Source organism: Phascolarctos cinereus, unplaced genomic scaffold (assembly GCF_003287225.1).
Source record: "Phascolarctos cinereus isolate Bilbo 61053 unplaced genomic scaffold, phaCin_HiC Scaffold_2;HRSCAF=192, whole genome shotgun sequence".
In the NCBI taxonomy this organism is placed as follows: domain Eukaryota; kingdom Metazoa; phylum Chordata; class Mammalia; order Diprotodontia; family Phascolarctidae; genus Phascolarctos; species Phascolarctos cinereus.
Genome location: NW_027555625.1, coordinates 258,729,154 through 258,873,332, shown reverse-complemented (window position 1 = coordinate 258,873,332; position 144,179 = coordinate 258,729,154). Strand labels below are relative to the sequence as shown.

Sequence of the window (144,179 nt, the reverse complement as noted above, 5' to 3'; positions counted from 1 at the left end):
CATGGTGTCACCTAGTTGCTCTTACTGCTACTATAAGAAGAGCCACTATGAATATGTTTGTACATCTGGGTTCTCTTCCTTTGATTTCTTTGGGGTATAGGCTTGGTAGTGGTAGTGCTGATCAAAGTTTAGTGACTTTAGGGGAATAGTTCTAAAAAACTTTCCAGAATTACTGGACCAAATCACAGCTCTACCAACAGAGCATTAACATGCCAATTTTCCTATAGTTATTTCAACATTTGTCATTTCCCTGTTTTTATCCACTTTGCCAATCTGATCAGTATGAGGTAAAATCTCAGAATTACTTTAATAATACCTTACATTCTTATAACAAATTAAAGTCTGCAAAGCACTTTTTTTGTTTTTTTTAATTTATTTTATTAATTTATTTTGATTTATCAACAATTACTTCCATATGCTTTTGAGTTTAAAATTTTTCTCCCCCTTCCTCCCCACCACCCTCCCCAAGACGCGCATAATCTCATATATACTATACATTTACATTCCTATTAAACATATTTTCACATTAGTGAAGTTGTAAGTAAAAATTCTCACTAGTGTTTTGCTTTTGACCACCGCTTCCCTCAGTCCCTCCCTCCCTTTTCCTTTTCTTCCCCTTTAGCCTTACTGCTTCTTCCCTCCCTTCTTCCCCCCCCCTTTTCTTTCCCCTTTTCCCTCCTACTGCCTATACGGCAAGTTAGAGTTCTATACCTAACTGATTATGTTATTCCCTTCTTGAGCCAAATCTGATGAGAGTAAGGTTCAAACAATGCTCACCCCCCTCCCTTCTTTCCTCTGCTATAATAGGATTTTCTGTCTTTTCCTGTAATGTAATTTACCCTTGTCTGTCTCCTCCTTTCTCAGTAGTTTTCTAAAATCAGACTAATCCACTTACTGGGATCCATTTAACCCACTTGATTAGATTCTTTTTATTATTACATCAAAGTCAACTAATATCCATCCTCTTTATGTATACTCCTTTGACATGGTGTAATAACAATACAGTTCTCAAGAGTTGCAAGTGTCATCTTCCCTTGTAGGGAAGTAAACAGTCCACCCTTATTAACAACATATTGTATCTTTCTGTCCCATTTACCTTTTCATGTCTTTCTTGAATCTTGTACTTGAAGATCAAATTTTTTGTTGAGCTCTGGTCTTTTCATTAGGAAGCCTTGGAAGTCCTCTATTTCATTGAATATACATCTCCTCCCTTGAAAAATCATGCTCATTTTTGCAGGATAGTTGATCCTTGGCTGTAATCCAAGCTCCTTTGCCCTGTGGAATACCATGTTCCATGCCCTTTGGTCTTTTAATGTAGAAGCTGCAAGGTCCTGTGTAATCCTGACTGTGGTTCCATGATATTTAAATTGTTTCTTTCTGGCTGCTTGCAGCACCTTCTCTTTCATCTGGTAATTTTGTAATTTTGCTATTATATTTGTTGGCATTGTCAATTTGGGATCTCTTTGAGGTGGTGACCGGTGTATTCTTTCTATGGTTATTTTACCTTTTGGTTCTAGGACTTCAGGGCAGTTTTCCTTTATGATTTCCTTAAAGATACTGTCCAGGCTCTTTTTTTCAATCATGATTTTCAGGTAGTCCAATAATTTTTTTTTGGGGGGGGGGCTAGGCAATGGGGTTAAGTGACTTTCCCAGGGTCACACAGCTAGTAAGTGTTATGTGTCTGCAGCCGGATTTGAACTCAGGTCCTCCTGAATCCAGGGCCAGTGCTCTATCCACTGCGACACCTAGCTGCCCCTAGTCCAATAATTTTTAAATTGTCTCTCCTGGATCGATTTTCCAGGTCGTTGTTTTACCGATAAAGTATTTTACATTCTCATCTATTTTTTCATTTTTTTGTTTCTGTTTGACTGATTCTTGCTCTCTCATAGAGTCATTAGTTTCCATTTGTCCAATTTTAGTTTTTAACAGATTGTTTTCTTCTGTTAGTTTTTGTACTTCCTTATCCAGTTGGCCAATTGTGTTTTTTAGGGACTTGTTTTCTTTAGTGTACTTTTTTTCCAATTGGCCAATTATATTTTTTAAGTACTCTTCTACCTCTCTCATTAGACTTTTAAAATCCTTCTTGAGCTCTTCTAAGAAGGCTTTTTGGGCTTCAGACCAGTTCATATTCCCTTTTGTTGTTGTAGGTGTGGGTTTGTTGACAATGTTGTCCTCTCCAGAATTTCTGTCTTGATCTTCACTCTTCTCATAATATGAATGTATGGTATGTTTCTTTTTACTCATGGTTTCTTCATTCCCTGGGCTTTAAATAGATTGAGCTCTCCTGCTGGGGAACAGAGGGCACTGACCCAAGCTTCTTGTGTTGGAGCCTAGGTCTTGGTCACTGGCTTTGTGTGCTGGGGCCTCTTATGTTGGCAATTGGAGGCTGTAGGGTTCTGGCAGCTTATCTCGTGTTGGGCTGGAATCAGCAAGGCTGGAACTTTCAGGCAATTCTAGGTTGCCCACTTTTCCTTTCCTTTAGCTTTCTTCAGCTCCTTTTAGATGGGTGCTGCAGGGTGTTTATCTGCCTGGGGCCCCTTGCAATGCTGCCTCCCTCCTTTTTGCTAATGTACTGAGAGATTCCATTGTGGTAGAGTGCTAAGGCACCTGGTGGTTTTCTGAGCTGGTTTCCACCTGTTTCCCACCCTCACAGAGGCACTGGGAGGTTCAGGTGTTGGTGTTTGCCTGCTGTACCACCTGGCCTTCAGGATCTCCTCCTGGTTGACAGTTGGAGGCTGTAGGATTCTGACAGCTTACCTGGTGTTGGGTTGGAATCAGCAAGGCTGGGACTTTAGGAAGACTCTAGGCTGCTTTCTTCAGCTCCTTTCAGATGAATGCTGCAGGGTGCTTATCTGCCTTTGTAGTGCTGCTTCCCTTATTTTTGCTGAGGCACTGGGAGACTCGTTTGCTGGACTGCTGCACTGCTGTTCACCATCTTTCTTCTAGTTCAGCTCTTCCAGGTTTTTTTTTTCTGGGGTGATATTTTCTGGGTTTTCAAAGGTTGATAGGGAGGGTGAGAGTGACTACCTTTTTACTCCGCCATCTTGGCTCCCGCAAAGCACTTTGTACATAGGTTACCCATTCTGACCTTGAAGATAATCATTTTAAGTACTGCTACCCTTATTTTACAGATGAGAACACTGAGGTTCAGAAACATTAAACCATTAATTGGGACAAATTGGACCTGAGACTGGACACCAGGTTCTCTGACTTACAGTTCTGTAGTGTCTCCACCATACTATGTATAAGGGATTCCCCAATGAGACTTTGACAAAAGCTCAAGGTTAGCACAGGAGAAAAGACAAAAAGATGTTGAAGGGTAAAGGGGAAAGCTTTCATTAGCTTTAAAAAAAAGTTGCTCCTCTTTCTAAAAAGGGTGGCAGGTGTGAACACCATAAGTGCATATGAAGAGGCCCCCAGTACAATGAAGGTGTCTCCAGGGCATGGGCTACATTCTTTGTCCCTAGCCACTTATCTATGTAATATTTATCCATAAAACTCTGAGAGTTGTGACAGCCACCTCTCTGGGGACCCAACCTGCCAGTGTTAGTATGAATTGAAGCATTATATATGTACCTGGGGAAACTTAATCATTCTGAAAATCGGTCCCCACCTTGTTTAAAATCAAAACTGGAATAGATTAGGATCCAGGAATTCCAAGCTTCCAGTTATTGCTCATTCCATCAAGCTACCTTCCTAATTTTCAGAACTAACAGGGTGAAGAAAGCATTGGGACTCTGCGATAGTCTGACCTGAATATGGAAAAATAATGTCCCTTAAGCATAACTGTGAATTGCCTGAGGACCACATGAACATTCCATCCCCACTCCATTTCCTAACCATCTGTCCATAAACACTTTTCATCTGCAATCCTATTTTACTACCATATTCTCCCATCTCACCTTCCCCACCCACACAAACATACTCAATCATCCTCCCTCCTTTTTTTTTTGTTACCTCAGTCATTGCCACTTCTCCCCTCTACCCTCAAAGAGGGAGTGAAGAAATCCAGGATATTTCAGAATGTCTTCACAGTGCCCTGAATCTAATGCCCTAGAAGTCCTTGTTCTAGAACTATGACTCAGTACTCAGGCATTTATTATCCTTGGTAAGTGAGTTAGGTCCTTGGAGGATTGGAGTGCCAACTTTCTTATTATGAACACTCTGGACTTTGGTTATGACCCCTCACACAGTAGCAGCATAGCTAACAGAATGATATCATCACCTCCTACCCCTGAAGAGTGAATAAGGAAAAAACACTCACCACCATTGGGTGTAGAGGGGTGGTGTGACTTGGAAGCTCCTATCTGCTGTTTGACTCAGGCTCCCTAGATTTGGTTCTTAGGGCAAGATTTAGTCCTTTAGAAGAAGACCTTTCACCTACTATTACCTCTTTAAAAATGATAATAATAAATGTTCTGTCACAAAGAGAGGCAATGTGGCATAATGCATAGTATGCAGGCCTTAGAACCAGGGAGATCTGGGTTTAGCTCCCATTTCCCAGCACGTACTGGCTATGCAAACTCGGGGCAAGTCACTTAACCTCTCAGTGGTTTGGCCAATTCTCTAAGACTGTAAATTACAGAGAAAAGAGAGGGAGTTTTCTTACTTGGGTGTTCCCTATGCCTTATATAATGACATCATAGATCCAGTCCCTATCCCCTATTGCAAACAACATTGAAAAACAAGAGACCCAATTAAACTTTCTCAGTAACTATTTACATTTTTTTAAATAATATTTTTCCAATCACATGTAAAAACAATTTTTAACATTTGTTTTTAAATTTTTTGAGTCCCAAATCTCTCCCTCCCTTCCTCTCCTCTTCCTCCTTAAAATGGTAATCAATTTGATATAGGGTATACCTGTTCAATCATGCAAAGCATGCTTTCATAGTAGTCACGTGAAAGAACAGAGATTCCCCCCTTCCCCCCCAAAAAAAAAGGAAAAAAGAAAGTGAAAATAGTGTGCTTTAATCTGTATTCAGATTCCATCCATTCTTTCTCTGGAGATGAATGACATTTTTCATCATGGAAACTGGAATTATCTCAGATCATTGTATTGCAAAGAATAGCTAAGTCATTCATAGTTGATTATATGATATTGCTGTTACTATGTACAATGTTCTCCTTATCCTACTCATTTCACTTTGCATTAATTTATGTAAATATTTCCGGGTTTTTCTGAAAGCATTCTGCTGATCATTTTCTTTTAGCACAATGGTATTTCATTACAATCATGTACTAGAACTTGTTCAGCCATTCCCCAATTGATGGACATCTCCTCAATCTCCCAATTCTTTGCCACAACAAAAAGAGCTGCTATAAATATTTTTGAACTAATAGGTACTTTTCACTTTTTAAAAATAAAAATCTTTTTTGGATACAGACCTAGTAGTTGGTATTGCTGGATCAAAGGGTATATACAGTTTTATAGCCCTTTGGGCACAGTTCCAAATGGCTGTCCAGAATAGTTGTATCTGTTCACAACTCCACCAACAATGTATTAGTTTCCCAATTTTCCCACATCTTCTCCAACATTTATCATTTTCTTTTTCTGTCATATTAGCCAATCTGATAGGTATGAGGTGGTCTCTCAGAAGTTATTTTAATTTGCATTTATCTAATCAATAGTTATTTGGAGCATTTTTTCATATGACTTATGGGTAGTTTTGATTTCTTCTTCTGAAGACTGCCTGTTCGTATCTTTTGACCATTTCAGCATTGAGGAATGACTTGTATTCTTATAAATGTGACTCAGTTCTCTATATATTTGAGAAGTGAGGTCTTTCTCTGAGATAATTGCTATAAAAATTCTTCTCCCAGTTTTCTGCTTTCCTTCTAATCTTAGTCGGATTGCTTTTGTTTGTGTAAAAATTTCTTAATTTAATATAATCAAAATTATCCATTTTACGTCTTGCCATGCTCTCTATCCTTGGTTTGTTCATAAATTCTTCCTTCATCTATATATCTGACCAGAATAGTTTACTAGTTCCCTAATCGAATAGTTTACTGGTCCCCATACTCCCCTGATTTGCTTATGGTATCACCCTTTATGTCTAATTACGTACCCATTTTGACCTTGTCTTGGCGTATGGCATAAGATGTTGGTCTATAACTATTTACATTTAAATTAATTTATTTCAAACTATAAAGCCTCCTAATAACTTTTCAGTCATTCTTTTTTCTAAGTGCCTTTCGGGATTCTTTATTCATTCCATTCTTTGTTCATTTCATTTCCAATGAAATTCAACCAATAATAAATAAATACCTACTAAATGCTAAGTATTATGCCAGGCCCTCAGGATACAGAGACAAAATAAAGTCTCTGCTCTCAAAAACTTTACATTTTTGGGGGGGGGATAATATGTACACAAATAAACACAAGATACATAAAAAGTAAAGGGGTCTGGGGAGAAGTGCTAAAAACCAGGGGAATCGGGACATGCCTAACATAGGCGGTACCCGATCAGCACCTTGAATGAAGCTCAGGATTCCATTCATTCTTCTCCACTTTTCCTCTTTTGAAGTTGCTGATCACAAGGGAATAGAGGAATTCTATTAACAATGTGACATGAGCCAACAGATTAAATCAATATACATTTTGATATGATTCAAAGACATTTCTCAACAAAAGTTGATCAAATGTTGAAGCTCTCCAGGCCATTTCAATATGAACCAGGGATGGAGCATCTATAATCAAAGTGGTTACTGCCAATGCTCCAGAGCACACTTTGTAGCTGTCCTTTGCCAATGGCAGCCATGAACATTTTCTTCCAAAAAAAAAAATTAGATTCTGAATGTAGTGAATAAGAAATAACATCACAAAGAATGAAACTGAATGCATTTTAACAGTCAGAAAGATTAACTCCTGATGTGTGAGTTATCTCTAAGTACCCACAGTCAGCTCACTGGAACTAAGATCAGAATTTATAATTTTAAAAAAGAACAATGAAAAAAAGAGAAAATTTAATCCAGAATTATTTCAACAAGTTATTGAAAATAAAATAAGGGAAACGGACAACAGAAATAATTACTACCCCTCAAGAGTAATGGAGATAATATTAATAACTTAATTTGTATACTCTTCTATCTAATAAATGAGGGCCAATTATTGTGCAAATTGAGGACATCATGGAAGAAGGTATTAGTAAAGAACACAAAGGCTCACTAAAGCTATATTCAACAAGAGATCACATCTTTACCATCTGACAAATGACTGAAAGATGAAGAAAGTATAAGATCCCATCATGCTTATTATTTATTGATTATGTGAAGGTCATTCAGGATTTCTTGGGAGATATGACAGTGGAAATAACCCTGTTCAGTGACTCTCTGATAGAAAACATCAGTTGAAGCAGTCAGTCAGTTGGTCAGTAAATAATAGAGGAAGATGTATGCTGGTCGAAAGTGTTCTCCACTATGAAAATGTTAGCAGTATTATTAAAACTGTCATCATTACTAAGGTAGTTTGAAAGAAAGGTTGGGGACAAATTGTATATAATGGAATGATTCTTTTAAAAAAACATTGAATAGGAAAAGGTAAAATGGAGCAATTATATTATAAAAAGTAAGACATGAAATGAAAAACTAATACAGAGGAAGCAGGTGGGGATGGAGGGCTGGTAATGTTGGAACCTTACCCTCATCTGGGTTGAAGAGGAAACAATGTGTGCATCTGGAAGGGTGTAGAAGTCTTCTGAACTTGTAGAGAAGTGAAAAAACTGGGGTACACAGTTGGGAAGGGACTTTTAGAGGGGCGTGTGGATTGAGATTGGGGAGAGTGGGAAGGGAGGGAGAAAATGGAGGAGTGGGTGAAATGGGGGTGGGAAAGTGGGGGGAGAAGATAACGTAACAGGGATAGGGTAGAAAGAGAAGCTGAGAAAGAAAATAGTAAAAATAAGATAGAGGGAAATTCACAAATAGTCATTGTAACTTTGAATGTGAATTGGATGTTTATAGCAGCTCTTTTTGTGGTGGCAAAGAACTCGAAATTGCAGAGATCCCCATCAATTGGGGAAAGGCTGAACAAGTTGTATGTGTGTGGTTATGATGAAATACTACTGTGCTATAAGAATTGATGAGCCCAATGATCTTAGAAAGGCATGGAAAGACTCGCATGAAATGAAGTGAGCAGAAGAATCAAGAGAACATTGTATACAGTAACCGCAATATTGTTTTATGAATAACTTTGAGCAACTAAATCATTTTGACTATTATGAATACACAAATTAAAAATAAAGGACATATGAAGAAACACATTATCTACATTCAGAGGTAAATAGAAATATGTATAGAATAATTTTACATATATACACATACATACATATATATATATATATATAATATATATATATATATATATATATATATATATATATATATCACACACCTATTTATGTCTAATGGTACCCATCTCCAGAGCATGGGGGGGAAGAAAAAAAAGGAAAAAAAGAAATTTACATGACAACTGTTGTATATTTGGAGGGAACAGCAAGTTATACATGGTAGATTTGCAGTTTCATGTGCAATCTTTTTTTTTTTATTGTACTGTGTTATGGAAATGCTTGTTTTGTTCCATGAATTGAAAATAAAATAAATTTTTTAAAAAAGTATTCCCCACTGTGATGGAGTAGATGCAGCACAGAGTGCAGATTGTCAAAACATTCCTTGTGGATGGTGAGATCCTACAGACACTTCTGTTTGTGGATGATGTGTTAATTCAACAACCCTCAGACATTGCAGAGCCTTCTGGAACAGAGCTATAACCACTCAACAAAATGTCGGGGTAACTGGGGAAAACGGACAAAATGTGTAACTGGTATATGAAGTTGCCATTCACTTTCTAGCACCTACCACCTCTCACAGAGGGCTCAGAGTTGGTGCAGTTCTAAAAGCTGTCCTTTAACCTTCCTTGTTTTATCTTATCTCATAATCCTTTTATCTTTCCAGGTTTATATTCTTGTTCCTTTCTCTGAACCAGCCCACCCTATCTTGTGATTAGTACAAAACTCTAATCTTCTATCTATAATCAGATGAGTTGTATTTGTCTCCATAAGTATACAACAGTTCTGTATACTATTTGCTGTTGTTGTTCAGTCATTTTAGTTGTGTCCTACTCTCATGACCCCTTTTGGGGTTTTCTTGGCAGAGATACTGGAGTGGTTTGCTGTTTCCCTCAGCTCATTTTACAGATTAGGAACCTAGGAAAACTAGGCTAAATGATTTGCCTGAGGTCACACAGTCAGCAAGCCTCTGAGGCTGGATTTGAACTCAGGTCTTTCTGACTCCATGCCTGGTATTCTATCCATTGTGCCACCTAGCTGCCCACTGTATACTTTACCTTGATACATTCAAATTTTAACAACGGTCTTAGTACACCCTACAGAGGTTGTCTATGTGTGTATGTATGTACATGCCTATGTAGATAGATAGACAAATAGATAGATAGATAGATAGATAGATAGATAGATAGATAGACAGACAGACGACAGACAGACAGACAGACAGACAGATAGATAGATAGATAGATAGATAGATAGATAGATAGATAGATAGATAGACAGACAGACAGACAGACAGACAGACAGATAGATAGATAGATAGATAGATAGATAGATGGATGGATGGATGGATGGATGGATGGATGGATGGATGGATGGATGAATGTAAAGTTAGATATATTTGCCTTTGACAGGAGGAAGAGAATAGTCACAGTGCTTTCAGAAATTGTAGAGCTCTTAAACCGCCAAATTTCCTTTGAAAACAAAAGTTAACCTTTTCAATGCAAATATTATACTAATGTTGTTATGTGGTAGAAACCTGGAACACCATTGCCTCCAAGGAGCTAAAGATGGATATTATTGTTGTTGTTGTTGTTGTTGTTATTGTTGTTGTTTTTCTTCATTTTCAAAGAGGACCAAAATGACGTCAGTATGTTAGCCAATACAAGCTTGGAATGTTCTACCACAGGTGGAGCACAAATAGTCTATGTGAACCTTTGGGATATGTTCTCTAAGTTTGCATATCTTGCATTTCTCTTAAACTATTTCAATTCTGCTTTGCTCACAAAGCACATCATGTTTTCTAATGTGGGCATGCCATGCTAAATGGTCCTGTGCCAGTGTCTCCCATGTCACATAATCAATTCCAAAGTTCTTAAGAGAGACCTTGAGAGTGTCTTTGTATTGCTTCTCCTGACCACCATGTGAACACTTACCCTGTGTGAGCTCTCGATAACATAGTCCTTTTGGCAAGCGTACATTTTGCATTCGACCAACGTGGCCAGCCCATTGGAATTGCACTTTCTGAAGCAGAGTTTGAATGCTTGGCAGTTTGGTTTGAGAAAGGACCTCAGTATCTGGCATCTTATCCTGCCAGGTGAACTTCAGAATCTTCCTGAGACAATTCAAATGGAAGCGTTCCCGTTTCCTAGCATGGCACTGGTATACTGTCTAAGTTTCACAGGCATATAACAATGAGGTCAGCACAGCTCTGTAGAACCTCAGTCTGGTAGTCGGTCTAATACCTCTTCTCTGCCATACTTTCCTTCAGAGCTTCCCAAACACTGAGCTAGCTCTGGCCATTAGTGCATCAACCTCATTATCAATGTGTACATCCCTAGAAAGTACACTACCGATGTAAGTAAACTTATCCACAGCATTCAAAACTTCTCCATTTGCTGTAACCCGTGGTTCCATGTATGGATGAGGTGGTGGTACTTGGTGTTAATTGTTAGGCCAAAATTAGCACAAGCAGTAGAGAATTGATCCATACTTTGTTGCATCTCAGTTTCAGAGGCTGCATTGAGAGCACAATTATTTGCAAATAGAAAATCATACACAACACTCCCTCTATTTTTGGTCTTTTCAAGTTGAAGAATTTACCATCAGTAGCTGACCTTGATGCCATGTTCATCTTCATTGAAAGCATTTGACAACATGGCTGAAAACATCATGCCAAAAAGCATGGGAGTAAGCACACAGCCTTGTTTCTCTGCATTGGTGACTGGGAAAGCACGAGAGCATTGTCCATTATCCAGGACCTGGGCAAGCATTCTGTCATGAAATTGATGTATAATGCTAATGAACTTCTCCAGGCAACCAAATTTTGACATAATTTTCCATAACCCTTCATGACTGAAGAATCAAAGGCCTTGGTCATATCTACAAACGTTGTATACAGACCTCTGTTCTCCTCCTGGCATTTCTCCTGGAGTTGTCAGGCAGCAAACACCATATCAACCATTCCTTGGCCCTTTCTGAAGCCACACTGGTTCTCAGGTAGATGACCATCTTCCAGGTGAAGGATCAGCCTATTAGGGAGGACTCTGGCAAAAATCTTGCCAGCAATGACTAAAAGAGAGACATTTCCTGTGATTGTCACAGAACAATCCATTTCCTTTACCTTAATAAAGATGGACAGTGGAGGCACCCTTGAACTCCAGAGGGATAAACTCCTCTTGCCATATAACCTGAAAAATTTCAGTCAGTTTTTGTATGAGCAGTGGCCCCCTGCCTTGTAAATCTCAGCTGGAATAGAATCCGCACCAGGTGCTTTGCCACACAAAAGGAACTTGATGGCATTCAAAACCTCTTCTTTTTTTTTTTTTTTTTTTTTTTTTTTTTTTAGTGAGGCAATTGGGGTTGAGTGACTTGCCCAGAGTCACACAGCTAGGAAGTATTATGTGTCTGAGGCTGGATTTGAACTCAGGTCCTCCTGACTCCAGGGCCAGTGCTCTGTCCACTGCACCACCTAGCTGCCCCCAAAACCTCTTCTTCAGTTGGAACTTCAGCTAGGGAGGAATTGACTTCAACTTGATGTAAATGGTCAGTGCCTTCAGCATTGATTGATGGTGATCTGTTGAGAACATTATGGAAGTACTCATCCCATCTCTCTAGGATCATGTCCTTATCACTAATCAATGTGGCTCCATCAGCACTGAGTAGTTGAGATGCACCACAGATCTTTGGCCCATAAATAGCCTTCAGGACATCATAAAAGTGCTTTGGATTGTTACTATCAGTATAAAACTGAATTTCATCTGCCTTCTTACTGAGCCAAGAATCCTGCATCTCTCTATGCTTTGCTTGTACTTTACTTTTGATGGAATTAAATGCTGCCTTCTTAGAGATGGATGAACTATCCTGCTGGTAAACCCTGTGGAGTTCTTGTTTTTCACTTAGCAGCTTCTGAATTTCCCTATCATTTTCATCAAACCAGTCTTGATGTTTGCGAGTGTTCTGACCCAGATGAGCAAATGCAGTGCTATACAGCAAATCTCTGCAAGCTGCCCACTCCTTTGCTGCTCCACTGTTGCCAGCTGTGTGTTGGCTCAATTTTCCCTCCAAGTTAGCAACAAACCGCACACTCAGAAAAGAGCTCTCATCTGTTGACATTAATTCTTCTGGTAGTCATTTTGCTTTGGGGATGCTACTTTTGTTGAATGTAAATATTTAGCTTGGAAAGGATAAGTCTATGATCAGTCCATCACTCTGCATCACATATTCCCTTCATCACTCTCACATCTTGTCTGTCTCTTCTCCTGACAATCATGTAGTCTATTAAATGTCAATGTTTGCTGCGAGGGTACATCCATGAAGTTTTATTGCATTTAGATAAATGGAAGACAGTGTTGGTGATGAGAAGATCATGACATGCACAAGTCTTCAGTAGTAAGTGACCACTGCTGTTGCTGTTTCCAACTCCATTCCACCCCAGAACTCTCTGCCAAGTCTGGTAGTCTGAGCCTGCTCTAGCATTAAAGTCACTCAGAATTATAAGCTTGTCCTTTTTTGGCACATTGATGATAAGGGTCTCCAGGTCTTCATAAGTTTTTTCTTTAATCTCATCAGGGTTTTTCATGGTGGGAACATAGGCACTGATGATGGTGGCGTGACATTTTCCTGCAAGTGGCAATCGCATTGTCATGAGCCTATCATTCACTCCTTTTGGTAGGCATACAAGCTTGTTGACTAGATTAGATTTGATTGCTTCACAGTGCTTTGAGCATTTCATAGCTCTCTCCTTCACTGTGGCCACTCCAGAAGAACATGTATCCAGCTCCAACTTCAGTAAGCTGACTTCGTTTGCCAGCCTTATTTCACTCAGGGTTGTTATTTGGATGTGATACCTGCTGAGTTCTCTTGCGACAAGAGCTGCTCATCTTTCAGGTCTACTGGATTTTGTGTTGTCTATAAGTGTCCACACATTCCATGTGCCAACTGTCTTTGCAGATGGTTTTGTACAATTTTTTGTGTTTCGACGACAGAGTGGGATTCCTTGCTGCCGTGGTAATCAGGTCAGGGTTGGGTAAGCAGACAATTTTTAGGGCACCTTTTCTAGCCCCTTCCTCACACAAGGAGGTGAGCAATTCAATCCTTAAAAAACTGCTCAGACACCCAGGGAGGCTGCCAAATCCCACTGCTGCTTCCAGTGAGAATGACCCTATGGCATGGGCCGTCTGTGTGCAGGATTGTGACTACAGCTCCCAGTATATCTGTACCTGTTGCTTTGTCACTTGTCTTTCATCACTTGCCTGTTGCCACAGGACTTTGAGGAGGTAAAATGGTAAAATGATGATGTCCTTTGATTCGTGCGTAAATTGGATTTAAGCGAGGCAGAGTTACATGAAGTCATATGCCTCACTCTCTCCTCCAGAATCATCACAGTCCAGTAGCAGGACAGACTCAAGACAACTGGTGATGGCTCAAGATGCAGTGGATGACCTTGGCATCTTCAATGTCTAACCAAACTTTAAGCACTCCACAGTGCCTGCTCCAGCTGCTTTCATGGCCATTGGAACAACTTGTTCTCATCCTCCCATTCTACCAGGGGAAGTCTTCACATGCTTGAGGTAGATACCCCCTAACTCACCAAAGGGTTTGAGATCCCTTGGTTACCCTTGACCTGGTTTAACCTGTCTGCTGAAATGGTTTACCAGGACGTGGCCACTGTGCATGCTACAGCTTCTTAGAGCCACATGTGAGAGTTAGGTAGAACAAGTGGACACCAAGGGCTCAGCAGCCTTCACACCAGAGGTACTATTCTTCCCTGAACACACCCTAAAATTCTACAGAGATGAATATCACACAGAAGGCAACAGGAATAAAGAATGCTATGGAGGAACTGTAAGGTCTGCCTTGCCAGTGCAATTCCATCACACTCCAGGGGCCCCTTTCAGTCTTCAGTTCCACAGGCCTTGCCTTAACCCCACCTAAGCACCCTCCACATCTCTCTCCCTCCCACCCCATTTCTAGCCAGTCATGGGTGCAATGCCTGGGATGATTCCTGTTGAGGCAGAATCCCTGTGGACAATGATAACCTACCTGAACTCATTCCTCAGTGACCAACATATTTCTTTTTTTTTTTCTTAAATAAAAGGTTTATTCATCGAGGATCAGGGTGGGTGCTCAGTCAAAGAGACCAAAGCCCATGTCATCATCAGACTCCTCAGAATCCTCTTTCTTCTCTTCCTTCTTCTCCTCTGCAGCAGCAGGGGCAGCGCCACCAGCAGCTGGGGCAGCAGAGCCAGCACTGGTAGCAACAGCGACAGCACCACCGGCAGCCATGGAGGCCAGCTTACTGCTCCCCTGGCCAATCACATCTTCTATGTTCTTGCTACTCAGCTCACTGCCGACCTTCTTCAGCCACTCCTTGTCCATCTCAATGCCCATGCTGTCCAAGATCTTTAACAGGTCCTTGGAGTTAGGGGAATCATTGCCGCTGAAGACAGCCAGGAGGTAGGCTGCCACACAGTGCATCTCAGCCATCTAGGCTCTACTCAGGTCCGGTCCAGTGGTTGTGGCCTAGCACCGCAGAAACGGCGGGAGTGTCATTGGGCGCAGCAAGTCCAACCTCAGCAGAGTCGAGGCCAGGAAAAAAAAGCAATGATGAACATATTCGCACATCATCATACACACTCCATCCCTCCAGTTTCTTCTTCTGAACCTCCAATTACCATTGTTGGTACCAATTTAAACAGTTACCATTGTTCAAACTCTGTTCTCCATCCTTCATCGATTGTTCCCTTTTTTCCTTCTCCCTCAATCTAACCCTCCCCACCCCAACCTCCCACTCTGCAGTTACTCAACTTTATTTCCACTGTGCCCTCTGAAATATCTATTCCATAGGCAACCATCTAGATTTTACCTTAACTCTTTTCTTTTTGTGCCCCTTCTATCTTCTTGCACCCCATGTGTCTGCCTCCTGATGATACAACTTTCCTGGCTGCTCTTTCCGGCATTGGTTGCGCTTTCATTCACACGCCCCCACTCACTTGTCCTGGAATGGGGAGAGGCTTATGACTTGTTCCCCTTGCCACTTCCAGGCACTATCACTCAGCAACCTCTCTTCCTTTGAGGTTCATTCAATCTATATTTATCATCCAGTCAAAATTCTGGTAGCTAATGTCTACTATCCCTCCTTCCTTAGTGAGTTCATTCCTCTAGTAAGCTTGGCTCACATTCCTTCTGTCTGCCCTCATATTAGGGGACTTCGACATACACATTGATACTCCCTCAAACACCATAACCTCCGATTTCCCTAACTTGGTCATTTCCCATGACCTACTTGATCTTGTCATCACCTACAAATGTTCCACATCCATTTCATGAACTTTGAAATTCCTTTATTTGATCAAAATCTGTTCTCACTCCACCTCTCCTTCTGCCTTGCAATTTCAAACCCTGTTCTTCCATACTGTGACCTCCAGTTCCTCTAGCCCCTCAATTCTTTCCTAGGCCATCATCTCTGCACTGGCTACACTCTCTTCCTTTTCCTATCCTGACCCAGTGGTAAACCAATTGAACCCTATACTGTCCTCCTCTTGAGTCCTTCGCTCCTTTATCTTATCAAAGCTCTTTTGCCCTGCCAAACCTCAGCTTACTCCTACTATCTGCTGCCTTTATTCCCACATGTGTGCTGCTGAATGAAGCTGGAGAAAATCATGAAACTGTGCTAAATCTACTACATGTTTATGTTATATAATCCCAACTGGACCCTCACTGTGCTGAGGCAAGCTTCAGTGGGATTAGGGTTGTGTAATTTCTAACGAATTTACTATCTCATTCACCACAGGACCTTTTGCAAACCTTTTCATCACTCCTCAAAACTTCTATAGCTTTCCATCCCCCCACCCCCACCCCATCATCTCAGCTGAGAACCTTGTCATATATTTCACTGGAAAACTTGAATTCATTCTCAAAGAGCATCCTCTTTTCCTCTGTTTGTCATCTCATAGCACTTAGCTGTTTAACTCTTTATTTACCTGTTTCACATGAAGAGGTGGTCGGTCCTTCCCTTTGCCAAGACAAATGCTTCTCCATGCACAAATGTTCCATTATATTCCCTTCTCCAGCAGATTTCCCCCTCTATCATCCTTAATCTCTTATTAATCTTCTATTGTGCCATCTCTACTGGCTGTCTCCCCTACTGTCTACAAATTTGCCTAGTTCTCCCCCATCCTCAAAAAAAAAGAAAGTAACTTGATTGGTTTAGCTTCCAATCCTATATCTCTTCTCTTATTTGTAGCTAAATTCCTCGAGAAGGCCATCTACGATAGATGCCTCCATTTCCTCTTCTCTCATTCTCTTCTTAACTCTGCAGTCTGGCTTCCAATCTCTTCATTCAACTGAAACCGCTCTCTCCAAAGGTACTAATGATGTCTTAATTGCTCAACCTAATGGCCTTTTCTCAGTCCTCATCCTTCTTGACCTCTCTTCTACCTTTGACACTACCAATCTTCATGACATTGTTTTCTCCTGGTTCTCCCACCCATCTGACCTCCCCTTCTTTGTCTCTTTTGTTGGATCTTGATCCATCCGTCATGCCTACTAACTATGGTGGTTCTGTAAGGCTTTGTCCTAGGCCTTCTTCTCTTGTCTTTCTATGCCATTTTGCTAGGTGGTCTCATCAGCTCTCATGGTTTCAATGGTAATTTCTATGAAATTGACTCATATCTTCTCATCCAGCCTCAACTTTCTGCTAGCCACTTCTCACACCTCCAACTGCTTATCAGAAATCTTGAACTAGATATAGATATCTTCCACTCAACATGTCTAAAACTGAACTCATTATCTTTCTCCCAAAACCCTGCCCCCTTCCTAATTTCCCTACCTAGCTATTCCTTACTCATGACCCACCATCTCCAGTCTCCAAACCATTCCACTGGCTTTTCCCAATACCTGAAGTACTTTCTTTGCCAATCTCTGATTCTTCCTTTAAGATTCAGTTCAAATACCACCTCTTCCAGGAGTGCTATCCTCATTCCCCCAATGGCTGGTGCTACCTCATCTAACACTACCCTCCCTCTACTATATATCTTCTGATTTATAAATGTTATCTCGGGTGCAGGTAGGTGGTGCAGTGGATAGAGCACCAGCCCTGAAGTTAGGAGGACCTGAGTTCAAATCCAGGCTCAGACCAAACACTTGACACTTACTAGCTGTGTGCCCTGGGCAAGTCACTTAACCCCACTGCCTAAACAAACAAACAAACAAGAAAATGTTACCTCCCTTATTAGAATATAAGTTTTTTGAGGGCAGAGTCTGTTTTTGTTTTTTATTTGTATCCCTTCCTCTCCCTACCCCCTTAAGCCATTGCCTGTCACAAAGCAGGCACTTAATAAATGTTTGTTGATTGGGTGGGAAAGAATCCCCAAAAAGAGATCACAAATTGAGTGTTTGAGAATATGGTTGCAATATATACAACCATATGTAATACGCACTGTGTTCTTCTGGTTCTGCTCCCCACTCCCACATTGCATATTTTATAAAGAGTTTTCTACATTTCTTTATTTGCCTCTTCTTTTTTTTGAGGATCAGACCTCTGATTTTACTGGTATAGGGAATCCCCAGATAAGGAAATTTCTTCCACTGACAAAGATCTGTGCCTGCTTTATAATTTATAGTCTTAGGGAGTTTTCTGGGGCATTCAGAGATCAAGTGACTTACCCAGGATCACACAGCTGATGTGTGCCAAAAGTAGAACTTCAGTGTAACTCTTACTGACTCAGACCTGCTTTCTGTCCACTATACCCCACTGTCTCTCTTCCTCATATAACTTCTAAGAATCACACTTTGAGAACAGCTAAGCTAGATGTTCTTTGGGGTCCTTCTAGCTCTGGCATTCTAGGATTCTGCCAGAGATGAGGGGCCAAAGTCCTGACCAGACCCTAGTTTGTATGCTCCAAGGCAGTAGGATGTGGTACAACAAGTCTTGCATTTAGCTGTGCCTAGCTTTCCCTCTGCTCTTCCCCTAAGCATACTTGGAACTGTTTGCTCACTTTCAACCTGCTTCTGCCTTTCTCCATTTCCCAGAGTTCTGGTAGTGGCTAAGCCAAAGGCCTGTGGTTGTTTGTGCCAGTGATGTGGCTGGGGAGGTTGCACCTCCCCCAGCAGGCTTGCCAACTACACTTACCTCCTCCTCCATTTCCAGAGGACCTTGCCAGGGAGTGAAAGGTGGGTTTAAACTGTTTTTATAATTCTTCTTCTGGTATTTTCTCACCACCTTCCTGGCTGCCCATCTTTCTAAGAAAACTGTTTATTTCCAGGGAGTCAGGAGCAGATTCCAGGGCCCTAAATCTTCTACCTACCACGGTGGCTGTGCTGGTGCCCTCTGGAAAAGAAGTCCTGGGCCAAAATTGATTACTAAATCACACCATTTTAAAGTTTTAAAGGATTTTAGTAAGCATCTACCTTAAATATTTTGCTGGGCACCTGAGGAAACTGAAGCCTGGAGAGGTTAGGGACTTGGCTCAAATTTACACAACTATTACACTACTAGTTATTAGTGTAAGGGTCTATAGCAGACCCTCTTTCACGTTTTAATTTGATACTTCTAATATATGCTATGCTGCTGGCAACAAGATGGCACAGAGGATAGACTGCTAGACTTGAAGTCAGGAAAACCTAAATGGAAATCTTGCCTCAAATGCTTCCTAGCTCTGCGACCCTGGGCAAATCATTTAACCTCTCTCACCCTCAGATTCCTCATCTGTAAAATGGGGATGATAATAATAAAAGTACCTACCTCCCAAGGTTATTGTGAGAAACAAAAGAGATAATGTATATAGAGAGAGCACTTTGCAAACCTTAAAGCCTATATAAATATTAGCTATCATATAGCAGACTGGGAAGCCAGTCTCGGCTTAAATTTGTATGTCAAAAAAGAGTCAAAAGGCTCTGAATAAGTGCTGATAGACTTCCATGGTAGGGGTTTTTACCCAATTTGGTGAAACCTATGGACCCCTTCTCAAAATAATGTTTTATTTATAATCTATCCATCTATTTATTTATTCATTCATCTCTACATTTGTTTACTTTTTGTTTGTGTTTGCTTATGTAACCTGAGCCCCAAAGCCCGTTGGTATGGGACTCTCTCCTCATTGGTAGAGATCAATGCCCTGTGTCTGAAAGAGGTGGGGTGGAATTGGCAAAAGGAGGAGAGAGGAGAGTGCCAGGCTCTCCGGTCTTTTGAGGCTCTTCAGTCTCTGACGTTGCTTTAGGGGTTTCTGGTTTTTGGCTTCAAGAGAGAAGATAGACGAGACCAGCCCCATTAAAGGTTGCTGAAGGGAAAATAAGACTGTGGGAAGAAGCTAACAGGAGGTAAGCTGGCAGGTTGCATCATGTCCCTATCCCCAGCTTGCTATACTAGAGACTTTATGGAGTTTCCCTTGGGTGAGATCTGGGGCTCTCTCTTGGTTGAGTTGAGTTATCTCACTCCCAATGGGAGAGCTCCTTCACTCTGTATTGTCCAGTTTCTGTTCTCCTGTGTATACTTTCTCTGATTTCTTTTTCGCTACTGACTTGGATAAACATATTTCTTTGCTATTTGTTCTTGTTCAATCATGTCTGATTCTTTGTGATCCTATTTGAGGTTTTCTTGGCAAAGATATTAGAGTGGTTTGCCATTTTCTTCTCTAGCTAATTTTACAGATGGGAAACTGAGGCAAACAGGGTTTAGTGAATTGCCCAGGGTCACACAGCCAGTAAGTATCTGAGGCTGGATTTGAATTTCGGTCTTCCTAACTCCAGGCCCAGCACTCTATCCACTGTGCCACCTAGCTGTCTTTGCTATATGTGTGCTCATTGTAGAACTGGTATATGGTGGGCAAGGGGTCAAATCTTGGATATAAAGCTTGAAGTCCTCCTTTCCCTCCTGGTTAATGAACAGCCATCAGAAATTTAGCTTGAACCTGAAAACCATATCCCCTAAACTAATAATATTTAAGAGAGCAGACACATTTAATTCTAGCCCAATACACCCTCTCTCTAAGGAGAACAGTGTGGCCAGCCGCTAGCTCCAACCTCCTGCTTGCCCTCCTGGCAAAAATTAAAGTCTCTCTTGAAGAAGGGTTGGGGAAGAAGAAGCTAAAAATATCAGTTCTTCCTCCCTTGGAACCATACAATGATATTCTCATGCTACAGGTGGGAAACAGCTTCACCACATTTATTTATAGTTTTTAAGCTAGCTCTCCCCATCTCACTTAGGCTAGATATACAGGGGTTACTCATGGGCCCCATCCAATTACTGATCTACAGGGGAGCACTGATCTGCTTTGTTTTCCAACTTAGGCTGGTTGGCTCCTCCTTCAACAATGTGATGGCCTTCTGCTGGGGAGTGGGGGGTGGGTTGGAAGGATCTTATCATATTGATGCTGGATTTAATGCATCTGATCATTGGTGACTATCCAATCTAGCCCACTCATAACTCCCAAGGTAAAAGATCAGACACCCTCAGCCTTGGTGGGTCACATCTGGTAGAATAAGGTATTAAATGCATGAAATAATATACATAACATTATAAAGCACTTAGCACAGTATCAGGCACATACTACATCAATACTAGTATCTGACTGACAAAGGAAACTAAGTATGTTGAAACATAGTTATCAAAATGTTTTTTAAACACAGGTTAAGAACCTCTATTCTATAGAGTAGTATATATGTTATCTCCCCCATTAGAATGTAATATCCCATGCACATTAATTGGGGAATGGCTGAACAAGTTGTGGTATATGAATATAATGGAATATGATTGTGCTATAAGAAATGATGAGCAGGCAGATCACAGAAAAACCTGGAAACACTTAGATGAACTGAAGTAAAGTGAAGTTAGCAGAACCAGGAGAACATTGTATGCAGTAGCAGCAACATTGTATGATGATCAACTGTGAATGACTTAGCTACTTTCAGGAATACAATTACCTAAGACAATTCCAAAAAGACTGGTGATGAAAAATGTTATCCACATTCAGAGAAAGAACAGCTAGAGTCTGAATGCAGATCAAAGCATACTATTTTCACTTTCTTTAATTTTTTTGTGCTTTTTTTTCCCTTTTGGTCTGTTTCTTCTTTCACAAGGTGACTAATGTGGAAATATGTTTTACATGATTGTAGATATATAACCTACATCAAATTGCTTATTGTCTAAGGGAGGAAGAGGGTGTTAGGGAGAAAATTTGGAAATCAAAATTTTATAAATAATAAATGCTAAAATTGTCTTTATATATAATTGGAAAAAATAAAATGCTATTTTTTAAAAAAATGTAAGATCCAATATTTTTGTTTTTTTCTTCATATCATCAGATTAGCCTAATAAATACTTGTTGATTGATTGATTGGTTAAGTAAATTGGATGACTCTTAGTGTCTAAGAATCAATCCTTGGTTGCTCAGAAATCTTTTTGTGCCTTGGTCCTGGTTCTCAGCTATGTTCTGAATTTGTTGTTATTCAGTCATATCTGATTCTTGATGACACCACGTACCATAGCACACCAGGCCCTTCTAGCTTCCACTATATTTTGAAGTCTGTCCAAGCTCATGTTCATTGTTTCCATGACACTATCTATCCATCTCATCCTCTGCTGTCCCCTTTTCCTTTTGCCTTCAATCTTTCCCAACATCAGGGTCTTTTCCAATGAGTCTTGTCTTCTCATTCCATGGCCAAAGTATTAAGCTTCAGCTTCAGTATTTGACCTTCCAGTCAAGAGTGTGAATTAATTTCTTTAAGTATTGTCTGATTTGATTTCTGTGCTATCCAAGAGACTCTTAAAAGTCTTCTCCAGCACCACAATTTGAAAGTGTCAATTTTGTGGCACTCAGCTTTCCTTATAGTTTGACTCTCACAGCCATACATTGCTATTGGAAAAAGCATAGCTTTAAAAAGATTAAACATTGGGGCAGCTAAGTGGCGCGGTGGATACAGCACCAGCCCTGAAGTCAGGAGGACCTGAGTTCAAATCCAGCCTCAGACCAAACACTTGACACTTAATAGCTGTGTGACCCTGGGCAAGTCACTTAACCCCAATTGCCTAAAAGAAAAAAAAAAAAAGATTAAACATAGACATCTTGGGTGTCAGTTAACTTCAATGGATGGGAATGGGTGAATTTAATTTAGGTGATCACTACATATACAACTACGGACAAGAATGCCTCAGAAGAAATAGAGTAGCCCTTGTAGTTATTAAGAGGGTAAGAAAAGCAGTACTTACATATAATCTCAAAAATGACAGAATATCTGTTTGAATCCAAGGCAAACCATTCATTATCATAGTAATACAAGTCTATGCTCGACCACTGATGCCAAAGTGGCCAAAGTCAATCAGTTCTATGAAGATCTACAATATGGAATAGGTAAGGGCACTAGATAGCTGAGCTCTAGACAGAAGAGATATTTTTACTCTATGGATTCTCAGCACTGATGTAGCACCAAAGTCTCCTTTTTTATTTTCATAGCCCGACCTCTTGACTCCTTACCTTCCCCCGCTCCCTCCCGTCCTGCCTTGGGTTTCCTGTCTCTGCCCCACTTTCTTTGCCCTGGCTCAGCATTCTAAAGCAGAAATCTATTCCTTGGGGGAAGAAATGTATAGCATCAGCTACTTAACAGTTCCAGTCTCACCTGGGACTGAAACCAGGAGACACTAAATCAAGCTGCCCAAAAGATGAATAACCCTGATAGCTTCCCTGTAAAGCATGGGACTAAGTGACAGATATATTCCCATGACCCTCTTTGGCAGAAGCACCAACAGTTTCTTGCTTTAAGCCCTAGAGTTACCTTTCAGGCTCTCATTTTATCCACAGGAGTGAGTTTATACAAATGGATTATGATTTTGCACAAGATATGCAAGAACATGGCTGGACAGCTCAAAACCTATTGGCTTTTAAATAAATGCCCATAAAATATTTATCTGATACTTCATTTGTAGGCTGGAACCCCAGTGAAGTATTTTTTTTAAAAATTCTAATCTGTTCCATTAAGAGGTATGAAGATAACCAGGATTATTAAAGAGAGATGTGTCTATTCCACTGACCTGACCAAAGTCCAGCTCATTGCCCACACCCTCTTTTTTCTCTCCTGCCCAGAGCCTTGCCAACTCATTTCCTGCCTCCTAGTTGTTCAAAGGAGACTCTTAGTATACAGTTGTTTCATGCTTGATCAGAGCTAACTTTGGCTCAGAGACAAAATCTGGAACCAAATTCTCCTAGCCCCCTCCCAGGTAAAAAGTTGGTAGGAAGCCAGGGACTTCAAAGAAATTTCTTTCTTTCCTGGAATGTAGAATTTGTCCAGAGTGGGTTTACTTCCTGATTTTCAGGCCTATCTTGATTTTATCAGTTTGCCTGAGAAATCTCCCTATCTTGATTCTGTCCTTGTATTTAATTTGTACTGAAAGAATAGGAGGGGGGAAAAAAAGAATGGGAGGAGAGGCTTAGGGACACAAAAGTCAAAGGATACTATTTTTCTAACATTTCTCTTATGAGACACAATGTTTGAAGAAAAAAAACACACATTTTGTATTTTACATGTATTTTGTGTTTTACATGTGTTCCTTCAAATGGAGGACCAGGGCTTGGCCTTTTCCTTCTGAGGCAGATGTGAGGGAACCACAGAGGAGGTTGAATGCTACATCTGGAGCCAGAAAGATCCTAGTTCAAATCTGAACTCAGACACTTACTTTCTGCATGACCTTGGGCCAGGGGTGGGTAACCTGTGGACTCAAGGCCACATGTGGCTTTCTAGGTCCTCCAGTGCAGCCCTTGGACTGAATCCAAACTTCACAGAATAAATCCCCTTAATAAAAGGATTTATTCTGTAGAACTGCTGGTTCTGTGGGATGCAGGTTCCCCACCCCTGCTCTGGGCAAACCTATATCTGCTTCAGTTTCTTCATCTGTGAATTGGGTTAATAATAGCACCAACTTCCCAGATCTTCTTAAACCTTAAATAGCAATATAATGCTAGAGATTATTATTATCCAGGTTGGCTAGGCTGTTCCTTAAAAACCCCCAGCCAATGGACAAAGTGATTTCTACTTAACCTCAACTCAACCCTAACCCTCCATTCATAACAAAAGTGAGAGTGGTATTGTTTAAAAGACAAAAATAAACCTGTTTCCCATCTCTGTTCCCCGCTCTGGTGACTAAGGGCAGACACTCCATCTCCTTTGTGTCTCCCTGGCATTGTATATACTTAACAGGTACCTAGTAATTATTAACTAAGAATGGGGGGGGGGGCGGTTCTCTTCAGGAGAATGGCAGGGCTATAGCCATGCTCTAGGGATCAGACAAATTTTAAGTTCATCTCTGTTTTTTGGTTCAGAGCTCCAGAATGGGGGAACATGACATTAGAAAGAAGAGCTGGCCCGTCTGACTTTGGAGTGCATGGAATTCTCCTGGTGTCAGCATAATCACTGGAGTCAGAGGGCATTTGGGTGCTCCTTGGAATTCCTAACACCACACTGGTAGGTAACAAGGTTTCTCATCCAAACCACAAGGGGGACTGAGGAGAACAGTAAGTCTGGGAAACTTAGCTTGAAAAACATGGGATCTGGCACCAGCCACAGAACTTAATTCAAGTCCTGGGATTGTGTCTTGGCCTAACCCTAACCCAACTTAGCTCAGTACTCAAATATGAAACTACCATGTTTATACCTTCAGGAAATTCTGGTCATAGGGATGAGGGGGAAGAAATTCAGAAAGTTGGGGAAGGGATTGAAATTGATATGATTAATTTTTAAACCTACTTTACCAATCAAAATCTACTTTTTAGCTGAGTCCTTAACATAGTGTCTTGTATAAGTCAGGTGTTTTTTTTAAAATTGTAATATATTGTTAGTTTAGAAACATAAAGACATGCAATTATATAGCTAATATCCTAACTGATGAGAGGCAACATTGAGGAATGGATAAAATGCTAGAATTGAACTAGTAAAAATCTGAGTTCAAATCCTACCTCTGATTACATGCTATCCCCAGGGAAGTCATTGAGCCTCAGAAAACTACCCACATCTTGACTTCTATATTAAAAACCACTTGTCACCGAGCTGGTAGAGGAAATGCCTATACTGACTGAAGTCACAAATCCATCCCAGTAAGTGATGTATGCTGAGGGAAAAAAATATGAGTTCCACACCTGTGGCATATTTTAATGTATTAGAGTTTGTGTGTGCCCAATACACCTTTACCTAAAGCATGGAAAAAATAGATACAACAGGGAAAGTAGTAACAGAAGGGCTATATCCATGTGGTTTCATATGGGGAGAATAGGCCCCTCACTGGCAAGGCTTATAGCACTTACTGCTTCCTCACTTAGAGGAAGCCAGGCAGGGAAAAGAAATAAGATTAAGTCGTTGGGGCCTTCTGTATGCATGCTCAGCTCCCGTTGAGAACCCAAATGAAAAGCTTTTCTTCACTGTAAGGTAAGTAGATAGGCAACAGTCCGAGAATACTTACACATGCTCCAGAGTCCATGGCACGGAGGTGAGGATTTCACCAAGTGGAGCACACTCATAAGGGCTTTCACTGGCCACTCCCATGACATTAAATTGGTGGATGAGGTAAAAATAATTAGTATCGTGATTTAATAAGCACAGCCCGCAACATTCTTCTTCATTTTAGATCTATGTATTTTTGTGAGATATCTTTTTCAGCTATGTGAGATATTAAAACAAAAATGAAAGTAAGTTTAGAGACAATGTGGGAGTCAGAAAGATCTGGTTTCAGGTCCTACCTTTGACACATACTCTGTGATCAATGAACAAATCACCTTATTTTCAGTACCCTAAACAATTATTCAAGAGTAGAAGTTGCAGAGAAAGTGTCAACATGCACTGGTAGAGAGTTTCCTTCTCTGGGAATTCCCTATACCATTAGAGAAATAACAGATCTAGTATCTTCTCAAAGTGAAATAAAGACCAAACAGAACCACAAAGTGTTAAACCAAGATTTTCAAAAATAATGAAACAGATTTGATGACATTGGACAAAAAAAAAATCCCTCTGATTTCCTACCACTCCTTTGGTACCTAGTGCAGATACTGTCTGTTTTTCTTTTCTTTTTTAGGCATTTAGGGTTAAGTGACTTGCCCAGGGTCACACAGCTAGTGTCAGGTGTTTGGTCTGAGGCTGGATTTGAACTCAGGTCTTCCTGACTTCAGGGCTGGTGCTCTATCCACTTCGCCACCTACCTGCCCCTCAGATACTATCTTGTAAGAGTAGTCTCACGTGGAAATAAAACTAGCAAGATCTCTTTACGCTGTCTGGCATTTAGTGGGTGCTTAATAATGCTTATTGATTGATTCACCAGGGTTTGTGTGGGGTCTGTGCTGCTGCTATCCCAGGGGTCTTTCCAGGAAATTCTTCAGGGGCATGGAGCAGACTCTTTGGTGGACAGGCAGAACTAAATCCCAGCATGGCCATGGTAACAGAGAGGACTATTCTCTCCATCACTGCCTCCCCTCTCCTACAACTGAATTTGCCCCAGACATAAGAATTCTACCTGAGTCTCCAGTAATGTGTGAAGGCTTTACTTCCCCTTAAAAACTCAGAGATTGTCTAGCAAATAAGTGTTAATGAAAATTAATGCTTGAGATACATCAGAGATAAAACTGAGAATGCTGTTTTATACACTTTCTGCTTAGTTACTAAATGAAAAAATGAATGAATGTTAAATAGGTACCTCCAATGGAGTTCTAGTAAGGACCACCACCACCTTTCTTATTCTTTTCTGATCTTTTTCCTCTGTGTATTCCCCAATTTTGTTGCTATCATTACTACATGAATATGTGAATCTTTTTTTCTCAGCTTGGAGAACTCATAGTTTTAGAGCTAGAAAGGGCTTAAAAGACATCTTGTCCAACCTTTTTATTTTACAGATGAAGAAACAAACTTAGAGAGAGCAAGTGACTTACCCTGGGTCCCATGGGTAGCATCTACCAAAGTTTATGACTCAAATTAGCCCTGTCCAATCACCCCTTCAGCCTCAATGGCAGTCTGGGCTCCTGGGCACTCAGTCACCATCCACATTACTTAATTCAGAAAAGCTGAGTCTGCTAGTATCAACCTCCAGGACAAGCTATTATTTCCAAGGCCACCCAGCTTATGCAACTAAGAAAAAAATGGATATCACGTCCTCTATTATTTCCTTTCCTCATTCACAATTTCAGTTTTGTGACAACAACAATAATAATAATAGCTAATATTTAGAGTGTAATTGGATTTCAGACTTGTGACAACCCAACATGGTAAGAGGCAGTGTGGGGCAATGAAAAGGATGTTAGATTTGGAATCAGATCAACTAGATTAAAAAATCTGAGTGACCTTGAGTAATTCACTTAATTTCACTGGGCTTCAGTTTCTTCATCTGTAAAATGAGGGGAATCGGATAGCTGCTAGATGACTTCTAAAGGCCCTTACTCAGGTGTCATGATGATGCCGCTTGCCTCAATTTCCCCAACTGTAAAATGGTAATAATAATAATAATAGCACCTATCTCCCAGGGTCATTGTGAGTTTCAAATGAGATATTTATAAAGCACTTAGCACAGTGTCTGGACATTGTAGGCACTATATAAATGCTATTATTATCATAGCTCTAAATCTATGATCTTAAGTATTATAAATATAATCATCTCCATTTTACAGTTAAGGAAACTGAGTCTCAGAGAGGCTAAGTGATTTGCCTCTGGTCACTGAGCTAGTATGGATCAAGATCAGGATTTAAACCTAGGTCTCAGTTCACAATAGATTCAGGGCTCTTCCTACCACCCCATGCTATTTCTCAGTTGTCTGCTAGCATTTATAGCAGTGCCTACATTTTCACAAGTCATTCTCAGTCTTATCTCTAATGTATCTCGAGCATTCATTTTCATTAGCATTCTTATTTGTTATACAGTCTCTTTCTTGGGGGCCCAGCCTTGTTTTTTTAGGGCCTGAGTTTTTGGGTTTATCAGTATGGTTGCACGTATCCTGTGGGGCTCTGATTTTGCTTCAAAGATTGCTTCCCCACTCATTCCTGCCCCAACTGTATCTTTTCCCTAACCTGTCTATTCAGTCCAGTCCCTAGGGTTTTGTGTACCAACTCAGCATGAATTACCTGAATTTACCTTCTCTAGCAAGGAATCATGAGTTCTACATCTTCCAACTCTCTTGGTTTAAGGAAAAAAAAGCACCTGGATCAGTGGGCACAGATTAATTACCCTTAACAACTGGGCCACATTATGGTTAGGGGCTCTGCCTTCTGAAGCACTACAGGCCATTGACCTTTGAGACAGAACAGCTGGCAGCTCACTCTCTGGGTTGAGTCAGGACAAAAGGGGTAGTTGGCTTACTGAGTCAGGTTGAGAAATCTGGTACCTTGGTCTAGTGGTCCAAATAAATGTTTAGTGGAGAGAAGGGACATAGGGATACCTATAGCTCCATAAAGGAATCTTTCCCTTTACCTACAACACAGCCTGGGTTCAGGGATTCTCAACCTGGGGTTTGTGGGCAGATTTCAGGAGTTCTGAGAACTTAGATGGCAAAAAAAAAAAATCCCCACTAACCTCTAACTGAAATTTAACATTTCTTTCATTTATGAATGGAGGCAACAAATCATTATTCTGGAAAGGGGTCCATAGGTTTCACCAGACTATCAAAACGGTCCATGGCATAAAGAAGGTTAAGAACCACTGACAGGTGTTGTTTTGATCCTGGCTCAGACTTAAAGAAGAAGGCTAGTATAGGATGCAAGACTTGGCCAAGTGCTTCTTATTTGGGGTTTTGGTGAAGAAATCTAACCTTGCTCAGGATGTTGTATATAAAACCTACATAGGGACTTTACTAGGAGGCTAGGCCATTACTATTTCATCTCCTTGTCCCAAGGATAAACAGAGCTGATATTTTATTGGTCTCCCAACCTCAATATTATAGATTTAGAGCTGGAAGGGACACTAGAGGTCATCTACATACTCTCTTGTACTGTTTCTTGTTGTCTCAATGTAAGGCAGTCTTTTCCAATCAGCATATAATCTCTTTAGAGGAAAGAGCGTAATATACTATATCCCTTCCCCATGAAGGTGTTCAGTGAATACCTATGATTCATTGAAGAGTAATACTAGATTAAAATAGGCAGGCTTTGATTAGTGTTATTTAATAGATTTTTTAAAAATATCTACAGGATCTGAATATAGAAAGAAAAAGTAGGAAGGAAGGAAGGAAGGAAGCTCACTGTGATCAGGTCACCCCGAGATGAATCTAGGCTTCATGTGAACTCAGAACAAGAACATTTTGTGAGAAGAGACCAGTGTCCCCACCCTGGCCCTCTAGTAACAAGGGAAAGACACTGTGGTATAGTGGAAATCACTGAATTTAGAGTGAGCTTTTGTTGTTGTTCAGTTGTGTCTGACTTCACGATCCCATTTAGGGTTTTCTTGGCAAAGATAATGGAGTGATTTGCCTTTTTCCTCCTCCAGCTCATTTTACAGATGAGGAAGCTGAGGCAAATAAGATTAAGATCACACAGCTATTAAATGTCTGAGGGCAGATTTGAACTCAGGTCTTCTTGATTCCAACCAGGGCCTGCTCTATCCACTTCACTGCCTTAGCTGCCCTAGAGTGAGCTAGCTTGGTTTAAATCCTTGCCCTGCTATTTACTTACTGTACGATGTCCAGCTCCAGTTTCTTCAACTGTACAGTAAGAGCTAGATGGGCTAGATGAATTCTGAGGTCCCTTCCAGATCGAAATTTGTGATTAGGTAAAGTCTTTTCCAATCAATCAACAAGCATCTATTAAGTGTCTCCAATGTGTCAGGCATTTCACCAGACACTGGGGATATGAAGGTCAAATAAAGTTGAAGCTTAGTACTTTGGCCATGGAATGAGAAGACGAGACTCACTGGAAAAGACCCTGATGTTTGGAAAGATTGAAGCAAAAGGAAAAGGGGACAGCAGAGGATGAGATGGATAGATAGTGTCATGGAAACAATGAACATGAACTTGACAGACTTCAAAATACAGTGGAAGCTAGAAGGGCCTGGTGTGCTATGGTACATGGTGTCATCAAGAATCAGATATGACTGAATAACAACAAATTCAGAACATAGCTGAGAACCAGGACCAAGGCACAAAAAGATTTCTGAGCAATCAAGGATAGATAACAAAGATAAACTGGATAGCCAGTTTACTCAATCAATCAACAAGTATTTATTAGTAACTAAATAATCTCTAGCCTCAAGCTTGAATTCTATTAGGGGAAGATAGATGCATATAAAAATATATAGACTAAATATAAAGAAAATACAAATGAATGCAAAATAGTAAATGAAATACAAGGAAGTTTGAGAGTCAAGTCAGGTTACTAGCAATTGAGGGAGGGAAGGGAATATTATACCATCTATAAAAAAGTGATTTCAGTGGCAAACCATTCACCCACTAATATTTCCCAACTCCTCACCCCAAGGACCGACTGCAGTGGGTTAAGAGGGTTAACCCATCCAAGGGTCAATTACTGACTTTAAATCAGCTTCTCCCAGGGTCCTATCCTAGTACAAGTCGCTGGCAGACCCACAGAAAAGATTCCTCAGGGCAAAGTGAAGCAATGAATAAAGCAGCAACAGCAGCAGTAGATATAAACAGATGAGATTCAAATCTCACACAACAAACTCTAGACCCACCCCACCCCTACCCCCCATTCGACCACTCTCCTAAATGTTGGATAAGCCAGGTGAAGAAGACCGTTTTCGGTGTTTCTTTTAACTTCCTTCGAGTTTCTTTAGGTAACTGAGTCCATTTACTATGTTTTCTTTCCTAACCACCCCCCTACCCCTACACACACCCGCTCCAGGGCCAGCAACAAAAGAATAGTGTTTCTCATGTGTTTATTTTTGTCCCGGTGGGGCTGCGGGGGGATTAGCAATTGTACCTCTTAGGGGTTGGATGCAAGAGTAAATAGAGTGACGAAAGAAGAGAGGGCTGAGAAAATGCATGTCTAAGCGCTTACCAAGAAGCGAGGGGCGAAGGAGAGCGGGCACTGGGTATTTGGAGAGTGGGTGGAAGAAGCCAGTGGGACGGGGTGGAGGGTGGGTGGGAGAAGACTGAGACTCAGGCAGAGAAAGGGAATACAAAGAGTGACCCGCACGGAACAAATGAGTAAAGAAGGCCAGCAAAAGGCTGCAGAGGACCTAAGAGGCCGGGGGAGTGGGGGCGGGTAGGGAGTCGGAGGGGCGGGCTGGTGCCTGGGGGTGGGGACCGTTGGGCGGGGCTCCGGCCTGCACCTTGCCTATTCTTTCGCCCGCTCCCTCTCTCCACCCCTGGGGCCGCCTGCGCCCGCCCCTCCCTGCCCCTCCTCCCATGCAATAAGGGGAGCTGAGGGGGGGGAGGGGGAGCCGCGCGGCAGCACCTAAGGAGAATTGAGTCGGGCCGGCCGTCGGGAGTCGGGGGCAGAAGATCCAAGACATCCCCGGCCCGAGCTGTAGCGCGCGGGGTGCTCCCCCTTGAGAGCGGGGAGAAGGGGGGCCCCCGGCGACGCCCCCAGGTCGACACGCCCGGCTCCCGGGCGCGCCAGCCGCGCGCTCATTTCCTGGAGCGCTCCTGCCCGTCGGGCCGGCCCGGAGCCGAAGCCAGTATGGCCAGTCTGGAGCCATGGACTTGCGTGCTGCTGCTGTTGCTGCTGCTGCTCGCGCTACCGCTGCTGAGTCGAACTGCCAAATTCTATTTTAGGATCGGCTCCTACTGCGTGTTATGCGTGGTGACCTCCGTGGTGGCCAGCGTGGTCTGCGTCCTGTGCCATGGGGGCCGCACCGTGCGCAACATGAGGCAAGCTGGGGACCAGGCTGCCCTGGGGGTTGGGGTCCGGGGTCTGCGCCCGCCGTGGGCGCACTCAGTGCAACAGCTTCCAGGGCGACTCTTTCCGCTTTTCTAACTTTCTATTTTCCCCTTTCCCTTCTTCCTGCCCCGCCTGCCCCGGCTTCCTGGGGACTCTCCTCGCCTGGACAACCGCGGGGGAAGCCGCGCCGTATCCCTAGACTGCTCTCCTCTCCTCCAGGCTGCAAACTTTCTCCTCTGCTTTTCCGGCTGTTCCCGGTTCGGGAGGGTCAGGGGAGAGACTGCGTCGTGGTCACTGGAGAAGCTGTCGTCATAATGCCTCGCGCCTTGCCTAAGCCCTGTCTATCTGCGGAGGACTTCCAGAGCCCTCTCTTCCCCAGTTCCTTGCACCTCTTGGAGTGGGAGGTAGGGGAGAGTTGGGAAGGGAAGGTAGAAGGAAAATCTTCCTCCCTCTGGCCCAAGTAAAGAAAAAGTGAAACGAAGGAGAGTGCAGAGAGATTGGTTCCCCCTTTGAATTGGAAAGGGGCATGTGCTAGCCTGGGTTCTTGGAACAGGAGCCTGTGGGGCAGCTTCCTGGTCCAGCTTTAGGTTTTAGAATGCCAGAGCTGGAAGGGAGCTTCGAAATTAACCAATAAAACCCCTTCATTTTCACAGAGGAGGAAACGGGGATCCATAGATGGGAAGTGACTTGTCCAAGGTTACCCTTGAAAGGAGTCAGTCAGTTCAGCGTCTGAGCCGGGTCACTAGTCCAGACCTCATTCAGTGCTGCAAAGGGAGAGGGAGCTTAAAGCTAAATCAATGAAAGTCACGACATAGGAGAAAGCTAGTAACTCCTGACCAAGAGCCTTGGGTCTGTTTGTCTCCCCTCCCCCTTAAGGAGACTCAGGGCAGCCTTTTTTCCTAGGTCTTGGATCAGGCTGCAGCAAGGGATAGTAACTCACCTTCCCCGATTCTCTTTCTTCCCAAAGACCTATGGGAAGGCCTGTCAATTTTTGTATTACGAGTTCAAAAAGCATATTGAGAAATAGATAGGGAGTTTGGAGAAATTCAGTGGCTTCCTAGTTCATTGAAGGAAATAGAGCTGGAATGTTTCTCCTGCAAGAATTCATCGTAACAGTCATTTGGGCTGGCTTACCCAGGCCAGGCACCATACTCTTTGTAGTCCAGGTGCCACACCTATCCCAAATCAGGCTTCACCTGAGATTGGTAAATCATTCAGGAGCCAGTGGATGAGCAGCTTCCTGAAAGCTAGGTGGAGCAGAGGCTTCTGGAATGGACTGGAGGGTGTTGTGTGTATGCGCCTTGCTTTTTTTTTAAAAAAAGGAAATTCTTTCTCGTTGTCTCACTGGGCTTTTGAAAAAGCCCTAATATGTATTACTACATTTCCTTCTTTGTCCCACTAGGAGGATTTCTGGCTCCTCTATGTAAAGCCCTTTTTCAAACTTTAAAGTGATTATATATGTTAGTTGTTAATATTTTTTATCATCCTTATCATTGGTTCTACAGTTGAAGTAGTCTGTCAAAGGGAGAAGTGGGGGTGTCATTCTGGCCAGTCTCCTGAGGCAGTTTGCCGGGCTGGCCTTAGTAGGATCCATAGAATCACGAGTTTAAAGCTGGAGAGACCTTGGAAGCTATAGGACCAACCCCTTAATTTGACAGATGAGGAAATTGATCCCTAAGGGGAAGAAGTAACTTTCTCAGAGTCTCATAGGATTATAAATTTAGTGCTAAAAGGGATCTTAGAGACCGTGTAATCCAACTCCCTCTTTTTACAGAGGAGGAAACTAAGGACAGAGCCAGCTGAAATTAGCTCTGTGGAGCCAATTGTTACATTTCTGTTGTGGTCCTTTATTCCTCAGAAATTGGCGAATGCTACAAATCTAGGCTTGATATGTTTTTTTATCTAAACCAATGATGTAGAACAAATAGAAATTTAGAAAACCACAAACTAACGTTATCTTTGTTTTATTGTACTTTTAATTTGTTAAACATTTCCCAATTGCATTTTAATCTGGTTCAGACCTACTCAGATGTTTTGAGGGCTACAAGTTTGACACCTTCTGGTCTGGACTTAAGAAAGTGATGAGAAAAAAAATCTAAGTAATGAAAAATGAACTTAAAAGAGTTTCTTGGGCACATTTTTTTTCCAGAGAGCCAGTCGTTAAACATTTCCCAGCATACCTCAGCCCAAGGGAGTGAAGCAATTTGCCCATGGTCACACAGGATCATTGATTTGGATCTAGGAGGTGTCTTAGAAGTCATCTAGTCCATCACCTTCATTTTGTCCAAAGCCACATCAGATAAAAGCTACTAGAACCCAAAATTAAACCCAGATTTTCAGACTCCAAAATCTAGCACTCTTCACTGCCTCATATTGCCCTATGGACTGTGGCTGAGCCAGAGTTCCTCATAAAGAAGGGGTGTACCCTAACTTACCCTCTTTTTGTATGTCGTCTTCAGCTAGTCTGACATCCAGTCAGATAGGATCTAATTCCTTCCAGCCCTCGATTGAGTTTTACAGATGAGGAAACCAAGGGCTCAGGGAGAGAAAGGGACTGACTGCATGGTCACATGGAGCGAGTAGCAGAGTTGGCCCTCTGATCCTCAGTCCAGTGATTTTTTTTCCGACTATACTTGGCTGCTTAAGTATAGTTGGCATCTTCCTGTTCTCCTGGGTCCTGCTGGTTTCAGTGGTTGTAAGCACATATCCAAAGCTCCACTCAGCAGCCCTATGGGAATAGATCTTGTGACCCCAGTAGAGCTCCTGCAGGAAAGAAAAGGATACTGTTGAGAGACACACTCTACATCAGCATCCTCTGTAGAACTTCTGTTCTGGAAGATGCCCCAGGAATAATTTAGTGAAAAGGGTCCCCTTTTCACCAGGGCAGATATGGTCAACCCTGTCTATATTGGACCCATGTCCTGTTGGCTTTGAGAGACTATTGAACCAGTGTTAGTGGCTGTTCAGGGGGCAAATAGTTCAGCAAACATTTGTTAAGTACTGACTCCTTGAGCTGGAACTATCTTTTGCCTTTCTTTTTATCCCCAGTACAATAACACAGTGTCAAGCACAGGATTGGGGGGAAGGGAGGGAGAATAAGTGTTTATAAAGCCCCTAATATGTGCCAGGCACTGTGTTTAAGCGCTTTACAAATTTGTCTTATTTGATCTCACACCACTTCTTTGAGATAGGTGCTATTATTATCCCCATTTTACAGCTGAGGAAACTGAGGCCCACAGTGGTTAAATGACTTGCCCAGAGTCATACAGCTAATAAGTGTTTGAGGCAGCATTTGAACTTTGGCCTTTTTTTTTTACTCCAGGCCCAGTGCTCTATCCATCATACTACCTAACTGCATTGTAGTAGGTGCTTAATTAATGTTCCTAGACTGTGTACAAAGCCTTCTTATTAATGCCATTTAATAAGAAAGAGCTGAATGCTTTCTTTTCTCTTTTTAAATGACTGAAATTGAACGAGTTGCCCTCCGTATTTTACAAAGTTAAGATTTGGAGTCTAACCAGTGGAAGGGGAATCTAATGAATCCACAAGCCTTACCTGGTACCAGTCAAGTCCAGTCCACAGAAGACTGTTGTTCAAATGAATGACACTAAAGCTAGATAGAATTTAAATAATCCCTAACCAAATGGTTTAAGTTCTTCCCCATCCTATTTGATTTGGGGGGAGGGAGAAGAGCACACTGGAACTTGGAACCGTCATACACAGTGGTGTTTTCTTGAGTATTGACCTGTGGTGTATAGTGGGGACAGAGGGGGAGGTTATGGCAATTGTGAGAGGCCCAGGGTGCACAGGGTTGTGGCTACATTCCACATGTGGCAGGATTCTATTCAATTTCCATTAAAAGCCTTGCTCAGTTACCAACCCATGTGCCAGGCATTGTGCTGGGCATTGAGATTACCAAGACAAAGTCAAACTGTCCCTGCCCTCAAGGAGCTTTTTTCAAATTCTCTGTACAAGAATACAGATAAGCCAATGCAAAATGTATGCAAGATTGTTTCCGGGGAAGTGGGGCTGAGAGTACCAGTGGGGGAAGGGGTGATCAGCAAAGGCCTCTTGTTGGGATGTCATTGATTCTCCAGCCAAGTATTGAATCTTGGGGATCCTGGGATCCAGATTGTCTAAGGGGAAACTGCAAGTAAGCGACTATTTGCCATTTCGAGTCCTGTTTAATGAGCAAGGCCTTCATTTGAGAATTTCTATATTTTTGTTCCTATTCTTCCTGGGGTGATGCTACTGAACACTTCAAAGAAATTTAAACAATCCCCTGAAGCTTCCTGCCTAATCCTGGCCTGGACTAACAGTATGAGGAGAATGACTGGGCAGTTTATGTAACCTGCCTTGTGGCATCCGTCCTCATTCCCACCCCTACCCTCCACTATGGGTCTTAGGCAAAAGTGAAATTTGTCTTCTCTCCAGCGGCTCCCATCTTGCATCCTTCTCCATCCTAGGTTTTTGGAGCTTTTGTATGCCCCTAGTCTTATAGACAACCCCACCTGTATTACGCAATATCCTATACAGACAATGCTCTAGTTCCAGACTTTTATGAATTTTCTTTTTCACATTTCTTTCCCTCCCCATAAACAAACTTCGTCCTCTACCCTCAAGGTCATGCTCTGTGCTAGGCAATTTCTCCTGGGAGCTCTTTTAAGGTGGAGCCTTCCTTGGTTACACTAATCAACTAGTTTTCAGTTAAGGGGCTGCTTTGGGGAACTAGGTCAGACTGTCTCATTCAAAGTCATTGGCCCTTGCCTTGTCATTTACTACAATTAAAAGACTTTACAGTGAGCTAAAGTCCTTTCCATAGGGGAAGGGGGTGTGTGGTCAGTGGAGGCCCTGACCTGAGGGTAGCTAGGAGAGAAGGAGCTGGGAGGTTATATAGACTGAAGCCCTTGGAGAAGTACATAGACTGAAGGATTCTATAATAGGACTTGACTCTGTATTGATTTGAGTGCCCTGGGCCAATTGCACGGCACTCTTTCTGGGTCATTCTCCCCTCCCCCTCCTTTCCCTTCTCTTTGCCTCTCCCACAGTAGACTGTCTGTTCCAGTGTACCTTCTCTCAAGAGAATTTGCATTTGCAGCTGATCTCTGTCCCAAGCAGAGGGGTTACAGGATTCTGGTATTCTCCCTATCTTACAAATGAAGAAACAGCCTCATAGAGATTGTGATTTACCCCCTCAGTTGTAGGCAGATACGGGATTTGAAAACCCAGGTTCACTGTCTAAATCCAGAGCTCTTTTCTGCTACTTCAGAGAAGCTTTTAGACCGTATCATTGTCAAACCTGGGGAGTGAGTGACTCCTTGGAAGGATTCTTTAATGAGAAATGCTCAGTTGTCCCAAAGAGAGGAAGCTTTTGCCAATCATGAAGAGGTCTGAGCTTTGTTCCATGGGGCAAGCTTTTTCTCCTTTCTCAATAGACAATTCCTCTTGCCCCATACATCCTTCCTCTTGCTCTGGTTTACCAGATCAGAAAGAAGGAGAATTTTTTTCTCTCTCTAAGTCCCATTTGCCTTACTCTCCCCCTCCCGAACACCCTGACTTCTCCCCAAAGTTCAGCCTTTCCAGAGAAAGAGGCTTCTGTGAAGCAGATATAGTATGATATTGAAATGCCTTCTTAGGGAGGTATTAGTGCTCATTAGCCATTTAACTAGATTATAACCCAAATGAGACTGAGCAAAAGCATACTTTTAGGATTTATCCGTACTGTCTGGGCCACCTATTATGCCAGAGTGTGGTTAACTAAGTCAATTGACATATTTCTTTAATAACCACTTTTACTCGGTCCTCCATAAGAATTTGAGGTCACAAAGAAAGGAGATGTGATCCTTTCCTTCATGGAGCTTACAGTCCAGTTAAGGAGGGTAGGACTCAACCATGATTTAATGAGGCCAGCATAGGATTAGTCCTACTGAGCTCTGCTGCAGGCTGCGATTCCTGAACTTAGTTCCTGAAATTAGAGAGGGACAATTCAATTCAAAGCCATCCATGTTCTCTGCTTTTCTCCAGTCCCATTAGCCCTTTCTCCCTTTTGATCAGTAACTATACTTTTGCTAGACTGAATCCCTGCCTTTGTTTAAGCAATAGGCTCTATCCAAGCTGGAAACCTAGAGCAGGCTGCGGTTAGAAGTCATTTTCTAGGCTGATGTCTGAATATAAAAGTCTCCCATCTTCCTAAGAGGAGGCCTCTTTGCCTACGTATTCATGATTTGGCTTGGGTCTTTTCTATTCTTAGGAACACAGCCTCAGAGGGAGCTGAAGTATCTATCTACACAGAGCCAGACCCAGGCAACTTGATAAGGGAAGATTTCCCTTCTTTCAGTTCCCTGTTTATGTACCTTCCCACTAGTCCACAAGTCCCCTTCCAAATCAGTGTTGGTCCTTTCTTCTCTCCCTCCCTAATCCTATCAAAACCCATTCTATTGATTGCAGAGTTCACTCTCTAACTGGGGTTCAAGATCTTTAGCTAAAAGGATGAAACTCTTAATAGTCCACAAGCATTTATTAAAAGCCCTTGTGTGCTAGGCACTATGCCAAGTTCTGAGACGACAAAGAAAAGGCCAAAAAAACCCAGTCCTTGCCTTCAAGTAGTGTGTATTTTAATTGAGGAGACACCATGTAAATATCTAAGTACATACAAGATTTATACTGGTAATTTGAAAGGCATTAGCATTTGGGGTGGGTGGACCAGGATAGGCTTCCTGACGGGGATTCCCAAAGTGGACAATACCTGCCCCGGCTAGAAAGATCCAGGGGGGTAGTAGTGGCCTCGGGTGCAGTTGTACACTTAGTCTGAGACTTCTTTTCTAGTTTGTAAGCTTTCCAGGGGGTCACTGAGTGATTTTTTTTTTAAAGAGGGTGTGGGCCAAATAATTTTGGGAATGTTTGCTAGATATGAACTGAGTCTTGAAGGAAACCAGGGAAAGAAAGGCAAAATCACTTAACCTCTTCTGTTTTCCTCAGTTTCCTCATCTGTAAATGAGGAATTGTACAGAGTGGCCTCTGAGGTCCCTTCCAATTCTAAGTCTATGGGCCTTCTGTACAATATTTTCAAGATATTTAAGTACCAGTCACTTCTTCAGAGGTGGTGGTAAGATTGTGCCCAAGAATGTGATGGTATAGTAGAAGAGAGCACTAGATTTTAGAATCAAAGGATCCAGATTCAAAACCAGATTCTGATATGCATGATCTGCATTATCTTGGGCAACCTCCTCAGGCCTCAATTTTCTCATCTGTAAAACTAAGAGGTTGGTTTAGATGGCCTCTGAAGGTCCTCCTACCTCCAAATTGATGATGCTATATAACGCCATTTACTATTGGTTGCCCTTATAGCTAGTAAAAGGGAGTTTGAGAAGTTATAACTGGATGGTTGTCTGCTTGCAGACCTATGATGAAACAGACTACCTTTCCCCTACTGAACAGCAGGGATGATGGTGCAAGATGATACTATTACGCTGCCTCCCTGGAGGAAGATAGTCAGTGGCCTGTCTAGAAAGTGAGCCAAACTGAAGGATTTTTTTGTTTGCATTTTTGGGGTAAGTGTCATTGGTCTGAGTGCTAAGGGGCCGGTAGAAAGAACAGTTTTCTTCCTTCTAGGTTCCCGCTTTGCAGGGACTCCTTTCTTATTTCTAGGCAGTGAGGATGGTCCAGAGTTTGAATTTACTAAGATTCTATAGGGAGGGTCTTTGTGCTGCCTTCCCAAGCACAAGGAAAAGCAATAATTAGGTGATTTACCTGATTATGTAAATAGTCTTATCCTAAAACCTACTTCACTTACCAGGAGAGAAATGGATTGGATGGCTCACACTTAAAAATAAGGGTTGTTATTAAGGTTGGCCTTGAACATTTTCCAGGCTAGCTTCTACTGACCAGGGGAGGGAGGCTAATTTGAGTCCAATGTGGCACAATAGAAAGAACCTTAGATTGTAAACAAAAGAGAGCTGTGTTTGAATCCCACCACTTCGTGTTAGCTAGTATGTGTCCACTGGCAATTCAGGGAGTTAGTCAACAAGAATTGATTAAGGTCTTACTATGTTCCAGGCACTGTACTAAGTATTGGGGACACAAAACAGAAAAAAGTCAAAAACACAGACCCTGCCCTCAAGGAACTAACATTCTCAAAGGGCAGATAACTATAAGATATATACACTGTAAAGAAAGGTAATCTCATAGGAGAGGCACTAGTAGAATGGGAGGAAGAGAAGGATGGGGAAAGGCCTCCTGCCGACTGTGAGGAAAGAGAGCTTCCTTGGCTTGAGATACATCCAGTGCAAAAGCCTGGAGTCCAGACATGGGATGTCGTATTTGAGAAACAGCCAGTGTCTCTGCACGGCAGAGAAGGAGAGTAAAACTTAAGATGACCAGGAGGTAGAAAGGGGCCAGGCTGTGAAAATTTTTAAATGCCAAAGAGAGGATCTTCTAGTTGATCCTGGAAGTCATAGCCACTAGAGTTTATTAGGTGTGGGAGTGACGTGGTCAGGTCTTTGCTTTAGGAAAACCACTTTGGCAGCTGAGTCGAAAATGGATTGTAGTGGGGAGAGACTTGAGGCAGGGGAATCAACCAGAAGAGTATTGAAATCGTCTCAGTGTGAAGGTGATAAGGACCTGTACGACAGGTAGCAGCTATAGGACAGAAGAGAATAGGACATATAGGAGAGGTATGAAGAAGGTAGAAATGACAAGACAGCATCAGATTAGGCGAGATAAGTGTAAGTGAGGAGGCAAGGATGACAACCAGGGTAACTGAGAGGATGATAATGCCGTTCATAGACATGAGGAGGTAAGAAGGGTTTGTTTGAGAGGAAAGATAATGAGGTTTGTTTTGTACATGTTGAATTTGAGATGCTTATGGGATATCCAATTCATGATATATAAAAGACATTTGGTGATGTGGGATTTGAAGTCAGGAAAGACGTTAGGGCTAAAGAGAAATAGATCAGTATAGACATAATAATTGAACCCATTAAAACTTATGAGATCACGAAGAGGAAGAAGAGAAGAGGGCCTAGGAATGAGCCTTGGGGGATACCCACGATTCATGGAGAAGAGTGGCCAAAAAGAAAAGAGGAGAATCAAGAGAGATCAGTGTCATAAAAACCTAGACTAGAGAAAATAATCCAGCAGAAGAGGATGATCTGTGGTTGCAAAGCTTGCAGAGGAGTCAAGAAGAATGAGGATTGAGAGAAGGCTATTGGATTTGATCATCCAGATCATTGGTAACTTTGAAGAAAGCAGTTTTAATGGAAGGATGAGGTCAGAAGCCAGATTGTAAAAGGTTTAGAAGAGAATGAGAAGAAAGAAAGAAAGAAAGAAAGAAAGAAAGAAAGAAAGAAAGAAAGAAAGAAGAGTAGTATAGATTACTTTCTCAAGGAGTTTATCCATAAAGGGAAGGAGAGAGAGATATAGGCTAGTAACTCACAGGGTTGGCTGGATCAAGTGAGGATTTTTAAGGATGGAGAAGACGTGGGCATGTCTAGAGGCAGTAGGAAAGCAGTTGGGAGATAGGAAAAGATTGAGGATTAGTGGAGGGGAGACAGGGATGATAGAGGAGGCAGTCTACTGGAAAAGACAGGATGGGACGGGATCAAAAGTGCATATAGATGGTTTTACCTTGATGAGAAGGGTCACCTCTTTATGTGAGACAAGGGTAAAGGAGCTAATAGGTGTAAGTGTCTAATGTGAGATGAAAAAGAGATGGATCGAGGAAACTCCTAGCAAATAGCCTCAATTATTTTCATGAAGGTGAGGCAAAATCCTCAGCTGAGGGCATAGGAGGAAGGGACACCATGGAATACTTGAGGAGGGATGACAAGGTTTTGGACCAGCAAATATGGTGGTGAGTAAGACAGTGAACCTATTAGGAATATGTTAAAAGGATTGCCTTACTGCAATTCTGCCCAATTGAGATTGTGTAAATTTGTAGTTAATCTGGTTAGCAAGATTTCACGAGCTCTGGTAAGCAGCAGGTAAATCAGAACAAAGGCAGGAAATAGTGAGAGTGTTCAAAAGTTGGGGTTTTATAAGGCGTGATCAGTGATGTCATTGGAGTGTTGAGGATAGTATAAAGTTGATGATAAGGAGTCAAGGGGGTAAATGAAAGAGAGTGTAGCAAAGGTGATGGCTTGGGAAAGAACTCTGAGGGGTGAGGGATTGGAGGTTATGGTGAGGATGAAGAAGTGGCTTAAGGGTCATAAGGCAGAGAGATGGAGTGATAAAAGATTATGATCAGATAAAATAATTTTGCATTCATGAATATGGAATCCACCTTTGTGGGTGATGGTAATATCAAGGATGTGGCTATCTCTACGTGAGATAGATGAGGTGTGTGCCTCATAGGTAGGTCATGGAAATGGAGTGGATTGAGGAACTGGGCAGTTCAGATACTTGAGGAAGTATCAATATGTATGTTAAAGTCCATTCCCTAATATGAGGGTTGGGATTGGGGCAAAGAGAGACTGTAGGCCAAGCACTGAACTCTTTGAAAAAGAAAAGAGAATATACCAAGGTTACCGAGAAGCACAGATAAACCTTGAGGTAGCAGAGGGAAGGGTTGCAAAAATTACATTTCAGGCAAATGCCCAATTATTTCCATTAAACCAGCTGAAAAGTTACCCAGCAACATCAGACCCAGGAAATAATAAGTTTCGTTGCTGCAAAAGAGACTATCTAACGTAACCAAAAGGTTTACTCCAGGCCTATGTTAGCTACCTAGCCAGTATTACAGGAGTAGGACACGTCATGTGTGGGGTTCCATTCTCCACATCTGCAACTTGGAAAGACTGGGAGGAACTCCCTGCCCCCTGCAGGCCCTTTGGAAGGCCATGCTTTTCTCTGCCCTTCCATTCAAGGTCAGACCACGGCTTCTTTCCTCTGAAAGACTCGGCACACATCATCATGACCATGTTGCTGCTTAGTTATGTCCGGCTCCTCGTGAACCTGTTTGGGGTTTTCTCGGCAAAGATACCAGAGCGATTTGCCATTTTCTTCTCCAGCTCATTTTACAGATAGGGGAACTGAGTCCAAGAGAAGTGACTTGAGTTGCAGCAGGGCCAGGATCTGAACCCAGGTTCTCTCACTCCAAAGCCAGGGCTCTTTCCACTGAGCACACTGCTTCCTCACCGTAGGCGTTGTTTGGGTCCATCCCAGCACAGCAGCCCGGAGGAATCCCACCGGTGACAGCGACTCCTCTGAATCCACTCTCCTCCCTCTGGCTCTGTTAACTGCCCAGTGGTAATAAGATAATTCAGGGATTCATGTTGTCTCCTAAAATGAGGGTGTGACAGCATGGTCACAGGCTTGCTTTGGTCTGATTGTCACCCTGTGGAGGAGTCGGCAGAGGCCCTGGAACCAGAGTAAGGAAAGTAAAATCTCTTCTTCCTCCACACTCCACTTCACCACCACCGCCGCCACCACCTAGCTCCTGCAAGATAGGTAGGACAGGTATTATTGTGCCCATTTTACAGATGAGAAAACTGTCCAGGAAAGGTGAATCAACTTTGGGGCCACCCAGTGACGTTTGTAGCAGAACTAAGACTAGAATCGAGCCTTCCTAATTTCTAGTCCATGATTCTTTCTGTGCACTGAATCTCAATAGCGATACATACGTGCCTTTGTAACTCTCCCCTTCTTTCTGTCCTATAACTTATATTTCTTTTTTCTGCTTTTGCCTTACCTCATTACCAAAACTGGTCTGTTATTCTGACCACTGCTGAAGTAGGTAGGGAAAGAAAGAAGAAAACAAGCATTTATTAAGCACCTAATATATACCAGGCACTTCACAAATATTTGATCTTCACAACAACCCTGAGGTATTTGCTCTTATCATCCCCATTTTATAGTTGAGGAAACAAAGGCAGACAGAGGTTAAATGACTTGCCAAGGGTTACACAGCTAGTAAGTGTCTCAGGCTGAATTTAACAATAATAATAGCTAATATTTATGTGGCGCTTCCTATGTGCCAGGCATTGTGGTTAAAGTCTTTGCAGTTATCACATTTGATCCTTACCACAACCCTCTAAAATAGGTGCAATTATTATCTCCCTTTTACAAATGAGGAAACTGAGGTAAAGAGGTTAAGTGGCTTGCCCAGGTCACAAAGCTAGTAGGTGTCTGAGGCTGAATTTGAACTTGGGCATTCCTGACTCTAGTTCTCTATCTACTGGACTGCTTCTGGGGAGCTAAGGAGCTCACAGTCACTCTCCTCTCTTCTCTAGTATCATCAAGAGGTTTGTCCAAACTTTTAAGTACTTTTATGGGCTCCGGTTTGAGACACGGTGAAGAGAAACTGCATGATAGCAAGCCATGTGTCATCATCTCCAACCATCAGAGCATCTTGGATATGATGGGTAAGCTGGGCCCCTACTGCATTCTGGGTTGGGGGTAGGAAGACAGTGCCTTAGAAACTGCTTGTTTAGCAGGTCCTCCCTCCCTAAATTTCACCGACTGCTCACTCCCCTTAAGTGAGAGGTGTGTTGCTAAGTGCAGCTGCTATTTTAGGTGGAGAAAGGAACTGGTACTTGAAGGGAGTGAAGGTTGGCTGACTGGAAGGAACCAGGATCCTTGGGTTGCTTTTCTTGAGTCATTGTATACACGACATTTTATGGCTATTCTGGCCTGTAAGATCAAAGCTGCTCTTAGATAATGAAAAGAGATGGGAAGGGAGGGGATAAGATGGGAAGCAAATAAAGTTTTTAAATTGCGTATTTAATTTCATCAGAAGGTAGTTCATATCTGAAGATTTTATTTGGGATTTCTTCTCATTTTATTTATTTGATTGGATTTGTTGATATCATTACTAAGTTAATCATTTTTTTAAAAATATTCTTTTTATTAAAAAAATTATTTTTTAAAAAAGGCCTCTTTAGGGTCTGGGCATACCTTATATGATCTTTTATGCTTCTCTTATCTCCTACTACTCTCTATATAATCTACACCTATAGCCAGTCTGAATTATTCATATTTCTCAAGACCTTCCCTGTGTTTTCCTGTCATCTCCATACCATTCTGTTCCCTCTGCCTAGAACAGGTTTTGTGACACTTTTTTAGAGGTGGTCCCTATGGATAAAGGCTGTGCCTGGGAGCATCTAGGGTGGGATGGTCCTTCCCTTTTCTCTCCCTGTGACTCTGCCCTGGTCTTAGGTCTGATGGAGATCCTCCCAAGAAACTGCATCCAGATTGCCAAGAGGGAGCTGCTTTACATGGGCCCTGTGGGCCTAATCATGTATCTCGGGGGTGTCATCTTCATCAACAGAAAGCGGACAAGCACAGCCATGTCAGTGATGGAGGAGGTGGGAAACACCTTGGTTCAGAAAAATGTGAGTCTGGCTTGGTGTCAAAGGTGCAGTAGGGGTCCCTACCTAAGAGGAGGTGGGGCATGATAGAAACCTGGAGATTTCTATTTCTAGAAGTTCAGGGCACTGGGTTCTAATTCTGGCTCTGGTACTAACTAGCTATGTGGCTTTAGTAAAGCTACAGAAAGGTTACGATCTGAGCCTCATTTTCTCTAATGTGCTTAAGGTGAGTCTGAATGACTCTTTATCAGAGATGCTGTGGAAGGGATTCCTACATAGGATGGGACTGTGGGCGAGCTAGTTTTTGAGGTTTCTTCCAAGGCTAAGATTCTAGAATTCTGTGATCCTTAAAGAGGGTGATGTCAGAGATAAACTTTTTCCCCATCTTTTTTTTCCCTCTCTTCTGTGACAGCTGAAGGTGTGGATTTATCCTGAGGGAACACGGAATGAAAGTTATGACCTTTTGCCATTCAAGAAGGGTGCCTTTTATCTGGCTGTTCAGGCCCAGGTGATATATTTGGGGACAAGCTGGGGAAAGGCTTCCATTCAGGGGCCATCTTCTGGGAGGGGTAGGATTTGGAGTGAAGCACTTAGGGCAATCCAGAGCTCAGTATTGTTTTGTCTTTGTAACTCTAGTGTTTAGCTCAGTGCCTAGAACATAGTGCTTAATAAATACTTGATTAATGGACAAAAGGAACTGACTTTCCTTCCTCTCCCCACAACCTTCAAATCTCAAGCTTTATTCCTAGTTAGTCAAAGAGTAATCACTCAATACTTCCTCTAGGAGTGGGAGAGGCAATCAATAAACATTTATTAAGTGCATACTACTGTATGCATACACATGCTAAGTACTAGGGATACAAAAAGAGGCAAAAGATAATCCCTGCCCTCAAGGATCTTACATTCTAATGGGGGTGAGACAATAAACAAATATATACAAAGAGGCTATGCACAGTCTAATTAGGAAATAAATGAACAGAAGGAAGATGCTAGAATTAAGAGAGACCAGGAAGGTCTTCCTGAAGATGACATTTTTAGTTAAGACTTAAAGGAATCCAGGAGGCTGAAAATGAAGAAGGGGAGAGCATTCTAAGCAGGGGTTAGAAAACCAGAGAAAATGCCCTGAGCCAAGAGATGGAGTGTCTTGTCCATGAAAGAGCAAGGAGGCCAGTGTCCCTGGATCCAAGTGTATGTAGTAAGGAGTAAGGTATAAGAGGATGGAAAGGTGGGAGGATGCTAGGTTATGAAGGGCCTTGAATGCCAGGGAGAGAATTTTGTATGTGATCCTGGAGGCAATAGGAAGCCTTGGGAATCTATTGAGTAGGAAAGTGACATAGTTAGACCTGTGTTTTAGGAAAAATCACTTTAGTGGCCAAATGGAGGATGGATTGGAGTGGGGAGAGACTTGACAGGCAGATTTACGAAGGCTATTGCGATAGTCTAAGTGAAAGCTGATGAGGACGTGTGCCTGAGTAGTGGCAATGTCAGAGGAGAGAGGGGGGCCATATTCAAGACATGTTACATAGGTAAAATGGACAAACATTAGCAACAGATTGAAAATGGGAGGTGAGAGATAGTGAGGAATCCCAGCTAACTCCTAGGTTTTGAGCCTAAAGGACTAGGAGGATGGTGTTGCCCTCTACAATAATAGGGAAGATAGGAGGCAAGGAGAATTTAGGAGGAAAGATAATTAGTTCCATTTTGGACATGGTGATTTTAAGATGTCCACTGGGTATCCAGTTTGAGATGTCTGAAAGGCATTTTCTGGAGTTCTTGTTTAACAAATCTACATAACAGTAGATATGAGAATCATCAGCATAGAGATGGTCATTAAGTCCATGGGAACTAATGAGATCACCAAGGAAGATAGTATGGAGGGAGAAGACAAAAGGGCTCAAGAGAGAGCCCTAAGGAATGCCTGCGGTTAAAGGGTGTGATCTGGTTAAGCAACCAGCAAAGGAAACTAAGAAGGAGCAGTCAGGTGGGAAGAGAACTGGGAGAAAATGGTCTCCTGAAAACCTAGAGAGTGTCGAGGAGGAGGGAGGAGGAGGAGGGCTGAGAAAAGGCCAGTGGATTTGGCAACTAAGAGATCATTGGTAACTTTGGAGAGAGCAGTTTGGGTGGAATGATAAGGTGGAAAGCTAGAATGTAAGTGGTTAAGAAGAGAATGAGATGAGAGAAAGTGGAGACACTTATTGTGGACAGCCTTTGCAAGGAGTTTAGCCACAAAGAGATGGAGGACAATAGTTGACAAGGATGGAAAGAATCAGGTGATGGTTTTTTGAGGATGGGGAAGATGGGCATTTTATAGGCACTAGCGAATGAGCTAGAATAGAGGAAAGATTGAAAATAAATGATAGAGATGGGGTGGAAAAAGGAGCAATCAGATGAGACTGGCAAAAATGGAATCATTTGAGCAGGTAGAAAGGTTAAGCTTGATAAGGAGTAAGGCCCACCTCATGTGAAATAAGGGTGAGGGAGAAGCTAGTGGCAGAAGGCATTTGAGTGATATGACATGACAAAGGGAGTTCATGGCAAGTAGCCTCAGTTTTTTCTATAAAACATGAAACAAGTCTCTGAGTTCGGAGAGTGGAGGAGAGGGATCCATGGGAAGTTTGAAGAGGGATAAAAATTTTTGTGTAATGGTATAGTGAAATAATAAGACAGGTGTAGAAGGATTGCCTAGCAGCAGTGAGGGCCCAGTTGAGGGGTTAATTAGTAGTGGACCCAGTTAGAGGAGTTGTATGGTTTTTTTTCTCTACTTTCCTTCAACAGCACCTGTATAGGTGAGCAGGAAGTGAATGGTGGGCGTGATCCAAGGCTGAGATTTGGCTGGGTTTAATTGTTGAAAAAAGGGGGCTAGGGATTCAAAAGAAGAATATATAGAGTTGAATTGGTTCACCAAGGGGTCAAGATGGGGAAGAGGAGACAGGCTAGTACAGGAGAGATGGCCTGAGAAAAAATTGTAGAGTTAAGAGATTGGAGGTTACAGGGTGGAAGAAGAGTAAGGTTTTATAAGGGAAGACCAAGGGAGAGGAGAAAAGCCAATGGATTATAGTAAGATAAGGGGATTTGGGAGTTCTTAAATGTGGAGTTAGTACATTTATGGATGATGGCAAGGTCAGAGGTGTGGCTGTCTTTGTGCCTAAGGAGGGCTGGAGGTGTAGCTCATGGGAAATGAGCAGGTTGAGGAACTGAATGGTTAGAGTATTTGAGGCACAGTTATATGTACATCAAAGTCCCATAGTATGAGGATAGGAAGGAGAAAAGAGAAAAATTGTGAGCCATGTACTGCACTCATTAGGGAAAGAAGGGAAGTGACTTAGAGATCTTTAGACAACAAGATTTTGATTGGGTGGTAGTTATGAGTAGAATGAACCTCAAAAGAGGTAAACTGGCACTTGAAAATGATCAAAATGGCCAACGAAGCCGTGTCATCAGTGGGAAGCTAAGTTTCAGTAATAGCAAGTAGATAGAAGAAGTAAGAGAAGGAACATTTAGGATGAAGGGAAATTTGTTGCCTATGGAGCAGGCATTCCAGAGGGTACAGTGGAATGGTTGGGTGGTATTTGGTTGAAACTTTAGGGTGGGAGGATTGAAGGGGTGAGAATAAGGAATCATTTGGTGGGGGGAGGAGCAGGGGGGAAAGAAATGGAGTTTTGGGTGATGACCTACACAGGTTCAGAGTCACTGGAATATGAAGGGTATGACCAAGTATAAGGATGTTCGTCACTGAGTGAAGGGTGCCATTCCGCTTCCCAAAGGAGGCTGGAGATCAGACTGAAGGCAAGTTCAGGATGAAGCAGCAGGCAAATATGATTAGATGGGAGGCCCTATTTCACTATCCGTCTTCCTTCCAAAGGGTAGATGTTAGGCAGTTAAAAGAGGCAGAGCCAGAGATGAAAGTTGAACCAGATTTCACTTTTTGAGGTCTGATGTCCCGGTAGCAGAGGGCTTCCCAAGCTGGACTGGATGGAACACTCCACTCTGCCCTAGCTCTCAGCTCTTCGGAAAGGGATCATAAGATAGTGGGCTCCATTTCTTAAGCTTTGTTTTTAAAGGCCTTTTGGCTAACGGCCATCGGCCTTGGGCTTCCTGAAGGTGGGAAAATCTTTTCTGTGGAAAGCAGGGGATTGTTTCTAGAGAGACTAGGAACATTCAGGCAGACAGTCCTTAAAAGAGATCTAGATATGGCATAGGTGCCACATGATCTTACCTACCATTTCAGCGTCTTCCACTGACGATGGAGGAAAAACTCAGATGGGAGGTGGGTAGGCTGGGTAGTACTTGGTTTTCATTTGGCAGCAGATGAAGACTGAGTGGCTGGCTTAGCTTTCCTAGAGGGGGTGGAGGGGGAAGCCTTATAAATGAGTAATTCCCCTGGGCCTGGTGCCAAGGGAGTGGCCCTGAGAGAGATGCCTGAGGCCAGAGGGAGGCCTTCCACATTCAGCCTGTCCCACTATGAGAGTCCCATGTTTTAACCTCTCTGGCATGTTCTCATTAGTGGCTTGTTTGCCTCACCCCTAGGTGCCAATCATTCCTGTGGTATATTCGTCATTCTCTTCCTTTTACCATCCGGAGAAGAAAATCTTCACAACAGGTATTACATGTGACTCCTTGGCTATATATGTGAATATGTCTCTCTGTCATATCCCCTTTCCTTGATCTGTTTCTCCTTCCTGGGCTGTTACAAAGGAAGCTCTCAGGATCTGAGCTTCAGTCTAATCAGTAATATTGGTTTTGTTTTTATTGAGCCCCTGTGCCAGTTATTATAGAAAGATTTTTTACTGCAAACTCCCTTAGGTAGGCCCACAGACCCAGGCCATCTTGAATCTTTGACAGGTATTTGAAAGGAGTGAAACCCAAATTCTTTTCCCATCCCTGGGGGCATGGGGTTTGGGGTGGTGGAATAAGTCGCCTAGTTTCTCTCCTTCCCCTGTTTTACAGATAAAGAAACAGAGGCCCAAGAAAGGAAGGACCTTGGCTTGTCCCAGGTCATGTAGCTGGTTTACAGCAGGGGTGGGATCAGAACCCAGGTCTTTCAAATGCCCACACTAGTGTCCTTTCTATGGCTTGTACTTCTTAGTCAGCCCTTCTGGGCCCTGGAAGCTTGGTTCAGAGGTCTTTCCCTACAATCTGGAGGATAAACAAACTGTCAGACTTGCATCCCCTGGGGACCTAATATACATAAGGCACAGTGCTGACCTGGTATTGGTAATAGCTAGGATACTGGTAGCACTGAGCTATTCCCTGTGAGCATTCCTGTGCTTGGAATCCTGACTCTGGCATTGTATGTTCTGGCTACTTAATTCTGCCCAGAAGCTACAAATAGGTGGGCCATGGGCTGGGTTCAATAGAGAAGAAAAAAACAAGTTGAATCACTTGGAGGGATATTTTGTATTTTAAAAGGAAAAGAATTCTTTCATCCCCAAGCAGGAATTAGGTAGAACAGGGCTTGGGGTGCTTTAGGCAGCCCCATTGAGCCAGTATTTGATACTCTACAAAGCACTTTTCAGAACCATTGGCTAAAAACATCCGTGGGAGGGTGGTAGTAGGGCCAATGGTCCCCCATTTGGCAGATGAGGAAACCAAAGTAAAGAAGACTTGACTCAGTGTCCCTCTGCCTTTCTCAAGTGTAAGAAGCTTGAATTAGTCACCTATTACATAAAGCCTTCTTTGTCTAGAATTAGAACCACTGAGTTTGGAATGGCTTGGTGGATATTTTTCTTGGGTTAGAGTATCAAAGAAAATCAAGGAGGCCCATTGTCCAGGAATCACTAGAAACAAGAGGCACCTGGTGATTTTGGACCCTTAGGGGTGAAGCTTGCATGGGATGGCCCCAGATAACTTCTAGTCTTAGCATGGCTTAAACCTTTAAATACACAGACTGCTGGGAGATTAGGCCAAAGACAAATCTGGGGGAAATAGGTATCTGTCTTTTTGTCCTGTCTCTGATTGCCAAATCAGACTGTAAGCTGTTCTTCACTTGACCCACAAGTCTCCATTCCCAAGTAATGCAGGGTGATGAGCTTGGGGCTAGGGTACCTCAGTGCTGGTTTTGACTCTCTCATTATCTAGCTGTGCGTGGCTTTGGGTGTATCATCTTCTTCAAGAAGAATATAAAATGGTTGAGTTGAGGCATCTTGGTGTGGTGAGGAAAGCAGCTGGCTTTTGGAGGCAGAGAACATGGGTTTAGATCATCCCTTAACCTCCCTGGGCCTCAGTTTTTTCATCTGTAAAATGAAGAAGTTGAATTAAATGCCTTCTGAGGTTCACAGTAGTAACATTTCTGAGCCTCAGTTTCCTCATTTATCAAATGGGGCCAACAAGTTTTACCCAGCCTCCTTCCCTCCCCAAGAATTTCCATGAGGTCCTATTGAGTGATTGACAGGAGAGCACTTGAGGAAAGGTCTAAAGCCCAGCAGCAGAGCTTATTATGCATGCCCTTGCCCAACCAGAAGTGTCCAGGAGTAAAAGACTCATCTTGGCTTATGAATCATCTAACTAGGCTTCAGCCCTGCTGGTATCAGGCATACAGGAATAGCTGTACCAATACCCAAAACAACTGCTATCTTTTCTGAAGATACTTAGGGAGTCAGGGGAAGGAGAAATCCAAAGATTGGGCCCAAGCCACTGGCAAGAGTCAAGATGAATCATCACATTGGATGTGCACAGAGTACAGGGGCTATGCTGCTCCAGAAAAGCAGAATATCGACCTCCTGTTAGCCAGGGCTTCCATAAGAGGGTAAGCAGAAGGAAACCAGACCTAAGTCTGAGCCTAGCTAGTTCTGAGAGCCTGTTTCTGGGAGGAGCTCCAGAAATAGCCTTTGTGGGGATTGCCTTGGCATAGCTCATGGCCATATGGGCTCTAAAATATCCCCTCCATTCTAGGCATCTGTGCACATGTGTTTTCATCTCTGTGTATGTTTTTCGTATACCAGGGGTGGAAGAGTTGTAATATCACCTTAAGTGACTTCTCCCTCTAGCAGCCTGTGTTGTATGAATCGCTTCAGTGTCTAGCCACAAGCCTTCTCTGATCTTTTCTCTTCCAATGATGGAAGCAGAGAGCTAGATAGAAAGCCTCGGTGCAGGGCTTGGGAGGGTGGGGGTCATACTTAGGGCATGAGAACCAGCCCCCCATGACCTATTTGGGTTAGGGGAATAGGACCAGCCAAGGTACACATCCTGTGATGTTTTAAGCAAGGGCCTGACCTAAGGCACCAGAAATGCATCCAGGATGGTTCCACAGCAGTATCCACAACAGCAACAGGACATATCTCTTTCTCTGCCCTTCTTTCCAGGGAAGATCAAAGTAGAAGTGCTGGATCCAATCAAGACAGAAGGCCTGACGGTGACTGACATCCCAAAGTTGCTAGAGACCTGCCGTTCTGTCATGAGAGAGACATTTTTCAGACTATCTAACAAGCCAAATGAAAATAGGACCAATGGGCCAACCTCACAACCTATGCAGTAGCCCTAGGCTCCCTCCCCTGCCCTTCTGCCCAGGGTGAGAGCATGAACGGAGACGCCTCCCTTTCCTGTTGCCAAATGTCATGGTTTCTGCCTCCCCTGGGCTTTCATTCTGGGTCACCTTCTCCAGAGGCCCTCTTCATACCATCTTTCTTTGGACATTCCTTCTCTTGTCATCCATGGATGTGGTTTCTACACTATGCCTTCCTCCCCACAGTTGGGCCCCAAGACATCCTCTCTTTTATGTCACAAGCTGAGCAGTGAAGTCCTGTGCTATGAGTGACCCTTGCTAGCTGAACCAGATTACCATCTCTCTGGAGTTTGAGATCTTGTCTAGGTGAATGAATGACTTTTGGGGAGAATGGGGGCTGTGTGGTCTGCCTGCACTGAAGTTTAACATCCTACCCCTATCATCCTTACTCTGCCTACTGGTGTCCAGCTCAGGTATTAGGAACAAACTTTTCCAGGCTGCCATTGGCACAGCAAGTATGAAAATGCCCAACTTGCTACTTCCTTGTTCTCTGAGTCTTTCTATCTCTTACTGATCAAGTCCTGGCACTCTGGGGAGCTACAGAAAAATCCCTCTGGATGGACAGGCAGCCTACGCTGCTGGCAAAGGCCAAGACCCTCTTTAATGATGCCTGAGTTCCCAGAGACCTAAAATTAGAGGTGGCACAGCCATGTCTCTGAAATCCTTGCCCAATTATTCCTGGAACCTGGGTGGATGGTGGTGAAGAGAGATCTGTTTTATGTTAGCACTCTTACAGCAACAGACCAGGGCACACTGAGTTCAGAATGCTCTTCTTGTGTCTAAAGAGACCCTGTTCCTTAGACTGTGGTCAAGGAGAGGAGTGAGAGAATGGACTGAGCAATGAGTTTCCTCCCCTCCATGACCCAGGAGAGCTGGGCTGGCCCTCAAACCATCAGCCTGGTGGTTAGAGACATGAGGCCTTTGGAAGGAGTGGCCTGGTAGAGAAGCTGGCCTTCTGGGGACTAAAACAAGGAGGAGCTCCCCATAGATAGTGGGGTTGTTGTGGGAGGGTGGTTGAGACTCGGTGGATAGCTTGGGATTCTTCCCAAGCTAACTTTAGTCAGCTGGTCCTAGGAGATGAGAACACTGACTTTCTCTTGTGCTGAGTCTAGCTTGGTACCGCAGAGGGGACAAAGTCCAGACCTTTGCTGGGGCTATCGTGGTGGCTTCCCAGTCAGACTACCCAGATGGGTCCTGAGGAGCAAGTTTGGGGGCATGCACTCAGGCCAAATGTTCCCTTGAATCTAAGATTGCCAGGTAGTCTTTGGGGGCCAGTCTTTCAGTCTGAGGGAGGAAGGCAGGGCTGGCACTCTGTCTTTGCTGCTCGTGTTTCACAGAGGTCTTCCAGAGCTCAACATCCCTCCTCTCTTTATCAGTGTTTACAGAGAAGAAAAGAAGGATGGGAGTGGCCTGATTATCATGGGGGAGAGAAAGTTGGAGCATCTTGCTCTAAGTAACCTATTAAATCTAATAGCACTTTTACTGAGGGGATAAAGAAAAGCCAAAGGAATTGGGGAGGGTGAGAGGGGATCCTGGGGTCTCTGCAGCTCTGGGAGAGCAGCAAATGGGGTCCATGGATGCCTAGTGGGCTTCTGTTGGAAAAGTGCCTCTGCTGGTCAAGTCTAATTTTGTGAAAAATGTATGTTTGATCTAAATTGCACAATTTTTGTTTTTCATAAAGCAGTTATTTGAAAAGCTCTTGGAGTGGTAGTCACTTGTGGAAATTTTTCTGGAAGTCAAAAAGGCTTAGTTTTGGATTTGCCTACTGCAGCACTTAGGGTTTCTCTGGGTCCAAGGCACAAGGGCAGATAGATTTGAGAGGACTCCTGGCTGAGTATCTACATCCAGTCCCAGTACTTTGGCCTTTTCCAGCCCCATATCCGTGGAGACAGTCCCAAAAAGATGGCCCATCCTGGAGTGGGTGACTTCAGATAATGCCAGACTGAAAGACTCAGTGGGCCTCTAACTTCATTGGTATAAGGGAACTTCCTGAGAAGAGATAGACTCGCTACCACTTCAGGTAGCAACTCCTCAAGCAGCTTAGCATCTTAGAGAGTTGCCTGGAGCACCAAGAGATTCAGGGACCTGCCCAGCTTCCCATATCCAGTGTATTTCAGAGGTTAGTCCAGACCTTCCTGGCTCTGAGGGCCAGCTCTTTATTCCATAAGCCTCAGGGCAGAACCAGCTGGAAGACCTGGGTTCAAATTTTGCCTCTGATACATGCTGGCTTTGAGACTCTGAGCAAGGCACTAAATCTCTCAGTGGTCTAAGCAAATCTCCAACTTTTAAGTTGCAGAGAAGGGACTTATGTTGGAAGAGGGATGAAATCCCAAGTTGAAACACTATCCCATATACTACTGACCTATGGCAAAAGATCTTGTTCTGCCCTTCCCCATTCCCTAGTCAGACGTCAGAGATGGGTGTGGACCATTCAGGCATAAATGGTTCTCATGCTTTTGATGTTGGCAAAACTCTTTACATACAGACATGGTCTGATTTTATCTTCAGAAGAGCCCTACACAGACTTAAATGCCAGAGGCATTGTCATCCCCATTTTACAAATGGGGAAACTGAGGCTTAGGTTTAAGTGACATCCCCAGCAAGTGTCAGAAGCAAGATTCAAAGTCAGTTATTACCGACTTGATACAGAATCCTGGGACCAGCTGTCCTGAACTCTGCATGGGAACACACACACACACACACACACACACACACACACACACACACACACACACACACACACACACACACACACACACACACACACACACACACACACACACACACACCCCTCAGTGCTGAGGCCTAACACTCAGCTAAGCTTGGTTCATGTGATTGGGTCATTGTCTGGAATGCCCTCTAGAGATCTCACCACTCTATTTCCATGCTGACAGATGTGAGCAAGCTCATTGTGAAATTGGCAAGGTTTTTTTCTGTCCTTTGCCCCTCTCCCCATTTTGTGCCCTGCTGTTGTTGCTACTAGGAGAGTACCCTGGAGAGTACCATAGACAAAGGTGCCCAGGATTTAACATGAGCCTTTCCCAAAGAGCTTTGTGTTTTTCAAAAGATGAACTTTTCAATTAATTTAATTTCATACACACACACACATCCTCTGTGTAAGACTAATCCTTGTGACTCACTAGCCAATGAGTATTGAGCACCTACTAAGTGCCACGTGTTGGGCTAGGAACTGAGGAAGTAAAGACAAATATTAGGTAGACCCTGCCTTGTTCTCTCTGCAGATAAGCAGATTTCATCTGTTGATATTAAAAGTTTTCAATTGGCTGCTTTCGTTACAGATTTTTAACCCGTGTATTGGATAATGCCTGTTATTGAGATGATGTTTGTAAAGTACCTCGCACATAGTAGTCATTTAACAAATGTTTATTCCCTCCTTTCCCCATCTGTATAATACCAGTAATAAAACCATTTTATATGTGTTATCTTAGTTGATCCTCATAAAACCTTGTGAGGTAAGGAGTACTGCTATTATAACCTATACTTAGCCTAGATGGAAACCTAAGTTCAAACACACATATAATGTTGGAGGAAGGACTCAAGCACCTGTCTCTCTTAATCCCAAGTCTTGTATTCTTTTCCAGTATATTGGGCTTCCTACTCTTTGGGAGTGATAATTAGCATTAAGTATAATTGATCACCTTGCTAGATCAACAACAGCTTTGATGCTCTAACAAGCCCGTGAGAAGGACAACAGCCATGTGTCAAGCAGACCATGCGTGAGGGGAGCTAAGGTACCTCTTCAGGGCATCCCCCACATCTTAGAGTAGTTTTAAGCTACCAAAACTTATTCAACAATAGCAAAATCTTTGAAATGTAGGAAGTTAGAAGCCTCATCTGGTTTCTTTCAGTGGTGTATTTTTACTGCATGGTTGCATTCTCAGGAATGAAGGGCTACCCCAGGAAACATCAGGCCTCCAATATTTTTCCTCCTTATGTGGCTTTTCCTCCCCTCTACAAACAAGCATTGATTTAGCACTTACTGTGTGCCAAACACTATTCTAGGTGCTGTGGTTGCAAAGATTAAAAATAACATTCTCTTTGCTGTCTTGAGAGCTTATGTTCTAGGGGGTGGGAAAGAGATACAACATGCACACATAAAAATATGAAATCTGGTAGAGTGTAATAGGGACAAAGGGGAGAGATAAAGTACTCAAGGAAAATTTCAGAGAGGACATTCAGCTGGGAGATGGGAGGGGTAAGGTGGACGGGCTCTGGGAGGCCTTCAGAGAGGAGGTAGCACCAATAGCCTTTTCTTAGAAGGAGGAGAAGGCTGAAAGCCTTTTGAGAAGCAGGAGTAGAAGCTTAACCTTTGATACACAGACAAGGCAGCTGTGCCAGGCTATCTCAGGGATCAGGGGAGGAACCTTAAAGGTCCTCTAGTCTGAAGATCATAGCTCAATCTGCAAATGTTTATGGTGAGTTTCCCATGTGCCAGGCCCTGAGGATACAAAGAATGAAACAATCCCTGCTCTCATGGGGCTTACAATTTAACTGGGGAAACAAGTACATGTATAAGTATGTGTTGAATAAATATAAAGAAAAGCAAAAGTAAATTCAGGGTAATTTAAGGAAGGATGGCACTAGCAACTAGGGGCAGGGGTGGGGACATAAGGAAAGACTTCATTTAGGTAGAAGATGCTGTTTGAGGTTTTTTTTTTTGCTAGGCAATGGGGTTAAGTGACTTGCTCAGGGTCACACAGCTAGTAAGTGTTATGTGTCTGAGGCCGGATTTGAACTCGGGTCCTCCTGAATCCAGGGCTGGTGCTCTATCCACTGTGCCATCTAGGTGCCCTGTTTGAGTTTCATTTTAAAGGGAAAGAGGGATTCTTTGAGGTGGAGGTGAGTATGAAGGAAGTGAATACAAAAGCAAAGATGGGGTGCAGTGTGTGTGGAAAGACCAGTTTGGATTGTAGAGTATGGGAAGAGGGAAGAGGCTGGGACCAGTTTTTCAAGGGCCTTAAAAGCTACGTAAACAGAGTTTGTATCTGCTCCTAGAGGCAATAGGGAGCTACTAGAGTGTATTGAATAGGGGTGAGATAATCAGATTTTAGCTTAAGAAAAAATTACTTTAGCAGTCGCGTGGAAGATGGACTGGAGCCCAGGTGCAGGGAGTCCAAATGTCCATAGGTCGTAGATGGGGTAATAGGGTTGATCTGGGAGGGACCATCCTGGCTTATCCAGATTCCTCCTCCTCTCCCCAAAGTCCATCAATGTCATATTCCTCTGTTTCTTGGGTAGCTTTAAGTCCTAACCCTATTGCAGTTTTCTGTCTTCCTGGTTCAGGATGCTTAGCCCTCATCCTAAGATCCCCTTTGGAGGGAGGTGAGTTATGCCTCTTAACACCTTATAACTGAGGACAAATTCTTGGACCCTTGACCTGAAAGTGCCCAATGAGTTTGTTCTATAAGACTTGGCAGCTTGGGACTGTACAGTAGGCAATGTAGCAACTGATAAAGTATTTCATTTGTGCCTAGAGGCAAAGAAGGGATTGGGAATCCTAGGATGTCCTGGCTTCCTAAGCACACAGTCTTAACATACAAGAAACAAAGGACGTTTGCAACTGTTTCAGCTTGAGCCAGTGTCTTAGAGTTGCATTTATGTATCAGTTTATGAAAAATCTATCATTTTGTTAGCATAGGCATTTCCATCATGGAAACCCCCTCTACTAAGGCTAATCATGATCCTGATGGATCAGACAATTGTTAACTATAGGTAGAAAAGACATTTAAGATCATCTGTTCCAGTCCTCTCCAGCAGACTGGTGAAGGCTACGGATGCCTTCTCTCAATATTTTTAAATATGTAAAATAAAATACATAGGATTACAAAGGAAACCAATTATGTTGAAATAAAGATGTAAGTTTTTTCCCATCCATATTGATGAATCCCCCCTTCCCCTCGAAATCCACAGGCCCTGGAGATCCAGGTACACCCAGTTAAGAATCCCTGACTAGTGCAACCCCTAGGAAATGCCACCTACAAAGACTATGACTGAAGATGGTATAGAGTGAGAATTGGAAGGGAATGTAGAGATCATCAGGTCAAACCCCTTTCATGTTACAAATGAGGAAGCTGAGGCCCAGAGAGATTAAATGACGTTGCCCTGGATTGTAAAGCTAGCAAGTATCTAAGGCCAAATTTGAACTCAGGTCTTACTGACCCCAGGCCTGGCACTCTATCCACTGCACCACCTAGCTGCTCTGAGTGTGTGTACGTACATAGATAGATACATACGTAGATGTTATACATGGGTATTCATATATATGACCAAAAGTGATCAATGCCCAATAGATAAGTCAAAGACATGAATAGCTCTCAAAAAGAATTGCAAACTATTAACTCTATGAAAGAACGCTCCAAGTCAAAATAAACCTGAGGTTTTACCTCACATCCTACAAATTGGCAAAGATGAAAAAATGGGAATACTCAATATTGGAGGGTTTGTAGGAAAATAGGCATACTGATACATTGTTGGAGTATACAGCACCAGGCCTGTAGTCAGGAAGACCTGAGTTCAAATCCTACCTTAGACATGTACTAGCTCTCTGACCCTGGGCAAGTCACTTAGCCTTTGCATGCCTCAGTTTCTTCTTCTGTAAAATGGGAATAACAATAGCATCTACCTCCCGGGGTAGTTGTAAGGATTAAATAAGATAATAATTGTAAAGCACTTAGCATAGTGCCTGGCTCTCTCTGAATTTTATCTATTATTATTGGAGCTGTGAATCAGTACAACAATTTTGGAAAGCAATTTGGGATTATGCAAAACAAAATGACTAAAATGTTTGTATCCTCTGACCTAAAGATTCCACTCCTAGGCTTATATCCCAAGAAGGTTGTTGATAAGGAGAGAGGCTTCATATACACGAAAATATTTATAGTAGCACAGAATAGATGCCAATCGATTGGTGAATGACTAAACAAAATGTACATGAATGACTGTAGTGGAATATTACTACTGCGCTCTAAGAATGATGAACACAGAGAAACATGGAAGAATTTATACAATTTGATACAGAGGGAAGTAAGCAGAGCCAAGAAAATATGCCCAGTGACAACTATGAAATGGAAAGAATGACCACAAAGCAATTGAAAGTGAATGTTGCAAAATTACCCAGAAGCAGTGGGATTCCAAAAAAGATAGGGGAAGGCATCTGCATCCCTGCTCTTTTGAAGAAGTGAGAGGTCCAAGAGCAGTACATTGTACATATTTCAGATTTTTTTCATATATTGATCAGTTTTGCTTTTTTTCTTTTAAAAATATTGTTATATGGGATGGTTTGGGGTATGGGAGGGGGAGGGATACAGGGAGAAACTTTGGTGATTTTTTTTTAAAAAGTTATCAATAAAAATTTATGTCAGAGAAAGAGTCACATGAACCTCTGTTATCTCCTATCCTCTCAGTGACCTTTTGAAGAAAGTATCTGGGTCATTTTAAAAATGGAAAAACAGAAGCCCAGGAGATTTAGACAGTCCTGAGGTAGTTGATGACCCAGGTTTCCTGACTCCTAGTCCAGACCTGGCCTTCATATCTGCTCTCAGGGCATGTGCTCCTTAAACACGTGCCACATACACAAAGTGACTCAGTTCCCTTTAGTGAATTTGTATCTTGCTCTCCCACTGGAGAAGCTTCCCTGGTGATACTTCCCAGTATCGTGTTCATGCCCATGTTCCTACTGGCAAACACCTGTATAGCTAGTGCCATGGTACGTGGCATGGAGTGACTTTTCTCTGTCTTCCCAGAGTCTAGCAGAGTAGAAATGGTCATGCTCCAAGGGGCTTGGGCTTGCTTCCTCTCCCCCAGCCACAAAGCGACCTTGGTTCTGAAATAGCAATGGATGAGGCAGGCTGCCCCACTACACACACACACACACACACACACACACACACACACACACATTTCCCTGTCACCCAGCTCCAAATTCCAAAGGAAAAACATGAGGGTCAGTCTAGCCTTCAAGTAGACTGACAAAATCATTGTGTTTTTAAGGCCTAGTGAGCATGGCCAGGTGCCATGGTGCTGCAGGCTCCTAGTTATATTTGCACTCAATTATCACAATCTGATAACAGTTTGGTTTTTATTTTTGCAAAGGTTAGACTAGACACAGCATTAAACAAATACCAGTTATTTCTGGATGGATTGGTCCCTGGAGGCAGTGAGATGCAATTGTACTATTTTACCCACTGGGCACTGCTGCCCTCTTAACTTCCCTGAGTTGAGGGTGGGGGTGGGGGTGGGGGTAGGAGTGGGCCTCCCCTCCTCCTGCCTGTCTTGAAGCCAGAAGCCAGACACCAGAATGGTAGCAGAAGGTCAGTAGGGAAGAGATCGCGTACCTTCGCCTGGATGCCGTGGACAGCTTGCTCTTGGCTAGGTCCCGGATGACGAATGGTTGAGTCATCCAGTTGCTGGTGGGCGGGCTGCCCTCACACACAAGCTTAGAATAGACTTTGGCACTGGTTGTACCAGAGGCGGGGGCTGCTGTCCGAGTAGGGAGCAGCTTTAAGAGCAGGGAGGGAAGGACCGCATTGGAGGCGGGGCTAATCAAGGCTCAAGATGGGGCTCCCTACCTTGGCTCAGGTCACAGTACAAATGGGGACAAGGTTGTGAGCTCAATTCCTGGATCAGATTCACATGGGAGGAAAAAAAAGACCAACTCCTTAGACACAGACTGCATGCTTGACTTGATGTCACACAACTTTTTTGTGAGCTGTTTGATAATATCAGGGAATAGGAAATACTGCATGGCTTGGGTCAGCTTATCCCCATTGTGGAAGAAACAAATTAGCTCACATCCTGTGACTGGTGGCTCAGGATGTGCTCCATCATGGGGTGTTGTGGAGGGGAGATTGAACTGGGCGATCCCTAAGGAACCTTCCAACTTCAGGGTACTGTGGGCCTATGATCTCCACATATATGTAGAGAATGACTCCAATAGCTGTCATTTAGATAGCACCTGAAGGTTTACAGAGTGCTTTGTATACATAATCTGCTTTCATCCTTACAACAACCCTGTGAAGGAGGTCACTTCAGGTATCATCCCTATTTTATAGAAGTAAAAACTGAGGATCTTAGAGCTTAAGTAGCATAACTAATACATGTTAGAGGTAGGATCTGAACCCAGGTCTCTTCTGATGACTCCAGCATTCCTTATGCTCTATTACACTGCTTCAGAATTTTGGATTCTTCTTTCTTACTTCTTGTGGAGCAGGAAGAAACACTGGGGATCACTTAACCTATCTCCTTTTTTTATAAATGAGCAAACCGGTTAAGTGTCTTGGCCAAGACTACACAGTAAGTAGCTGAAAGAGGATTTAAATCCAGGCACCCTACTCCAAAGCCCTTGTTGTTACAGTTGTTAGGGTTTTCTCCTCTACTATATCATGTTTGCCTTTTCCAAGTTCTAACTGTTGCTTATCCCAAATTGTCGCTGATAGACTGGCTTCTGATCTGACCTATGCCCTCCTAGCTCCTTGGTGCCAATGATGCCTACCTTTACCCAAGCTAGGGGGAATATGTAAACCCCGCTAAGATGGGGGGAGCTTTTTTTCTTCTCCCCAGAAACAGGATGGGGGAGAGGACCAAGTCTCACCATCACTGAGAGAAAAGGAGGAATGGGGAGTTGGTGAGGTTGGGTCATGGAAGAAGGATATAAGTGGCTCGGTCTCAATTCATCCTAATATCACAAGCTATCCTGCAGCCTGCTGCTTGGTCTGCTTGTGGGAAGGAGCCCAGAGTGCTTCCTTAAAGAGGATTAGTGGTCTGTGGCTTGAGATTTATACTCAATTCAAACATCTTTAAAAGGAAAAGATGTGGCAGGTTCCCTGTGGTCCCATTCTGGGGCCTTGGCTCTCAACCCCCTGCCAGGTGAGGCCTCTGGATTAAGCTGGGCATCTCTTATTGCTTATTCTTGCAGGAACCTAAACACCAGAAAGAAGAGGAGGAGAGATTGGTGTCAATGAGGGCAAAGGAACCCAGAACCCATATGACCCCCACCATTAACCACAAGGAAATTTGGCCCTCAATGTTCTGGCTTCCTTTCCAGGAACAGGAAGAAAGGCTGTATGTGGGCTTCCTTCTCCATCTGGGGTCCCAGCCCCATGGTCTTCCCCACCTCTTGTCTCCAATACATAGCACAAACAGATGAACTGAACCTGAAACATGTTGGGTACTTTTAGGAAGACTTCATAGCTGGGCAACACCAGCTGTGTTAGTGTGACTTGGGCCAGGGTAGGACTAGACTGAAGCCTTTCTGAGAACTATAATGTTAGGTATCACTTTTGCAAGCCCCAAATCTGTTTCCAAACCAACATACATCAATGCTATTTCTTTGACTCATAATACCTCCCCTTTCCCTCTCCCCACCCCTTTTCTCTTTTTCTCATACTCTACACATGCTTTAGGAATCCCAGGTAAAGTCCCAACTCCTCCGAGCATCCTTCCTGGATCAACCCTAGGGACCCATAGGGATTTATCTCTTTAAAATTCCCTAGTACAAACTTATGCCTATTAGGGAAATAGAGAACTGGTCCTTGCCTATAGGGAGACTCCAGTGAGGTGGAGGAAAAGGACTCCCTACGTAAAAAGATGATGAGCCAGCAATACAAAGGAAGACTCAAAGGTCTTCTCAGTCTGAAAAGGTTTTACTTAGTCAGGAGGCTCACTACCTGAGGGCAGGGGGCAGAAAAGGACAAATAGGTAGGAAGAGGCAAAGATTCCATCCACTTACAGGTCTCTAGCCGTTCCTCCAGAAATAGAATCTGTTCACTCAGGGAGTCAATCCGGTCCAGCTGCTGGAAAGAGTGGGACAGAAGGCTGATGTGGTCAGCAGACAGCCCATCCTCTGAGGCTGGGGGTGCCAGACTGTAGAAAGGAGCCAGCACCAGCTGCAGCTTCTAGAGGAGAATCAGTAAATCCAGCTATCAAATCAACCAGCATTCATTAAGCACCTACTGTGTACTAAGCCCTGTGCTAAGTGCTGGGAGTACAAGTACAAAGCATAAAATAATCCCTATTACAAGGGATTATGTTCGGTCACAAGGAGCTTGTATTCTAATGGAGGAGACAAGTACATTTAAATATATAGCATAAAGTTAATAAATATGTGCTTACATATATGTACATATACACACAAAAAGTAGTTAAATATAGGATTGTTTTAAAGGAAAAGAACTATGAAATGATTTCAAATTATTATGAAAGATGGGGGAAGAGATGTCTGAAAGCTGTTTCAAACTTTCTGGGAAAAGCCAGATAGAGATCCTATAACAAAGCCTGCAGGCTGACCCTGACCCAGGGTGACCAGCCCAGGGTTCTATGGGACCTGTGCCTGGCCATCTCCTGTCCCAAGGGCTTTAGGGAGGAAGTTGCTCAGTGACCTGGCCTCCAGGGCAAAGGATAGGCCAGCTCTGGGTAGGTCCTCCTGTCCCTACCCTTATAAAATGGGCCTTTTAGGGAACAACTTTTACTTGGTTAATCATAGTCCAATCTCCCCAGCCTCCTTTGACCTCAGCAAATAGCCATAGGTTTTCAAAGCTCAGGATCCAATGATGATAGGCCTAAATTCCCAGAGACTTTGCTATCTCCTATTGCAGCCATGGGGAACCTGCAGCCTCGAGGCTACAAGTGGCCCTCTAGGTCCTCAAGTGCAGCCTTTTGACTGAGTCCAAGTTTTACAGAACAAATCCTTTTATTAAGGGGATTTGTTCTGTGAAGTTTGGATTCAGTCAAAGGGCCACACTTGAGGACCTAGAGGGCCACATATGGCCTCGAGACCACAGGTTCCCTACCCCTGTACCTATCCTATCCCCAAGTGTCCAACTGTTAACAATAATAACACACTCTTATTTTTCTAATAATGTTTCTCTATTAAGCATATGAACTCATTAGCTTCTGGGCTTCTTCAAGGTCTAAAATCTGACAACTCTGTAAAGGAAGTAGATTAGGAATTATTTTTTCCATTCAAAGCAGGAAACAGAAGCCCAGGGACTTGCCCAGTATTTCAAGCTAATCAGTAGCTGTGCTGGGTCCACTATGTGAGCACAGTGCTGGGCACATGGGCTTTGGAGGGTTGTGGCTATGTGTGTGTGTTTTTGTATCTGTTAGACCTGTGAGTTCATGAATTGGAAAACCCCAGTATGGAAATTCTCGTTATTATTGTAGATTAATGACTCATTTGTAACGAAGTCTGTGATTCTCTGGGAGCGCTGGGGGAGTTCAGTGATTTCCCTGGGTCACACAACCAATATACATCAAGGAAAGGACTAGAACCCAGCTCTTTCAGACTCCAAAGATGTCCTCCTAGAGGAGGATGCCATGCCATGCTTCTTGTACACAGTAGACACCTCATAAATGTTGCAGCTTTCTTACCAGTCAGTAGCAAAGTTTGCAATGAGTTAAATAGTACCTTAAAAAATGTTCTTATAAGGTCCCGTGAGGTGAGACTACCAGAGTCGCAGATGTGTGTTTTGGTGGAACCTGGGTTTATTGCAGTCTGATTTTTCTCTTGCTCTGGGAGAGCTAAGAGCTATTTATAAGAAGTAGGCTTTTGGATTCAGTGCCAGGTTCCTAACCTGCTTATCTTTTTTTTTTAAAACATTCTTTTTTAAAAATGTATTTAGTATTTTATTTTTCCCTAATTACATGTAAAAATTATTTTTAACATTTATTTTTAAAACTATGCATTCTGAATTCTAACCTGCTGATCTTGATAGCTGGATAATTTGCATTCCATTCCAGGGTCCTTCCCACCATGCCCTACTGCTTCTAAATCTTTGGGCTTGACTGACTAAACTAACTCAGTTTGAAGAAGCCACCATAACCTTCTTCATTCAAATGCTAGCATGAGCTTTTAGCAAGCTGAGACTTTCCCAACTCAGGCTGCACCAGGTTACCCAGAAGGTGGGGGGGAGTGGGGTGGCATCCATCACCTTTCCTATAAGGGTGGTCAGGTAAGGGAGTTTTACAGGAAGAATGAAAAGAAAGTTGCTTCTCCCATCAGTCAGGCATACCCTCAACATCTTGGACCTACCAATTATCTAGAGTTTCAAAGTCATTCATTAGCCATGCTGCAGGTGGAAGGGAGAAGGGAGGCCTCATAAGACCCTGTAAGGAGCAGGGAAGGGGGAGGTGTTAGGGTCTTCATCTTAGTTGGCGTCTCCATCATTCTCCTTAATCCCCAACCACCCTCAATGTTTACTCAATGCTTAGCGTAATTGGAGCACAATTACTGAGTACCAAGCATATTTGGGTTTGAAGCAGTCTTGCCCATTGTTTAGTGTTAATGAATCCAGGTTTAAAGATTTGCTTGAGTGGCCAGAGATTCAGTTAGCTTTTTCCCAAAGAAAAAATTCAGTAATTAATTCCAGTCACTACAGTAATCCATGTGTCATTAGTTGGGGGTGGGAAATAGGTGGGGGAGGATGGGGAGACAAGAGCACTGAATTTGGGTTCTTTTTTTTTTAAGGCAATCAGGATAAAGTGACTTGCCCCAGGGTCACAATTAGTAAGTGTCTGAGGTCAAATTTGAACTCAGATCCTCCTGACTCCAGGGCTGGTGCTCAATATATCCACTGCGACTGCCCCTAGTTTCCTTATTTATAATATGAGGAACAGTAGGTGAAACTCAAAAATGGTCTCGAGATAAAGGTCTGTGAACTTAAAAACAAAAATTTTATATATATATATATATATATATATACACACACACACATATATTTGATAAGTATTTCAATATAATTTATTCCTTTGTAGTCCTATGTATTTTATTTTATTCATTTAAAAACATTGTTTGGGGCAGTTAGATGGTGCAGTGGATAAAGCACCAGCCTTGTAGTCAGGAGGACCTGAGTTCAAATCTGGCCTCAGACACTTGACACTTACTAGCTGTGTGACCCTGGGCAAGTCACTTAACCCCACTGCCCAGCAAAAAAAAACAAAAACAAAAAAAAAGAACATTGTTCTGAGGAGTTGGTAGACTTCACCAGACTGCTAAATGGGCCAGGTCACACACAAAAGGGAAGAATCCCTGGATTAGACAGTCCCTGGATTTTTCTTCAGCTTTTAGCTCTCAGATTTTAGGATTGGTGGACTCTAAGAGAGTATAGATAACTTAGTGCAGCCAGTCCTCATTAGAGTCTACACAGAGCCTTGATTTGTACAGTAGGCACACTCCTGTAAAGCTGCGTTTAATTAAAAGACATTATCAACTGAATTTTGTTCTAATTTCCCCCTGGGGAGTTCACCACCATGTAGGCCTATGGCTGCAAAAATCTCAACTTGGAGAAGATCATTTTTTAGCAGCAAAATCTTCAGTGCCCACAAGAAGGCAACAAGGAGAGACTTTCTAGTCAGGCTAGAAAACTGTAGACCACTTTGTTGAGGGGGGAAGCTGGATCGTTTTCCAGGGAAAATTAATCATACAGAAATTTGGGGGTTCTAAAAGCTTGCAACCACAAGGTAGGATTTGAAGAGCAGGGGCTGCTTCATAATGCATATGACTTTCTGTCAGTGTTTATACCTTTCTTTCATCCACAGCATTGGATTTTTAAAAAAATTGGTCATTGTTGCTTTGGTTTGGTCAATAAATTAAGGCTGTGTTTAGACAACTAGGGTTGTTTGTCCCTTGTCCTTCTTTCAGTGGTAGAGTGTGCATTGAGTTAAGAAATACTTGGGAAAAAAATTTTCCAAGGTCACTTGAAATGGGTGTGTATTGGGGAAAGGTTCTGGGCTTGCAGCAATTTGATTTCTCTGTAGTTGCTGGAAGGTCAAAGACCTCTGAAAACTGGTATGCTCTAGGACTGAGTATCCGGTGTCCAGCCTGCAGCTTCTGATCACTGTGATTAGCATATAAAAATTTCCTGAGTCTTATTTCACTGCTCCTTACACCCAAACTGGGAGCTGAGTATGGAGTGAGACCAGAATTTTGTCAATTACCAAAGGGTTCACAGTCCAGGCTCTGCCATGTTCAGAGACATTTCCCTCTCTTCCCTCTCAGTGGAATCTAACTTTAATACATTCTGGATTTCCCTTCTCAGTGGCTCTCCCCACCCATCTATTCCACGGTTTGTTCTTGGTGGGATTGCCAAATAGATAGTATTTGACTTGCCTAGATAGCACTGTAACTCATGTGCTATGCTATGATCAACTTTTTTTTAACTTTTTTTTTTGGCAAGGCAGTGGGGTCAAGTGACTTGCCCAGGGTCACACAGCTAGTAAGTATCAAGTGTCTGAGGTCAAATTTGAACTCAGGTCTTCCTGAATCCAGGCCCACTGGGGCCTCTATCCACTGGGCCATCTAGCTGCCCCTATGATCAGCTTTTAAAATTGTTCTCCCCAGGCAAGTGATGCTAAAAGGTGGTGGGAGTGGAGGAGTCAGGGGAGTTGAGTGGATTTTGCCTTCTGCCAAGTGGCTTATTATCAGGTTGTAACTCCAAATGACACTGTGGATAGAGTGCTAGCCAGAGTTAGGGATCCTTGGGTTCACAATCCTGCCGTTGATACTGTAGCTAAGCTGTGTGACCCTGGGCAAGTCAGTTCACTTTGAGTCCTAGGAGGTTATAGAGTTAGACCTTCTGATTTGTGGGTTGGATGGTCTGCTAGGAGATGTCATAGCAGGCTGTGGTGATGACATATTAATGGTGCTCTTGAGGAAACCACACTGGTCGGGGCAGCATTATGTGGAGTAGCCTTCAGACTACTGGGGTGGCTTTCAAGTGAAATACATGTAGGAAGGGAAGGATTAGGGAAATACAGTGATCACAGAATCCTAGGGAGGGAAGGATTAGGGGAATACAGTGATCACAGAATCCTAGGGAGGGAAGGATTAGGGGAATACAGTGATCACAGAATCCTAGGGAGGGAAGGATTGGGGGAATACAGTGATCACAGAATCCTAGGGAGGGAAGGATTAGGGGAATACAGTGATCACAGAATCCTAGGGAGGGAAGGATTAGGGGAATACAGTGATCACAGAATCCTAGGGAGGGAAGGATTAGGGGAATACAGTGATCACAGAATCCTAGGGAGGGAAGGATTGGGGGAATGCAGTGATCACAAAATCCTAGGGAGCTGCTCTCTGTAGATTTTTTCTGGACAGAGGAATTCTATTGATGCCTCTACCTACATCTCAGATCTGTTCTGAGAAAGCTGCCAGAAGCTCACCTCCTCCAACACATCCACTCGACTTCTTAGCTTCTGTATTTCTTCTTTCATTTCATCAGAAGCCTCTAGCAGAGAACAGGAGGAAGACTGAATCACAGAAAGTTAAAAAGACAGACTCAACACACTCCAAATATCATTCCCCTCCTCCCTCATGCCCACCTCCAATTAGGAATAGCAAGTGAATCCTGGATTCCTACAGTTCCACAGATTGCCAACCCACTGGGCCTCCAAAAATGTCTGTTGTGTCAATGCTAAATCTGCCTTACTTCATCAGAATCATCTCTCTCATTCTGTGTACTTCATCTCTGGTCAAGCATGGATGAAAGTTCTTTGTAAACTCTAAGGCTCTACTGAGATGCTAGTTATTATGGGGCAGTGAAAAGAGCAAGGGGTTTGGGGTCAGGCCTTGGTTGACTCATTCAACAATTCATTTGATATTTATCAAGTACCTACTATGCCAAGTGCTAGGGGTACAAAAATGAAAGGACACAGTCCCTGCCCTCAAGAAACTTACAATCTACTGGGGAGAGTAGAGCTCAAATAAATATAATTCAAGGTAGAATATGATAAAGGCAAAGGAGAGATTCAGACAAAGTTCTGTTTCTGCCACTGACCCTGTATGTGACCTCAGGCAAGCCATGCTGCTTAGAGCCTCAGTTTCTCCATTGGTAAAATGAGGAAGCTGGACTTGATGATCTTGAAGGTCCCTTCTAGCTCTAAGGTTCTATGGTTTATGTCCTCTCATGTTCTTACCGTCCTATACATATAGCTTATACACATACCCCAGCCTCTACCGTATTCTCTACTCAAACCTGGGAGACAGGGAGTATACAATCCATTGCTGAGATCCATGTCGTCTTTCTTGCTGCCTGGGCTGCCAATGGCGCATTATTACTCACGGTACGAGTTTGATGTGTCACAGCGCGTACCAAAAGTAATAATGACCCATCGTCAGCGCCCATGTTGTGGCTTCCCTTCCATGATGGAGAGAAGCAGGGAGACAAGCTTGGAGAAATCCGAGATGTTGAGCTGTGTTGGAGCAAGTGTCTAAATAGAATCCCTTAAGGCTAGAAAAATTCACACCTGAGAGGAAAGAAGACAAGGAAAGGGGCTGCCCCCTCCCTTACACCCTACCTCCTAACTCCTTAAGCTTATTTGAATATCTCCTCATCTCCTCATAGGCTCTGTTGTAACCCAATCTTGTGTTCCATTTCTTCAACAAGCTTCCCAAGTACAGGGACCAGATTTCCTACCCTTTGGATCTCCCCACAGAAACTAGCACCTGGGACCTTCCTATTTGGTACTGCCAAAAGAACTTAGCTTTTGCCAGATCCACTGAAGCCTCCATGAATCTGATTAGGCAGGCAGCATGTTACCTGGCTGAGGCTGCCCAGTGGGACAAAGAGTTGAGGTCACTCCTGGGGGACCACTCTGCAGCTGGCATAGTCTCCCATCTGAAGATAGCTCGTATCCCTCCTGGCACTGGCAGTAGTAACTCCCAGGGCTGTTGATGCAGTTCTGGGGGCAGCCATGACCAGGTTGGCTACATTCATCCACATCTGAAACAGATGAAGGGGGAAGGGAGAGAGGTTCAGGATGGGGCTATGAATTTCCTCTTTCCTGCTCTGCCCACCCTATCCCCATTAGTAATGAGTTTTGAAGCCCTGGGACCACCCTGGGAAAATTGTTCCCTGGAATGCAGGGACAGGAACTGCCAGTGCTGTGGGCACCATATCCTTGGCTCACAAGAAGTTTACATACAACCTGGCATTTAGTTGCCATACTAAAGCAACAGTGGGCACGGAGCGGGGGGGGGGGGAAGGGAGGTAGAGCTGTAGGAGACTTCTCCAGGTCACAGGACATCAGTAGGTAGGGGACTGCCCATGGACATGGGGGGGGGTGCAGGATTTATGTCCTGACCCCCTAGCCCTCTGATCTATGGCCTAGCCCCCTGGCCCAGCTAGTTCTGGAGAAGGCATCTCTTCAATAGGTACTTTCCTAAGAATATGTAGCCAAAAAGTTTACATTCTCAGAGTCCAGAAGATTGTATGGTCTAACACAGGGGTGGGGAATCTGCAGCCTCAAAGCCACATGTGGCCTTCTAGGTCCTCGGGTACGGCCTTTTGACTGAGTCCAAGTTTTACAGAACAAATCCTTTTATTAAAGGGGTTTGTTCTGTGAAGTTTGTTTGGGTTTGTTTTTTTTTTTTTTGCTTTTAGGCAATTGAGATTAAGTGACTTGCCCAGGATCACACACCTAGTAAGTGTCAAGTGTTTGGTCTGAGGCCGTATTTGAACTCAGGTCCTCCTGACTTCAGGGCCGGTGCTCTATTCACTGCACCACCTAGCTGCCCCTGTTCTGTGAAGTTTGGATTCAGTCAAAAGGCTGCACTTGAGGATCTAGAGGCCGCAGGTTCCCCACCCCTGGTCTAGCACAAAGGGTCTGGGGCTAGTCATTAGGACACCTGGGAATCTCATCTCTCTTACTAAGTAACTGTGTGCACTGAGATAATACACTTAACTTTTATGGGCTTCAGTTTCCCCATCAAAGAAATGGGGGTAATGAAGCTTCACAAGATTATAAAGATGTAGGAGGTAAAAGTACATTGGAAATCACAGAGTGTTGGATATCTGTAAAGGGATCGCTAATGTAGAAATCAGACATGGGCACATCTTAGAAAGGACATCCTTACCGATTTGGCAAGTGTCTCCTTGCCACCCTGCAGAGCATCTGCATCTCCCAGGCCTGGCACAGCTTCCTCCATTCTGACAAGGTGATTGGCATATTGCTGTATGAGGAGAGAAATCAAGGCACTGATTGGTGGAGGTAATTAAATTTTGAGAAAGACAAGAAGAATGGGCATTTCCCCAGGAATGAAAGAAGAAAGTGCTCCCTTCCCCAAACTCGGCCCTATGTCATTAGATTAATTTCTGGGCACTAAGAATTTACTAAATTACTAAATTCTGGGTGATTACTGTTACTAATATTATATATTATGTTGTTTGAGACACTTTGGTGCCTCCCAAGATGGTCTTAGTATTGACACTCTCTCCATCAATGTAGATTGCAGTCCTTTAATGCCTTCTCTTCCTGTGTATTTCTTGTCCACATTCTTTGGGGACTCTTCAATAGATACTACACCCAATGTGTGAAAGGCCTTCTTCTGATTCTCTATCACATGAATACCAAGTCTAGCACTGGGGTCATCTCATTAGTTATCCTTCATTCTTGCTATATGGCCAGCCTACCTCCTTTTCTGGTCTTATACCCTATGATGTCATTTCTCAGATGCAAAGCATCATGGGTAATAGGTTATAGCCTGATGGTTTTCTATTGTTTGTGATTTTAATTTATCCCAAATCAAGATGTTCCATAACTGACAATTACTCAGAGGATATTGGAGTTAATGCTTCACTAAATACTAGGTATCATTGTACAAATGAGAAAACTGAAGGCTAGGGGAGTGAAGGGAATTGTGATGTTACAGCTAATTAGTCGCTGAACCATCTCTAAAGGTGTTAATCATTTACTAATACCCCAGGATACTCCCTATCTTTGGCCCAGCTATAGCACAAAAAAAGGCTTAGACTGGTAGTCAGGGAACCTGGGTTAAATCCTGGTTCTATGATTAACCATCTGTAGGACCTTGTACAAGTGCTTTCTCCCTCTCTGGGTCTCAGTTTCTCGATCTGTAAAATGAGAAGTTTAGGCTAGGTGATCCCAAAGTACCTTCCAACTAACATCTTCCTATCTTCCAGAAACAAAGTTCTTCTCCCACCCCACCTACTGTAATTCCCAAGGACCCTTTCTTTTATTTTTATGGCTTGCTTAGCCCCTAAGATGCCAGGCCTTACCTGTGCCACAGCCAGGGAGCCCATTACTTCTTCTCCAGCCTGGGCAGCAAGTATATCGTGGTGGGGAGATAGTCTGAGAAGTGTGTCGGTAAGCAGTCTTGTAGATGGTCCTATGATAGGAAGGTGCCAGAGGAGGGTTCAAATGTGGCCCAGGGAATCCCAGACAATTGCTGGCTTTCAAATGCCCTCCCACCCCCGACACAATAGCTTCAATTGTCACTATGTGCCAGGCAAGCCTTGATTCTATATTTCAGCAAAATTGTGGCTCTTCTGTGGAAAATGGGATTTGGAGGAGAGAATCCACAGGACCAAGGCCAAGACTTCTTGAGAAAGGATACCCAGCTTATTCCCAAACACATATAGCATGTTTGGATGTTTGGATGAAGTCAAGAGACTTGGCTTCTATTCTTGGCTCTTCTATTCATCAGCTGTGGGATCATGGGCAAATCATTTCTCTCTTTCTAAACCTCAATTTCCTTATCTCTAAAATACAGTGAATTAGATTATCTTTAAGGTCCTTTTCTATTTCTATTTCTAAAGTCCTATTTCTATTTCTAAATTTCTCTATTTTTGGATCCTGTCCACGCTACTGAAGCTAAACTTAATAAGGTGTATTGGTGGCCACACCAATCTCTCACCTCTCTAGGATCTATCTGGGCTAGATGACTAAGTGGTACATTGAATACACACTGTACTTGGGGTCAGAAAGACCTGAATTCAAAACTTCCTTCACACTTATTAGCTGTGTAAACCTGGACAAATCACTGAACATCTCTCAACCTCAGTCTCCTCATCTATAGAATGGGCACCTACCTTCCAGGATGAAATGAGATAATGCATGTACAGCATTTTGCAATCCTCCCTTAAAGCACTATAGAAATTCTAGTTGAATTTAATAGTTGTTGTTTATTGTTACTGTTACTCCAACTGAGCTAGCTTTCCCTAGAAAGAGCTTGGGCTTGAGTTGGGTAGGAAAGATAAAGAGTTTGGATCTGAACTAGAATCTCCCTAAGGGTAGCAGAATACTAGCCCATGCTATGTCCCTCACTTATCTAATTCCTACCTGTTCTCAAGGCTCAATTCATGCCTTTACACCTACATGAAGCAGTGCTTGGCTATGGCCACAATAATTAGAATAAATAATGTCAGAGCTCAAATTGATCTTAGAGACCATCTGGTCTTATCCCTCCATTTTATAGGTAGGTAAACTGAGATCAAAAGGAGTAAAAATCTTTGCTTAGAGTTTCATAACTAATTAGCAGCAAAGTCAAATTAGAACTCAGATCCCTTTCTACCATACCACCATGCCTTTCCTTCCCTTGGGTCCCTAATTATTTTGTGTGTTGAGTCTCATCTCCCTACCCAGAATGTGAATTCCCCAAAGACAGGGACAGTGTCTTCTTCTGGCGCTCCTCTCAGCATAGCCTGGCACAGGGCTGGACACACAGGAAGATTATAGTCAATTTTTTATTACTGGTTGGTTGATTGATGTGCCCAGTGGGGCATGGAGGAGCCATGGTGTTTGGGAGACCTGTACCTGTTTGGTGGCCTCGTGGGTGTAACCCTTAGCTGGCTGTGCTGGGGCTGTTCAACTTACCGATAGGTGCTGCAAGCTCTATGGTCTTCACAGATGGTGATGTAGGGCTGGTAGACCCTCTGGATATAGGACTCTGTGACAGGGACAGTTTCCTTGGTAGCTGCTATGGAGCATGTCCTACGGCTGAGCAGAAAAAGTTAAGGGTGAAGCAGGAACAACAAATAGGGTCATTGTAGGCTTCCCTCAGCCTTAGCTCAAGGAAATGGGTTAGAAATACCATTAAGTGGGGGAAAAAAGAAAAAGGAAATGGGTTGGGAAAGGAGATTTTCAAGTTGTGACCTAAACTAGGACTTAGAAGGGAATGAATTTGAATTCCCATGATGTGACTTTGGGTCACTATGTTTATAGTGTCCCAAGGGGCTGAGCTTCTCATGTGATTTTTTTGCCCTCTCCCAGATGTCCCAAATTGGGCCAACAACCCTGTAGGTCAAAGGTTCTTGTCCTAGACCCTTTTGGCAGTCTCGTGCAGCCTAGGGACCCCTTTTCAGAATGACGGGTTTAAATGCATAAAAGAGGATTACAAAGAACATCCACAATATTAAAATGCGGTCATCAAAATAGTAAATAAAACAAGTTCATGGATTCCAGATTAAGTTCATGGATCCCATTTTAAGAACCCCTAACAGGGTAGGTATTTCAAACTATGAAATAGTATCCAGGCCATCAGAATAAATTTGAGATGCTCTGTCTCCATTCCTTCTTCCCGCTCCTGCTTCTTGACCATGACTTACCCTGGCCGGTAGAAATGCTCTGTGCTGCCCACTCCCAGGATGAAAATCCAGGTCACCAGGAAGGCCCCAGGACTCCACATTTCCTATATCCTCTGGATAGTGCTGTTCTTATTCCAGCTCCTACCACATTTGCATGGTTACTGGGACGGCCTGAAACTGGAAAACATGATCCAGAGAGTAAGGTCCCTGACACTCTCCCTTGACTAGGACTTGGCTCCTCTGTAAGGAAGCAAAGAGCTCCTCACTAATTACCCTCCAGATTCCCAGCCACAAAAGTATTCTTGACTTTTAAACTTTACTAAGATTTTTAGAACATCCTGTATAATGCTAGCTATCATTATCAAGGGATGTACTCCTTGGTATTGGGCAGTGGGTTGTGAGAAGACAGGGATGGGGGGAAGGAAATGTCTTGGATGGATACAGTGCTGGATCAGAGGAAGACAATGATTCAAATCCCACTTCTAATTAGACTGTGTGACCATGGGCAAGTCACTTAACCTCTCTGAGGCTCAGTTTCCTCAGTTGTAAAAGTACGGTGTAATAGCAGTAGTGCCTACCTCACTGGGTTCAGATGACATAATGTAAATAAAACAATTTGTAAACCTTAAAGCTTCATATAACTATGTGTTAACACTATTATCATTGCCTGCCCAGCTAGAACGGGAGCTCCCCAAAGATGGGGACCAGTCTTTTTCTTTTAATGCTCTCTCTCTACAGTGCCAATGTAAGGTCGTACAAACAGGTGGCACTCAATTGTGAATGTGGTGCCACCAACCGGATAGCTCCAGAAATTGACATCTCTCTTCTCCCTCTGTACAAATCATCAGTATGAGCATTCCCAAGCAATGAGATGCTGTATATTCACTATCATGCATTCAAATGGGCAAGCATTTGCTCATCCTTCCTTTTTTTTTTAAAGGCAAATAATATGATCTACTTTCAACACAGGTTCTGATGAACTGAACAAATTAGAGGAAAGAATATGGCAGATTGGTAATGCTTGGGCCTCTCCAAGAGGCACATCACTGTCAAACAGAACACATTTGGGGATCTAAAGTGCCCTGAAACTTCTTGTCAGCCAGATGTTAAATTAAAAAGGCAGGTAAGAGTTAGCATCCAGAACAAAGCATCTTGGTCAGGCCTGGAAGCATTTAGAATAATGATTAGCTGAGAGAGCACTGACTAAAGGCAGGAGAATCCACTGAGACACAGAAAGTTGAAGCCAGAAAGTTCAAACAAAACTGGATACAGACAAGCCTTTCTGAGCATTGCTGCCTAAGTTGAGGCTGACTCAAGGACCCATTTTCAAGAATAAAGACAATGAGATGGATTATAACAAGCATGCTAGTTTTATGGCAGTGTGTACTTGTGAAATGCTGGACACAAGTTTTGTTTGCCTCAATAGATTAAACATCCCCCCAGCAATGTTTCCCTAGGGATAGTGTTTGGGGGTGGGGGTTGGCTTAGAGAACCTGCCCACCGGATGCATAGGAAACCAGGATGTATTCCACAAAGGAATCTCCTGGTGGCTGCATACTTAGATAATAAAGAAATTCCTCATATGCTGGCCATGGGCAAGATCCCCAAATCTTTCTCACTAGGAGACAGCAGAGTAAGGAACCCTGGGCAGCAAGTCCTACTTCTACCATTTGATTTCAAAGAGGATTTTCGACCCAGAAACCCCAAGATACCAAGCCCTCAAATCCCATCTCTTCCTGCTTCAGCACTGACTTTACTATTCTCTCTTCTGATCTTCAAAGCCTTCCATGAATTGCCCTCCACCCACACTCACTCTATTTCAGGTGAGCTTCTTTCTTTCTTGTTACCCAGCATAGATCATACTCACTCACCTCTGTCCCTTTGCTCACCCTCCACCCCAAACCTGCAATGGCCTAACTAGCTATTTTCTATCTATTAAATACAAAGCCCTCCAAAACCTTCCTAATGCCTCCAGCCTAGTCACCTCTTCCTTCTCTAAACACTAGTCCACTATTGGAAGTACTCAGTGTTAGTGGAACATAGTTCAACACAGAATTGTTTTCTCTTCCTCCTCTGTCAACTCCATCACTACAGCTAAACTGTGAGGTTCTTAAGGGTAGGGCCCAAAACAATTTCTGCTCCCTTATGGCACCTGGTATAGGGCTGAATACACAATCAGACACAGGGGAGTGAGTATGGTGGACCCCTGAATTAGGTTCCAGGACACCTGGAACTCAATTAGTGGCCTTAAGCCAGTCACTTGTCACTTCTTTCTAGGACTCAGTTTCCTCTTTTGTAATATAATGGAATAAGACTGAATGATCTCTACATCCCTCTTAGCATTAACATTCTATGTTCTGAGGTTCCTTCTGCTAGTCCACATTTTTCTGTATTGTTGATTTACAAATCCTACTTTTTGGGGTACACCCTATTAGCCTGGCCCTGGGTTGGTACCTGCCACCCTCCTCTCCCAGTGCACACCAGAGAAAGCAGATAGAGAAAAGGCCAGATCAGTACAAAATAACAGAATAATAATGTAGTCAAATGTTAAATATATTGGCTAGGGTGTCAGGGAAGGCTTCCTGAAAGAGGTGGGCCTTGAAGGTGAGATATGGAGAAGTACATTTCAAGCAAGTAGAATAATTCAAACAAGGCAGCCAGGTAGCAAAGACCAATGCATCTTGGGAATGTGAAGAAACTGGCCCAGATAGAGTGTAAGGCTCTTAATGGGGAGTAGTGAGAAATAAGTCTAGAGAACGGACAATGGGGACAAATTGAGGAAGGTCTCAAATGCTGGGATGAAGAATCAGGACCTTTTGAAGACACAGGAAGCCAGAGATTTTTGAGCAGGGAAGTGAGGTGATCGAAGTTGCTCATTAGAAAGATTAATTTGGCATGTTATGGTGGATGGACTAGATAGAGAGACTAAAGACAGAGAGATCAGTTAGGCTATTACCATAGAAAGGCAGGCAATAAATGTCCCCTTTAAAACCCTTACCATCTTTCTCCCACTCCTGAAGATGCCCCACCCTAAAAAAAAAAATCTGAGAAGGAAGAAATGTCCACAGCAATATCCTTGAAATCTAGTGATCCAGTTAGCAATCTGGGACCCAAGGAACAATGTCACGTAAGGTCACTTTTCGACTTCCTTAAATATTAAATCAATAGCTTTCTACCCGCTTCCCCCCATATACAGGGGCTGCTAAGCTAGTCTGTGCACCCACAGAAACAGAAAGAAAGGGGGCAGTAGAACCATCTCAGTAGCTCTAACTCTTCACAATCTTTCCCCCTCTCTTCATACCAGACCCTTCAATAAGGAAGGGGAGGTTACCTCTCTCTATGCACCTGGTGATCGATCTTAATCAAAATCATCCTCTTGTAGGTTTAGAGGATTTGGTAGTTGGGGGGTGTTGGGGGATGGATAGGGTGGAAATGTGTCTGGGGGGCTTCGGAGGATTAGGAAAACTTCTTATCAGTGGCCCTGGGGTACCAGAAGGGGGATTTAAGTAGAAATTTTTATTTGTGGGTGGGAGCTACAGCTTGTTTATCTAGAGCTACAAGCTATCTCAGAGGCCAACTAGTCCAACCCCTTCCTTTTACAGATGAGGAAACAGAAGTCCGGAGAAATTAAGTAATTTGTCCAAAATCACAAGGGTAATGTCTGACAAGCGATTTGAACCCAGAACCTCTGACCTTAGTGACAGTGCTCTTTCCACTTTCCCACATCACCATCTGATAAATCTTACTGAATCAGAAGTGTGATTCTGTCCAAAGTCCTCTAACTGGAGTCAGTGTACATCCCTTTGTACTATGCAGCTTCCTCTCTCCAAACTGTGAGTGCTATCTCTTACAACCTAAAGGTTGTAGGCATTCCTTGGGCAGTAGCTCAGCCTCTGCTGAAATCTAAACCTTCCTAGGGGGAGAGGCCATACAGGAGACCCGCTCTACATGGCATCAGTTTTGCCTCTACTTTCCCTTCTGAACTTCCCTTGGTCCCTAAAGCTGAGGATTCTCCCCTAGTGACCACCAGGTGGGATATTTTCCAAAGCTCTGAGCCCGACCAACCACCTCAGGCACCCCTGTACCCCTTTGATTTAGGTGACAGACCAGCCCAGGTACCCCAGCCCTTCCCCTCTGAGCTGGCTCCTCTCCATTTGGCCTGCAAATAGAGCCTGGAGATCAAAGAGAAGGGGGAAAAGGGTGGTGTCTGTGAGTCTCAGGACTAAAGCTAGGTCTGGGAGTTCTCTGTTCAACCCCGAGCACGTTCACAGACTTCAGCTCTTTGCTATTACCCCTTCCCTTTGTTAGTTTTTTTCCCCTTCCCAGTTTTCTCCTCTCTCTCTCTGTCTCTGTCTCTGTCTCTCTCTCTCTGTCTCTGTCTCTCTCTCTCTCTGTCTCCCTCCTTGTCTCTTTCTCTGTTACCTCTTGCTCTATTATCTTCCTCCATCTCCACTGCTTCCTCTCTGTGTGTCTCCTTATTCTCCCTTCTATTCTACCAACTTGATCGTCCTTTCTCTAATCTCCGCCTCTCTCATGCTCTCCATCCTTTCTCAGTCCTGCACCCTCACCCCCACCTCGTCTCCCAGTATATCCTCCTCTTCGAACTTGGTCCTCCCTCCTTTTTTTTTCTTTCTTAGTCCTCTCTCACTCTGACCTCTCTCTGCCTCACGTGCTCCCTCTTCCCCTTCCTCCCTTCCTTCGTCTCCCTCTCTTCTCTCTCTCCGTTCTATCCTCTTTTTATTTTCTCTCTTCTCTCTCTGAACCCTCCTGCTCCATCCTTCCTTTCTCTGCCCCCCATCTCCTGTCCACTCCGCCCTCTCTGCTCCCCCCTCCCGGGCACCCTCCTGCTCCATCCCTCTCGCCCTTTCCTCTCCGCTACACTTTCGTTCTGTCCCTCCTCCTTCCCTATGCTCTCCACTTCCCCACCGCCCCCCCATAGCCCTTCTGCTAAGTTCCCTCTCCCTTTCTGTCCACTAACTGCCCCCCTCCGTTCTCCTTCTCTGTCCCTCCTCTCTCAGTCCCCCCTCTTTTTCCACTCCGCCCCCTTCCTCCTTGGTCCCCTCCCGCTGTCCTCTCCACCCCCCGCCCCTCGCAGCCCTATTGCTAGTTCCTCCTCACTGTCCCATCGCTGTCCACTTTGCCTCCTCTCTCGCTCTCTCCCGGTCTCCTGGGCTCTCTCTCCCCTCTCCTCCTAATCTCCAGCTTCTCCAAGCCTGCCGGCTGAGCCTGAGGCCCTCCCAAACCCCAAATTCGGTCCAACTCACGAGGAGAAAACTTAGATTTTTTGGCCCCAGTCTTGGTCCGGTGCCCCGGTTGTCCAAGGATAGTACCCTCTAGGGGAGAGTACCCGTTTGGCCTGATCTCACTCCCTTTCACCCCCAGCGCCCCGCGCCAGTCTTCACTCACCACGAGTAGGTCCTGGTGCGGAGCGCACGCTAAACTGTAGAGGTACCCAGCTACGGGGGGAGCCTCAAGGCCCCACCGAGCGGCTATCCCTGGCCACCTCTGCCCCGCCCCTCGTTGCTACAGCCCCCTCCCCCGGAGGCGGGAGGGCTTCTACCGGGATAGGGATCCCGGCCACCCAGCATTAAGGGTAGTTGGAGGGGAGGGCAAGAGCGTGAGCAGAGGGATCCCCGCCCCTCCCCGGCCCATCCCACCTTCCTGCTTCAGGGATTAAGCCGCCTACCCAGCCTGGCTATCCCCGGAGAGAGCCCTCTTCTCTATCCGCACTGGGAGAGGGTGTAGGATCCTCAGTGTCAGCTCTGGACCTTCCTAGGGTAGGGGAGATTGATTTCCAGCTTCCAGAGACCCTATCTCTTGAGTATGTGGGGGCGGATGGCGAGGAGCGAGGAGATACATTTGGAGACTGTCCAAAAAAGTTTTTGTTCTTTAACTTCAGACATTCTAGCCTTTCCCATTATTCCTAATAAGATCACATCTCTCCTGGGAAGGGGGAGGCTGAAGTCCGAGCTTCTGAGCTTCCAAGAGGAGACAGAGGTGTAATACCGGAGATTCAGTATTCTTTTGGAGATTAGAAGAGCACTGGGAGGTGGACATGGAATAAAGCCTCCAAATGATAACAATAACAACTTTAGCTAATATTTATGTAGTCCTTTACCAATATTATCTCATTTTATCCTCACAATCATTTTATCCTTATCCCTGGGTGCTAAAATATTTTCTTCTTCGGGTTTAACTAGTTTGGGACAATCAAATCTCTCTCCTCAACTAGACCAAAATCCCATTCTAAGTGAGGTGTCCTATAGAGAAATTAGTCCTCTGCTCTCTAAAAGTTGAATCTGGAGAGTGAAAAATGAAAAAAAAATCCAACAGTAACAAAACTTCAGCCATTGTGAGAATTCAAAGTTGTATCTACCACCACCACCCTATAAGAACTAAAGTTTCTTTCCTGATGCCATTTCTGTACGTGCCCATTTTCCCTGGTAGGGACTCATATACCTGGACTGAAGGATTTGTGATATGGCTAGGGGTCAGTAAGTACTTCTCCATCTCCACCTCCCCATAGGTATCTGGGTTGTAGCCGCATAAACTAACCAGCTGGACTAAGAATGATGAGGCCCCAAAAAGAATATTTTAGGCAAACAAAAGTTTTCTACCCGTGCTTAAAAGATTTCATTAACCTTTGGGAGGCAATGGAGTGAAATATGGGGGGGGGGAGCAGGGGAAGCACTGGATTTAGCATAAGAAGATTTAGATTCAAATCCTGACTCAGTTCCTTGCTACCTATGTGATCTTGGGCAACTCCCTTCACCTTTATGAACTTCGAGGTTTTTTAAATTTTGTTTTTCATTTATAAAATGAAAGGTTGGAAAAGATGATTTCCTAAGTGAATTCCATCTCTAAATCCTTCAGCTTTTGTAAAACTGAAACTGGGAAAGGTTGTGCTTGTTCAATGGTTTTTCAGTCATATCCAACTCTCCATGACCCCTTTTGGGGTTTTCTTGGCAGAGATACTGGAGGGGTTTGCCATTTCCTTCTCCAGCTCATTTTACAGATGACGGATTTAAGGTATACAGGGTTAAGTGACTTGCCCAGGGTTACACAGCTAGTAAGTGTCTAAGTTCAGATTTGAACTTGGGCCTTCATGACTCCCAGGCCTGACGCTCTAGCCACCTGACTCCCACTGCCACTCACTATCTGTATTGCTTGTCATTGTTCTAATGGCTTTACTCCCAGCCAGAATGTCCAGTGCTTTGGGAGCATCCTGGTTTTTCTGGAGAAAGGGATAGTCACCAGTGAGGGGGTGAAGGACTGAAGGAAGGATGATGCTTTTGTCTGGAAAGCGGTTAGGAACCCAGGAAAGATGGATAGTCAAATGGCTGACCTAAGGAGTAGATGAGTGGGAAATGGGGAGAAAATCCCTCTCTCTGTTGCAGTTCTGGATGTGTCAGTGTGAAAACCTACTATAGGGTGGTGAGCCATATTGTGTGCTTTCCTCTGTCGTTACTCACCTGGTTTGGGGGGGTTCAGTCATTTGTCTGGATTCTTGGGATTCCTTCTAATCATTGCCTCTGGCTTGCTATTGGAATAAGGGGAACAGGAAGATACAGTGGGTCATAGTCTTGGCCAAAGACTCAGTTGCTTAATTTCAAAGTAAAACCTAAATTGATTAGAGCAAGGTGGAAATGAAGGTCAACAGCATAATTCCCCATGGTGTACTTAGTTTCATCCTGTTCTGAGAACACAGCCAGACCCCACTGCCTCCAGTTAGCAAATCCTTTAATTGGGGTCCTGTTTGGACTGCTCTCCTCAAGCCTAATCCTTTATTTAGACTGAAGATTCAGGACTACCTGGTTGCTCCTTGTGCTCAGCAATCACTGATAATATGTTTGTATTGTCCCAAGTAGGTGTGAAAGTCTAAAGCTTGGAACAGGGTCCTGGTCTTAGCCAATATTTACCCCAGTTACCAAGGCTTGCTGTCAATGAGTAATGAGCCTTTATCCTGAAAGTTTGAAGCAAAGCCTAGTTAGTGAATTTGCTCCTGGTTCTTCCCTTCTGTAGACATTAGTTGTTTCATATACATCTACGTTCAGTAGGTGTTTCTCCAACCCAAGCCCTGTTGGCTTTAATTAATGAGGCAACTTAAAGCAAGGTAGCCAGTGACTAAACTTGCTGTGATGTTTGCAGGCCTAGCTCCCTATTCAATCATATCTGGCAGGTAGGAAGGGGTGTTGGGTCTAGACATATCCTTACTTTGTGGTCTCTCTAGTAGAAAATTAGAGTGCTAACCCTGAGGCCTTCAAACTCTCACACCATTGTCACATTTGGTGGGACAGCCTGCCTGACTTGTTGGGGTTATGGGCAGAGAGCCTCTGAACTGGAATCAGAGAACCTGAATTCAAATCACACCTCTGCTGCATATTATCTGTGGGACTGGCCTTATGTCTCTAAATCTCATTTTCCTGATGTCTGTTCCTCCTTTCTAGAGTCAAACTCTGGGGGATTTGGAATCAATCTCCACCCTCGGTTATACATAGGATTCAGAGCTGCTACAGACCTTAGCTACCACTTAATTCAAGTCCTCCATTTTACAGGTAAGGAAACTGAGGCCCAGAGAAATTGAATGCCTGGCCCGAGGTCAGGAAAATGCTAAAAGGGCAGAGTCGTATTCAAATATAGGTCTTTTCACTCTAAATTCACCAGCTCTGGTTTTGTATTCTTGAACTATGCTTGGTAAAGGGGGGCAAGGGTCTCAGCCTTCAACCCCACCCCCCAGCTCTCCTTCTAGCACTGCCTTCCTCTTCCCACCCCACCCCCTCCCCACAGAGAATGTCAGGAAAGCTTTTTGCTTTAAAGATCTGCAGACTTTCACCAGCCAATGCCTACTTTCACATGACACATTCACCCATTTCCTGTTGTGGCCAAGCTCCCTTGAATACTTCTCATGGAGCTCTTTGGCATTAATCAGGATATGGTTGTGCTTCTGGTCTTAACACTTTTCTCCCCTTTCTTGCTCTGCCTCACTCCCACTTTTCCCCCCCTTCCCTTCCCTTCCCTTCCCTTTCACCTCACTTATAACCTACTTTTTTATGCCTTTCAAAGTGCCCCTTATCATTTTCGTGTTTGGTGTTCAAATCACTCCTGTTAAGTAGGTAGGGATGGGCATTATTATATTATCCACCTTTGACTATTAACTGAAGCCTGGGGAAGCTAAGTGACTTACCCAAGATCATGAAACAAATTAGGAAATCTAGGAGCTAGATTTCCTGCTTTCTAGTACATAGCTATTTCCATTGCAGTCTTACCCAGCCAGCAGTACTCAGACATTGCTTAGTTCTACCCTGCTGGACTCCCTCAGGGTTAAAAATTAGGTGGCTGGGCCTTGGAGACAATGATCCTAGATTCATCCCTACTTCAAAAGGGATAGTTCTGCCAGGAACCCATCCCCAGGGTTTGGGAAGTGTATAAGCTACCCTGAATAGATGAATAGTCCCTGGTAAAGAAAAGCATGTAGGGTCCCAGGACTGCCTAGTAAGGGCAGTAAGTATCTGGCCAGCAACAGTACCCCAAAGCCAGAAATAAGAGAACCCCTCCCTCTTCCCTACTACCTATTTGCAAGTCCATTTTATTAAACCTACCAGAACCCAAACCCATTAACCAGCTCAGTGGTTAGTCTGGGGAAACAAAGCCTCTTTCCAACCCCTCAATTCTTCCGGGGCCTCTTATCTGTGGCTTGGTGGCGTTTAACCCTTGACTTGCCATTATCCATTCTCTGAACTTTAATTCCCTGGCTCTTTCAGCTGTGGTCAGGTGGAAAGACTAGAGGCCTGGCTCCTAGGCCTGGCTCTGCCACTGACTCCCTGGATGACTTCGAGTAACTGGTTTTTGCTTTTTCTTTGATCCTCACTTTCTCTCTCTCTAAAATGGGGATAATACTTTCTGCCCTGCCTTCCTTACCAAGGCTGGGAGGTTTGAATAAGAAAATAAATGTGAAAGAGTTTGGGGAGATGAGGGGGAAACCAGAAGCCTTGTCTCCAAATTGACGGATTATTGTTAATGCTGCAAGGAGGCTGGACACAGCAGACAAGTCTGCAGGGCCCATTCAAGGAGAGCAAAAAAAAAATCTTGAAGACTAGGTTTGAAAATTAGGTGCCTGGCTTTTCTCAGATGACTTCTTCCTCCTTGACTCAAAGCATGTGTCTGATTCAGAAACAGAAAGCACGCGATGAGCCACCAAATCATATAGCTATGACCTCAGCATTTCTCATTTTAGTTTTGCTTTTTTAAAAAAGAGAAAAGCTATTTGTGTACCTTAATAATCACAGAGACCTGAGTTCTAGTCCTGGCTCTGTTCCTCAACCTGGGTAATAATGCACAGGCTCCCTCACTATTGCACCATCTCAGGATGATTTCCTAGAGCACCTGTCTGTATCCATTCATCAACTAACAAGCATCTGCCAGAGACCTACTGTGTGTAAAGCATTGTGGTAGGTGCTAAAAAGGGAGACAGAAGAATATGAGGCATAGTTCTTTACTCAAGGCATTGTAAACCATACTCTAGGAGACAATATGCAAACTTACAAGAAAATGACTAATACAGGAAAATGTATTGATGACAGTTTGGACAGGTTGTCAAATTCTAGTCCTAACCCTGAACTAACTAGCTATGTGACCTTGGTAAGTTCTTTCCATCTCTGAACCTCAGTATTCTCCTTTCTACATTAAGGGAGTATGCATATTTGAGCCAGAAAAGATCTTAGGGATCATCCAATCCATAGTTCTCTGGTCCTATGTAGAAGACATTCAACAAATACTCAACTACTGGGTTAACAAGTTTCCATTTCCCTCCCTTTCTGGGGCTCCTCTCCCCTAGATGGACTCCATACCACACCAAACCATACCTGCTTCCGTAGTTGTTCCAAGCCCCACTGTTCTTCACCTCCATTTCAGCCCCCAGAACTCATCTCCCTCCCCAGCCTCAACCCTATTAGGGTCACCAGACACCTCTTCATCACGCTGTCCAGGCTACCTCCACCTCCTCCAGGGAGGCGTTGAGGCTTCCACCTTCCTCCCATCCCTGTTGCCTCTTCTTCTCTCGTCTGTCCTGGTCAGGTAGTAGTGGTCAGCTTCACGAAGAGATGGGAGGCCCCTCTTTCAAGGCAAGGAAGGGCGGCTTTTTATGCTTCCCTTCTCCTGTAAATCAGGATTGGGATGGACAATTCCAGGCCGGACTTCCTGTGTGTGTTACTCACTGATAAAGAGAATTCTGTCAGCAGAACAAACAGGAGGCTGAGGGGATGGGGGTAGGGGGATGGCAGGAGGGAAGGAGGTGGGGAGGAGAGTCTAAAAGGAGCAGTAGCCCACATCACAGGTCTCTCCTAAGCTCCTGGAGAGTGGGCATCAATCTACCTGGGTCCCTAAAAATGTTCCTAAGAATCTGTGTGATGTGATGGAAAAAAACCCTGGATTCTGGGAGACAAGTGATCTGGTTTCTAGTCCTTACCCTGTCCCTAATTCTCTTCGTGAGAGCTAGTTACTTCAAGCAGAGAACGTCTGGGCCTCAGTATGTTTATCAGGAATATCTGCCTTACCTTCCTCCGAATGCAGGGGAAAAGAGGGTAGGGGAAAGAGGGTAGCAGACTTGGCCTCAGAAGATCCTAAACCTGACAATTCCTAGTTGTATAACCCTAGGCAAATCACATTTCCTCTCTAAGCCTTAGTTTCCTCATCTATAAAATGGGAGGAATGATACCTGTACTGCTAATCTTGAAGGATTTTTAAGCAAAGTACTTAATAAACCTAAAAGTGTCAGACAGATGTAAGATGTTACTATTACAGTACCTTTTACATAATGGGTACTTAGGAAATGTTGAATTGAATTTCTCCATTACATTATTCAATAAACACAAAATTAGAACCATGGAAAGAGTGATGGATTTGGTGTTAGAGGACCTGGATTCAAATCCTGGCTCTGCCACTTGCAAATTCTGTGACCTTGGGCAAATCATTTAATGTTTGTGTGCCTCAGTTTCCTCAGCTATAAAAATGAGGTTCCCAAGGTCTCTAAATCGATGATCCCAGGATACTATCAGTGCCTATCAAGTACCTACATGAGTCCTCTACTTTACTGAGGGCTAGCCACAGGACCTCTCCCCACCCCCCAAGGCTGAAGGTCTAAAGCTTCACCAAAATGTCTTTCCCAAAGTACAGTCTCCTCAGGCCACAGGATGAGAGAGATCCGTTTTGGGGAATAATAGCACTATGATTAAGAGAGCACTGTAATTTAATTCAGAGGAACTAGGTTCGAACTTCTCTACTCTTAGAACCTATGTACTTTGGGCAAGTCAACTAGGACTCTCCGGGCCCCTGTTTCTTCATCTGTAAAATGAAGGGGTTGGGCTGAATGACCTCTCTCTCCCTTCCAGCTCTCAATCATATGATTCTATGAATCTCCCCCAACACAGAGAACTTAGAGAGGAATTTGGTCCTCAGTTCTTTGTGTCAAACACCCTCTGGGAGGCCAGAAGACCTGAGTCTGAGAACTTAAGTGGAATTCTTGGGGGTGGGGGTGGGGGTGGGGGGGGTGGGGAGAGGCGGTTGGCAGAGAGATGGAAGAAATTCCAGAATCTTTCCAATTCTGGCTGGTGAAATCCATCAGGTTGAGAACAGAACACCAGCTGTTGCTGGGAGAGGAACTCAGCTTTGATTTATCCCCTTCCCAAAGGGAATGAGTCAGACAAAGAGACAGTAAGCTTGCAGAGTGCCCATAAAAACCCCTCAGGGAAGGCAGTAAGAGAAATAGATAGGTGTTTCTGAGCCAAGAGACAGGGAGATACCATATCCTGTAGCTTGGTACAAATTCCTTAGCTTTCTTACCCCAGTGGATAAATGTCTTTACACTCAGGCCTGTCCCCCAGGTAATCTAGTCTGTAAACTCCATCGAATCTAAGTACTTCACTGGAGAAATAAGATCTGGAGAAGGGAGTTGACTTGTCCAAGGTCACAGTTAGTTAGGATTAGGGACATAGAATTATAGATTTAGAGCTGCAACTCTAGTTCAACTCTCTCATTTCACAGATGAGGAAACTGAATTCAAGAAGGGCTACGTGACTTGTTGAAGGCCACACAGGTATCAAGTGACAGAGTCAAGATTCAAACCAGCTCCTTTGACCTCAAATCCAGCCCTCACTCCATTCCTCCAGTCCCCCAGTTCAGAGATTTTTCCCAGGGACCACCCACATCCATTTAACTAACACTTGAGACCTTCCACTAGAATCATCCCCTTCCCTGTCTTGTCACGGTGTGGTGAAGGTGACCCTGCATTCTCCAAGGTTATAGCAGGGGAGCCCAAGTCCTGATAGGTTCCAACAAGCTGAAAAGGCTTCAAGTGTGGGCTCTGCAACAGACATTACGTCCTTAGACTGGAGGCTGGAGGTCCTTCCTCCATTACCTCCTTGAGACAGTTGGTGATAAATGTTATGATCACAACAACTCCCAAAGACAGTTGGGAGGGTTCTTGATATGTACTGGTAAAAGGAGGAGTATTCACACGGATAATCATGGGTCCCTAAAATATTCAACTCTGGCATAATTGAGCTCTATGTACAAGAGACCAAGCCAGTTGCTACACAGAGTGGGAGGGGCAGGAAATGTTACCAGCTTTGTTCTAGGAAAGTGAGGCAGGCTTGACTCCAGGGGCCCCCTTCCTCTAATTCTGACCTCCTTTGAGACTGCCCAGCCCCAACCCTCTTGTCCCCAAATTCTTTCTAGGGCTTGCTCCACCCCGGAGGATGTGGGGTATTCTGATCTGATTTTAAGGAATCCCAGATATTGTTAACCTTTAGAGCCAGCCCCTGCAAACATGTAAACTAAGCTCTTTGTTGTCAACATTCTGGCCCTCTCAGCTGAGGTACCCTATGGGTATGGGCCTGCCTGGTCTGGCTGGTGTAGCATTATGATTTCCCCCCGCCCCAGCTTTCTCCACTACTAACTCTTTTCTTATTCTATCCATTCAGAGCCCTATTTTTGGACATAAATTCAGATTTAATCAGTTATTAGTGTCTTTGTTCCTCTCAGCTCCCCCATATTACTTTATATTTACATTGTATCTAATATATATCTGATATGAGTACTTGGGGTCTCCTGTGACAGAATATAAGTTCCTTGAGGGCAAGTACCATTTCATTTTTGCCTTTGTATCCCTAGTACTTTGCACAGTGCCTGGCATGTAATAGGTATTTCATAAATGCTTTTGACTGATTGATTGATTGGTTGAATCACCTTGTGTTCATGTGAGAGGACTAGAGACCTAATTCTAGGGCCCCATCTATGCACTTTGCCAGGGTCTTTCTGGGGGCCTTAACCCTGCCTCTATCTCACAGCCTTATTCCTACTATTCTTCTCCCATGCTTGATATTTTCCTGCCTCTTCTGACTCATTGACTTGATTCTAGTCTTTACAATGCTTTGGGTGCTCTACTTCCCTCCCACCCCTCATCTCCATCTATTGCTCTCTGGTGTATCTCCACCCCTCGGTTAAGCCATCCCTAATTCTCTTAGCCATCAGTGAAATTTTTTGTGAACTTTATTTTTTTGTCTTGGCCTGTCATTTTATTGGTGTGAGACAGAGGGGTCAAGCACAAGCCTGCAGCACCCTTGAGTGTGGGTCAAACCAAATTAAAATATAATTGGGAAATATTTTAAAAAATAAATAAAATCCAATAGAACATAAATAATTTTAATATGTAGTTTTCTAAGTCAACATTCAGCCTGCTGGAATCCTTATGTATGGTTTAGTGACCCTTGTTTCTTTCTGAGCTTGATACTAGTCATGTAGGGAACTCTCAGGGTAGAAATTCCATCCACCAATGTAGATGCAGACCTCTTCTGAACTTTATCATCTTAGTAGGAACTTGTAGTGTCAGAGGCAAGAATTAAACCTAGACCTTCTAACTCCAAGGATAACCCTCTATCCACTTGGCAATGCTGGCTCTCATGAAGCTCTACAGCAATGGATTATAGTTATTTATGTCCATATATGTATTATCCCACCTAAGAGAAGGCAAGCTTTCTGAAAGTAGACACACTATCCAATTTATTTCTTTGGGGCAAAGCTGGGCGCACAGAAGACGTTTGTTAGATGGATGAACAAACATTAGGTCACTGAATCTTAGAGTCGGAAAGAACCTTAGAGGATGGCTATTTCACTCTTGTTATTTACTAGAACCTTAATACACATTCTCTACAACTCAGATGGGAGTAGATTTCATTCTTTTTTTTTTTTAAGAAAGTACTTCCCCACCAGGGTAGAAATCTTGTATACAATAGCCCTCAAAGTCACCTTTAATAAAGTGGCTTTAAAATCTTCCATCCAGATCCCCTTCCAATCCCAAACCAGCTGTTTGGATTCTCAGTAAAACATGAAATATTTTCATTTTTCAGAACTCACTCTAGCTTCCCAGATGATGACATGAATTCTTTCTAGCTTTGCTCTTTAAGAGAAAAGAGCTGGCACTACAGACTGGTGGATGAACCTGGAGTTTTAGGGGAAGAGGTAGTATGGCAAAGTGAAAAAAGCAATGCACTGGGAGACAGGAGACCTGGATTATAGTCTTGGCTTTCCCAAATAACTCCCAGGGCAACCTCAGGACCACTCCTTTCCGAGGCCTCAGTTTCAAATGCAGGCGATAGACTAGGTTAACTCACTTATCTACCGCTAAGATTTTATGGTTCTAAGTTTCTCCTAAAGATGACTTGGCTCCAGCCCTTCCCCTCAAGAAATTAAGTGAGTTACCTTTTCCTAGTTCTGCAGGCCAGATGCACGGCAAATTGGCTGAGAAAGGCAGAGCCCCTGTCCTTGCCTGAGATCACTTGCTGCCATGTTTCCCCAGGCTCCAGTTCAGCAGGAAAGGTCAGAACCCTTGACTAAGGCTCTATTGCACATCCCAAACTACCATGTGACATATGGGCACTGGTGACACCTCCATTTGAGCCAGAAGAGGTGGGAAGAGGAGAATGAACATGTTGAGAAGAGGAGAAAAAACACCATTTCCTGTTTATCACACCATTGGAACCAGTTAGGTTGAGCCAGCAGCTGGCCAAGGCAGGCAGGATAGTGAATGGTGTTTTAAATAACAGGAGCAGGGACCAGATTGCCAGAGAGGCTGTTGAGTATTTCTAGGTTGGTGGAGGCGAACTGTGACTCAGTGAGTGAACTGACTGCTGTCTCTTCATTGGGAATGTAGGGGTAGGGACTGATAGTCATCATTTACACTTATCTTTATTTTACAGGATAACTATAGTGGAGTCTTTTTTAAGAGATGAAAGGATCAAGTAGGAGAAAGTTCCATTCTTTAGAGTTGATAGGCACCTTCTGGGTTCTGGAAAATCCACAGGCTGATCCAATTTGGGGGTCCTTCAAAAATTTCCCATGTGACCTTCTTAAAGAGACTCCCAAATTCTCTCCTCAGAAATGGCTTGCCCTGATCAGTGGGCCACATTGATTTCAGTGTTGTAACAGTCTTGGAAAATATTACCCCCCAAATAGGGACATCTACAACTAAGTCCGGCCCCACTGGTCTCCTAGGTGAACCCTCTACTCTAGCAAAACTGGTCTTGTCAATACTGTTCAGCTTTCCTTTCTCTATATCTTTCCTTGACTCATTCCCTTATTTGGAATGCTCTCTGTCTCCTTTCTAACTTTTATTTCTACTAATCCTTGAAGGCCCAGCTTGCTTCCCATCTTCTCTTTAGAGCTTTCTTTGACCTGTCCAGATAACACTTATCTCTCCTTCCCTTCAATGCCCTATAAGCATTTACTATGTGTACCATTTCTTGGACACTTCTCACAAACTCCCTAATTACCCCCTACCCCTATTTTTTAACATTAGCCTTTTCTTCCCAATGAAACTAAAAGTTCTTATAGGACAGGAGTTACATCTGGAAGACAGAGACTACATCTGGAGGAAAGAGAGATAAAGTTGGATAGGTGGGATATGACCAAGCTATGAGGAACCTTGACTGCTAGGCTGAGGAGTATGGACTTCTTCCTAGGGGAATGAAGATCCATGGAAAATTCTGGGAAAAGGAGAGGATCATGGTGACATAGGGACAAGGTAGGGCTTTTCTGAATTACTACAGGAGTCGTTGGTGCTGAGGAAGGCTGATCTAGCAGCCTAAGCTTGAACCTAAGCTTGGCAGGACTCTGATGGCCCAGGTGACTAATTGTCTTGGGCAACAGAGGGATCCACATGGCCTTACCCAGATAACCTGTGCAAATCCTGCTTCTTGGGTCTGAGTTAAATTGTAGAACTGCTTTTAATCTTTCCTTGATCAAGATACCTTTTTTATAATATAGCAGAAAAAGTGCTAGATTAGAGGTCAGAGAAGTCAGGTCCAAATCTCAGCACTGCCATTTGTTGTGTGACATTAGCTAAATCACTTAGCCTTTTCTGGGCCTCAGTTTCCCCATCACTAAAATGAAGGGACTGAACTAAATAACCACTTGAGATTCTCTTCTGGCTCTATATCTGTAATCCTATGTATGACCCTCAGCCTCCTTAGTGATGTGATGAATCTTTGGGTGTCCTCATTTCCTTTTCTCTTTAAAACAAAACCTATAAGACAGGGAGATGCGACTTGGAAATAAAAGCCCTGAAACTGCTAGAAATCAGAGCAGTTCACCAGAATAAATGGAGTGGAAGGGACAAAGCCAATATGGCAGTACTTAGTCCTTAGTCAGGGAACTATCAAATTACACTATAGCCATTTCTGTTAGTGATTAGAACAGATAGGCTCCTCGGCCCTGATCTTGCAAATGCAAGGAGTTCCAAGAGGAAAGGGGGGTGAGATTGTTGATGATATAGGGAATTGCAAGCTTACTGCTGGGAAACTCTAGGGGGAAGACCATTGTTGGTAGTCAGTAATCTTATATCTTCATTTTTATACCTTACTCTCTGGCAGTCTTTTCCCTCACAACTTTAGTGTCCTGATAGATGACTGCCTTTCCAGAACCACTATTTCAGGAAAGCCCTAGCTATGATGTTTCATTTCAGTCCCTACTGTCCAGCCATCCCATTCTTGCTTTGGTCCCACCTTTGCAGGCCAACTCTTCCCTCTCCTTTCCTTCTTCCCAGGTTGAGAACCATGAATGATGATCAAATCAACTTTGTCAAGATTTCTGAATGGGATATACCAATCTACTCTACTATAGCTCCACTTACCATCCCTGGAGCTTTCAGAACTAAGTTACCCTACCCTTGGTCACTATTCTCCTTGGGTGTTATTTCCCTCATTAGAATGTAAATTCCTTGAGGATGGGGACTAACTTCACTTGTTTCTGTATTTATATCCCCAGAGCTTAGCACAATATGTTAAGCAGTAAGTGTTTTTTCATTCATTCATTTACCTCTCTACCTTTTGTTTTTGGGATGATATTGTAACAGCAAAAACTTCATCTCCACTTCTTAGAATAACCAACTTCCTTCAAGGATCAGCTTATGAACCTCTTCCCTATAGGAAACCTTTGCTGATCCCTCAGGTTTTTAGTGCTCTCTCCTTTCTCAAATAATCAGACTTAGCTGGTCCTCATGTTATCACTGGTGACTGCCTTTTTCTGGCCCACTATGCCAAGAAGATCTCACTCATGTTTTGCTTAACTCCCTATTTTCTAGGCATCTTCTACATAGCTTTGCCAACCATTTTGACAACCTATTACCTACTACCTCTCCTACTACAGCTCTGGAATCATGAACAAGTCAACTCTCATTGTTCCTAGATAGAGTATTTCAATGTGCTCCCCACTCACCATTCCTGTAACTTTGAGGACCAAGGTACTCTTCCCACCCACCTGACTTGACCCTATTAGAATGTAAGCTAATAGAAGGCAGGAACTGTCTTTGCTTTTATATCTGTAGCTCTAATGTTTGGCACACTGTAAGTGCTTAATAAATGCTTTTTCAATGAGTCAATGGGTATTTATTAAGTGTGCTAAACACTGTGCTTAGTACTAGGGATAAAAACAGCCCTACCTTCAAGAAGCTAACATTCTATGTAATGGAATACTATTGTTCCATAAGAAATGATGAGCGGGTGGATTTCAGAAAAACCTAGAAAGACTTAAATGAACTGATGCTGAGTGAAGTGAGCAGAAGCAGAAGAACATTGTGCACAGTAACAGCAACATTGTACAATGACTAACTTTGAGAAACTTAGCTCTTCTCAGCAATGCAATGATCCAAGACAATTCCAAAAGACTTATTGTGGAAAATACTATCCACATCTGGAGAAAAAACTATGGAGTCTGAATGCAGATTGAAGCATGCTGTTTTCTCTCTTTTTTTTGTTTGTTTTTTTTTTTCTCATGGTTTTCCCCTTTGGCACTGATCCTTCTTTACAACATGACTAATGTGGAAATAGGTTTAATGTGATTGTACATATATAGCTTACATCAGATTGCATGCCGCTTGGGGAGGGGGGAAGGGAAGGAGGAGGAAAAATTTAGAATTCATGTTGAAAACTAAAAATAAGTTAATTTTTAAAAAAATTCTAATGGAGAGACAACTTATAAATGACTAGACATATGTATATTTACAGAGTAGGTGGAAGGTAACCTCAGAGGGAAGAGAGTTAGAGGGTGGAACTGAGAAGATGAGATTTGTGCTGAGTTCTAAATTCATTCATTCATCTGTTTTCATGTTATATTCTTCAGTATAATGTAAACTTCTTAATAATGAATTCTGTTTTCCATTCTATCTTTGTATCCTCCGAATATATAGTGTAACACGTTGGGCTAAATACTTGTTGGATTACATTGAACTGGACCTACTTTTACCAAACTATTGCTGGAAAGAGTTGCCTGCCCTTGGTTCTGAGTGTCCTGGAGGGGATGGACTGAGCTACCAGGGAGATAATTTACAGTAATCAGGCCCGGAAAGAGGTGAGTCAAATGAAGCCTTGAGCCCTTTGTTTGGTGAAGCCATACAGTATTTGCATATCCTTGGCCATTGAAGGAGATTCCAGTATATTCCAAAGAGTAAATTATTTAACTTGTGGGGAGTTGGGTCTCATTTCCACTGACATTTGTTACAGAGTAAGGGGACACTAGACTCATGAAAAAAACAAAACAAAACAAATGGAATTTCCATAATTCCAATCCATTCAATTCAATAAATACCTATGGTGAGCCCAACACTAAAATCTCCTATGCTTAGGGGAAACAAAGATGTATGCATAAGACACTTCCTGAAGTCAGAGTTGGAGAGTCTAAATTGGGAATTCTTAACTTGAGGTCTGTGAACTTGTCGTTTTTTTTTAATGTTTTGATAACTATATGTTAGTATAACTGGTTTCCTTTGTAATCCTCTGCATTTTATTTCATGCATTTAAAACCCTTTTTTTTTCTTTTTGAGACTCTCTCACCCAGCATGGAAGTGCAGCAGCCACTGCTGACTGGAATGGAAGCTTTGACTTGCTCAGTTGCTGACCTAGACTGACTCTTCCTTCCCTAGACACCCTGGTGGCCCCCTGCTCCCAGAGGCCCACCATATTGGTGCTGGACTTAGTACAAACAACCAATCAGCTTTAGCCACACTGAAGCTCAGAGCTCCCAAACTCAAGTGGTCTATAAGCCTCAGGAATTACAGGTGTGTGTCACCATACGCATCATAAAGATATTATTCTGAAAAGGGGTCCATAGCCTTTAGCAGATTGCCAAATGGGTTCATGACACAGAATAAAGCTAAAAACTCCTGGTCTGGACTTACAGATTTGTACGTTAATCAGCACTGGCACTGTCTGAAGAAAATTTGGTTGGTTGTCCAGGCAGCATAGCCCAAGTCACCACTATTCTCCTGGAATTGGGAGGTGAGGGCCTATGGGGGTGGGGGAGGCACTTCTGAGAGGTTAGTCTAACAAAACTGAGCCTTAAAGAACATGGATAATGTTCCAACAACACACAGAGGAACGAAATTGTGTGGAGTAAAAATAAAATTCTGGACTATCTAAGGGGAAGAGAGATCGCTGCTGCTTGAATAATCAGTTAGGAGAAGAGTTTACAGAAAAACTTGAATTTGAGCTGGGCCTTTAAGGATGGGTAGGATTCATCCAGGGGTGCTTTAGTTAGGGGACACCAACAAAGGCACTAGCATTGTTCTAGCCCCAAGGAGATCCAACCTTGTCAACCTTACAGTTTCTCAGGTATAGTGCCAGGAAACCTGCTCAGGGTCATACCTGGACTGTACTTCCCAACAATTAGAAGCTGAAATCTAGTTTTAGTGACTAAGAACTGTCCAAATATAAGTCTGTGACCCCAGAGCCCAATCAGAGAGAACTCTGTTATTAAAAAAAAAATCCCGGACATTTCCTGCTATTTCCTCATGTGACAATAAGGACTGGAACATCCCAACCCCTGTCCTGGGATTTTGCTGTTCTTCTGTAAGGCCATTGTAGCCTCCCTCCTGATTCCCTGCTTCATCAGCTGAGTCCCACCCAGCACTGGCTGTGGGAGACCTCTCCTTGGATTCTTTACACATAGTTCTCCTTTCCCCATCTCTCTCTCGGGGAGGGAAGGGCACTAAACCAGTTCTTTCAATGTGGGGCACAAAAGAACCAGTCTTACCCAGAGGTTAAAAATAAGGTATAATAGAAAGACCATTGGGCTCTAGAAGCCAGTAGTCACTTTATGGAACATAGATCTTGACCATGTTCAGGTCAGAAGACCTGAGTTCCAGTCTGTGTGACTTTGGTCAAGAAGGACACGTAGTACCATGGAAAGGGTGTTGGCTTTAGAATCACAAGACCTGGATTCAAAATCTACCCCCTGATGATTTGTTCCTGTGTGACCCTGGGCAAGTCATTGAACTTTCCTGGTCCTCAGTTTCCCCATCTGTAAAATGAGAAGGTTGGACTTGATAGCCTTTAGGGTCCCTTTCAGGGAGCTCTAGACTTATGATTCTATGATCCTAATTCATTTCTTCATGAGTCTCAGTTTCTTCTTATGTAAAACGAGGGGATTGGAATAGTTGATCTCCAAGTTCCCTTCCCAATGCATGGATTCATCCTTGGAAGGACCCATGAGATGTCTAAAGAGAAGAATGTGTCTTTTTTTAAATTACATAGCATAGTCAAGAATAGTTCTAGGCACTCAAGACACATCCAATGAATAACTGTTGAATTTAACTGAATAGGATTATAGAAGTCAAATGTATTATTTTCATGAGCAGTGTCCTTCCTTATCCCCTTACCTTTTCCATAAGAATCACCCCTCTCCCACACAATACTCCTTCTCCTGGCAACATGATATGTTAGAGTGTTGGAATTAGTCAGAAAACTCACATTTGAATCTTATTTCCAAGTCTTGTTAGCTTGGTTTTATAAAGACTCTTAAAGCTGGAAGGGACTTTGGACAAGTCCCTTCCCCTTTCTAGAACTCAGTTTCCTCCTGTTAGGTGAGGGGAGTTGGGGTGATTAAAGTCTCTTCCAACCGTAACATTCTATGTCCTAAAGCCCCTTCTGCTTCTCACACTACAAATTCTAAATTCCCTTCCAGCTTGGATAATCTAGTCCCAGGGTCCCTGTTAGTTCTAATATGCCTTGGTCTAAGATTCCTTTCAGTTTGGACATTTTATATTCTAAGATCTCTTCCAATCCTAATGTTCTAGATCAGAGGTTCTTAACCTGGGGTTCAAGAATTCGGCTTTTAAAAATATTTTGATAACTATATTTCAATATAGTTTGTTTCTTTTGTAATCTTGTATATTTTATTTTGTGCATTTCAAAGTATTGTTGATTATAGGCTGTCCTCTATTCAAAAAGTGCGTAATAATAGCCCAATTGTTTCCTAGCTTCAGAACTAGACAGGATCTTGAAACATTGAATAAAACATAAGAGTAAAAGCCTATACATAGACTTCACCAAACTGCCAAAGGTTGTAATATGACATTAAGAAGTTAAGGATCCCAGTTCCGTTTATGCTCACAGGGTTGTTATGAGGTTCAAATGAACTAATATTTGTAAAGGGCTTAGAGCAGTGCCTGGCACATAATATGTACTTTGAAAAATGCTAATTCTCTTTGCTTTTAAGATTCTTGTAGCTCTAACATCCTATGTTCTAAGGCTCCTTCCATCTCTGGCATCCTCTAAGAATTGTGCCCTTTCTCTTCCCAGCTGACTCTGTCCTGTGTGAAACTTGGCAGCCTGGTAAGGGCAAGAAGAAAATAAGGATGATGCCACTATCCTCCTGTCCCATAGGAGTCCAGAGGCCAGAGGAAAGTGAGACTTCCCTAGGACTAGGGTAAGCAATGAGGAAGTTTAACCTACCAGTGAGGGTTTGTCCAAAAAAAAATATTACTAAAAATAAAGGTCCTGTGCTTTGAAAGGAAAGAGAATAGACAAAGAACCATAGACATGGTAAGAGGTATAAGTGGAAACTTTCCAAAATGACACCACTTGTTAACGTGCTGTGAAAATCTAACAAATGATCATGATGATAATAATGAGCTGAACCATCATCACAGACCAAACTGTTGCCCACTCTCACCCAGACATCACATTGGTCCATAAAAATGTAAGAATAATGTTTTTAATAGATAGCATCATACCAATGATTCATTGTCTCCAAGCTAAATAGAATGACGAGTTTTCAAAATGCAAAGACCTCACAGAGGATAACAAATTCATTTGAGCAAAGAATATGGTGCCCATTCCTGTTGTCCTGTCTGCTTCCGAAGTTATCCCAAGAATGCTTCAGAGAGTCTATGGAGAATGAGCTTAAATCCTGATCCTTCCATTCTACAAGAAAAAGTAGTGATTTTGTCCACCTGTGCAATAATCTATGGGACATTAAATGTAATGGAATAATAACCAGCTAGTGACTTGCCCCAGGGCTATTTTTTTATCAGAATCTTATTAAAAAGATGAAACCAAGAAAACAATGATAACTTTTTTCTTAGAGTAAAAGGAAATTCCCAAGAATGGGTGGTTATTGAGCAACTTTAAAAGATTCTCCAGTTTAGCTTGGTGCAGTTTGAGCCCGCTTTCATCATGTGCTCCTACGGGTACTCTACCAAGCCTGAGGTTTGGTTGGAAAGAGCAGGGAGTGACACTGAATTCTTTTCACCACCTCTCAGTTTCCCCTCCCCACCCCCAACCTGATCTTAGTGAAATGCAGTGGACTGTGTGCATACTCAAGACCTGGGTTCTACTCCTTTTTCAATGGAGAGATCCTTCTGGAGTCAGGGGACCTGGATTTGAATCCATCTCTGCCACTTACTACCTGGCATATGCTGGAATACAACTTTTGAGCTATTCAGGGACAAAAGTCACCTTGCCTCTCCACCTCAGTTCCCTCATCTGTAAAATGAAGGAGTTGGACTAGATAACCTTTAAGATTCCTTCCAGTTCCTAAATCTATGATCTGGAAACCAGGAGTTAGTTACTTCCGCTCTCTGGGCTTCAACTTTCCCCATATATGAAATGAGGAATTTCAGAGTAGATGATCTCTAAGGGCCCTTCTAGTTCTAACATTCTATGTTCTGTGTTGTAGGGTTCTGTATACTAAGATCCTCCAGCTCCTACGTTGTATTTTCTATGACTTTAGGATTCAAAGCAGTGAGCTTTTTTTTTTCCATATCCTTAAAAAGAAAAAAAAAGAGGCATTTGCTTAGCCTGTCGAGAAATCTGTGTTTCCTCTAAGCCAGGAAACAGGAAGTGAGTGTGAGGGGGAGATTGGGAGCCAGCTCTAAAGAACAATAAAAACTTTTCTCCAGAGGGGAAAGGGAACTGCGTCAAGAGGAATTAGACATTTTTCAGGGGGTGAGGGGAAAGGCAAGGGAGAATGACCTCTCATTTAAGAGCCTGAAAGAATAAAGGTCTGAGCGTTGGGGGTTGAAGACATAAATTTAGTTCAGAGACTTTTCCTGATGAGAATTCAAATTCTCATTTAGCTGTGTTGTTGGGGGGGGGGATGGGGAGGAAAAGGAGGAGAGAGGGTCGACAACTAGGTTACAGAAATGGCATCATAGAATGTTAAAGTTAGAAGAAACCTTAGAGACCATGTAGAATTACCCTTTCGTTCTACAGATGGGGAAACTGAGGCCTAGAGAGGTTAGCTAAGTGGCAAGGTACCACAGGTACTCACAATAGCATGTGACTTGCCTAAACTAAAAGGTCTTTTCATATTCCAGCATTCCCATTGTAGTTCAAAGGGGCCCAAGTTTAGCTGACATGGAAATAACAAATTCTACTACAAAATATCTGCACCCCACCCCCACCCCAAGACTTTCCTGACTGTGTTATATTAAGCCTGTGGGTTCTGTCATTCTCACCAAGTTGTATGCTCACCAAAGGCAGGGACCAACCCTCTTTCTTCTCATTTATTCCCCACATTTCCTCCAATTAAGAACAATTTTAGGTGACTGAAAGTCACTTCATAGGAGTGAAAGGGACAGAAAAGGGAGTTTGAGGGCACAACAAACTTGGTCAGCTTCCCAGAAGGGTGATCCTACAAATGACAGACAGTGTTCCAGCAGGTTAGCTCAAGTGACCAACCAAGCACACTCACAAGGGAGGAGCTCAAGACATTCCTAGTGAGGGATCATAACAGTCCAACTTGTGATTGTTTTGTAAGTGTGAACACCACCCCCCAAACATTGCAGTTTTCATCAATTGATGTGAGACTGTCATCCCCTCCATGAATTCAGAGAGCTCCATAAATAGAGAGCTGAATTGAGATCTCTTCTAGATGCCAACATTCCATATTCTTCATGCCAACATTCACATGTGCTAAGGTTCCCCTTCTACTCTGATGTGCTATGTTCTATATTCCAAGATCCCTTCTAATTCTGAAACTAGGAAACACATTGGACTTTCATGTCTTCTTTGAATAGAGGGCAGTCATAGGTTGTATATTAGAGATTCTAAATGCTTTAACGGTTAAGAGAAGGGAGAGATGACTGGGAGCTAGGGTGATTGGACTTGCTTCACAGAGGAGGTAAGCTAGGCCTTAAAGAATGGGTAGGATTTAAAGTAGCAAAGAAGAACTAAGTTTTGTTCCATGTTGGATTATCAGAACTGGAAATGCCTCCAGAACTTAGCTATGTGGGGTTTCCCATTAGGCCTTTGTGTTTCCTTCAAAGAAGACATTGCCAGATGGCCACTAGCCACTGGCCACCTATAGCTATCCGTGATGCCCATTCCCACCCAGTCTCCGCCACCAATGGAAAGCACTGGCCTTCCTCCATAGCAGGAGCTACAGTAATGTCAAGTAGATACAGAGCAGTCCTTAGGACCACCTTCTTGCATCTGGCTTTCAGAAACATACAACTGCCCTTGGTGGAGAATCTATTCTAAGCCAAAGATCCATTGCATTTGCAACCCAAATGGTAATCTATTTTGGTCCCAACAAGTACAGCAAGGCATTGCAGGACTTTTTGGCTGCTGGAAACATTCCCTCATTGTTTAAGGAGATTGTGAACATTCTATTTAAGAATGTTCCTTCACCTCTGTGGAATTTCCCATTGTTTCTCCTCATTAGCTTTGGGTGCTAAGTATGTGAGTCTGACAGTTTGTTGGGATGCAGATTCAGGCAGTCTCCAGACCTTCACTGTAGGCAAAGTCTAAGACTGTTCCATGTCTCTTACAAATTGGACAACTGGATAATCAGTGAGTTATTTCCAGGACCATCCTTCAGCTGGCAATACTTTGAAGTTGGTGAAGTCTGCCCATGGTGCCCCCAGCCTCTGTTTCCTGCCCCTCTCACACTTACATGGCACCACTTTCCTCATTTTTGGTTACCAACTACACTTCTCCCTCTCAAGAAAGGCTCTGAGACTAGGCACTTATAACTCAGAATGAATGTGATTCCCTTTTTTCTCATTGCCCCACAAAGGGATCTTGCCTCCCTACCCAGGGTAAGCCCAGTCTTACTTGTCTCTTGTCTAAACATCCTTTGGGTCACAGGAACATAGATTTGAAGCAGGGTGAGATTTCAGAGACTGTCTACTCCAACATGCTCATTTTACAGATGGAAAAACCGAGGCCCAGAAAACTTAGATGATTTGGTCAACATCACACAGGAAGCAGAGCCAGTATTCAAAACCTCTTCCTCTGACACCAAACCTGGCATATTTTCCATTGCATGACACAGATCTTCATTGTGACTGTACTCTGTGTGTGTGTGTGTGTGTGTGTGTGTGTGTGTCCTTTATCTAAAGCAGGAGTTCACACCCTCACAAAGGGTCCACAAATAGATTTCAGAGACTCCATAAATTTTTAAAAATATGTTGGCAATTATGCTTCAATATAATTGCTTTTCTTTATAACCCTATATATTTTATTTTATGCATTTAAAATATTCTGAGAGGGGATCCATTAGCTTCACTAGACTGTTAAAAAGGTCCTGTGAGGGAAGACAAAGGAATAAGTACTTATTAAGCACCTACTAAGTGCCAGGCACTGGGCTAAGCACTTTACAAATATTCTCTCATTTGATCCTCACAACAACCCTGGAAGATAGATGCTGTTATTATCCCCATTTTACAGATGAGAAAACTGAGGCAGAAGAAGGTTCCATAATGTGTCCCAGGTCACATAGCTAAGCAAGTGTCCAAGGCTGGATTCAGGTCTCTCTGAAAGAAAACTCGGGTCTTCCTGACTCCAGTTCTAGTGCTTTATCCAATGCCCCACCAGCTGCCCTGTTTGATCACCCCCCCCAAAAAAAGGTTAAGAGCCCCTAGACCAGAGTTTTAACAAGTCTTGAGACTGAATGGTCCTAATGTACTTTGCACAGTACCATGGGTCCCATTGATATGGGGCTTACATCTTAGTGTCAGTCTCTGACAGTCCAGATGAGCCACATTGTAAGAATGCTAGTGGGGCTAGGGCTCAGTCTGTAGCTTGGGTTGGGAAATCCTTCTGTGGCCAAGGTTAGGGACCTGAGTTTAGCCATGGCTGGGATGGGGGGAGGGGGCTGTCTGTGGTCAATTAGGGGCCAATAGGTATAGATAATATAAGATAGAGCAAGATAGAATATTTTAAAATTATGCTATAAGAACTGAGAAAATTAGATCAGTGAGGACTGACGAATAGCCAAGGTTTCATGAGACTTGAGCGGAGCCCTAAATGATAGAAGGGGCCTCAATAAGTGGAAGGGAGACAAGGGAGGTTATTCTAGGTGGCAGAAAAAGCATGTGTAACACTTGAGTGAGTGCTACTATCCCTAAACTAAGTTGGCCGTTCAGTGGTCAGCTAAAGGGGTGGGGAATAGGGGCAAATTAGGAAGGAGGGGGGTAAAAAAAAAACTAGAAATAATTTATTAAGAAATTTTATTAAGAATTTTTAGAATTAATTAAGAATTCTTTTAAAGTAGCATGAATCCTTGAAAAGATATCACTTTAGAGGAAGGGTTCATCCTATTGGCTTAACACAGACATTATCGTCTAGCCGACCGGAGCCCAGGGACACCAAAGAGAATGTAGAGAGCTATGATTCTGTTCTAAAAGACACCCACTAGCAGCCAATGGTGCCCGTAAACATCTCCATTCTCAGAGACTGCAAGAACAAGGGCCATTGGGATATAATATTACATGACTGACTATCCCAGCTTTGGAAATAAAAGTTAAAGGTTAAGCAGGAATATCATTAGATCTCCTCAGCTCCGACTAGCTCTGTAGAGGGGTTGGTTGCTTTACCTTAGGATTTAACACAAGAGAATGCCTTAAACTGCCCCATGCCTTCTCCCTAAGACAAGGGGCTTTGGTGGGGGGGAGAATTGGAGAGAGGGGTGGCAAGCTTTAAGGAGAGAATGTAAGGTCTTAGCATAGAAAAGAGATCAAGATTCCTGCCCCCCCCCACATTCTACCCCCTTTCATGTTTTTTTCTGTGTGTCTCTCCTTTCAGACACTTTCTAGGGTGGACCAAGTTTCTAAGGAAATGCTGCTGATTCCCAGAAGAACAGAGAATTGTAAGCTGTGTCTTCTACATGAAGACTTGGACCAGTCTTATCTAAACATTTTATCTCCTCTAGACCTAATACACAATTTAATGAATGCTTGTTGAATGAATGACCACCAGCCTTTGGATGTGCTTCTGACTTAGCCTTGGGTCATACAGTAGTACAGACTGAGAATTATCAGTCTGATTTTCAGGGATTTGGGGCCGGGGAGGGAAGTGGGGGCAGAAGAGAAAGCAGGGTGGGAGAAGGAAGAGAGGCAGTTAGGGTTAGGATAGGGGAGGAGTGGGAGCTATTACCCACTTGACCCATAAGGTCCCAGGTCTCTTTCTGGTCCTTTCTAACTTGTCCAAAACACAACCATTGATTATGTGCTATAGGTTTCCCCATCTCTGGGAACTATTTGTAGCTAGGCTCCCAGATCAGAGAAGGAAAAATATGCCAGGCCTCTGCTCCTAAAACTACTCCTCCATGAGAATAATGACTCTGTTCACCAATAGGGAATTGTCTACCTGATCTACTCCTAGAAAAAGAGGCACAGTGACTTTGTAAAAGAAATTGTTCCTAGCCTGAAAAGTTAGCATTTCTCTCCATTCCCCAACCTCGCAGATAGACAATAACAAAACTAACTCAGTGCAAAGAAGTCAGGTTGTCCATGGGGGGAGGAGGAAGAACAAACTATGGGGCAGGTTTTGATTTTCCACAAGGTTTCCAGGCCAAAGAGCCAAACAGGATGTCCAGCCTCCGGTCATCTTCCTGCCCTCAGTGGAGGCCCTCCCCATAACCACTCACTCAGCATTTCCAGCTCCCTCCCCACCAACTTTCCTGGATGAGAAGATTATCAATGGGTGGGAAGGTTCCCTGCAGGCCTGTAGCAAGGGTGTGGCTGTGAGCTGAACTAAAGGGGCAATAGGGTAGTAGCCCCAGAAGTAGGGGACTTTATGGCATTTGATTAGGTAGGGCCACACACGGAGCACCAGAAATCAGTAGTAAGAATCCCAGTGACCACCTTGGAGCTGGATTCTGCCTCTCCCCTCCTCCCCTTCCCCTTCTTTTTCACAGTTGCTCCAGGAAACAGATGCATTTCAGTGTTGTTTAAAATCCTCTGTCTTCCCAGCCACTTCTCTGAAAGTTTGTGGGTTTGCCATATTTCAACTTGCCTCTCCCCAACCAACTGGTTAGGTTATGGAGGCTTTTTTTTAATCTTATATTTATTTATTTTGAAATTTTGAGTTCCAAGTTTTCTTCCTCCCTCCTTCCCAGGCCTGCATTAGAGAAGGCCAACTTATATAAAGAGATATATGTGGAACCATATAATACATACTTCCTTATGTCAGTTCTTCCTCTGGAGGTGGATAGAATTTTCCTTCATAAGTCCTTCGTAATTAATTTGAATGTTCATATTATTCAGAATAGTTTAGTCATTCACAGTTATGGTTATAGGGTTTTTTGCAAACTCATGCTCTGAGCAGAGAAAGGATCGATCCTAGGGATTCATCCCAAATGTCATAGTTTACTCTGTAAGTTTCCCCACTAAAAAAAAAAAAAATTTGACTCATGGGAATACAAAACAGAACAAAACAATTTTTTAAAAGCCCAGTTCTTTCTGTACTCCTTTCTCTTATACAACAGTATACTAGTTTTTGGACAGATAAAAGATGAGACTATATCACATATCAAAACTGTAAACTTAGAGAAATAACTCTCCTCAAAGGGGCATTTAGATGCCCTAAATGACAGCTACTTAACAAGTTATAAAGAGAAGTTCGAGGTGCTTGGTAAGGTCTCTAACCTGTAGGGGAATGGCAGAGAAACTCAATGGCCCTGCCAGAGATAGGATCCTGAGAGATGTGCTGACCCCAGGGGACTTCACAATGTTAAGGAGAAGATGAAAGGACCATAAGATCATGGAGCAAGGGCTAGAAGGGACCTCAGGCTATCTCGTCCAACTCTCTCATTTTACAAATAAGGAAATTGAGGCCCAAGGAAGTTAGGTCACTTGTCTAAGGTCACACACACCTATAACCCTGTATACTGGTGTTTAGTAGCAGACACTGGGCTGGGTTTCCTCTCAAGTTTCTTTGCAAATGGAACCACCCATATTTCCAAGACAGGATGGCTACTTCTCAGAGCTTTTAGGATCCAGTCCTGTGACAGCCGAACCAGGGCTCAGGCGCGTGACTCCTCACTCCCCAGCACCTGAAAAGGGTCCCTAGAGTTTCTTCTAGGGGAGACACACCCTTGGAGCAGGACTGGCCAAGGACCTGGTAGTGTAGAAATTCTCCCTTTCCAATCCCTCTGTCTTCTTTAACTCTGGGTGGCCCACTAGGGACCCAAGGTCAACAGTGTCTTTCAGGGACTGGGAGAATATGGAAATTTTGCACCCCTTTCTACCTCAGGCTATACCCCTATTCCTCTTTACTGGATGCTCTTAAGACTCAGGAATCCTAGATTCCTGTGGCCTACCCGGTCTCCTAAAATAATCCTCCCCTTCCTTGCTGTTTCCCCTATGCCCGATCTCAGAAGCCCACGTGGGATTTGTTCAGTTGGACAACTTGATAAAGCTCTCACAAATCTATAAATGGTGGAACAGGTAGGTCACTCATGAGGACCAGGTGGTATATGTTCATTGCACCGTCTCTCAAGAGAGCAGAGTCCTCAGCCTGAGTCCCATGGCCTCTGCCGAACTCTAGTTGTACTCAGCAGAGAATTTGTCTGGGTGTGTGGGGGCTAGGAGGGCCAGGACCAAGGAGCCTAGTTCTGTTCTCTCCCCCCCACCACCCCACCATTTCTTTCCCCTAAGCCCCTCTAGCAGAGCAAACCACAGCTTGAAGGTTAAGTCAAGACAGGAAAGAGCTCAGCGGAGATGAGAGTTTCCGGTTTTGCCAGGGAGAGAGAGGCAGGCGGTGTCCTTCTGTAGGCTGAGTGCAGAGTTGAGATAAGTACACACATGCTAAGCATCACGTCCGTCTTTTGTCCTGGCTTTTTTTTTTCTCTTCAGTCCTTTCCTGAACAGGGGGTGCTTCTAGGGTGAGAGGAATGTCGTTTCAGTTGGACAAGCAGGCGGTTTGTTCCCCTCCTTTTCTTCCCTCCCTACTCCCCATGGCTTCTTTGTTCCCTCTGAGCTTGCCCTGAAATCCTTACTTGCTGGGGGCAGAACTCACCATTGAATTACTAGTACAGAGTCTGGGAGCTAGGGATTGCTGAAATCTGGGAGCCCTGTGACTGTGGAGTCTAAGGGTGGGGAGCAGCTTCCTGAGTACGGGCCCAGTGTTGGTGAGGATGATGGGCTCCAAGAATCTAGATCTAGAAAATCTAGTTTAGTCTGCAAATCTCTTTATAATACGTTGTCTCCAAAAGCAAGCAGCAGAGGCAAGCTGTCTTACTCTAAACCTGCATCTCTTTTCATACCTATATCATGCGTTCCCACAACTGTTTGTATTTCTCTTATGACTTTTACCTTTTTCTGCTTTGTGCTCTCCATCATGTGTGTGTCCATGCCTTCTCTCTTTGACTAGAGAATAATTTTTTAAGGTCAAGGACTGTGCCTTCTAGCTCTTTTATCTCCCCAAAGTAAATAAATGTAGTGCTTTGTATTTTAGTAGGCACTTCTTAAATATTTATTGAATAAATGAATGAACGAATGAATGAATGATTGTCCATTCTCAGATGACTGAGAGTTGATCAGAATGAATCACTTTAGAGAGAGGAAATATTCAGTATTTAGTCTGGGTAGTCTAGTTCTCCTTCCCTGATTTTGCAGATGGGAAAACTAAGGCTTATCTCATGATGATTTATTGAGCCCCAGACTATCTGAGATGGCAAAATCATATAGGCAGCAGACTTTGTCTTCAGTGACTACCTTTCCTTACTATCTTTCTGTCTTTAGGCAAGTCACTGTATATCTTTGGGCATTAGTTGTATAACAAGGGGACTTCTAACTTTAAATCTGTGGTCCTCTGATCACATGACTGTGGGTCAGAGAAGCCTTCATGTAATGGGTAAGATTTCAGCTAAGCTCCCAAGGATGAGTAGTCTTTGGATGAACAAAAAAGAGGGCAAATAATTCCCACCCAAAAGACAACTGCTTTGTACAAAAAACCAAGGCAAGGATGAGCCTAGCTTCTGCTGAAGAGAGGGAACAAACATAACTTCTTTTGTGAAGTCTGCCCTAATGGGAAGGGATCTTGGGATCATAGGATCTAATACTGGAAGAAATTTTATGTAACAATAGAATTTATGTAGTTCCTATGGCTCACAAAGCATTTCATTAGATCTTCATAACAACCCTGTGATGTAGGTGCTGTTATTATTCCCATTTTACAGATGAGGAAACTGAGGCCACAGAGGTGACGTGATTTGCCCAGGGCTAAAACTGCTAGTGTCTGGGGTGGTATTTGAACTCAGGTCTTCCAGACTCCATGTCCTGCACCCTGTGCACTAAGCTGCCTGCCTCTGAAGATATCCAATCCAATCCCCTCATTTTGTAGATGAACAAACTGAGACATAAAAAGGTTCGATGAATTATTCAAAGCCACAAGACAGTAATAATAATGCTAGTGATAGTAGCAATAACAACGAGGGTCAGGATGATAACTAATGCTTTATAGCACTTCAAGATTTGCAAAGTTCTTTACAATGCATTATTGTCAGAAGTAAGTCAATTTGTCTAGGATTCTTTTCATATATAGTATCTTGGTGTTCTCTCCCTCTTCTATGTTCCTACAGCCCTTTGTTTGGACTTCTCTTACGGCCTTTACCACACTCTGCTCTACATTCTCGGTCATATGTGTGCCCAGGCCTTCTCTTCTTTGTTGCTGTATGCAGTGTTCAGGGAAAACTAGCACCTGTGGTATGAGGGCTTGCCCAGCCCTTTTCAAGGATGCTGAACCCAGCTCTCACCTGTGACTCCAGGAAGCTGCAGCATGCAAAACAAACACACCCAGACAGGCTAAACTAGGTTACGGGTAACCAACAGACCTCAAACCCATAGGTGAGTTAGGGAGATGTCTACTCCAAGCATGTGAAGACTATCACTGGTGGAATAGATGAATGAAAACAATTTGTTCCAAATGCCATGAAGTCAGCTAAAGCAGGCACTGTGGTGGGCTTAAAGCTTGATCAGATGCCAAGGTCATCCACTGCATCCTGGGCCATTGCCAATCATCTTGACTTACTTAATCCAATTCACATGCAAGTCAAGACATTGCCCTGTGATATCTAAAACAAAGGAAAACACATCAATCGTTCCAGTCATGTCCAATTCTTTGTGACCCCATTTGGGGTTTTCTTGGCAAAGATACTGAAGTGGTTTGCCATTTCCTTCTCCAGCTAATCTTACAGATGAGGAAACTGAGGCAAACAGGGTTAAGTGACTTGCACAAGATCACACAGTTAGTAAACATATAAGGCCAGATTTGAATTCAGGAAGATGAGTCTTCCTGACTCCATGCCCAGTTCTCTATTGGCTGTAACACCTAGCTGCTCTAAAAGTCTTTTAGGGATACCATGGTCACTAGGCAGAAAGAAAGCTCCTTGCCAAGTGAAGACTACTGTGTTCAATTCTAAGGAGCTAGAGTTCAAACTCTGGGCTTTGAGGCAGAATTGTAACAAGAATGAGGCAAATAAAGCACTTTCCTCAAGTGCACAAAATTGAAGGGCACAGAAAAGCATAAAAAAGGTGTGTCTACTATCCCAAGCAGCCCATGCCATTAGCACTGGGAATGGGGAAGAGGCAGAGAAAGGGAGATTTAATATTCTTGTTTCTGCCAGAATAATCTAGAGATAGTGCTGTTTGTGAGGTAAGGGAAATGTCCCAGTTGAGCCCAATTCTTCCTGTTTAGAAACAAAGAAAGTTTTCTAAATAAGGTCTTCATCCCCAAGGAGGTTCCTTCCTGCCAACATTTCACCCAGTAAGGTCTATAGGGGTGGTGCAGTGCCTACAGACAGCTCCTGTGTTGAAGGAATATATGGTGTGATTCAGAAAGGCAGCTGTGGATAGAATGCTAGGCCTGGATTCAGGAATGCCTGAGTCTAAACCCCTTCCTCTAATTCTTATCAGGTTTATGGCCATGGGCAAGTCAACTCTCTGAACCTCAGTTTCTTCACCTGTAAAGCAGAAACAATGGTACTTGCAATATTTCACAGGGTTGACACAAAGCTCAAATGCGATGATATTTGTAAAACTTTTGTAAACATTGAAATGTTCTATAAATCTTAGCTGGGTATATTGGCAGGAGTGAAGAAAGCAGTATTAAACTGTCTCTCTAGTATTAGAGGGGTGGAATGAGGTGGGTCTATTACTGAACCATCCACACTCCTAATACTTCTTGGGATTAGTGATAAGCATTGTAAGATAAACAGATGGGCTCAGGACTCAAACTGTGGTTGAGGGGCTTTTTAATTAAATTTTATTTTCAATGAACAAAAATATTTTTTTCTCTCCCTTATACTTCTTTCAACTATTGAGAGAGAAAAAGAACAACCTTGTGATAAACATGTCAAATGGTTAAGAAAAACCAATGCCTTCGTTGGTCGTGTCCAAAAGTTGTGTCATTCCACACACTGAATCCATCAGCTCTTTGTCAGGTGAGTAGAATGTCTCATCATCAGTTCTCCAGAATCATGATTTGTCACATTGTTAAGAGTTCTTTAGTCTTTCAAAGTTGTTTGTCTTTACGATGTTGTTGTTATGGTATAAATTGTCTTCCTGATTCTGCTCACTTCACTCTGTATTAGTTCATAATTAGAGTCTTCCCAGGTTTCCCAGAAACCATCCCTTTCATCATTTCCATAGTATTCCACTACATTCATGTACCATAATTTTTTTTAACCATTCTCCTGTTTACGAGGACCCCTTTAGTTTCCATTTCTTTATGTGGTTGAGGTTAAAGGCTCAATTGGGGGACAGGGTTGTTAGGTCAGTCTATGTTTGAGGTTACAGATCAGTTGGTGGTCAGGGTTGAGATATGAGATAGCTGGGAGACAGAGCAAAACTGACCAATCCACATAAAATCATACTTTGTCATTATTCATACCATTCTCTAACCACTTAGGTAGGTAGGCACCTATGCTTTGTATAGAGGTTTTCTCCCTTTTCAGGGTTCAGAGTTTGAAATAAACAAAGGTAGAGGCAATGGCTTATACCTTTTCCCCAAAATGACCAAGACCTTCAACCCAACAGCCAGCCCAGATGGGAATCCATGAGGCCCATGAAGCAGGGGCCCTTTACTCCATCCATTGATATGTAATTGAGAAAGAGGACCCCCCCTCTTAGGGTCAGGGGCTCAAGATGGAGATGGCTCAGATCCTTCAGCTTTCTTTGAGCAGTTCAGGGAGGGAAACAGGACAGAAAGCAGACAGTTTTTAGAAGCAGACATTTTTTGGTGAGCTATCCTAACTTAAGAAACCTTTTTTTTTTTGTATCAATAACAAGACGCTCTCCTGATGTCCTTCCTTTACTTCTTCATGCAGCCTACCTTTTGGAGAGGAAAAACTGTTGTGTGAGAAGAAATGAGTATGTGGGAGCTTTGGGAGATTCCCAGAAGTGTAAGTCTGGATGAGGAGGTTGAAGGAAATGAAGATGAAAGCAAGCTGTGCCCCAGACTCCAAGCAAATGCGTGAGCTTCTCAGTCTGGCATGCTGGGCCCTCTTTAACCTGACATGACCTCTCCAGTCTTATTTTCCCACTGCTCCCTTTCACACACCCTACACTACAGCCAAACTGAACTGTTTACCATTCCCAGAACACACACACACACACACACACACACACACACACACACACCCACCCCTGCGCCTCCCCCCTTCATTTTCCTACCTCTAAGTCTTTGCTTTCAATTCTCAGTCTCCTTCTGGAATAACTTCCTCATTTTCACCTGTCGGAATCCTAATTGTCAAGTGAGAGGTTTGAACAACATGATGTCTAAGGACCCTTTCAGATATGAAACTCTGCGAGGCAGCTAGGTGGCACAGTGGATAGAGCACTGGCCCTGGATTCAGGAGGACCTGAGTTCAAATCCAGCTTCAGACACATAACACTTACTAGCTGTGTGACCCTGGGCAAGTCACTTAACCCCATTGTCTCAAAAAAAAAAAAACCAGATATGAAATTCTGTATTCTAAAGCCGTTTACAACTCTGTGTTCTAAGGTCCCTCCCAGCTCTGATATTCTATGTCCTAAGGCCCCTTCCAGCTCTGACATTCTGGGTTCTAAGATTCCTCCCCAGGCCCCTCCCAGTTTGACCTTGTGATTCTGTGAGGCTGCTGAGTTTTCTGCCCCTTGGGCAGAGAAATTGAGACTGGAGCTGAGAAAACATGGGACAGGGGACTTCTAACATTAGGGAACATGGCAGGGGTAGAAGCATTCCCCAGGAACTCTTCTTCAGTGGGATTTTAGGGGTGCAGGGAAGACTTCAGAGCAACTCAGCATGGACTTGGAGCATAGTAGTATAGATTTAGAGCTGGAAAGGACTTTAGAAGTCATCTGGTTCAACCCTTTCATTTTACAGATGAGGAAACTGAGGCCCAGAGAGGTTAGGTGACCTGCCAAGGACACACAAATAGTAAGTAGCAGAACCAAGATTCAAACTCAGATTCCATGACTCTGATTTTAAAACTCCAAGTTCAGTATTTTTGGAAGACTTGAATTTGAATTCCATCTCAGATACTAATTGTGTGACCCTGGGTAAGTTAACTTCTTATTTTATTTTATTTTTAGGCAATTTGGGGTTAAGTGACTTGCCTAGGGTCACACAGCTAGAAAGTGTCAAGTGTTTGGTCTGATACTGTATTTTTAACTTCTTATTTTAAAATGAGGTTAACGGCATCTTCCTGACAGGGTTGTTGTGAGGCTCAAATATGTACAAAGTGCATTCGTTGCCAACCTTAAAGCATGATATAAATGTCAACTCTTAGTACCAGTATTTCGTATTATTAGTGTTGTCCCTGTCCTTCCTGCCCTATTGCACTTGGCATCTCTCCCAAGGGGGAAAAAAAAAACCTTAATGAAATGATTCGCTGGTGAGAAAGTAACCATCAAGGGCTGATTCCCCAGGGGGAGGGAGCATAAGGACTAATTGTGGGGTCAGTGATAGCTAGGTGGTACAGTGAAAAGAATGCTGGGCCTGGAGTCAGAAAGCCCTGAGTTCAGATTCAGCCTCAGACATTTACTAGCTCTAGGATCCTGGGCAAGTCACTTAACCTGTGTTTTCCTCAGTTTTCTCAGCGATAAAATGGGAATAATAATAGCACCTAACTACCCGGATTGTTCTGAGGATCAAATGAGATAATATTTGTTAACCCAGTGCCTGGCCTGTGGTACATACTTAATAGATGCTTGCTTCCCACCCACCCACACCCCCAGCACTTTCCTGAGGAACAGTACCCAGAGTACCTAGGTCTGGGCATTTTGAAACAACTTTGTGGTTGGCAGGAGCAGGATCCTGTAGTGAAGGTGAACATAAACTGGGAAGATAAACAATGGAAGGAAGAGGTCTGTAGGATGCTTTGAACTCCCCCTAAGAACGGATGCTGTCTTTGCCTTCCCTTTCTTCCATCCCCTGCCCCTCTTCCACCTTCCTCCCAACCCCCATCTTCCTCAGGCTGGCCCAGATAACAGCTGGAATGCTACCTCCCCTAACACCTCCACCACAGCTGGCAAAAACAGGATGGAAACTTGAAGCTGGGACTGTCCAGCTTCCCACTCTCTTTACAGTATAAACACAGGCAGGGGAGGGGTACCGTTGCTGCAGAGGCCCCACGGGGAGCAAGCTCACAGATGTTTGAGTCCAGATAACCTGTGGCTACATTTTCAGCTGTTTGTCTAAGCATGGAGTAGCAGGAAAATAAAAGGGGAGATGGAGGGGTAGCTGAGATATTTCTCTGAAAGTTCCTCCATGTCTAAGAGACGAAACCTCAGTTGACTACCATAGGGCTGAACAGATGCAGGGCTTGCTTCTTGCCACAAAGTTTCCCCAAAAGCTGGTCTCAATAATTATTTTGCTGTATGTAATTCTTTTTCAACCATTACTATTAAGATCAATATTTTGTTTTTTTAGCAAGTAGAACAGAAAACCCTGTCTTATGCAAATAATATATTACAAATGGTATTAAAATTTATATCACTTTGTTAATTAAATTTTTTTCTTCATATGCTAAAACTAAGGAAGGCTACTGGTCCCAATTTGTTAGGTAGTTGGCATGCATTGCTTAATAAATTGATATGCTCAGAAGTTCAAACCTTTGTTTCCTGAGTCATTTCATCTTTTCACTTACCACATTTGCCCAGGGCCAAAACATAAGCTCTGTTGGGCATTTGGCATCATTGCTCAATAAATCAATATGCTCAGGTTCAAATACTTGTTTCACGTACTATCAGAAAACAAATCTATTTACTATTCTCATTCGTATAGAATAACACCAAATGTTTTTCATATCTACTCATGGTCAATAAGTTTCTTAGCAGTTCATATTTAGAAATATACAAGTCTTTCAAAGAAAATAAGAATAACTGCAGAAGAGTGATCAAATGATTAATAAGTAGGTTTTTACTTTCTTCTATTTCATTTAACAAGGCAGTTATTTTCATAATTCTGGATCAGAGTATGAAGTTGAGGACCATGCACTAATTTATTTAGAAGACTTGATTTAAAAAAAAAATCCAGCAAATACACAAATTGCAGAAGGAATTTTTTTGGTATAAAATGAATTTGATTTATCTTCCTAATTATGCCTTAGAGTTTCTGTTTTTAGTTCAAATACCATTTGAAATATTTTGGCACAAGAAGAGTGTATTTCACAATCATATAGAAATGTTCTATGTTCTGTCCCCCATCCCTACCAATTTGCAATCGGAAGACTGCAATTTTAATGATTTTGGATAAAGTTGATTACTTTTGCAACAATTTGAAAAACTGTATGTAGTTTCTCACTCATGTTTCTTGATTTAATGATTCTCTGTGAAGTATATGGTGTATCTATATTGAATGAGAGATCACATTTTAAACTACTGCTTGTAGATCTGCCATTTGTCCTGACTCCAACTGAATTCTGTCAGTACAGAGTCCAATACAGTTTTCCGAAGTAATATTGTTTTCATTTTTTGAAAATCGATCAATTATATTTTTTCAAACTATATACAAATTTATTTTATAGTATTTCATTTTTTCCAATTATATGTAAAGACAATTTTTAGCATTTTACAAAATTTTGAGTTCCAAACTTTTCTCCCTCCCTCCTCTCCCCTCCCCTCTTCCTAAAATGGTAGGCAATTTGATATAGGTTATATATGTGTAATTATGTAAAGCATATTTCTATATTAGTCACAGTTGTAAAAGAAGAAGCAGACCAAAAGGAAAAAAAAAACACTAAAGTAAGTGAAAATAGTGTCCTTCAATCTGCATTTAGAGTTCATCAGTTCTTCATCTGGATGTGGACAACAGTATTTTTAAAAATTCTCTTGGTGTGGTATTGCCATCAACAGGTTTACATAGTAACAGATATTCACAATAACAGTCTCAAGAACGTATCAGATACATGTTATGAAATGAGCATCTTTAACTGGATCTCTTGTTTTATTCACCAGTAGTAACAAGAAAATTTTAGCTTTTCAATGAACTAATTGCAAAGGTCTTCAAATACACAGAGAATTATCTTTTCCTCTGTATTATTTGTAAGTGGACCATTCAAAGCAGCTTTGCATGTGATTTGAGAAACATTGTTTTGATTGTATCAGCAGCTATAGGCACCGGTTTCTCTTTTTGAATGAGGTTTTCTGTAAGTAGCCTTATATGACGCAAGCATTTTTTTTATGTCACCTATATGGTTTTTGAGAAAGTAGGTTGTTGCTGATTAAATGCATTTTTTTAAGGCAATTGGGGTTAAATGACTTGCCCAGGGTCACACAGCTAGTAAGTGTGAGGCCGGATTTGAACTCAGGTCCTCCTGACTTCAGGACTTGTGCTCTATCCACTGCACCACCTGGCTGCCTCCATCTATGTTTTTTTCTGGACAAATTTACCTGTCTTGCCAATGTATTCTGCACATAAGTCTTCAAGATGCTATTTTAATTTAATAGGTTTTGTACTAGCTATAGCTAAAGCATTTATGCAAAGAAAACAGTAGCCTTTCCTTTTCATAAATAACAGTACTTGTGAAATCCAATGATAAATCAAGTGGATTACATTTTCTGGATTGGAGCTTTTTTACTTTGTGCTTTTCGGTAGCTCTATTCCTTCATTTCTCTTTTTTCTTATTGTTTTTACAATTTCAGTGGTTCCTGTGGATTTCCTCTTCAAACATTTATAGATGTATTTATACTGAAGAGATGTTATTTGCCTTTTTTTTAATTTTAAGCTTTTATTTAGCATATTATTTTCCCCAAGTTACATGTAAAAACAATTTTTAACATTGGTTTTTAAAACTTTGAGTTCCAAATTCTCTCCCTTCCCACCCCCCAGTTGAGAATATTTGCCTTTAAAAAAAATGACACAATAAAATTGGCATTTAAACTTGAATTTAATTTGTGAAACTAGCAAATTATTATAATTGTTCTAGAATTATTTCAGTTTTTTAAAAATTGAGGGTTTTTTTGGAAAAGCTTATTATATAGTAAACAAAAGTGAATGACATTGAGAAATAGAATAGCTGTTATGACACTTCCATACAGATTGTTTACCTTTACACACTTCACATTCAAGTGGTGTGATGACACAATTTATGTATAACACAAGCCTACACCAAATGATGTCAAACCGTTCCTGAATTAAGATTCAGCACGCACCAAGTCAAATCAAACATTTTTATGAGTCCTGTATTCAGTAATTACTCTACAACATTCACTGTCAGCTACATGCTTTGCACAGCATGGCCACTTCTTGGCTCTGTTCCACCGTTCTGAGCTGTGGTCTGAAAGTCTGGGGCAGGTCCAGCCTGGGTCCCTCTAACTTGGGGGAAGTTTGAGCCTTCCCCCACACTGACCAGATGCTGCTGGGAGCAGAATGAGAGAGCTGGGGAAGGGGACCAGGCTTTGGGCAAGCTGTGCTTTCCCCCTTGTGGGCTGGGAGGCTGCTGTTCTTTACCCAGCTGGCACTTAATGGTGGGGGCTATGTCACTATTCTGTGACCACTAGGATTGGCTATGGAAGGCCCTGTTGCTGCTCAGCACTGTAAGATATTCTCCCCTTTCCTTCCTACCTTCCCCTGAAAGGGACATGATTTGTTTTATGGCCTGTTTGTATGATTTGGAAAAAAGTGGTGTCACTAAAGCCCAAGATGGATCCTGGGCCCCTCTTTGGTCTGAGCTGGAAAAAATAATTACATCTGGTCTCACTTTATTAATTTTGATTTGCACTTTGTTTTTATCCGAAAAAAAAGTAGATTTATTTATGGAGTTGTACTTGAAAAAATGTGATTTCAGCCATTGCTGCTTCTCTCTCTCTCTCTCTCTCTCTCTCTCTCTCTCTCTCTCTCTCTCTCTCTCTCTCTCTCTCTCTCTCTCTCTCTTTCTCTCTCTCTATCTCTCTTTCACACCCACACCCACACACTCAGCCTCATGCTTCACCACTGGGAGAGGGGGGCACATCTCAGAGTTTGGAAAACTCTTAGAGTATAAACTTTTGGTGGGGGGGAGAGTGGATAGTGTAAGGAAAAGGAGAAGGGGAATTTATATTTTATATTTGCCCATGAGAGCAAAAAGATCAGAGTTAACAAACTTTATGAAGATGTTCTGGCTGAAGCACAAATAAGGTTAGCCCAGTGTCCAGTGGTACAGAAATATAGGAGAACATCAGGAAAGAAAAAAACAAACTTTTTCTGAGGCTAGTTCTAGAACAGCTTACAGATGGGTGAAAACCCTGCTGTAGAGGTCTTCCTTAGCTCTCCCATATTAGCAATGGTAGGTACTTTCTTAGTGGAACACATGGAACACATGTTATCCCAGTGGCAAACCCTGAACTAAGTGAGTCATCATCTCTGATGCATATGCAGAGATTTTTTAAAATTACATCTTTATTTTATTTTTTTAGGGAGGCAATCAGGGTTAATTGACTTGCCCAGGGTCACATAGCTAGTAAGTGTCTGAGGTTAAATTTGAACTCAGGTCCTCCTGACTCCATGGCAGGTGCTCTATCCACTGTGCCACCTAGCTGCCCTCAGAGATTTTTCAAAGGTCCTTCACATCCATGGCCTCCTTTTGCCCTCCCACCACTTCTAGTAGGACCAATGGTAATATTATTAGTCTTTCATGTCACAAATGAAGAAACTGAAGCTCCAAAAATTTAAGTGACTTGCTTAAGTTATGTAAAAAAGCAACTAACATTTATTAAGCTCCTACTATGTGTCAGGCACTGTACTAAGCACTGGGGATATTAAAAAAATCAAGAGACTCCGTACCCTGAAGGAGATACCATGTAAACAACTGTATACAAACAAAATATATAGGCAGCATGAATTAGGTCATCATAGCAAGTCAGTGGGAAAGCAGAAGCTAGAATCTGTGAACTAAAGTCTTTGGAATGGTAAATGGTGGGTGAGAGGACCTGAGGGATGGCACAGATAGAATGGATAGGCCTTGGTTCTTTAAGGAGTGTGGGTGGTTACCAAGAGGGAGGGGGTCAGTCACATCTGGCTCAGGTACTTCCTTGTTAACAAAGTCTTTTTAGTGGGAAGTATTTTTTCTGACTCTGCTGTTCCATCATACCCTACCTTAACCTTCAGATAAGATGATAAATTCCTTGGGTCAGTCAGTCATCTAGCATTTATTAACTTTCTACTGTGTGCCAGGTTGTGTACTAAGCCCCAGAGTTATAAAAAGCAAAAGATAGCTTCTGCTGTTCAAGGAGCCCAATGAGGAGAAGACATCCAAACAACTATGTCCAAACAAGGGCAGCGAGGTGGCACAGTGGATAGAGTGCTGCCTGGAGTCAGGAAGATTCATCTGGCCACAGCCACTTACTAGCTCTATGACTCTGGGCAAGTCACCTAACCCTGTTTGCCTCAGTTTCCTCATCTGTAAAATGAGCTGGAGAAGGAAATGGCAAAGCACCTTAGTATCTTTGCCAAGAAGACCCCCAGTGGGGTCACGAAGAATCAGACACACCTGAATAACAACGAAATGTGAAAACAAGATGTGAACAGGATAAATTAGGGGTGACTGGAAGAAAGGCACTAAGATTAAGAAAAACTGTGAAATGCTTCTTATAGAAGGTGGTACATTTTTGAGGATAGAGATTGTGTCATTTTTCATCTTTTTTTATAGAAAGTGCTTTATAAATGATTGTTGAATTGAATCAGATAATCAGAGATTGGGGGTGTTATGGAGGTAGAAACAGCAAGGTTTGGCAATTGATTGGATATTTGAGGTCAGAGAGAAGGGGAAGTCCAATACATGTTATGAACCTGGGAGATTAGAAGAATGATGATGCTTTAGACAGAAAAAGAGAAATTTCAAAGAGGATGGGTTTTAGGAGAAAGTCCTTCCTATCTCTGGGCTTAGGTTTCCCCATCTGTAAGATGAAGTGGTTGAATGAAATGATCTCTATGCTCCCTTTCAGCTCTAGCCTTCTGTCTCTCTTTGCTTTTCCCCCTCCCCTTCTTCTTCTTCTCTTCCCCTTATTCTCTGTTTTAACCTCCTTTATTCTCTCTTCAGATTCTGTTCCAACTCTTGTGGCCTCAGCAAAGCTGCTGGCCCTGTCCTGGGACCCAGCTGACAGGGCTCTGGTCGTGAAAGACAGCACATCCAGAGAGTCACGTCCCTGAGAAAGGCTTGGCAGGGAAAAGCACACATTTCTTTTTTAAAAAATAACAATTGTAATAAAATTTTAATCTATCCTTTTGACTTCCTATCTGAGGGAGTCAAAATAAGGTGGAGATAAACTCAGAGCCCTCAAAGGGTTCATAAGGGAAAAGTGGAATATATATCTCAGCACAGGCTACAAGTTAAGAAACTAGCCCTACAATTAGATATGGTATATAATTAGATACAATTTGGCTGCTTAACACTTACTGGTCCTCAGTTGTCCTACTTGCAAAATGGGTAGCCTCTACACTGACCATAAGAAATGTCAGAGCCAGGGCCAGGCATCTCAGGGAGCTTGGCTGGACAAGGAAGTCAGCCTAAATGGCATTAAGAGCTATAACGTTGATCTGGTTGGATTGGGTTCCATGGACTATCCTCCTTTCAGGTCCTCTGATGAGGGAACTGAGTTAGCAGAACTTTGGGAAGGAGGTAATCCATTTGTTAGAACAGGAGAGAAGCAAGGGCTGAGACCACAGGGTACCAGAACCTTCTGTCCCATAATGCTACCAACAGAAGACATGACTTTCTTTACTTCTGTTGAGGGCACCACCATTCTTCTAGTCATCCAGATTTACCACCTCCTCCACTTTTGACTCTCACTCAACCACAATATTTAACCAGTTGCCAACTCTTGTCAAGTCTATTTCTACAACATCTCTTGTATCCATTCCCTTTTCTTCACTCATACCACAACCACCCTAATTCAGGCCTTCATCACTTATCACACAAACAGTTGTTAGTAGCATCCTAATTGGTCTCCTACATCCAATTTCTCCCCTCTCCACACAGCTGCCAGATTGATAAACCTGAAGCAGAAGTCTGACCTTGTCACTTCTCTGCTCAAGAAACAACCATGGCTCCCTATTACCCCTAGGATAAAATACAAACTCTTCCATTTGGCATTTAAAAACCTTCATGATGTGGTATCAGCCTGTTTTTCCATTTTTATTATACATTGCTTACATATCCTATGATCATTCGAGCCAAGCTAATGGCTTACTGCTCCCTACATAAAACATACCAATACCTGTCACTATACCTTTGTACAGGCTGATCCTCTGCCTGGAAAGTTCTCCTTCCTCTGCCTCTTGAACCCCTAGCTCTCTTCAAAGCTCAGCTCAAGCATTGCCTTCCACAGAGGGCCTTTCCAGCTTGCCCTTGAAATTACTTTGTATTTAAAAGATACTTTGCAATTACTTACTTCTGTGCGTATGATTCCCCTGACCTCTTAGAGAGTAGGAAGTATTTTTTTTTCCTTTTCTCAGCACCTAGCACAGTCTCTGGCACAGAGTAGGGGTTTGATAAATAGTCATTCAGAGCTCGGTTCATGTTTCCTTCTACAAGAGGCCTTTTTTGATCCCTTCCAGCTGCTAATGCCTTCCCTCCTCAAAATGAGCTGGGATTTATGAATCTATTTCCTACACACTTTGGAAATGAGATACAGTGAGGGCTTACGGTTTGAGAGTCAGTCTTGAAGCCCAGAAGAACTGTTTTCAAGTCCTGCCTCTGACCCATACTGGCTGAATGACCCTGGGTAAGTCATAGCCTCTCTGTGCTCTAGGCAGCTTTAGAAGACTATAATTGCATTAATGTATGTATGTATGTGTGTATGTATGTATGTATATGGGGGTGAGTGGGTATTATATATACATACACACACACATATTATTTTTATATATATACATACATACACACATAGATATAGATATAGATATAGATATAGATATAGATATAGATATAGATATAGATAATTACATTCATCGTACAGGTGTTCCCTACTCCAGGGAAATCACAAGTCCAGTCTCTATGCCTCCTATATAATAAAAAAAACAATCTGTGTCCAATAGTGAGAGAATTGTTGAACAAACCGGAGTATGTCAGTGTAATTGGACCTCAATATTATTGCACCATTAAAATAATATCTATGAGGAATATAAATAAATGTGGAAAAACAGATGAAATAATATAATGTGAAGAAAATAGAAGAATGGGGGGCAGAGCCAAGATGGCAGAGTGAAAGCAATGACTTGCTTGAGCTCTCCCCCAAACCCCTCCAAATACCCATAAAAAAATGGCTCTAAGCAAATTCTGAAGCAGCAGAACCCACAAAAAGACAGAGTGAAACAAATTTCCAGCCCAAGACAACCTGGATGATTGATCAGAAAGGTGTATCGCCCCAGGCTGGGAGCCCAGCGTGGGCGCGCAGGCCACAGCAAATCTGGAGCAGGCCTCAGAGGACTGAATCGTGGGCAGCTGTGGAGGTTTCCAGACTCCTCAATCCACCAATGCCAAAGACAACTTAGAAGATCAGTGGGAAAAGTCTGTTTCTGTCGGTGCTGAGAAAGGAAGGCGGGGTCTCAGCTCCATTCCCTGGCCCTGGTGGGGGCAGCTGCTTCCCAAGCTTCCAGCCCACAGACTGAGGGGAAATCCAGTGGCTGATCAGAAAGGGATTGCAGGGATCTCTTTGCCAGTGCTGAGACAGGAATCTCTTGCTTTGCCTGTGTTTGGATCTGGGTCACAGTTCTGGGCCGCAGTGCTGGGGTGAGGAGAAGTGCTGGCTTGGCAGAGCTTGTAGTAGCTGTGAAGAGGAACCCCTACCTCACAGTTACAGGACAGAAAGGAGTACTTGTAGTCACAGGCCAGGAAAGGAGTAAACACCTCGCCCCTTATCATACCACCTTGGAAGAACTGAAAATTTACAGGTCCCTACAAGTATCTCTGAAAACAGCTGTACAAACCCGCAAAGCTTGGGACAGTACATTCTCCACATTGGAAGCAGATTCGTACTTTAACAAAGAGTTTAAAACTCAAGTAATTGGCTGGGATCATGAGCAAGCAGCGCAAAAAGAGTCAGACTATATTATCTTACTTTGGTGAAAAAGAAGATCAAAATATACAACCAGAAGAAGACAACAAAGTCAAAGCTCCTACATCCAAAGCCTCCAAGAAAAATATGAATCAGTCCCAGGCCTTGGAAGAGCTCAAAAGGGATTTTGAGAAGCAAGTAAGGGAAGTAGAGGAAAAACTGAGAGTGATGCAAGAAAATCATGAAAAACAAGTCAACAGCTTGCTAAAGGAGACCCAAAAAAATACTGAAGAAAATAACACCTTAAAAATAGCCTAACCCAAATGGCAAAAGAGGTCCAAAAAGCCAATGAGGAGAAGAATGCCCTAAAAAGAAAAATTGGCCAAATGGAAAAGGAAGTCCAAAAGATTACTGAAGAAAATACTTCCTTAAAAATTAGAATAGAGCAATTGGAAGATAGTGACTTTATGAGAAATCAAGACACTGTAAAACAAATCCAAAAGAATGAAAAATTAGAAAACAATGTGAAATATCTCATTGGAAAAACAACTGACCTGGAAAATAGATCCAGGAGAGAGAATTTAAAAATTATTGGACTATCTGAAAGCCATGATCAAAAAAAGAGCCTAGACATCATCTTTCAAGAAATTATCAAGGAAAACTGCCCTGATATTTAGAACCAGAGGGCAAAATAGAAATTGAAAGAATCCACAGATCTCCTCCTGAAAGAGATCCCAAAGGAAAACTCCTAGGAATATTATAGCCAAATTCCAGAGTTCCCAGGTCAAGGAGAAAATATTACAAGCTGCCAGAAGGAAACAGTTCAAGTACTGTGGAAACACAATCAGGATAACACAAGATTTAGCAGCTTCTACATTAAAGGACCGCAGGGCATGGAATATAATATTCCGGAGGGCAAAGGAGATAGGATTACAACCAAGAATCACCTACCCAGCAAAACTGAGTATAATCCTTCAGGGGAAACAATGGTCATTCAGTGAAATAGAGGACTTTCAAGCATTCTTGATGAAAAGACCAGAGCTGAATAGAAAATTTGACTTTCAAATACAGGACTCAAGTGGAACATGAAGAGGTAAACAGGAAAGAGAAATCATAAGAGACTTATTAAGATTGAACTGTTTACATTCCTGCATGGAAAGATGATATTTATAACTCATGAGACCTTTGTCAGTATTAGGGTAGTTGGAGGAAAAAAATATGATATATGTAGATAGATAGATAGAGGGCACAGGGTGACGTTGAAGATGAAGGGGTCATATCTGGAGAATAAAATTAAGGGAAGAGAGAGGATTATACTGGGAGAAGAAGAAAGGGAGAGGTAGAATGGGGTAAATTATCTCACAAAAAAAAACCAGAAAAGAGAAGTCTCTTATAGTGGAGGGGAAATGGGAGAAGGTGAGAGGGAATGAGTAAATCTTATTCTCATAGGATTTGGCTTAACGAGGGAATAACATACACATTCAATTGGGTATGGAAATCTATCTTAACCTACAGGAAAATAGGGGGAGTAGGGGATAAGAGAGCAGGGGGATGATAGAGAGGAGGGCAGATTGGGAAAGGGGGTAATCAGAAGGAAATAGAATAAATAAAAATAGAATAAATGGGAGGGCAGGATAGGATTAAGGGAAATAGAGTTAGTTTTTCACAGCATGTCTACTATGAACGTGTTTTGCATAACTGCACATGTACAACCTATATTGAGTTGCTTGCCTTTTCAATGAGGGTGGGTGGGGAGGGAGGAAGAGAGAAAATTTGAAACCTAAAGTTTTAAAAACATATGTTTAAAAAAAATGTTTTCACATGCTACTGGGAAATAAGAAATACGGGAAATGGGGTACAGAAGTGTGTCCTGCCCTACAGGAAAATAGAAGGGCAAGGGGATAAGAGAAGGGGGAGAGATAGAAGAGAGGACAGACTAGGAGAAGGGATATTCAGAACGCATGCCATCTTGGGGTGGGGGGAGGGGGGATGGGGTGAAAATTTGGAACTCAAAAATTTGTGCAAGTGAATGTTGAAAACTAAAAATAAATTTTAAAAAACTTAAAAAAATAGAAGAATGGCATATAAAAACACTTTATGCAAATTGTAGGACATGAATGTAATGGAATATTACTTTCTCAGAAGAAATGATGAATATGATAACTACAGAGAAGCATGCAAAGATCTATGAACTGATGCAGAGTACAGTAAGCACTAGGGGCAGCTGGGTGGTGCAGTGGATAGAGCAGTTGGCCTAGAGTCTGGAAGACTAAGGTTCAAATTCAGCCTCAGACACTAGCTATGTGACCCTGGGCAGGTCACTTAACCCCTGTTTGCCTCAGTTTCCTCATCTGTAAAATGAGCTGGAGAAGGAAATGACCAATCACTCCATTATTTTTGCCAAGAAAACCTCAAATGGGGCGCACAAAGAGTCAGTCACAAGGGAACACAAAAGTAAGCAGAGCTGAGGAAATAATATACAAAATGACTACAACAAAGTAAAAATAAAGAACAACCACTGAAAAAAGAAAAAATGAAAAGTGAATGTTACAAAATGACAAAGAACAAACATGGCTCCAAAGAAGAGATAAGAGAAGATACCTCCCTCCCTTTGCAGAGGTGGGAGGTCCACAAGTCTGAAATGTTGCATGTATTTTCAGACTTTTTTGATGCATTAACCAGTTATGCTGATTCTTATTTTTTTGTTTTTCTTTTGTTGTTGTTTTATTTATTTTTTTTTGTTTTAGCTAGGCAATGGGGTTAAATGACTTGCCCAGGGACACACAGCTAGTAAGTGTTATGTGTCTGAGGCCGGATTTGAACTCAGGTCCTCCTGAATCCAGGACCAGTGCTCTATCCATTGCACCATCTAGCTGCCCTGTTGTTGTTGTTTTTAAAAAAAAATTTGTTATATGGCATGATTCTCTGAGGGTGGGTAAATTATGGTGATATAAAAGCAAATGACATTAAAATATTTTATCTGTAGATAAGATTAGAAGAGTAGGTTTTATTATTAGTTTGCTAAAATATTTTTATATTGACTTTTCATTGTTATTCATCATACTTTTTTTTTAGATGCCCAGGCAACCATTCTCATGGCTGGGCTGAAGACAAATATAGGTTGAATTAGCAAAGAGTCCAGCCACATGTTGGAATCAGGGCTTCTTTACAAACACAGGGCTTTGGGGAGAACGGAAAAGAAAATGTCTCCTTGTTTCTTACTGCCTACTCCAGCCTTCTCCTGGCACCCCGTGGTGTTTTAAATGCGTGGATGCATAGGGAGATAGACCAAGCTTTCCTACCACCAGCAAAGGGGATCAGCTGTGCCTCAGTTTCTCAGTGCTTGAAGATTAGACTTTGAGAGGCTCCTAAACTTGTCAATCACTATTATGGAAAGCTCACCTCCTTCCTATCCCTTCCTACTTTAGTTTCCCCCAAAGGTCCAATGAGAAGAGCACCATGGAGGACATGGAGGAACCAGAAGGAACCATCTGGGTGTTTTCTTTGTCTGTTTTTTAGAGCACTAGTTCTGGTGTCAGAGGCCCTGTACGCATGTACAAAGCAGCACAAATTTAGAATTGGAAAGGAACTGAAAGACCACTAGTACAAGGAGGTGTCCGTGGAGTTAGAGGCTACACTGGCCACTAGAGGGCAGTGCCACTCCAGGAATGAGAAAGGAATCACTTGGGAACCAGGAGGTATTAGAGGATCTGCAGGTTGGAATCTAGGCAGAGATGAATATTTGCAGCCAGCCTGCCCACAATCCAAAAACTTAGATTGTAAAAATTGATATTTCTTGAGATTTCCATTGTTTGTCTTATGTGAAGTCCACATAAACATGACATATGATCAGTCTCCTGGACACTGTGCCTCCCCCATATGCCTGTCGGTTTTTCATATTTAAATATTTTCATAGTTTCTGGGTTTGTTTTTTTTTTTAGTGGAAACACTTGTCAGGCACAAGCACAGCATGGGTAAAGTGCATAAAGAAAAATTCATTCCGTGTTCTTAGAAATAATAGACTAAATTTGAATTTATCCTACACGATCTATTATTTTTCTTTGATAGCAGTCAGCCAATAAACATTTATATACCTACTAAGCACCAGGCACTGTACTAAGTACTGGAGATACCAAGAGGCAAAATTCAGTTCCTGCCCTCAAAAAGCTCATAATCTAATGGGGAGAGACAATAAGCAAACAAATATGTACAGAGAAGCTACATATAAGATAAATAGGAAATAATTAACAGAGGGAAGGGACTAGAATTTAGAGGGGCTGGAAAAAAGCTTCCTGTAGAAGATGGGACTTTAGGGGGCAGCTAGGTGGTGCAGTGGATAGAGCACCGGCCCTGAAGTCAGGAGGACCTGAGTTCAAATGCAGCCTCAGACCAAACCCTTGACACTTACTAGCTGTGTGACTCTGGGCAAGTCACTTAACCCCAATTGAAGAAGAAGAAGAAGAAGAAGAAGAAGAAGAAGAAGAAAAGAAGAAGAAGAAGAAGAAGAAGAAGAAGAAGAAGAAGAAGAAGAAGAAGAAGAAGAAGAAGAAGAAGAAGAAGAAGAAGAAGAAGAAGAAGAAGAAGAAGAAGAGATTTTAGTTGGGAACTAAAAGAAGCCAGGGAAGCCAGGAGGCAGAGATGAGGAGGAAGAGCATTCCAGGCATGGGGGACAGCAAGAGAAAATGTCTTGTTCACAGACCAGCAAAGAGGCTAGTGTGACTGAATTAAAGAATACATGGCAGGGAGTAGGTATAAGAAGACAGGAAATGGGGGCAGCTAGGTGGCACAATGGATCTGAGTTCAAATCTGGCCTCACACACATCATACTCACTAGCCATGTGTGACTCTGGGCAAGTCACTTAACCTCAAATGCCTCACTAAAAACAAAACAAAAAAAAAAGACAGGAAATGTAGAATAGGGCTAGGTTATAAAGGGTCTTGAATACCAAGCAAAGGATTTTGTATATGATCTTGGAGGCAATAGGGAGCTACTGGAATTTATTGAGTATGGAAGTGACATGGTTGGACCTTCTTTTTAGGAAAATCACTTCAGTGGCCAAATGGAGGATATAATAGAGTGGAGAGAGACTTGAGGAAGACAGATCCACCATCAGTCTATTGCAATACTCTAGGCATGAGGTAATGATAGTATCAGAAGAGAGAGGGAGGCATATTCGAGTTAGGTTACAAAGATGAAATCAACAGGCCTTGGCACCAGATCATCTATGGCAGGGTGGGGTAGAAGATAGTAAGCAGTTGAAGATGACTCCTAGGTTTTAAGCCTGAAGGACTGGGAGGATTGTAGTGTCCCCTACAGTAACAAGGAAGAAAGGAATATGAGAGATAATGAGTTCTGTTTTGTACATGTTGAATTTATAATATCTACTGGACACAGTTCGAGTTGTATGAAAGGCAGTTGTAGATGTGAGACTGGAGGTCACAGGAGAGATTAGGTTCAGATAGGTAGATTTGAGAATGATCAACACAGAGATGGTTAATAAATCCATGAGAGCTGATGAGATCACCAAGTAAAGTAGTATAGAGGGAAAAGAGAAGAGGACCCAGGACAAAACTCTGTGGGACACTGCCCAGTGCACATTCCACCCAATGGACACTCAGTTAGAGGGTATGATCTGGATGGGGATCCAGCAATGGAGACTGAGAAGGAGCAGTCTGACAGGTAGGAGGAGAACCAGGAGAGAGTGGTATCCTAAAAACCTAGAGGGAAGAAGTAGTCAAGGAGAAGAGAATGATCAACAGTTGGCAAAGGCTGCAGAGAGATCAAGGAGAAAGAGGACTGAGAAAAGGCTGTTGGATTTGGGGGGGGGGTTGTTAGGCAACAGGGTTAAGTGACTTGCCCAGGGTCACACAGCTAGTTAAGTGTCAAGTGTCTAAGGCTGGATTTGAACTCAGGTCCTCCTGACTCCAGGGCCGGTGCTCTATCCACTGCACCACCTAGCTGCCCCTAAAGCTGTTGGATTTGGCAATTGAAAGATCATTGGTAACTTTAAAGAGAGCAGTTTCAATGGAATGACAAGGTAAGAAGCCAGATTGTAAAGAATTAAGAAGAGAGTTTGAGGAAAAATGTGAAGGCATCCATTGTAGATGGCCTTTTTCAGCTTAGTCACAAAGGCAGAATACAAGTATGACGATAATTAGCCAGGTGGGAAGATCAAATGAGGTGTCTTTGAGGATGGGGGAGACATGGGCATGTTTGTAGGCAGTAGGGAAGGAACTGGTAGACAAGGAGAGGCTGAAGATAAATAATGGTGGAGATGACAGAGACATTGTTTTGCAGTCACCAGAATGGGAGTCAGTGAGAGGGGTGGGAGTTGACCCAAACTTTCAGCAGACCTAGTTCAGACCATTCTCAGTCTCCATCTCCTTTATAAGATGGTTCCTGGTATCTGGGGATCTCACAGGCCACCAAAATTGTGGAGCTCCTGGCTTAAGCCAATCAATTCATAAGGTAAAGTTATAGTTACCTGGACTTCAGAGGCACTAAGTAGTCTATTGGAGATGGAGACTGATTTGGGGAACTGAATTAGGAGGGTTAGGGCAAGACTAAGTCTAAGCTGAACTGAAGGCATCCCTGTGCCTTCCAGTAAGTAGGCGCCTATTCACCTTGTTGTTCAATTGTGTCCACCTCTTTGTGACCTTGTAGACCATAGCGCACCAATGTCATCTCTTAACATTTTAATACTGTGCCTGCGGTTTTCTTGGCAAAGATATTGGAGTAGTTTGCCATTTCTTTCTCCAGTGGATCACCTTTTATCAGAACTTATCTTGACCTGTCCATCTTGAGTAACCCTGCTCATAGTTTCATTGAACCATAAGCCCCTCCACTATGACAAGGTGGTGATCCAGGACAGGGATTCCTTTTTACTGAGCCTTTCCCACAGAAAACACCCAATCCCTGAACTCTTCATTGTGAGCTCATGCCCTGCCTTACTTGGACCCAAACTCTTCAATGAATCCCTTATGACTGAGTACTGCTCCCCCTCACTGAGCCCCTATTAGCTCACTATCTTCATCCCCACAGAAAACCCCCAATCCCAAACTCCTCATAATGAATCTGTGAACCCTTCACTGAGCCCTATTCTCTCAGTAAGCTCCCATTTCCCTAAATGAGCTTCTTTACCCCCTCATTGAATGCCCGTCCTATCAGTGAGCCCTACGTCTTCCAGAAGGACCCATGTCCTCAGCACTCATCTCCTTAACTGAGCCCATCTTCCAATCACTGAGCCACCTTCTTCCTCAATGGCCCCACTGAGCCCTCATCCTTACAGAGAGCCCCTATTCCCTCATAGACCCCTTCCCAGCTCCTTTACTCAGTCACCATCTCAGAGCCTCTCACCGCAGAAAGGGAGATAACATTAAAAAATGCCAACTGGAGGGCCAGCTAGCTGTGCAGTGGGTAGAGCTTTGGCCTTGGAGTCAGGAGGACTTGAGTTCAAATCCAGCCTCAGACACTTGACACTTACCAGCTGTGTGACCCTGGGCAAGTCACTTAAGCCCAACTGCCTCACTAAAAAGCACAAAAACAAAAAAATTCAAACTGGGGCTTAGATGAAGTCCCTGTTTGCAGATTAAGTTTCTCTCAAACTTAGTCCATACCTTTGGTCACACCCAGCAATGCTCCCAACACAACTTTTTAGAGACTGGGGAAGAGTCGGAGGATAAAATAATAGCCAAGGTAGGCAAGTCAGGCCCCTTGCAGTCCTGAGATAGCCCACGTGAGGGCACTAGGCACCTTGCTATTAGTGGGGGTCAGCCGATGGCAGCGTGGTGGGGATGCTGTCGGAGGGGAGGAGCGGGACAGGAGCTGAGCATTGCCGGTCAAAGCAGTCACATAAGTTAGAGACCTCAGCCCATCCCCCAATCTGCCATCAAAGGTGTTCACAGGGCATACATAATGATGATGGTAATGATGACTGATATGCTCATAAGCTTTACAATTCGCAAAGCACTTTAAACACCTTATCTTATTCATGGGGGTCATCAAACCTGGCTCAGAAGGCTGCTGTTGGGCTGAGCATAGGACAGGCGAGTAAAAAGAGAACATGATTCCATGGGGCCATAGAGAGGGGGCTGCAGGATTCTGTAGAGCTATCTGGTACAGATGAATTTAAGGCCCTGACACCTAGGCCCCAACCAAGCCCTTCTTGAGCTCCCCTCTCCTTCCCTGTCTGTTTTCCTTCTTTATAGCCTTTACAGCTTTCTGGCCTAGGTGCTGAAAAGGAGAATAGAATGGGAAACTGATGTGGCCTCTGAAATACCCAGCCCTGGCCTTGTAGGGCTGAGCTAGGAAGACAGGAGAGGAATGCCTGGAGTGCAGACAGAACATAGCAAAAGAGGCAACAGCACATCCTTGGGGTGTTAACAGAGGGGGAGGGGTCAGGGCTTGGGGGAAAGGAACAGTTGGAGAGGAGTTAAGACGGAGGTAGAGGGTAGAGTGCAAGTGTGCATGAATGTGCCTGTGTGTGTGTGTGTGTGTGTGTGTGTGTGTGCACGCGCGAGTGCATGCATATGTGTGTTGGGGAGTGGGAGGTGAAGGAAAGAATGGACAGTATTTCTGGGGATCAGTAGGACATGGCTCCAGAGCTGTGTTTCTACCAGTGGGGAGGACTGCACTGATTGATCCATCCATTCTTTCTCACCTGGTCTCCCTTGTGATGACCACAGGCTCACTGTGTTGACCTGCCATGGGGTTGCATGTTGGTCTATGGTCTAGGTTAAAGATTGAGGGTCAGTCAGCAGCCAGCTAAGGTTAATAGTTAGTCTGTGACTGTGCTTAGGGGTTAGTCTGGGGCCAAGGTTGGGACCTCTTAGCATTAGATTCTAATTGCTCTGAGCCTAGACTATTTTCCTTAGAGACTTCCCCAGAAAACACATTCACTCCCTGTACTGACTCTGGAACCCCATTTTCAAGTCTGGTACCCCTTCCCTAAAGTCCTTCTTATCTATCCTAAATCCTTCTAGCTAAAACTGAAGCTCAGTGTTTTTTATCCTCAATGGAAAAAGGCTTTTCCTACTTATTTATGCCAAAACAGGTTCTTCCTTATCCTTCTGATGGCCAAGGCACTGACCAGACATAGAGGATAGAGAATGAGTGGAAAAAAGAGAATTTCTGCTGTTCTCAGGACAAGGTGACCTAAAACCCATTTCCCCTGCCACTGCTATGCCAATTCAGCTTCTGGCTGCTTGTGGGCAGATCAGGGGCCTCCAGAAAGGACCCACACTGGACTGGGTCTTATCTGTCATTCGCTGGAAAGTTCATTTCCAAGAGGGAAGCTCCTGAGAGCAGGTTACGAGAGAAAAGGAGGAGAGAAAAGTTCAGAGTAGGGAGCACTTTGGGGGACAGTAGGCCCTAGTAGCTGGAGGTAGAGGGGCACTGAGTGATACCCAGAAAAAAGAGAGGAGTGCCAGAGGAAAGAGAGCTGCTGATAAAAGAGGAGCTAACTGGAGATCTACCCTTCGAGGACCCGCCCTGGTGTTGGGTGACAGCCCAGCCTCCTTGTCCCAGGCAAATCAAAGCCCTGGCCTCACGGGCAGCATATGGCCAGCGCTAGGCTTTGTTTGCTGAGAAGAAAGGGCTGGGAAATTGGTCCTTGCTGTGTCCTCTGCAGGAGCCTCCTGGGAGGCAGGCCAGGGAAGCGACGCCTAGTCAGAGTCACCCACCCTGGGGCCCGTGCCTATCCATCTGGGCTGGGGCTTGGAGCTGGGAGTGAGGCCTGGGGCCAATGACTCTCTCAGATCTGGGGAGAATATAGGATCATAAGATTTAGAGGGTCCTAAAGGGGGTCCTAAATATCATCTTGTCCAACTGATTTAATTTACACATAAGGAAAAAATGTGAGGGAAAGTGACTTATGCAAAGACTCTCAGGAAGTTAATGCCAGAGATGGGATTTGAACCAGGTCTCTTGATTCCAGCTCCTATATTCTTTCCATTACACAATGCCACCTCTAAGACACAGAGAAACCCACACACAGACTGATACATATCCAGACATCCAGAAATACAGACACACACGACACGACACGCTGCTCGAAAGTAGACAAACCAGCAGACATACCCCAGCTGAACCAGTTACTATTTACAGCCTGTCCCTCCTAAACAGGCCTTGTAAATGTGAACGGTTAGGCACCCTTCTCAGTTTCTAAGCCCCATCCCACCTCAGCCCCACCCCATCCCAAAACTGCCATTACAAATTACAAAACCAACCGTTACCCTCCCCCCCCAACCCCCCAAGCTGCAGGGTATTACATAAAAGGTGTGGAGGGGACTGAGTGAGGAAAAGGAAGCACCAGCAGGAGCAGCTTTCTCCCAGACCTCGACTCTGACTCATTTTCCATTTCTTTTGGTCCTTTCCCTGGCAGACCAGTGCCCCCGGGGGAATTAAACTTCCACAAAGTGAGTGACAGCTGAGCAGTCCAACCCCCCTCCCCAACCTCAGTCTAGAGAGTTTGATTGTAATAGAATATAAATGCAATGTCTCTTGAGGCCTCAGAGGCTCTGAGAACCCTCTGTCCGTGACCCTGGGTGGGCATCAACAGAACCTTAGGTTAGTGGTCCAGGGCTGAGGCTGCAACCCCCAGATGGTGTCCTCTGGGGATGTCTCTTGAGACCCTTTTGGCCTGTGGTCTCCCCCAGAACCTCCCAGAGGCTGCTTAGGCAATAGTTCTGCCAGTACATTACAAAGAATCTTTCCCTGTAAGTCCCTGAGGGCACTTCTGTACCAGTGGGTAGGGACAGTGGTCTCTGTAATAATGAATGAGTAATGAATTTGGGTGTCCAGGAGGACCTGGGCTTATGTGGGAAAGGCAGAGAGAAGCAGATGCTCCTTCTCTCCTCCCCCAACCCCAACCCCACCCCACGCCCAGCCTCAAATCAATCTGGCCTTCAGAGAATGAATGAGCTCTTCAAAGGGAGGACTTGGTGAACAATCCAAGACCCAGACTGCCCTGCCTGCAGCAATTTGTAAATACAGACGCTGAGTCCAGGGCACAAGAAAAGCTCCAGACTTCATCCCCTTCTTCAAGCCTAGAGAACAGGACTGCCCTGGGGAGGAGACAGGGAGGAAGAATAGGCTGTATTTTGAAGAGCTGGGGGTATCATAGGCTGAGGAGGGGCAGAGGTGGGAAAAGGCACCAAGGGCTGCCTATGGGATGTTATTTGAGAGGCACCAGGTAGGGCTTCCATATGAACCATCCCCCACCCCTGCCCATCCTTCTAGGGGCTTAGCTTCTTATAGGGGAGACGACATATATATATATATATATATATATATATATATATATATATATGTATGTATGTATGTATGTATATGAAGAGATACCAACTTAATGTAAAGGCCTGCCCCAAGGCCCCATGTGGCCTTCTAGGTCCTCAGGTATGGCCCTTTGACTGATCCCAAGTTTTACAGAACAAATCCTTTAATTAAGAGGATTTGTTCTGTGAAGTTTGGATTCAGTCAAAGGGCCCTACTTGAGAACTTAGAGGGCCACATGTGGCCTTGAGGCCACAGGTTCCCCACCCCTGATAGACTGGAAACCAGAAAACCTAGGTCCCACCCCTAACTTTGCCACTATATGACCTCAGGCAGGTGATAGGACTTAGACCTAGGGAGAACCTTAAAGAGCAACTAGTCCTTCCTCATCTCTCATTTTACATATGAAGAAACTGAGGCCCTCAGATGTTAAGTGACTTGCCCAAGGTCACATGGATAATGAGAATGGAGCTAAAATTTGAATACAAGTCCTTAGACTCTAAACTTTATGTTACACACACACACACACACACACACACACACACCCCAAACTAGAATCAATCAACAATCCTTTATGAAGAGCCTACTGTGTGCCAGGTACCGTGGTAGGTGCTGAAAATAGGAATTCATATGCCCTTAAGGAGCTTACATTCTAGTAGAGGTTCACCATGTTCCCAGATCAATATACACAGATTAATAAAAAAATAAACAGACAATGATTGGTAGTACTCATAACTGGGGGAATCAGGCAAGGCCTTTACAGCAGGTACCACTTGAATTGAATCTTAAAAGAAAGTAAGCATTCTGAGAAGGGAAGGTAGAAGCTAAAGCCTTCCAGGCATGGCGGACAGTTTGTGCACAAGGCACTGAGGTGCTTGTGTATAAGAAACAGCAGGCAGGACACTTGGGTTGGGAGGCAGAGTACATGATGGGGTAGTAATATGCAATAAGCTGGAAAGAGACTGAAACCACATTATAAATGGCTTTAAATGCCCAGTCTGGTAGTTTGTATTTTATCCTGGAGGCAATAGGAAGCCACCATAGCTTCTTGAGAAGGAGCATTGTATGGTCAGACTTGTGCTTTAAGAATATAAATTTGGCAGCTGTGTGTAAATTGGAACAGAGAGGGGGAGAGGCTGGATGCAAGAGACCAATTAGGAGTTCAAATCTGGCCTCAGACACTTGCTAGCTGTGTGACCCTCAATAAGTCACTTTACCATGTTTGCCTCAGTTTCCTTAATTGTAAAATGAGCTGGAAAAGGACATGGCAAACCACTGTGGTATTGATGGGGTTAGGATCTGGACCCCAGAAAGGAAAAATCTGGACTTTCCCACATGGCTAAATCTCTGGCGTTTCCCTGAGGCTATAATCCCAACAACTGGCTTTACATTGTGGCTACACCCAATCTCCCAATTCTCTGTTACCCTTAACCTAGCCCAGCCCTCCATCATTTTACCTCCCTATGGCCCCTGGCCACTTCCCACCCTTAATCCTGGCTAGACTCCATTCTCCCTTGGCCATGTGGTCCAGGTCCCTGGCTTTCTATTATCTCACAGTCCCCACAAACTACTTGGCCACTTCTAGATCCCTCCCAAAGTCTTTCTGTATATAAGTTCCATCTTGTCTCCATTAAGATACTCAGATTCTTAAAATCTAGTCATTGCTCAGATTCCTTAAGAGTCTGTCCAATATGATGGATGTTCTAATAAACCTGCCTTTGGCTGAAAGAAGGCTTGGGTTGAATTCTTTCAGCAAGGACCCATGTGTCGTGATTTTAGGGTCCTAGCACCCTAACTCCTAAACCTCAACAGTATTGTTCCCAAGAAAACCCCAAAAGGGGTCACAAAGAGTTGGACACAACTGAACAACAGTAATAGTCCAAGTGGGTGGTTGTGAATGCCTGAACTACTAATATGAGTAATTACTGAATTACTGGCATGAGTAAAGAACAAGACAGATTCAGGAGATGTTAAGGAGATAGAGTTGGCAAGATTTGGCTACTGATTGAATATGAGGTTTGAGAGAGAGTATGAAAAGTCTTGTAAAGAACAAGACAGATTCAGGAGATGTTAAGGAGATAGAGTTGGCAAGATTTGGCTACTGATTGAATATGAGGTTTGAGAGAGAGTATGAAAAGTCTTGAAACTTGGTGAATAGAAGGATGGTGGTGCCCCCAACCAAAGTAAAGGAGTTCAGATTTAGGAAGAAAGGTTATGAATTATGTTTGGGAGTTTAAGATGCCTATGGAGCATCCAGATGGAGATGTTGGGCAGTAAAGACATATAAGACTGGGAGTTCCTGATAGAGACAAGCTAGATATGTAGATTTGATAAATTAAACCATGGAAGCTGATAAAATCACCAAGAAATAGAAGGCAAGGGGAGGGGAGGAGAGGGGAGGCAAGGAAGGCAGAAGAAAGGGTGGGAAGAGGGAGGAGAAGAAGGGAGCAGAGGGACCTCCAGGATAGAGGTTTGGGGTCCACCCTTACTTCAGGAGTGATTTATGGATAACAGACTTGTAAAGGAAACTGATAAATAATGATAGAGAAATGTCTTCTCCATTCTGGGGAGGCAGTTTTCTTTTTATATCATATCCCTCTAGGGTACAAATTTCATGAGGACAGGAACCATGTCTTGTCTAAATTTTGTATTTCCCTCCTGTGCCTAGCATAGTGTTCTATACCAGTAGGTACATAATAAATATTTGTTGAAACAATCTGAATTAAATTGAACTTCTTGTTTCCCCATTTATAGAGGGGGTTAGACTAAATGATCTCTCAGGTGCCTTCCAAATTTGGCTTTCTAAAGACTTTTTGTCCCTCCTTGCTGTTGAAAAATTTCCTATGAATGGTGCTGTATCAGCCATCCTCTCTAAAAAATTGCCAGTGAACTTTATCCCACTGTGCTTCAGTGATACCTCAGTCCTTCAATCCCAGGAAATCTAACTTTCTTCCTTCTAGCTGCAATACAAACCAGTTTCCTTGAATCTAGTTCTCAATAGTACTGGGGAACAGCTGACTACCCTTCCTAGACTCCTGAGTAGTTCCCAGGCATCCCCACCCCAAGGAAGCATCACTCTGTCTCCTTAACCTATCCTTCCAGTTGGATGTGGATAATCAGTCCCTCTGCCTCCACCACCAGCCTATATATTCTGACCATTCCCAGTAAATGATTGTTCCACAATGTGCCCTATCTCTGAACTTGTATCTTGAGGTAGGTTTATGAGAGGCAGAAAGGAACTTCCAAAAGTCTCTTTGGTGCTGAGGGTGTGGGGCCAGGATTCTAATGCTACCCTAGCCCCAATAAGCTAGTCTGTCTTTCAGAACTGGAGCCTTCTGCCAGCTCCCCAACCTCACAGAGGGTGTGGGGGAGTATTTAACAAGCCGGCCAGTGAAGAGAGGGCTTTGAAGCAGCTGCCCCTGTAAGCAGGCTAATGGTGATTATTAAACCCCCAATAAATCCAAAAAGGAGAAGGGCCTCCTTCTCCAAGGGCTGTATAAGCAGGCTTGGAGCTGTGCCATCTGGAGAGGGCGTGGGAAAGAGGCATAGACAGACCTCTGACCAAGCTGCCCATGCCAAGGCCTGAGGGTCCACAACTGGACAGTCGGAATAGGGGCTTCACCTAAGTATCTGTTAATTTTCATCACACTCCCACCCCCCATCTCCCAGGTCTCTGACAAAGGATTCTTTGGTAGCTTACCCCTAAATGGCCACAGGGATCCCTAATCTGAGACTGTCACTCCACTTTTATTGCCCCAATAGTCTGCCTGGTGAAAGGTCCACAGGCAATGGAGGGTGAGGGGGAGTCAGATCCAGAACCAGGGAAATGGTCCTTTTGGGTGATGTCCTGGGGTTCAACACAAGTCATCTTGACCTTCACAGATGTCTGATGAGGATGGGGAACTGAGAAAGTGGTGAGGGAGAGAACGCTCTGGGAGGTATCCTGCTGAGAATATGATCCTGAGCAAATCACTTTCTCTAGGTCTGTCTTCCTTTCTGTAAAATGGTGATAATAATGATATAAAAGTCAAATAAGATAATTCAGGTGAGAATGCTTTGAGAAGTAGGAAGTTTTATTTAAACTTAAGAAATCATTATAAAAGTGGATGAGAATTGATAGGAAAATGGGCAGTCATTAGAGGAAAAAAAATTCAGTTTTTCGATTACTCTAATTTAAGCACCATGATGCCTAAAGCCCCAAGCCACAGGAAAATTTTTTGTGCCTTAGGGCATTGAATCTGGCACCTAGGAGCCTGCTGAAGATCCTGCCCTAGTGAGCCCATCCAACTATAATTCAGTTCATTAATGAAATGTTTGGCAGCATGGAGTAGAGGCTAGAGAGCCAGCCAAAGCCAGAAAAACCTGGGTTCAAGTCCGGTCTCTGAAACATACTTGGCTATGTGACTGTGGTCAAGCCATCTAGCCTTTCAGGGCATTCTGGGGTTACAAATTGCAGAAAAAGCTTTCAACCTTCATAAATAGTAGAACTCTTTGCTCAGGAGTTCCCTATACAAAGAAATCGCAGATTTAGCCCATAGTCTTAATAATAATAGTTCACATTTAGATAGCCCTTGGAGGTTTCTAGAGCATTTTCCATAGGTTGTCTTGTTTGATTCTCCCAGCAACCCTATAGATAGGTGCTATTATTACTCGCATTGTAAGGATGGGGAAACTGAGGCTAAGGAAGTTTTAATGACTTGCCCACAGTCGTTCAGCTAGTTACGATTAGACTTTGATTTGTGATTTGAACCCAGCTGTCACCAGACTTCACCAGGGCTTAGACAAAACTCTCTATATAAGTCGGGAGAAGGATGAGGCACCAGCAAAAAAGACAGAGGAGCTATCCAAGAAACAGGAGAATCAAGTTGTCACCAGATGAGGTAGGATTGCAAGATATCTTAATAGGTTAGTTAAATTGGTGATTGTTTAATTAGCAATTTTTTTGTTCTGACCCTACAAAAAAGACAAATTGAACCCACATGCACTGTGAGGTTTGGTTTATATTTGAACCAGATTAGATTGCTACTTCCTACCTAGGCGATCTTAGGTAAGTCCTTTCAACTCCCTGAGCCTCAGTTTCCTTTTATAAAATGGGAGGGATGGACTAGATGGCCCCTAAGGTCCCTGTCAGCTCTACATCTGTGACTCAGCATGAACCTAGCACTGACAGTCTAGCAGGCAAAGAAGACAGTACAAGCAGATAACCATAACACATAGCAATACCTACTTTACCAAGGGTCCAAGTGATACCTGACTGGGTAGGTGGGAGAATGGGGAGGGGGGAGGAGTGTACAAAGAAAGGTCTTAAATTCTGAACTACTAACTTCTAAAAGCCGATCCCCCCTTATGTCCAGAGCCCTACACAGCTCCTGGGTACCTTCCTCAAGTTAACAAAGAGGGGACATCCCAAGGCCCTTTCCATGAAGGTACACATAAATCGGATCACTTCATGTGGTCTGTGTTCTGTCCAGATGGGAATTACCCAATATCCAGGTGTGTACTGAGCAATGGAGAGGAGGGAGGGAGGGAGCCAGCGGTGGAGGGGCCATCAGACCCCCGCCCAACCATTTTATGAGATTTTCCTATGAGAAAAGGCCCTCTCCCAGACACACCTTCTGTTTAGCCCCTATCAGAATGTCAACAATCTCTGGAATACCAGCTGGTACCTTGGTGCCCAAGACCTAAGATGGGAGGTGGGGTGGGTGGACAATCAGGGTCTGGGCTCAAGGCCTAAGTTTTTATTGGGTGTGGGGGGAGGTAAAGTGGTGAGAAGAGCCTAGTGGTTTTTTATAACGGGCCGATAAATGGAGCAAACACTGCCTCCCTTCTCCAGTCTGTATGCTTCCTACCTCTTCCCTATGTGTCTTCGAGGTCTGATTCTGTTTGAATTCTCCCTGTGCAAACAGCCAGCCTGATAAGGAGAAGAGATTAGGAACAGATTTTTCAACTCTAGCGCAGGATAAACATGGCCTTCTTCCCCCTGCAAAGTGAAGAATTCCCAGGGTTCTTCTCTGGGAAGGGAAGAGGATGGTGGGGGCCAAGCAAGGCTGGAAAACCATTAAAGACTCTGGCTTCGAGATGAAACTACCCAGCATTTACCTTGTTCCCTAGAAGCACCCAGTGCCAGATTCTGGTCTCTACCTTACCACAGAGGGTCCCAGCTAGAGGCTAAGAATACCTATGGGAGCTACATGGTACAGTACTGGCTTTGGAATCAGGAAAACATGAGTTCAAATCCAGCCTCAAACACTTACTAGCTGTGTGACCCTGGGCAAGTCCCTTAACCTCTGCTTCAGTTTTCTCAACTGGAAAATGGAGATGATAATACCATCTACCTGCCAGGGTTGTTGTAAGGATCAAATGAGACATATTTGTAAACAGTGCTTAGCACAGTACCTAGCACAGTAGGCATTATGTAAATGCTTATTCCCTTCTCCTACCTGTAGTAAAATAATTCACAGTTTCTGGGGGACTGGACTCACTTCTCATTTCAACTGAGTTCTTATCAGCCTCAAGACTGTACCTTTCATGCCTGCCTTGGGATTCAATTAAATACAGTAATGACATGTTTTTGACCCAGCACCAACAGGACCTGGGTGCTAGGTCTTTAGCAGTGATGATGGATCTCACTGAACCATCCGTTCTCTCATCTGGTCCCCCATGGACCAAGAGCATCTGTATTTACTAGCTAGTGTCAGGGGTCATATTGTGACCAGGGCCTATGTTCAGTCTACGGTCAGATTATATTTGGGGCCAGTGCCCCCAGGAGTCTTCCCTAGTATTACAAGCAGTGACCTTTTAGTTCTTTTTACTTGTAAGTATCCCCAGTGCCAAGAGAGGTTCCTGGCACATAATAGGTGCTTAATAAATGCATGTTGATTGATTTATTGAAAGAAGGAAGGGTCTACAGTATTTGCTGAAAGGCCCTGAGTTTCTAGCTGAGTAGTCAACAAAGAAAAAGGGTTTTGGCTCCTCTGGCTGGGTGGTGACAGTAGCTGGGGCCTGCTCTTTGCCCCTCCCTCTTGCTGGGGTGGGGGTGGAGGGGTAGGCTCTATGGCCCAGCATCTCTGTCGCTCAATGCTCCAGTGCAGGACGATCCTCTGCTATTCTGCCTGCTGAACTTTACTTCCTCTACAGATCACAAAGTGTTCTTGGCCAGAGCCCAACAACCAATTCCCCGGGGAAAAGGGTCCATTTCCCGCCAGCCACGTTCCCACGACAGCCTGGGTGATTTGCTAGGGTCAGCCTGGGCCATGGCACTCTCAGGTGGTGCCCTAAAAGGGACTGGGTTATTCTGTTCTCCCCCACCTCTGAATACTTTCTCTCCCCCAGCTTTTTTAAAAATTTATTTTAAAAATAAGTTATTTATATATTTTTGGTTCTAATCATTTAAATTTCATCCTATATCCTTCACTTTCCCTTCTTCTAGGAAGATTTTTTTTCAATTAAAAATTTTTTTTAGAAAGTGATTTTTTTTTAAAAGGGGGAAGAAAAGAAAAAAAACCCAATCAATACGATGGAAAACTCTTGACATTCTGTGCCATGTGGCACACCCATGCACCCCTCTCTCTGCACAGGAATAGGGTTTCTCCCCCACCTCTTTTGATGATAATAACAGGTTTTTCTACAATGCTTTTAACTTATTTTAGTACTTATTTGGTTTTTAGCCCTGAGACCATTCACAGACATCATTTTATTTTTATCCTTAAAACGGCTCTGGAAGTGCTATTCTCATTTTACAGAGGGCAAAGCAGAAATTCTCCCTGTTGTATAGCTGGAGAAGCTGAAGCATGGACTTTGGAAATGACTTGTCCAATGTCATGCAGTTTGGTTTGGTCTCCCAGAACATAATCTTAGGTTAGTCTGCCCTTTCAAGTGCTGCTTTAATAGCAATTTACGCCATTTTCAACCCCCTCCATCCTTTTTTTTTTTAAACCAGATCTGTAATTTGATCCAAGCAGGCAGCTCTCCCCTGAGAAACTCTATGTACTGTTACAAGTCAGTACGTCTTCTGTATCTAAGAGCCTTACACAGTTACTTAGAGCACTTGGAAGGCTAATTGACTTCTCCAGGGTCACAGAGTCTGTATGTATCAGAGTCTCGAAAGGAATCCAAGGCCAGCTCTCCATCCAAGAGGCTAGGCTGTCACTTCTAATCTGCATCATCTTAGAAAAGCAATCTGCATGACCTTGGGAAAGTCACCTCTCCTTTCTAGAACTCAGTTTCTCTATCTAAGAAATGAGGAGATTGTACTAAAGACAGCTAAGTGCCCTTTTAGCTCTGACTTGACGTTCTCAGGTTCCTTAGACTTTAAATTTTCAAAGCTCTATGATACTAAGATTCTATGATTGTAAAATTCTAGGATTCTAAGATCCTATGTTTACAAGATTTTGTTGTAATCAGTGTTACACTGTAGTCCTAAACTGGCCCCTCTCACTCTCCTCCCAGGCTTAGGGCTGGCAGAGATGGGGAGGAAGGACATTCCAGGGACTCTAATGGAATGGAAGAAGCCACGGCCAGCTAGGAGAGAAGGACTGGAATTTGCAGCCAGAGTTTTCCTGTGACTTGTGGGGAAGGCTGATGAGGAGAGGGAATTTCTTTGAGGGTTCATAGCCTGTCTTTAGGAAAAACAAAAAACCAGGCTGCCTGACAGCTCTCTTTCTTTTCTCCCCTCCCCTCTGCTTTGATCCCCCTGATCTTGCCTGCAAGACTAGAATGGGAAAATCATTGGGCTAGGAGTTACCAGGAGAGAGGGATTCTTGCACTAACAAGACCTTGCCACTTCCCCTCTCTAGGCCTTAGTTTCTCCATCTGTAAAATGAGAGGGTTGGGCTGGATAATAATAGCTTGTATTTGAAAAGCACTTTCACATACATTATCCCATTTGATCCTTGCAGCAACCCTGGAAGGTAGGCAGGGCAGGTATTATTATCCTCATTTTACAGATGAGGAAAAAAAGACTCCAGGAGTCAGAAGGGATCTACTTACCATCACAGTAAATGCTGGAGCCAAGAGTAGAGTCAGGCTTTCGTGCCTTCCTCTCCAGGGCTCTTCCCAGATAACAATACCACACACACACACACCCCTTCTTGGGAGAGCTCCAGCTCTAAAGTCTAAGGCAGGGATGGGGAACCTGCAGCCTTGAGGACACATGTGGCCCTCCAGATCCACAAGTATAGCCCTTTGACTGAATCTAGTTTGGCTTCGAGGCCGTAGGTTCCCCACCCCTGGTCTAAGATCTCCTCCAGCTCTAAAAGTCGGTATGGTATAGGAAAGCACAATGGTTCTGGAATCAGAGGTCCTAGGCTCAAATCTCACCTCAGATATTTACTACCTGTGTGACCTTAGTCAAGTGCCTTAACTTTGGTGGGCCTCCCTTTTCTCATCTATAAAATGGGGGAGAAGGGAAGAGAAGAGGAGGGGAGGTGCTTCTATAGTCCATTTTCCAGCCAGAAAATCCTACAACTCCAGGAGAATTTATTGATAACAGACTCAAATGGAATGAAGGAAAATTCACCTCCTCTTAGCCACGGGCATTCATTTGGCTGGCCAAGAGTGGTAACCAGAGTGGGATGGGATAAGTAGGGGAACCTATTTGTCTTTAAAGATATTAATAGGCCAATCCCTGAATCTAGCAGGGCTGGAATGGGGAAGATGGAAAGAAACAGGAAAGTTTGTCTCCAAACTGATTTGCTCACCAAGGCAAAGCTATTTGTTGCATTTTAAAGTGATTGGTCAATCGGTTTAAAGTGGAGAAGGGGAGGGGAGGAGAGACATGTCAGCACGAAGGAGGCTTGGAGTGTGAAGGAGGAAGAAGAAGGAAGGAAGAAAGGAATAGATTAGGTTGGGTTAGAATTTGGGGTTTTGTCAGTCAAAGCATCAGTCTCAGATGGAGGGAATCATCTGAGAGTCCCTAGAGGATGCCTCCATTTATACTACTAACCCCTCCAATCTGACTAGGATGTTCATTCAAGGGGACAAACCCCAGGACTGATGACCCTTGCAAGTCAACAAGCTGAGCAAAATCCCACAATGTTGTGGTTTATTCAGTGGTAAGGAATGGTTCAAGTACAATAAAATGTGTCACCCTGGGCCACTGGGCAAATGTCCTCTGTGTGGGGAGTCTCCTTCCCCCAGCTATCCCCAAATCCCCCTCATGGTAGAACAGGGTTATAGAACATTAA

At 43.2% G+C, this 144,179-nt stretch overlaps 2 protein-coding genes, 2 long non-coding RNA genes and 1 pseudogene across 8 annotated transcripts; 3 read left to right on the top strand and 2 right to left on the bottom strand.

Annotated features, from left to right (window-relative positions):
* Positions 1-14,394: 14,394 nt before the first annotated feature.
* Positions 14,395-14,783, bottom strand: LOC110205084 (large ribosomal subunit protein P2 pseudogene; annotated as a pseudogene).
* A 16,711-nt stretch (positions 14,784-31,494) lies between these two features.
* Positions 31,495-56,320, top strand: AGPAT2 (1-acylglycerol-3-phosphate O-acyltransferase 2). The gene is given in 7 exon segments (XM_020981909.2): positions 31,495-32,062; positions 44,300-44,356; positions 44,358-44,431; positions 45,225-45,400; positions 45,789-45,884; positions 49,904-49,976; positions 52,678-56,320. Coding segments are annotated over 7 exon segments (840 nt in total). The 5' UTR covers positions 31,495-31,871; the 3' UTR covers positions 52,851-56,320.
* A 4,641-nt stretch (positions 56,321-60,961) lies between these two features.
* EGFL7 (EGF like domain multiple 7) lies at positions 60,962-91,135 on the bottom strand. 5 transcript variants are annotated; one of them, XM_078149960.1, is made up of 10 exons: positions 90,971-91,131; positions 82,690-82,757; positions 75,239-75,394; positions 74,508-74,630; positions 72,911-73,020; positions 71,749-71,844; positions 70,433-70,615; positions 69,057-69,121; positions 63,625-63,790; positions 60,962-62,815 (listed from the first exon to the last, which is right to left on the bottom strand). In XM_078149960.1, the coding sequence occupies exons 3-10, from the start codon at positions 75,316-75,318 to the stop codon at positions 62,793-62,795; spliced, it is 846 nt and encodes a 281-aa protein (XP_078006086.1). In that variant the 5' UTR covers positions 75,319-75,394; positions 82,690-82,757; positions 90,971-91,131; the 3' UTR covers positions 60,962-62,792. The 5 variants fall into 5 exon arrangements, with proteins under 5 accessions (XP_078006086.1, XP_020837567.1, XP_078006088.1 ...); XM_020981908.2 differs by lacking the exon at positions 90,971-91,131 and adding an exon at positions 86,080-86,369; XM_078149962.1 differs by lacking the exon at positions 82,690-82,757.
* LOC110205350 (uncharacterized) lies at positions 83,669-104,250 on the top strand. Its single transcript, XR_002323557.2, has 5 exons — positions 83,669-83,772; positions 94,953-95,113; positions 95,586-95,819; positions 98,341-98,467; positions 104,071-104,250. It is a non-coding gene; the product is annotated as an uncharacterized LOC110205350 (long non-coding RNA).
* A 1,182-nt stretch (positions 104,251-105,432) lies between these two features.
* On the top strand, positions 105,433-114,361 carry LOC110205351 (uncharacterized). Its single transcript, XR_013484716.1, has 2 exons — positions 105,433-110,710; positions 111,596-114,361. It is a non-coding gene; the product is annotated as an uncharacterized LOC110205351 (long non-coding RNA).
* The last annotated feature ends 29,818 nt before the right edge of the window (positions 114,362-144,179 follow it).

Excerpts from the sequence above, each read along its gene's own strand:
- EGFL7 (XM_078149960.1), bottom strand. The coding sequence starts at position 75,318 with ATGTGGAGTCCTGGGGCCTTCCTGGTGACCTGGATTTTCATCCTGGGA. Across the intron at positions 70,616-71,748 it reads AGGAGACACTTGCCAAATCG|ATGTGGATGAATGTAGCCAA; the intron begins GTAAGGATGTCC and ends CATCTGTTTCAG. Across the intron at positions 63,791-69,056 it reads GAGTGGATGTGTTGGAGGAG|AAGCTGCAGCTGGTGCTGGC; the intron begins GTGAGCTTCTGG and ends ATTCTCCTCTAG.